The sequence below is a fragment of the Dryobates pubescens genome, chromosome Z, assembly GCF_014839835.1.
Source record: "Dryobates pubescens isolate bDryPub1 chromosome Z, bDryPub1.pri, whole genome shotgun sequence".
In the NCBI taxonomy this organism is placed as follows: Eukaryota; Metazoa; Chordata; class Aves; order Piciformes; family Picidae; genus Dryobates; species Dryobates pubescens.
Window position 1 is genome coordinate 78,259,130 of NC_071657.1, and position 116,705 is coordinate 78,375,834.

Below are 116,705 nucleotides of genomic sequence, written 5' to 3' on the forward strand. Positions count from 1 at the left end.
TGTACTCTGGTCCTGTGGTCCTGTGATTTTGAGACTTTGGGTGAGGGGAAAAGGAGAATGCTGGATGTCAGAGGGGTGTGTCATAGCCATGTAAGTTATAGGAGTGACTCACAGCAGCTTTACCTCGGCTCCATCAAGCTGGCGTTGAGCTCAGCAGCTTCTCCTCTGCCTGCAGCTATTTTTATCCTGGTGCTTTGGTTTGGGTTTCTTCACCCTCCTCCCCGCCTTTGGCATGGCTCAGGGAATAAAATAGCAGCAGCATCTTGACTTTCTGTCTGCTGCTTTCTTGCTTCACATCTTGCAGAGCTTTGGACACTTAAAAGGTACTTGAGAGAGAGGGAGAGCAGTGCTCCTGACAACAGAATCAGAGCACCACAGCAAGGTAGAGGTTGGAAACACAGAATCAGTCAGGTTGGAAGAGACCTCCAAGACCACCAAGTCCAACCAATCACCCAACCCTAACTAATCAACCAGAGAATCACAGAATTGTCAGGGACCTCAAGGCTCACCCAGCCCCCCTGCCATGGGCAGGGACACCTCACACCACAGCAGGTTGCTCACAGCCACCTCCAGCCTGGCTGCAAACACCTCCAGGCAGGAGGCTTCCACCACCTCCCTGGGCAACCTGTGCCAGGCTCTCACCACCCTCATGGGCAACAACTTCTTCCTCACAGCCAAGCTCAATCTCCCCACTTCTAGTTCTGCTCCATCCCCCTCTGATCCTATCATTACCAGACCATGTCACTGAGTGCCTCATTCAGGCTCTCCTGAAACACCTCCAGGGATGGGGACTCCAGCCCCTCCCTGGGCAGCCCATCCCAAGGGCAATCTCTCTCTCTGTCAGCAACTTCTTTCTGAGATCAAAGCCTAAATCTCCTCCTTCATAGCTTGAGGCTGTGGCCTCTGTTCTGTGCTGGGTGCTGGGAGCAGAGCCGAGGCCCCACCTGGCTGCAACCTCCCTTCAGGGAGATGTAGTCAGCAATGAGGTCTGCCCTGAGCCTCCTCTCTCCAGGCTGAACAAACCCCCAGCCTGCCAAAGCAGGGCCACCCCTAGGGCAGGTCACACAAACCACCAAGGGGAGGTACACTGAGGGCTGGAAAGTTCATGAAAGCTTCCACAGAATTATTCTGGTTGGTAGAGGTCTTCAGGATCATCAGAACCCAACCTTTAACCCAGCACTGCCAGGGCACCACCAAACAATGGCCCTCAGCTCCACAGCTCTAAAATCACTTCAGGTGACTCCACCGCCGTCCTGGGCAGCACAGAAATTGTTCCTCATGCCCAACCTCCACCTCCCCTGGCAGTATTTCAGGTGACTTCCTCTCCTTCTCTCTCATCAGTGCCCATCATGGCTCTCAGGGGGGATACCATCCATCACTCTGCAGCTGGGTCCATAGCACACACCCCCGTGCCCCCCTGGCACAAGCATGTGCAACGCTGTGTGGATTTCAGCAGCAGTGGAGCCTTGCTCAGGCACCACCAGGTGGAAGGCCTGGGGGGGAAGGGGAGGTCTGCTCAGTCCCTCTGAAACCAGGAGCATCCCCATGGTCAGCCCCACCCCATGGCAAGCAGCTTGCAGCAGACCCTGTAGACCCTGAACTCAGGACTTGTGCCCCTGGGCTGGGCACTGCTGAGGCTGCAGCTTGAGTGCTGCCTTCAGCTCTGGGCCCCTCACTGCCAGAAGGAGACTGAGGGCTGGAGCAGGGGCAGAGAAGGGCAAGAAAGGTGGGGAAGGGTCTGGAGAAGAGGGCTGGGGAGGAGCAGCTGAGGGAGCTGGGGGGGTTGGTGTGGAGCAGAGGAGGCTGAGGGAGACCTCCTTGCTCTCTGCAGCTCCCTGAGAGGAGGCTGCAGCCAGCTGGGGCTTGGGCTCTGCTCCCTAGGAGCAAGTGAGAGGATGAGAGGAAATGCCCTGAAATTTGTGCCAGGGGAGGTTGAGGTTGGCCACGAGGAACAATTTCTGTGGTGCCAGAGTGGTGAGGGACTGGCACAGGCTGCCCAGGGAGGTGGTGGAGTCCCCGTGGCTGGAGGTGCTTCCAAGCCCCCTGGAAGTGGTGCTGAGGGAGGTGGTGCAGTGGCAGTGGCCCAGCAGCAGTGCTGGGGTTGAGCTGTGGGTGAGGGCTTGGACTGGATGAGCTCCAAGGCCCTCTTCCAGCCTCAGCAGTTCTGTGGCTCTGTGTCCTCCCCTGGCACAAGGCTCAGCTCTGCCTTGCTGGCTGTGGCTGACTCTTGGCTCAGGGTAGAACAGATGGTGGCAGGAGCAACAAGAAGGGCAAGCAGCAGAGAGCTTGGCATGAAGCTGTGGAACATCTGCACAGGATGCCCACTGCTGCACAAGGAAGAGTCATGGAGCCACAGAATGCTTGGCATTGAGAGAGACCTTCAGGGGTCATCCAGCCCAACCCCCTGCAGCCCCCAGGGACATCCCCAACCACAGCAGGCTGCTCCCAGCCACAGCCAACCTGACCCCCACTGCTGCCAGCCATGGGGCAGCTCCCACCTCTCTGGGCACCCTGGGCCAGGCTCTCCTCACCCTCAGGCTCAAACATTTCTCCCTTCTCTCCACTCTCAGTCTCCTCTTGCACTACAAACCCTCCCCCCTTGTCCTGGCACAAGAGGCCCTGAGAAAAAGTCTGTCCCCAGCTTTCTGCTCAGCCTTTAGGCACTGCAAGGCCACCAGAAGCTGTCCCTGGAGCCTTCTCCTCTCCAGGCTGCACAGCCCCAAGCCTCCCAGCCTGGCCTCACAGCAGAGGGCTTCCAGCCCTGCCAGCCCTGCTGTGGCCTCATCAGATGAAGATGTCTAAGACACCTTTCATTTAAGACTGGCATTGGAATGGACTTCAAATCTCGCCTTCAGTGCTTTGCCTGAGGACTGACAGCACCTTCCAACCTTGCAAGACCTTCAAAAGGAATGCAGGTGTGACCCAACCAGGGTAGTGTTGCAGCTCCAGATGCCTTCTATCCAAGAGCAGCCATACAGGGTGGCCCTGGCAAGGTGCACCCAGCCATGGCTTCAATTCTTTCCTGGGTTCTGACTCCCAAGTTCTGCTTGAAGGCAGAATTTGATAAAAGGGAAGGTAAAGGAGAGAAAAATCTTCATCTGCAGGGAAAGTGTCAGATAAGGAGGACAAGCCAAGGAGGTGCTGTGAGGGTCACTCACTCTTCAGATGTCCTCTGCATGGCTGTTTGTTCAATTAAATCTTGAGCAGGTCATGGACTGGAGTCCTAAATATGGCTGAAAACCCTTTTGAGAGGCTCTGGAGAACACAGAAAGGGCAATTCACAAGGATGAGCATTTAGCACAGGATCACAGGACCACAGAACTGTTTGGGATGGAAAAGGCCTCTGGGATCATCCAGTCCAACCCCACCATGGGTACCAAACCCTGGCCCCAGGTGCCATGGCCACAGCTTGCTGCAGCACCTCCAGCCATGGGGACTCCACCACCGCCCTGGGCAGCCTGTGCCAGTGTCTGACCACTCTGGCACCACAGAAATTGTTCCTCATGACCAACCTCAACCCTCCCTGACACAATTTAAGGACATTTCCTCTTGTCCTGTCCTTGTTCCATGGGAGCAGAGCCCAAGCCCCAGCTGGCTGCAGCCTCCTCTCAGGGAGCTGCAGAGAGCAAGGAGGTCTCCCTCAGCCTCCTCTGCTCCACACCAACCCCCCCAGCTCCCTCAGCTGCTCCTCCCCAGCCCTCTTCTGCAGACCCTTCCCCACCTTCCTTGCCCTTCTCTGCCCCTGCTCCAGCCCTCAGTCTCCTTCTGGCAGTGAGGGGCCCAGAGCTGAAGGCAGCACTCAAGCTGCAGCCTCAGCAGTGCCCAGCCCAGGGGCACAAGCCCTGCCCTGCTCCTGCTGCCCACACCATTGCTGCTCCAGCCCAGGCTGCTGCTGCCCTTCTTGCCCCCCTGCCCACTGCTGCCTCAGCTCCAGCTGCTGCCACCCAGCACCCCCAGGGCCTTTCCTGCTGGGCACTTCCCAGACACTCTGCCCCCAGCCTGCAGCCTTCCTGGGGTGGTTGTGCCCCCAGGGCAGGTCCCATGACCTTTGCTGCAGAACTGCAGCAGGGCAGGGACCAGATGCTTGGTGCCCGTCAGCACAGCACAGCACAGCAAGGTACCTGCTGCAGCCTGGATGTGACCCAGCAGACCACAAGGGATCCATCCTCAGCTGATTGAATCAGTTCCCATAACCCTCTCCCACTGTGGCTCCAGATCTGCCTCCTCAGTCATCTCTAATTAAGAAGCAGTGAGTCACTTTCTGGCTCTGCCATGCTGCCTTTGTCTGCAGAACAATTGGAATTAAACATTTATGAAGAGCTCTGCAGAGTCACAAAAGTTTTTCCTGATGATCAAACACCCTGGAGAGGTGCACAGCACAGGGGGAGGGGGCTGTCATACTGCCTGTGTCTGGAGGTCCTCCTGAGGAAGGGATGTTCCTAACACAGCAGTGGCTTTAATTGCACATCTTCCAGCTTGCACCTTCTGCTTATCCCGAAATTACTGAACTCCTGGGTAGCCAGGAATGCAGAGACCATCTGAATAGATATGACAGCATGAAGGGGCTGGAAGGGACCTCTGGAGCTCACCCAGCCCAAGCCCTGCTCCAGCAGGGCCCCCACAGCAGCTTGCCCAGCAGCACAATGCCCAGGAGGGGTTGGAAGCTCTCCACACCAGGAGACTCCACAACCTCTCTGGGCAGCCTGCTCCAGGCCTCCAGCACCCTCACACCAAACAACTTTCTCCTCCTGCTCACATCCAACCTCCTGCCCTCCACTTTCTGCCCCTTGGCCCTTGGCCTGTCCCTGGGCACCACTCAGCAGAGCCTGGCCCCAGCCTCTTGCCCCCCACAGCTCCTTTAGCTCTTGCTGAGCATTGCTCAGCTCCCCTCTGGGGCTGCTCTGCTCCAGGTTCTCAGCCCCAGGGCTCTCAGCCTTTGCTGCTCACAGAGCTGCTCCAGGACCCTCAGCAGCTTCCCAGCCTCCCCTGGACTCTCTCCAGCAGTTTCCTGTCACTCTGGAACTGGGGAGCCCAGAACTGGACACAATCATCCAGATGTGGCCTCACCAGGGCAGAGTAGAGGGAGAGGGGAACCTTTGATGATGCCAGGGCCAGGGACAATGGCTTGGAGCTGGGAGAGGGGAGACTGAGAGTGGAGAGGAGGAAGAAATTGTTGGCAGTGAGGGTGGGGAGAGCCTGGCACAGGTTGCCCAGGGAGGCTGTGGCTGCCTCCTCCCTGGAGGTGTTCCAGACCAGGCTGGATGAGGCCTTGGGCAACTTGGGCTGATTGGAGGTATCCCTGCCCAAGGCAGAGGTTTGGAGCTGGATGATTTTGGAGTTCCCTTCCCACCCAACCCATTCTGTGATTCCATTTTCTCCTCCTGAGCACTCTGCAGAACAGGGCAGCACTAAAGGGCAGGTGCTGCTTGCACTGAACCTTTGCTCCCTGCAGCCTTGCCAGGAACATCTGAGAGCAGTGCTGGTGATCCTCTGCAGCTTTCATGGCACTGGGGCAGAAGATTTTCTTACCAGAACAAGCCTAAACCTCTGCATCTTCCTGGTGGGGACAGGTTCAGCTGCACCCAACAGGCACAGAGCTCCTTGGTGAGGAGGAAGCCAAAGGGCTGAGTCCACCTCAGACCTTGTGGGAACCATTCCAAGGTGTCTGCTGTGAGTCCCACCAGCAAGTGGGCAATGAAAGGGTTTGGTGCCAACCTGTCCAGCCTGTGACCCTTTTTATATGAGATTGATTTTACCCTTATTAAGGGCTGGGATTGCTCTGGAGAGGAAGGGATCAGTTGCTCTTCTTCCATCATCATCATGATCCTGCTCTGTGCTGCTCCCTGAAAGGAGCTTGGAGCCAGGTGGGGGTTGGGCTTTTCTCCAGAGGAAAAAGAGTTGTGGGCAGCCCAATGTAGTGGAGGAGGTCCCTGCTTACTGCAGAGGGGATTGCACTGGATAACCCTTGGAGGTCACTTCCAATCCAGGCCATTCTGTGATTGATTCTATGACAAGAGGAAATGGCTTCAAATTGCCCCAGGACAGGTTCAGGCTGAAGATGAGGAAGAATTTCTTCTCCCAAAAGGGTTGTCCAGGCCTGTCCCAGGCTGCCCAGGGCAGTGTTGGAGTCCCCATCCCTGCAGGGCTTTCAAAGCCCTGGAGATGTGGTGCTAAGGGCTATGGTTTGGTGGTGCCCTGGGGCAGTGCTGGGGGAAGGGTTGGACTCCATGACCTTCAAGGTCCCTTCCAACCAAAACCATTCCAGGCTTCTATGATTGTCAGAGAGAGCTGAACCATGGCATAAATCCCAGGGGAATGATCCCAGGATGAAGTCATGACCCTGAAGATCTCTTCCAGCCCAAAGGGCTCCAGGATTCCCTCAAGACAGCTCTGCCCCAGCCAGCAGCTTTGGTTGAGGTGCATGTGTCCCACACACCACAAAACCTCTGTCCAAACCTACCTTGTGCTGCATCACTGAGATGAGGAACATCTCAACACGGAGCTTGCTGAGCCAGATCTCTCCCAGCAGGAAGGGAAGGGTTGTGGTTACCTTCACTCATATGGAATAGAGTCACAGAGTAGCTTGGATGGGAAGGGACCTCCAAGCTCATCCAGCTCCAAGCCCCTGCCATGGGCAGGGACACCTCCTACCAGCCCAGGCTGCTCAAGACCTCATCCAGCCTGGCCCTCAACACCTCCAGGGAGGAGGCAGCCACAGCCTCCCTGGGCAACCTGTGCCAGGCTCTCCCCACCCTCACTGCCAACAATTTCTTCCTCCTCTCCACTCTCAGTCTCCCCTCTCCCAGCTCCAAGCTATTGTCCCTGGTCCTGGCACTCCCAGCCCTTGTCCCAAGTCCCTCCCCAGCTCTTCTGGAGTCCCTTCAGGTACTGGAAGGCTGCTCTGAGGTCTCCCTGGAGCCTTCTCTTCTCCAGGCTGAACAGCCCCAACTCTCCCAGCCTGGCCCCACAGGGAAGGCTCTGCAGCCCTCTGCTCATCTTGGTGGCCTCCTCTGGAGCCTCTCCAGCAGCTCCAGGTCCTTCTTGTGCTGGGGGCCCCAGAGCTGGAGGCAGTGCTGCAGGTGGGGGCTGAGCAGAGCAGAGCAGAGCAGAAGGGCAGAATCATCTCTCTTGACCTGATGCCTTTGCATCAACTGGCACAGGCTGCCCAGGGAGGTGGTGGAGTCCCCGTGGCTGGAGGTGCTGCAGCAAGCTGTGGTCATGGCACCTGGGGCCAGGGTTTGGTGCCCATGGTGGGGTTGGGTTGGGGGTTGGACTGGGTGAGCTCAGAAGCCTTTTCCAACCCACACAGCTCTATGGTTCTTTGATGATTAGTGCCAACAGGAGGCTATGTGCACATCCTGGCCTCCCAAGATGTTTTTTATGTGCAATAAGCTCCTAGAAGGTGAAACAGAGCCCTGAGGACAGGACCCCTCTGTGAGGCACATGTGAAGGATGGCACCATTGCCCCTGCTGGGCAGGGCTCTCGCTCCCCCACCACTGACTCCATCAAACTCCACTCTGCCTGCTGGGGAAGTTCTGCATGGCACAGCAATGTGCCCTGGGGGACAAGAAGGACAAGGGGCTCCTGGGGGGCATTCAGGGGAGTGTGTCCAGCACAGCCAGGGAGGTTCTCCTCCCCCTCTGCTCTGCCCTGCTGAGACCTCACCTGGAAGACTGCAGCCAGCTCTGGGCTCCCCAGCTCAGGAGGGACAGGGAGCTGCTGCACAGAGCCCAAGGGAGGGCTGCAAGGATGAGGAAGGGCCTGGAGCACTGCCTGGGGAGCAGAGGCTGAGAGCCCTGGGGCTGTTCAGTCTGCAGAGGAGAAGGCTGAGAGGGATCTGATCAATGCCTCTCAAGAGCTGAGGGCTGGGGGTCAGGAGGCAGGGGACAGGAGGTTCCAGCTCCAGAGGAGGAGGAAGTTCTGCAGTGGGAGGCTGCCAGAGCCCTGGAGCAGGCTGCCCAGAGAGGTTGTGGAGTCTCCTTCTGTGGAGCCTTTGCAGCCCTGTCTGGATGTGTTCCTGTGTGACCTGTGCTGGATTCTCTGCTCCTGCTCTGGCAGGGGCTTGCACTGGGAGATCTCCAGAGGTATAATCACAGGGCTGTGCTGGGCTGCAGCAGGCTGGAGGTGAGGTGGCTGCTGCTGTAGGGAAGGGCTCCAAAGCTCCTGCTTGGGGGGGAAGCTGCAGAAGGCATGGCCCTGGGACTGAGAGAGCAACTGGGACGTGGACAGAGATTTATGGCTCTGATTATCCCCTCTGCCTGCTGACGTAAAGCAGCCTTCTGGGAAACCTAAAGTTGTTTCTCAGTGTGCTCCTTAATGGTGTGACTCACAGCTGCTGGATCCTCTCCGTGCCTCTGAAAGCAGAGCTGAGAGCCTCCCACAGCCACAGGTGGGGACAGGGAGGTTGGGTGGGGGTCAGCTCATCCTCCAGTGTGACACAGGTGTCCCCAGCCATGGCAATCAAGTGTTTGCCTTTCCAGGGATCTGAGTCACACATGAGGCCCTGAGCGCCCTGGGCTGGTGGGAGATGTCCCTGCCCATGGCAGGGGCTTGGAGCTGATGATCTCTGGAGTCCCTTCCAACCCAAACCACTCTGTGACTCTCAGAACCCTTCCAAGCATTGGCATTGTCTCTGCAAACCAGCAACTCTGCCTCAGACACAGCTCAGAGCTTCCACAGCAGTGCCAGGTGCTCCTCTCTGAGATCACCCCTGGGGCTCCAACCCCATGCCAAGAGGGCATGAAGATACTCAAAGGGCTGGAGAACCTCTGCAGCAGCATGGCCAGAGCTGGAGAGAGAGGATCCTGCCCCTCTGCTCTGCTCTGGGGAGATCTCCCCTGCAGGGCTGTGTCCAGCTGTGGGGACACCACCAGAGGAGAGCCCTGGAGCTGCTGGAGAGGCTCCAGAGGAGGCCAGCAAGATGCTGAGAGGGCTGCAGAAGCTGTGCTGTGGGGCCAGGCTGGCAGAGCTGGGGCTGTGCAGCCTGCAGAAGGGAAGGCTGCAGGCAGAGCTGAGAGCTGCATTTGCATCTCTGCAGGGCAGCTGCAGGCAGGCTGGGGAGGGACTGTTGAGAAGGGGCTGTGGGGCTAGGCCCAGGGGCAGTGGTTTGGCAGTGGAGCAGGGCAGGGTTAGGTTGTCCCTCAGGAGGGAGCTGTGCAGAGGGAGGGTGGGGAGAGCCTGGCACAGGCTGCCCAGGGAGGTGGTGGAGGCTCCATCCCTGCAGCCACTCAAGCTGAGGCTGGCTGTGTGCCTGGGCAGCCTGCTCTGGCTGCAGCTGTCCCTGCTGAGTGCAGGGGCTCGGACTGGATGCCCTTGGAGTGTCCCTCCCAGCCTGATGCACTCTATGGCTCTGTGAGTGACTGGTGTGCACCTCTGTTCTGGTGAACATGCTCTCAGCATCCAGATCCATCCCACCCTGGGCTGCCCAGACCTGCTGCAGAAGCACTGCTGAGAGCAGAGCAGCAGCTCTGGCAGCCACAGCACACCCGGCAAAGGAGGGAGCCACAGAGCCTGGACAAGTCCTCTCCTCTGCATAAGAGCAGGAGGCTTCCCTGCTGCTGCTTAGAAAACAAACAAGCAAACAAACTCTTTTTAAAAGGGGGGTGGGGGGCTCATAGCTTGATGGTCTCTACACATCAGACAAAGTCTGTGCTCCTGAACCCAGCCAAAGTGGAGGTGGGAATCCAGATGGAGCTCCCTCAGAAGGAAGCAGCAATGCAGACTACAGGCTGCAGGCATGCCACTGTCCAGACAGCTGATTGCAGTGCTTTAGCCTCCTGGCAGTGCCAGAGGATGGTGAAATAAACCCCACCTGAATGCTGAGTGAGCAGGTAAATGGTCTGCTCTGTATGGTGGCAGAGCTCAAGCAACAGACAGGAAGACTAAGGAGCATTTGGGAAAGTAAAAGGGAGATAGACTGGTGGAGTTACATGCCCAAGAGACCCCCACCAGCAGTCAGAGCATCCCCATGCTACAGATCATCAGGCAGAAGGAGGAGGTCACCAGGTAGAAGTGGCCTAAGAGAAGGAGGGGAATGGATACAGGTCAAACAGGGCAACCAGGCTTGTGAGAGGCCTTGAGCACAGTCCTGTGAGGAGAGGCTGAGGGAGCTGGGGTTGTTTAGCCTGGAGAAGAGGAGGCTCAGGGGTGACCTCATTGCCCTCTACAACTGCCTGAAGGGAGGTTGCAGCCAGGTGGAGGTTGGTCTCTTCTCCCAGGCAACCAGTACCAGAACAAGCGGACACAGTCTCAAGCTGTGCCAGGGGAGTTTAGGCTGGAGGTTAGGAAGAAGTTCTTCTTAGAAAGAGAGATTGGCCATTGGAATGGGCTGCCCAGGGAGGTGGTGGAGTCACCATCACTGGAGGTGTTCAGGAGGAGATTTGATAGGGTGCTTGGTGCCATGGGTTAGTTGATTAGGTGGTGTTGGGTGATAGCTTGGACTCAATGATCTCACAGTATCACACAGTATCACCAAGGTTGGAAGAGACCCCAAGGATCATCAAGTCCAACCTGTCACCACAGGCCTCACAACTAGACCATGGCACCAAGTGCCACGTCCAATCTCCCCTTGAACACCTCCAGGGACGGCGACTCCACCACCTCCCTGGGCAGCACATTCCAATGATGAATGACTCGCTCAGGGAAGAACTTTCTCCTCACCTCCAGTCTAAACCTCCCCTGGCACAGCTTGAGACTGTGTCCTCCTGTTCTGGTGCTGGTTGCCTGGGAGAAGAGACCAACTCCTTCCTGGCTACAACCTCCCTTCAGGTAGTTGTAGAGAGCAATGAGGTCTCCCCTGAGCCTCCTCTTCTCCAGGCTAAACAACCCCAGCTCCCTCAGCCTCTCCTCACAGGGCTGTGCTCAAGGCCTCTCACCAGCCTTGTTGCCCTATTCTATTCCATTCTATTCTATTCTGTTCTATTCTATTCTATTCTATTCCACTCTATTCCATTCTATTCCATATTAAATGCAGAAGGGAACAGAAGAATCCAGTCCATAAATAGCTGGCTCCGAGACTGGCACTATGGGCAGGGCTCTTTGGCACTGACTGGGTTTACAGGACACCAAGATGGATGGCTGTGCATGGGGAAGGCTTATCTCACAGGGGGAAAAGGATTTTATGGCAAGAACTAGCAGGGCTCGTTCACAGAGCTTTATGCTAGACTCAAAGGGGTAGGGGGTTGCTGCTGGGCCTGCACCAGCAGGCAGAGAACCAAACCATGGTGAGAACCAAACCCACATCCCTCCTCCTGACTGCAGCAGAAGCTCTCACAAAGGCAAGCAGCTCCCAAGTGCTGATGCCCTTTTCCTCCCTGTTTCTGCAGGTTATAGAAACCAGGAGACATCACTCAGCTGTATCTTCAGGACAGAGGCCAGGCTCATGCTGCTCTGAGCAGCTCTACTTCATCATCATCCCCCAGCAGCAGCAGCTCAGGGGCAAGGGTTCTGAGAAGCAGCATGGCCTAGGCCACGGGTCACACACTGCCCATGACCACAGGGGAAGGGGGCTGCTGAACTTCCAGATGTAATTCCAACCCCTCTGGCCACAGAACCCATGATCCAGGGGCTCAAAAGAGACCTTCTGGCTCTCTACAGCTCCCTGAAAGGAGTTTGGAGCCAGGAGTTTGGAGTTAGTCTCTTCTCCCAAAACATCCTCAGGTTGCCCCAGGGGAAGTTCAGGCTGGGCATGAGGAACAATTTGTTCTCCAGAAGGGTGGTCCAGGCCTGGCCCAGGCTGCCCAGGGCAGTGGTGGAGGCCCATCCCTGTAGGGGTTGTAGATGTGGTGCTGAGGAACACAGTTTGACAGTGACCTGGCAGTGCTGGGTCCATGGTTGGACTCCATGACCTGAAAGGCATCTTGCAGCCTTCTGTGATTCTACAGAAGAATAATTCTGGTTTTGAAGACACCAAGGAGCTCAAGCACCCAGCAAACACCAGCTGAAGCCTCCTAGGCTCCTCCAAGAGGCACCCAAGGCATGAACCTCCTCCCATATCACCCCTACCTGCACTTGGGGGTTGGAACTGGATGATCCTTGAGGTCCCTTCCAGTCCTATTCTATGCTTTGATTCCTGGCTTGTATGTTTGGTTGGGCTTTATTGGTTTTGACTACTTCAAATCCTGTTCTGTGTTTCACACAGCCTGGTTCCAAGCCTACAGACCTCTGAGTCCTGCCAAGCTCTGTGCTTTGTTCCAGCTGTGCAAGAAGCACACAACAGACCCAGTGGCAGGAGGAGAGATGGACAGTCCATGCTGGGATGGACATGCTCAGTGCTGAGCTAATTCTGGGTGTTAGCTGAAATGAAAACCCTCTTCAGAGTCCAGGCACCACAGGGCCCTCTGCTCAGCTTCCTCTCCTAATCTGTTTTAAACCTTCAGAAGGGCATTTGGGTACCTAAATGGCTGAATCCTCTCTCTCCAGATGCACCTCCTGGAATCTTTATCCATGACTGTCACATTGTGCCCCTGTGCTGAGCACTGGTGAGACCACACCTGGAATCCTGGCTTCAGCTATGGACCCCTCACTGCCAGAAGGAGACTGAGGGCTGGAGCAGGGGCAGAGAAGGGCAAGAACAGTGGGGAAGGGTCTGGAGAAGAGGGCTGGGGAGGAGCAGCTTAGAGAACAAGTTCTGCATCATGAGGGTGGTGGAACACTGACACAACTGCCCAGGGAGGTGGTGGAGGCTCCAACCCTGGAGATATTCCAGGTGAGGCTGGACAGGGCTCTGGGCAACCTGATCTCACTGGGGATGTCCCAGGGGGCTGGAATAGATCACAGAACCACAGAGGCAAAGAGTGCATCAGTCTGGGAGGGACCCTCCAAGGGCATCCTGTCCAAGCCCCTGCACTCAGCAGGGACAGCTGCAGCCAGAGCAGGCTGCCCAGGCACACAGCCAGCCTCACCTTGAGTGGCTGCAGGGATGGAGCCTCCACCACCTCCCTGGGCAGCCTGTGCCAGGCTCTCCCCACCCTCCCTCTGCACAGCTCCCTCCTGAGGGACAACCTAACCCTGCCCTGCTCCACTGCCAAACCACTGCCCCTGGGCCTAGCCCCACAGCCCCTTCTCAACAGTCCCTCCCCAGCCTGCCTGCAGCTGCCCTGCAGAGATGCAAATGCAGCTCTCAGCTCTGCCTGCAGCCTTCCCTTCTGCAGGCTGCACAGCCCCAGCTCTGCCAGCCTGGCCCCACAGCACAGCTTCTGCAGCCCTCTCAGCATCTTGCTGGCCTCCTCTGGAGCCTCTCCAGCAGCTCCAGGGCTCTCCTCTGGTGGTGTCCCCACAGCTGGGCACAGCCCTGCAGGGGAGCTCTCCCCAGAGCAGATGATCTTTACAAGTCCCTTCCTGCTCAGTCCAGGCTGTGCTGCCCTGGACACGGACTCCATTTGCTGTGGACTTTGTGATGATCCTGGCCCAAGGAGGAGGCCACAACCAAGCTCACACACTGCTGTACTTCTCCTGGACCATCACATCGTGTCAGCCTTGCTCTATGCCCTGCCCTGTCGGATGGTACAGAGCTAGGAAGGGCAGGAACCACTTGTGCAGGGGAGGAGTCCTCCAGCTGGAGTCTGACCTTCCTTAACACTGGGCTGCTTTGGCTCTTTTTCAGCTGCTCTGCTCTGCAGGGCAAGAGGCAAACACTGGGAGTGATCTCAGGAGTCCTTGTGCAAGCAGACCCAGCCCTTCCTCGTCCTCAAAAGCACCTATGGAAGTTGCAGATAAAGCCTGCAGCAGGTGTAAGAGATTAGATATTGCAGGCTGCAGCAGAGGGACGCACATGGACAACATGGGACCTGGCACCATGGCCCAGCACAGCTGCCCTCAGCTCACTGGAGTCATAGGTAGGGCTGGAAGGGACCTCAAAGCTCACCCAGCTCCAAGCCCCTGCCATGGACAGGGACAGCTCCCACCAGCCCAGGCTGCTCAAGGCCTCATCCAGCCTGGCCCTCAGCACCTCCAGGGAGGAGGCAGCCACAGCCTCTGCAGCCTCTGCTCATCTCTCTGGCCTCCTCTGGAGCCTCTCCAGCAGCTCCAGGTCCTTCTTGTGCTGGGGGCCCCAGAGCTGGAGGCAGTGCTGCAGGTGGGGTCTGAGCAGAGCAGAGCAGAGGAGCAGAATCCCCTCCCTGTGCTGCTGCTCTCCCTGATCCAGATGTCTTCCCATCACCCTAGCCTCCTCAAGGGAGCTGCCCCCAGTTCTCCTCCCAGCCTAAGAAGGTTCTGTAGAGATCAAAAGAATGAGCTTGGTTTCCTCTTACATCCCCAGTTTCCTCAGGCCTTCAAGGAGGAGGGCTCCTGAAGTCAGCAGGAGGAAAGGGTTTGTGCTGCCTGCCTGAAGGAAGCAGAGAAACCTGCTGGGAACCTTCATTAAAGGTTTTCATTAAGACCTCTTCATTAAAACATTGTCCCTGAGGAAGGCTGCTGCAGTCCTGGGAAGGCATCTTCCAGAACAGCCCCAGGGGTGCAGGGTGTGAGAAAGAGCACAAACCCTGGGGGCAAGATCCCAGCACAGAGAGGCTGTGGAATCTCCATCTCTGGAGAGCTTCCAACCCCCACCCCTGGATGAGTTCCTGTGTGCCCTGCCCTGGGTGCCCCTGCTCTGGCAGTGGGGTTGGGCTGCATGCTCTCCAGAGGTCCCTTCCAACCTCTCATGTTCTGTGACCCCTCCAACAGCTTTAAGCCTGCTTCTGGAACAGGACCAGATCCCTTTATCCCCTCCCAGAATGAATCCTCACAGGAAGTCCTTGGAGAGAGGGAGCAGAGGATGTGGCACAGGGATGTAGGTGACAGCAGCAAACCCAAATATGGATGATGGCTTTTCTGAGGAGACCCTAACCACTGCCCTGCTCAGATTTAATGTGGGGAGGGTCTTCTCCAGTGTCTCTGGCACCCATACCAGGTGGTCAGGAGTCCATGAAGACATGCAAACATCCACAAAGGGATGCTGTGGTCCATAAGGGGATGCTGTGGTCCATGAAGGGATGCTGTGGCCCATAAAGGGAATTCTGTGGTCCATGAAGGGATGCTGTGGTCCATAAGAGGATGCTGTGGTCCATAAGGGGATGCTGTGGTCCATAAGGGGATGCTGTGGCCCACGAAGGGATGCTATGGTCCATGAAGGGATTCTGTGGTCCATAAGGGGATGCTGTGGTCCATGAAGGGATGCTGTGGTCCATAAGGGGATGCTATGGTCCATGAAGGGATTCTGTGGTCCATGAAGGGATGCTGTGGTCCATAAAGGGATGCTGTGGTCCATAAGGGGATGCTGTGGTCCATAAGGGGATGCTGTGGCCCACGAAGGGATGCTGTGGTCCATGAAGGGATTCTGTGGTCCATGAAGGGATGCTGTGGTCCATAAAGGGATGCTGTGGTCCATAAGGGGATGCTGTGGCCCACGAAGGGATGCTGTGGTCCATGAAGGGATTCTGTGGTCCATAAGGGGATGCTGTGGTCCATGAAGGGATGCTGTGGCCCACGAAGGGATGCTATGGTCCATGAAGGGATTCTGTGGTCCATGAAGGGATGCTGTGGTCCATAAAGGGATGCTGTGGTCCATGAAGGGATGCTGTGGTCCATGAAGGGATGCTGTGGTCCATGAAGGGATTCTGTGGTCCATGAAGGGATTCTGTGGTCCATAAGGGGATGCTGTGGCCCATGAAGGGATTCTGTGACCCATGAGAGAGCGGCTGCAGCCCATAAAAGGCTGTTCCAGCTCTCTGTGGGTGGGAAGGTGTGGGCAGCACCAGCTGCAGGCCCTGCCTGTGGCTGGCAGTGAGTTGCCATGGCTACAAGGTGAGCCACTTTGGGGGGTGGGGAGAGGTAAAGAGGAGATGAACTCTTGCAGGGCTGGCAGCCTGCAGCCTGCCCTGCCTGTGAGCTGGAGCTGCAGTGATGCCTTCCCTGGGATGAAGAAGGGCAGAAGAACCTCTGCCCACTTGAGAGGCTGCTGCTGGCCACAGGGCTCCCAGCTTTGCTGCCCAGCTCCTGTTTCTGCATGCAGAGGGAGGCCCAGGAGCAGGTCATTAATCCACAGCCAATTGGTTCACTGTCCCTCTCCTCAAACAGACACCTCAAGCCTTCAAAACAGCTTGAAGAAAGGGATAGGGGAGTTGTGCAGCACGGGGAGGTCACAGTGTCCCCCTCACAGCAAACACCACAACCTGTGCTGCAAAAGTTGCCAGCAGGAAAGGCCCTGGGGGTGCTGGGTGGCAGCAGCTGGAGCTGAGGCAGCAGTGGGCAGGGGGGCAAGAAGGGCAGCAGCAGCCTGGGCTGGAGCAGCAATGGTGTGGGCAGCAGGAGCAGGGCAGGGCTTGTGCCCCTGGGCTGGGCACTGCTGAGGCTGCAGCTTGAGTGCTGCCTTCAGCTCTGGGCCCCTCACTGCCAGAAGGAGACTGAGGGCTGGAGCAGGGGCAGAGAAGGGCAAGGAAGGTGGGGAAGGGTCTGGAGAAGAGGGCTGGGGAGGAGCAGCTGAGGGAGCTGGGGGGGGTTGGTGTGGAGCAGAGGAGGCTGAGGGAGACCTCCTTGCTCTCTGCAGCTCCCTGAGAGGAGGCTGCAGCCAGCTGGGGCTTGGGCTCTGCTCCTTAATATCAAGTGATGGAAGATGAAAGGTCCTGAAATTGTGCCAGGAGAGGTTGAGGCTGGGCATGAGGAACAATTTCTGTGCTGCCAGAGTGGTGAGGGATTGGCACAGGCTGCCCAGGGAGGTGGTGGAGTCCCCATGGCTGGAGGTGTTGCAGCAAGCTGTGGCCATGGCACCTGGGGCCAGGGTTTGGTGCCCATGGTGGGGTTGGGTTGGGGTTGGACTGGGTGAGCTCAGAGGCCTTTTCAAAGCCAAACCAGTCTGTGATTCTATGACCAGACCTCACATGAGAGGTTACCTCCTGTCCCTGCCCTGCCTCCTTCTTTGGGCACCCCAACCTCTCAGGAAGAGCAACAGGGTTGATCCAGGAGCACCTCAGCCCCCCTCGCAGGATCCTCAGCACCATGACTGAGAGCAGCAAGGGGATACCACTGCCACTCTGGGGCAGGCAGCAGACAGGGGACTGGGAGGCTGCCAAAATGCCAGCACCAGGGATGCAAAACTACTTGAGGGAAGGATTTCAAGACAAACACCTGCCAGGCAGCCAACAAAATGAGCTGAAACCCCAGGAAACCTGTTCATCTGATGAAAGGAAACTCCATGCCAGAGGCAAGGATACCACAGCAGCTTTTCAGTGTTTTGTGTGTTTGTTGTCTCCTTTTTCCTCTCCTTTCCTCTCTTTCTCCTGCCACTCAGTCTGCCCCAGTAAGCCATTCTGTCCAGTTCCAGGCTCCCCAGCACAGGAGGGACAGGGAAGTGCTGGGGAGAGTCCAGGGGAGGCTATGAGGATGATGAAGGGCCTGGAGCAGCTCTGAGGAACAAAGGCTAAGAGCCCTGGGACTGAGAGCCTGGAGCAGAGCAGCCCCAGAGGGGAGCTGAGCAATGCTCAGCAAGAGCTAAAGGAGCTGTGGGAGGCAAGAGGCTGGGACCAGGCTCTGCTGAGTGGTGCCCAGGGACAGGCCAAGGGCCAAGGGGCAGAAAGTGGAGGGCAGGAGGTTGGATGTGAGCAGGAGGAGAAAGTTGTTTGGTGTGAGGGTGCTGGAGGCCTGGAGCAGGCTGCCCAGAGAGGTTGTGGAGTCTCCTGGTGTGGAGAGCTTCCAACCCCCCCTGGGCATTGTGCTGCTGGGCAAGCTGCTGTGGGGGCCCTGCTGGAGCAGGGGTTGGGCTGGGGGAGCTCCAGAGGTCCCTTCCAGCCTCACCACTCTGGGATTTGGGGGTTCTGTGAATCCTGGCAGCCTCCCAGCTGCTGTGAGCCTTGCAGCTCTGCATCCCTCTGCAGCCTGCCCTCTCCTGCTGCTGTCTGCCTGTCCCCTGCTGGCCCTGCTCCCAGCTCCTTAATTAATCCTCAGCAAAAGGGGAAAATTAAGCACAAATGACAGGGCTCTGGGGCCTGTCTGAGACAAATCTGTGCAGACTTCAGTTTGACACACCATGGAGGTTTTTTTGGTGGGTTATTTTTCCCTGGCAGGACCAGGGTGACAGCATCTGATTAATCTAAGATGCAAACAGACAGCCTGTGGGCAGTTCGTGCCCTGAGAGGTGAGTAAGGCAGTGACAGAGCTGAGCCTTTGCTCCTGGCTGATGTGAAGTTGTCTGTCTCTGTCCTCCAGGAAGGCTCAGGCAGGCCCTGGCTCTGCTGCACCAGCAGCAGCAGCAGGACTGAGGAGGAATTTCCAGGGCAGAAGCTCAGCCCTCAGAAAGAGAAGATTTAGAGGCAGCACAGACAGGTTTGGGGCAGCTCACAAAGGCCCAGTGGTGGGGCAAGGACTGAAAGGACAGAGCAGGGTGGTGGCCCTGGCACAATTTCAGGACATTTCCATCTCCTGGCACCTGAGACCGGGGAGCAGAGCCCCAGCCCCAGCTGGCTGCAGCCTCCTCTCTGGGAGCTGCAGAGAGCAAGGAGGTCTCCCTCAGCCTCCTCTGCTCCACACCAACCCCCCCAGCTCCCTCAGCTGCTCCTCCCCAGCCCTCTTCTCCAGACCCTTCCCCAGCCTTGTTGACTTGGCAGCAGTCCTTCAGTGCCATCCACAGGTCCCCACAAGTGCCTCTCCTTGGCTGTGGCAAAGAGTAATAGTGAGGGCTAGAGCTGCTCTCCTGTGAAGACAGCCTGAGAGAGTTGGGGCTGTGCAGGCTGGAGAGGAGAAGGCTCCCAGGAAACCTTCTTGTGGCCTTCCAGGATCTGCAGGGGGCTGCAAGAAAGCTGGGGAGGGACTTGTGAGGGTGCCAGGGAGTGCTGGGCCTGGGGGGGATGGAGCAGAACTAGAAATGGGGAGATTGAGCTTGGCTGTGAGGAAGAAGTTGTTGCCCATGAGGGTGGTGAGAGCCTGGCACAGGTTGCCCAGGGAGGTGGTGGAAGCCTCAGCCCTGGAGGTGTTTGCAGCCAGGCTGGAGGTGGCTGTGAGCAACCTGCTGTGGTGTGAGGTGTCCCTGCCCATGGCAGGGGGCTGGGACTGGATGAGCCTGGAGGTCCCTTCCAGCCCTGACAGTTCTGTGATTCTGTGATTCTGGCAGAAGCTCAAAAACTCACTGGGACATGATCAGACTCATGAAGGACTGGAGGTAACCAGCCCTGGACATCCTTGTGTGCCCCTGGAGGGTATGGGGGGTGGGGGAGTAAGAACCTCAGTCCCAGAGTTTCATAGAGTTGTTGAGTAGGTTGGGTTGGAAAGGACCTTGAAGATCATCCAGCTCCAACCCCCCTGCCATGGGCAGGGACACCTTGCAGGAAGGTGGAGAACACCTGGACATCAAAGATAACATTTTAAGGTTCCCACCACTGAGGTTTCTTTGCCCTTCTGTCCTAAAAGGAAATTGCTGTAAATCAAGGCACAAACTGTTGAGGAGTGGCAGGTGACAACTGAGCAGGAGAAGGCAGGAGGACAACTTCAGTTCTTGGTGTTTCCCATCCCAGAAAGGGTTGGGTTCCCTGGCAGGACCTTTCCACCCACCTGGAAATACAAGCAGTGTGTTTCTGCTGCACAAGGGAAGGGGAGGGAAAGGGAGAACCAAGCTCCTCTGCTGCCATGGCACTCACTGTGGGAGCCCAGGAGGTGGCATTGCCACCCAGGGAGCTCTGCCTGCATTCACCACTGCAGATCACAGCACCACAGAATGGGTTTGGGGTGGAAGGGACCTCCAAGACCATCCAGTGCCAACCCCCCTGCCATGGCCAGGGACACCTCCCACCAGCCCAGGCCTCAAGGGCTCATGGGGTGCTTGGTGCCATGGGTTAGTTGTTTGGGTGGTGTTGGAGAGGTTGATGGGTTGGACACGATGATCTTGAAGGTCTCTTCCAACCTGGTTTATTCTATGTGTTCTATGTATTCTATGTATCCAGCCTGGCCCTCAGCACCTCCAGGGAGGAGGCAGCCACAGCCTCCCTGGGCAACCTGTGCCAGGCTCTCCCCACCCTCACTGCCAACAATTTCTTCCTCCTCTCCAGCCTCAGTCTCCCCTCTCCCAGCTCCAAGCCGTTGTCCCTGGTCCTGGCACTCCCAGCCCTTGTCCCAAGTCCCTCCCCAGCTCTCCTGGAGCCCCTTCCAGGTCCTGGGAGGCTGCTCTGAGGTCTGCCTGGAGCCTTCTCTTCTCCATGCTGCACAGCCCCAACTCTCCCAGCCTGGTCCCAGGCTCCCTCAGGTTTTGAGAGTAAAGTTGGAGGCTGCTTCACTTTTGGAGTTCTTTTCACTGCCACTGCACATTGGTCTGAGGTTGCCCAAGGGAGGTTGTGATAAAATGGGTGGAGAAAGGAAGGTTTGGGATAAAATGGGGGGCGGGGAGCGGGGGGGAGGGAAGCAAAGTTTCTGACAAAGTGTCATCCTCCCTTGTTTTTGTAGCAAGTTTTGGTGCTGCAGAGGGGAAGTGCAAGCCCTCAGCTCCAGCAGCAGCAGGCAGGATGAGATGAACCATATGAGGAAATGAGTCACAGCCCAAGGAGGCAAAAGGGAGTTCCCCAGAGCAGAGAGACACCACCAAAAACTAAAATCAAAGCCTGCTGCCCCTGCTGGGGCATTCTGAAGAGGAGGAGATGTGAGCCAGAGCCAAACACAGCATGGGACAGGGAAAACAAAGCAAAGCCAAACCCCAGTGCTGACATGCAGCTGATGCTGGGAGACATTTTGAGCTGAAATGGCTCAGATTCTTGTCTCTCTGCCACATCTTTCAACACTTCTCAGTGCTTCAGGCTCCCAGATGCCAGCAGAGTGTCACCCAGAACAAAAAAAAAATCACAACAAAAGCAAACAAAACAAAACCAAACAAACCAAACCCAAACAAACACAAGCAAAAAAAACCCCCAGCCCCAGCCCAAACACCCAAACCCCCAAACTTTGAGCAAAACTAACCAGAATAACTCATCCTCCTTGCTTGCTGCTTTTTTGGATGCTGTTTGAAACCAGGCTCCTTCATGGGTCACTGCTGAAGGGCTTCTGGAGGTGTTCAAGGCCAGGCTGGATGAGGCCCTGAGCACCCTGGGCTGGTGGGAGATGTCCCTGCCCATGGCAGGGGCTTGGAGCTGGATGATCTCTGGAGTCCCTTCCAACCCAAACCACTCTGTGACTCTCAGAACCCTTCCAAGCATTGGCATTGTCTCTGCAAACCAGCAACTCTGCCTCAGACACAGCTCAGAGCTTCCACAGCAGTGCCAGGTGCTCCTCTCTGAGATCACCCCTGGGGTTCCAACCCCATGCCAAGAGGGCATGAAGATGCTCAGAGGGCTGGAGAACCTCTGCAGCAGCATGGCCAGAGCTGGAGAGAGAGGATCCTGCCCCTCTGCCCTGCTCTGGGGAGATCTCCCCTGCAGGGCTGTGTCCAGCTGTGGGGACACCACCAGAGGAGAGAGCCCTGGAGCTGCTGGAGAGGCTCCAGAGGAGGCCAGCAAGATGCTGAGAGGGCTGCAGAAGCTGTGCTGTGGGGCCAGGCTGGCAGAGCTGGGGCTGTGCAGCCTGCAGAAGGGAAGGCTGCAGGCAGAGCTGAGAGCTGCATTTGCATCTCTGCAGGGCAGCTGCAGGCAGGCTGGGGAGGGACTGTTGAGAAGGGGCTGTGGGGCTAGGCCCAGGGGCAGTGGTTTGGCAGTGGAGCAGGGCAGGGTTAGGTTGTCCCTCAGGAGGGAGCTGTGCAGAGGGAGGGTGGGGAGAGCCTGGCACAGGCTGCCCAGGGAGGTGGTGGAGGCTCCATCCCTGAACAACACAAGGAGAGCCAAAGTGCTGCCATCCCAGCAGCTCTGTGCAGAGGGCTCCAGCTCCTCTGCAGAGCCAGGGCAGGCAGGGTTTGGGTGAAGCACTGGGGACAGGCTCTGGGTGAGTCATGTTTCAAGCATCTCTGGAATATCTGTCTCAGAACCCTGCCCAGAAGACAGGCCAGGGAACAGGCACAGCAGCAGAGGACAGCAGGATTCTGGCCAGAGGGGAGAAAAGCATCTGGCAGCCACACAGCAGCTGCCTTATGCCCTGCAAGCAGGGGGCAGGCAACCTCCTCCCCGGAGGCAATGCCAGTGTGCCACACCAGCAGGGCTGTGCCCAGCCAAACCTGACCTGCTCCCCACCCCAGGCTCCCTGCAAGCCCCCCTGTGCTTTGGGGGGCTCTTTTGCACCTCCAAGTGTTCAGTTTTGCTCCCCCAGGATGCCCAGGGTATGGAGAACACGTGCCCTGCCTTGAGCTGCTTTGGCAGCAGAGGCAGAGGATGTGGAAGAAACTGCCTGGCTGGCACCAGCAGGCACAAAGGCTGGCACTTAACTCTTTGCTTACCACAGGTTTGGGTGTGAAAGCTCATTTAAAAAGGGGTCCAGGCTCTTCTGACAGCTGGCAGGGCTTTCTGCAGTCTTGCCTGCAAGGAAAGTGGATTCCAGTGTCCTGATTTTAAGCCCCCTTGGCCAAATTTTGCCCCAAGGAGGTTTCCACACAGCCCTAATCTTGGACCTGGCTGACAGGCAGAGCTGTTACCAGGCTTTAATGCCACAGAGATGACGATTCTGGGAAGTGAGTATTTGCAGTGAGGTTGGGAGCAGGTCCCTGGCAACCACAAGTGACCACACTCCCTGCAGCAGTGCCAGTCCTGAGCAGTGCAGGAGCATTTTCCTCTCCCCAGCACTGCCTGCTGCTGCTAAAAGTCTCACCTCAGTTTGCAGAGCCCCTGGGCATCCTGTTACTCATCGTTCTGGTGATAACCCTTCAAGAGTGTCACAGCAGCCCAGCATGGAGGGGCTGGAAGGGACCCCTGGAGCTCAACCCCCTGCTCCAGCAGGGCCCCCACAGCAGCTTGCCCAGCAGCACAATGCCCAGGGGGGGTTGGAAGCTCTCCACACCAGGAGACTCCACAACCTCTCTGGGCAGCCTGCTCCAGGCCTCCAGCACCCTCACACCAAACAACTTTCTCCTCCTGCTCACATCCAACCTCCTGCCCTCCACTTTCTGCCCCTTGGCCCTTGGCCTGTCCCTGGGCACCACTCAGCAGAGCCTGGCCCCAGCCTCTTGCCCCCCACAGCTCCTTTAGCTCTTGCTGAGCATTGCTCAGCTCCCCTCTGGGGCTGCTCTGCTCCAGGCTCTCAGCCCCAGGGCTCTCAGCCTTTGCTGCTCACAAAGCTGCTCCAGGACCCTCAGCAGCTTCCCAGCCTCCCCTGGAGTCTCTCCAGCAGTTCCCTGTCCCTCTGGAGCAGGGAAGCCTAGTGCTGGACCCAGGACCCCAGCTGTGGGGGTCTCACATCAGGCAAAGTTTGGCCTCACTGCAGACCACTCGTGTTGCCACATTTCCTCTTCTTGAGCTGAGTGCTCCACCAGGAAGCTGCTCTGCTGCTGGCCTGGGGCCTCCTGAGAGCAGAGCAGGAGAGATTTGTCCTGAAGCTTGCTGGTGGTGACTCACAGCAGAGGCATGAGGGGAGCTGCAGGCATGGGGTGAGGGTGAGAGCTGCCTCCCAGCACGCAGATCTGTAGTGCAGCCTTGCTGCCCTGCCAGGGGCTTCCCTGCTCCTTGGCCTGGCACCTGGCAGATCACTGGGATCAGGCTAGGGGGTTGGAGGTGGGCTTCTGGTGCCAGGGAAGGGGAAGCAGAGCAAACCACTGTCAGCCAGACTGGTTCTGATGGGACAAGCTTGGGCTTGGTGCAGCTGCCCTGGGCAGAGCCACCTCAAGTCACCAAACAAAAGCATTTCCTCAGGCAGAGAGCTTCCCCCTCAGTGACCCTGAAACACCTGCAGGGTTTGCAGCCTCCACGGTTGACCTGGGAGTGCTGGGGGGCAGCAAGTTCTGCCTGGCACAGCAATGTGCCCTGGGGCACAAGAAGGACAAGGGGCTCCTGGGGGGCATTCAGAGGAGTGTGTCCAGCACAGCCTGGGAGGTTCTCCTCCCCCTCTGCTCTGCCCTGCTGAGACCTCACCTGGAAGACTGCAGCCAGCTCTGGGCTCCCCAGCTCAGGAGGGACAGGGAGCTGCTGCACAGAGCCCAAGGGAGGGCTACAAGGATGAGGAAGGGCCTGGAGCACTGCCTGGGGAGCAGAGGCTGAGAGCCCTGGGGCTGTTCAGCCTGCAGAGGAGAAGGCTGAGAGGGATCTGATCAATGTCTCTCAAGAGCTGAGGGCTGGGGGTCAGGAGGCAGGGGACAGGCTCTGCTCAGCTGCAGCCTGCCAGAGGCCAAGGGGCAGTGGATGGCAACTGCAGCCCAGGAGGTTCCAGCTCCAGAGGAGGAGGAAGTTCTGCAGTGGGAGGCTGCCAGAGCCCTGGAGCAGGCTGCCCAGAGAGGTTGTGGAGTCTCCTTCTGTGGAGCCTTTGCAGCCCTGTCTGGATGTGTTCCTGTGTGACCTGTGCTGGATTCTATGGTCCTACTCTGGCAGAGAGGTTGACTTGATCATTTCCAGAGGTCCATTTGAACTCCTAACATCCTCTGAGCCTGGGATCCGCTGATGTACACAACATCATCAAGAGAAATTTCCTCCCAGCAAGGGTTGTCAAGCACTGGAACAAACTGTTCAGAGAGGTGCTGGAGTCCCCATCCCTGGAGTTGTTTAGAGGAGACAGACAAGGTGCCAAGGGCCATGCCAAGGAAGGCTCAGGTTGGGCATGAGGAACAATTTCTGCCCAGCAAGGCTTCCCAGGCTGCTCAGGGAGGTGGTGGAGTCTCCATCCCTGGAGGTGCTTCCAGGCCCCCCTGGTGCTGAGGGATGTGGTGCAGCAGCAGTGCTGGGGCTGAGCTCTGGGTGAGGGCTTGGACTGGATGAGCTCCAAGGTCTCCTCCAGCCTCAGCAGCAACCCCAAGCCCCTCTCCTCAGCTGTGCTCCCCATCCCTTCTCCACCCAGCCTGGATCAGTGCTGGGCATTGCCCTTCACTCAGTTTTATTCCCTGGCATTTCCTTTCCCAGTGCTTTGCTTTCTCACAGTTCTGAAGCAGGGAAAGAATTTCCTGAAAGAGCAGTGCTGGAGTTTTCCCTGGAATGGCTTCTGCTTCCTCTCTGTTGTTTTGATGGGAAGCTGTGCTTGGTGGAAAGCCTCAAATTCCAGCCTTATCTAAGGAGAGATCTCTGACCCTCATCACTCCAGAGAGGACACACTCAGGAGCAGAGGCTGAACCATGCAGCTGAGGAAACACCTGAGCAGTAGTGGCAAGAGCAGCAAGAAGGCAGTGATGGATCCAGGGGTGCCAGGCTGTAAGCAAAGCTGGGTTTGAAGCTTTGGTTATCAGCATTTATGCAGCACTGGACACATGAGGCTCACTTTCAGAGCAGGCTGCTCCCAGCCACAGCCAACCTGACCCCCACTGCTGCCAGCCATGGGGCAGCTCCCACCTCTCTGGGCACTCTGGGCCAGGCTCTCCCCACCCTCAGGCTCAAACATTTCTCCCTTCTCTCCACTCTCAGTCTCCCTCTTGCACTCCAAACCCTCCCCCCTTGTCCTGGCACAGCAGGCCCTGAGAAAAAGTCTGTCCCCAGCTTTCTGCTCAGCCTTTAGGCACTGCAAGGCCACCAGAAGCTGTCCCTGGAGCCTTCTCCTCTCCAGGCTGCACAGCCCCAAGCCTCCCAGCCTGGCCTCACAGCAGAGGGCTTCCAGCCCTGCCAGCACTGCTGTGGCCTCCTCTGGCCCTGCTCCACCAGGTCTGTCCCCAGCTTTCTTCTCAGCTTTTCAAGAAGTGGAAGGCCACAAAATGATGCAGCTGTGCCTGTCCCCAGTCTCAGCAATGGTTTTTAATCCCTCTGCAGTGTCATTAATCAATCCTTTGCCTGTGAGTGTGCACCCAAACCATGCCTGTGGCTGCAGAACTCTGTGTGTCTGCTTGCACAAACCCCAGAGAGCCAAGCAGATCCTGGGCTGCATGCAGAGAAGTGTGGCCAGCAGGGCCAGGGAGGGGATTCTGCCCCTCTGCTCCACTCTGCTCAGACCCCACCTGCAGCTCTGGGTCCAGGTCTGCAGCCTCTGTCCCAGGAAGGCTCTGGAGGTGCTGGAAGGTGTCCAGAGAAGGTCCCCGAGGAGGAGCAGAGGGCTGGAGCTGCTCTGCCATGGAGACAGCCTGAGAGAGTTGGGGCTGTGCAGGCTGGAGAGGAGAAGGCTCCCAGGAGAGCTTCTTGTGGCCTTCCAGGATCTGCAGGGGGCTGCAGGAAAGCTGGGGAGGGACTTGTGAGGGTGTCAGGGAGTGCTAGGACTGGGGGGGATGGAGCAGAACTAGAGGTGGGGAGATTGAGCTTGGCTGTGAGGAAGAAGTTGTTGCCCATGAGGGTGGTGAGAGCCTGGCACAGGTTGCCCAGGGAGGTGGTGGAAGCCTCCTGCCTGGAGGTGTTTGCAGCCAGGCTGGAGGTGGCTGTGAGCAACCTGCTGTGGTGTGAGGTGTCCCTGCCCATGGCAGGGGGGCTGGGGCTGGGTGAGCCTGGAGGTCCCTTCCAGCCCTGACAGTTCTGTGCTTCTCTGATCTTGCAGCCATCCTGCTGGCATGCATGGGTGCATGCTGATGTGACAGCCAGAGCCAGGCTTTCCATGGTTAGAAGAAGCTGTGCAGGAGCTTCTCTTCATCCTTCTTTTAGCTCCCCTCGCCCAGCTCCAAGCCATTGTCCCTGGTCCTGGCACTCCCAGCCCTTGTCCCAAGTCCCTCCCCAGCCCTCCTGGAGCCCCTTCAGGTACTGCAAGGCTGCTCTGAGGTCTCCCTGGAGCCTTCTCTTCTCCAGGCTGCACACCCCAGCTCTCCCAGCCTGGCCCCACAGGGGAAGCTCTCCAGCCCTGTGGTAACTGCATCTTTCAGTGCTGTTTTCCCTTCAATCATTATTCTTTAATGTTTATTCTCCTATTTCACCTGGGGCTGGCTGTGGCAGAGTGCAGTACAGCACATATCTGTACACAAAGTACTTGAGCCATGATTTCACTTTGGCTTTCTGATCACTTCTAGCCTGGTTCACCCACAGCAGCTTGCCCAGGAGCACAATGCCTGGGGGGGTGGGGGGCAGTGGGGTGTTGGAAGCTCCCCACACATGGACACTCCACAACCTATCTGGCAGCCTGGAGGACAATCACCTTTGCTGTCCTAAGTGCTAATTCAATCTAAACCTCCTTTGCTAATGATGTTGCTGTGATGCCTCTGAGTTCCAAGCCAGCAAAGCACCCCCAGGCTCTGGCACTGATGGCCATAGAGCAAAACCACCCAAAGAGGATTTGAGGCCCAAGCCCTGGAGAGCCACTGCATGGTGCTGAGGTTCTGCTGTGGTGCTTCCTCCCTTCTCCAGTGTGCACAGCTTTAAATCTCCACCTTATAGACACCCAACAAAAAACCATCTCCAGGCATGCTTCCACTGCTGTTCATAGCATCACAGCATGGTAGGGGCAGAAGGGACCCCTGGAGCTCCCCCAGCCCAACCCCTGCTCCAGCAGGGCCCCCACAGCAGCTTGCCCAGCAGCACAATGCCCAGGGGGGGTTGGAAGCTCTCCACACCAGGAGACTCCACAACCTCTCTGGGCAGCCTGCTCCAGGCCTCCAGCACCCTCACACCAAACAACTTTCTCCTCCTGCTCACATCCAACCTCCTGCCCTCCACTTTCTGCCCCTTGGCCCTTGGCCTGTCCCTGGGCACCACTCAGCAGAACCTGGCCCCAGCTTCTTGCCCCCCCCAACCCTTCAGAGGCATCCTCCAGGCCTCCAGTACCCTGGATGAGTCCTGTCCTTGGATAAGACAATGAGGAATAAACGATATAAACCAGGGAAGGAGAGATGGTGTCATGCAGAACCTTTTCTTCATTACCCTGGGGTGACTCATCAGAAGCCAACCACATAAATTATTTACTGCTCAGTGCAAACCAATAAAACCGGGGGGTGGGGTGGTGGTGGGGGTTGTTGTTGTTGTTTTGGGGGTGTTTTTTTTGGTTTTACTCTGTTTTACAAGATTCAGCATTTGTCACGACCCTGTGCAGCCTCCATTAATGCCAAGAACCTTCAGGACTAATTTGATGTGAAGGAGAGTTTTTGCCCTCAGGGGGTCGTTGTGCAGCTTGGTGGGGAGGGATGGGCACAGTGTTGAACTGAATTGTCCTACTTTCAGAGACATTAGAGAATGGAAGAGGTTGGAGGAACTCTGGAGCTCCCCCAGCCCAACCCCCTGCTCCAGCAGGGCACCCACAGCAGCTTGCCCAGCAGCACAATGCCCAGGGGGGGTTAGAAGCTCTCCACACCAGGAGACTCCACAACCTCTCTGGGCAGCCTGCTCCAGGCCTCCAGCACCCTCACACCAAACAACTTTCTCCTCCTGCTCACATCCAACCTCCTGCCCTCCACTTTCTGCCCCTTGGCCCTTGGCCTGTCCCTGGGCACCACTCAGCAGAGCCTGGCCCCAGCCTCTTGCCCCCCACAGCTCCTTTAGCTCTTGCTGAGCATTGCTCAGCTCCCCTCTGGGGCTGCTCTGCTCCAGGCTCTCAGCCCCAGGGCTCTTAGCCTTTGCTCCTCACAGAGCTGCTCCAGGACCCTCAGCATCTTCCCAGCCTCCCCTGGACTCTCTCCAGCAGTTCCCTGTCCCTCTGGAGCAGGTGAGCCCAGAGCTGAACTCAGGATTCCAGCTGCTCTTCTGCAGGCTCAACAGGTTAAGCCCCAGGTTAAGTTTCTGTGGCAAATGGAGACTGACTATGCCCAAGGTGCACACAGAAGCTCTCATCACAGGCATGGAAGGCTTCTGCCATTTGCAAGTCAGGAATTGACACCAAGAACAGCATTTAGCAGGTTGAAGCTACAAACTGTGCCTGAGGTCTGTGTGCTTTATTTCATGAGGCTGATTTTCTGCTTGGTTTTAAACCTGCTACTCTAGGAAGCTTTTCAGGTTTGCTTCTGAACACAGAATTATCTTTGTTTTGGTCTCACCTCATGGAGTTCTACAAAATTCTCCTGCTCTGCAGCTTCTAATCCCAGAGGTGACTTAAGCCTGCAGTTTAATATGGGACACACACAGGGCTTGGTCGTTTCCACATCTGTCAGCACAGCTCCTCCAGGGAAGCCCAGGTCCTACCCTTCACTCCAGCTTAGTATCACAGAATAGTCAGGGTTGGAAGGGACCTCTGGGATAATCCAGTCCCAACCCCCCTGCCATGGGCAGAGACACCCCACACCACAGTAGGCTGCTCACAGCCACATCCAGCCTGGCCTTAAAAACCATCCAGGGATGAGGTTTCCACCACCTTCATGCTGGAGTTCACCCTGCAGAGAATGAGGATCTGATCTCAGGGAAGTTCTCTGCAGACAGAGCCTGCAGACAGCAGTGAGCTGCAGCTTGGCCACTCCTGCATAGCTGCAATGTTTGACATTCACTGGGCCAACACCCATCCCCTCCTTGCCCGATTCCTGCTGAACCTCACTTCGGAGCTGTGACCTCCTAGGGTTTGTATCCAGCCCAGAGAAATGCCTCTGATTAGTTCAGTGCTGGGCTGACACTGAAAGCTAAGAACAGTCACAGAGTGCATTGGTAGTGGAGAGACCCTCCAAGAGCATCCAGTCCAAGCCCCTGCACTCAGCAGGGACAGCTGCAGCCAGAGCAGGCTGCCCAGGCACACAGCCAGCCTCAGCTTGAGTGGCTGCAGGGATGGAGCCTCCACCACCTCCCTGGGCAGCCTGTGCCAGGCTCTCCCACCCTCCCTCTGCACAGCTCCCTCCTGAGGGACAACCTAACCCTGCCCTGCTCCACTGCCAAACCACTGCCCCTGGGCCTAGCCCCACAGCCCCTTCTCAACAGTCCCTCCCCAGCCTGCCTGCAGCTGCCCTGCAGAGATGCAAATGCAGCTCTCAGCTCTGCCTGCAGCCTTCCCTTCTGCAGGCTGCACAGCCCCAGCTCTGCCAGCCTGGCCCCACAGCACAGCTTCTGCAGCCCTCTCAGCATCTTGCTGGCCTCCTCTGGAGCCTCTCCAGCAGCTCCAGGGCTCTCCTCTGGTGGTGTCCCCACAGCTGGACACAGCCCTGCAGGGGAGGTCTCCCCAGAGCAGAGCAGAGGGGCAGGATCCCCTCTCTGCAGCTCTGGCCACACTGCTCTGGATGCAGCCCAGGCTGCCCTTGGCCTTCTGGTCTGCAGCCAAACAGTTTGTTGCCATCCTTGCTCTATAAAGCAACAATTCACACCCTAAACTATTGCAAAATTCCCTCCAATCCCCTTTTTGTTTCACTTTCACATCTTACTTCTCATCTAACACACCAATGCTGTGTCCTCTGCTCCTTCAGTGTGAAGATAGAACAGAACAGAATAGACTAGAATAGAATAGACCAGGTTGGAAGAGACCTTCAAGATCATCGAGTCCAACCTATCATCCAACACCACCTAATCAACTAAACCATGGCACCAAGTACCCCATCAAGCCTCCTCCTGAACACCTCCAGTGATGGTGACTCCACCACCTCCCTGGGCAGCACATTCCAATGGCCAATCACTCTCTCTGTGTAGAACTTCCTCCTAACATCCAACCTAAAACTCCTGTGGCGCAGCCTGAGACTGTGTCCTCTTGTTCTGGTGCTGCTTGCCTGGGAGAAGAGACCAACCTCTGCCTGTCTACAACCCCCTTTCAGGTAGTTGTAGAGGTCACCCCTGAGTCTCCTTCTCTCCAGGCTAAGCCTCTCCTCATAGGGCTGTGTTCCAAACCCCTCACCAACCTTGTCACCCTTCTCTTGACTCATTCCAGCAAGTCAACCTCCTTCCTAAACTGAGGGGCCAAGAACTGGACACAGTACTCAAGGTGTGGCCTAACCAGTGCAGTGTACAGGGGCAGAATGACCTCCCTGCTCCTGCTGGCCACACTGTTCTTGGTGCAGGCCAGGCTGCCATTGGCCCTCTTGGCTGCCTGAGCACACTGCTGGCTCATGTTCAGCCTACCATCGACCAGCACTCCCAGGTCCCATGGGTCAGTGTTCTCCAGCCACTCTGACCCCAGCCAGTAGCTCTGCATGGGGTTGTTGTGGCCAATGTGCAGAACCCGGCACTTGGATGTGTTCAATCTCATGCCGTTGGACTCTGCCCATCTGCCCAGCCTGTCGAGGTCCCTCTGCAGAGCCTCTCTGCCCTCCAGCAGATCAACTCCTGCCCCCAGCTTGGTGTCGTCAGCAAATTTACTGATGATGGACTCAATGTCCTCGTCCAGATCATCAATAAAGATGTTAAAGAGCATGGGGCCCAGCACTGATCCCTGGGGCACACCACTAGTGCCTGGCTGCCAGCTGGATGTGGCACCATTCACCACCACTCTCTGGGCTCGGCCCTCCAGCCAGTTCCTAACCCACTGCAGTGTGCTCCCATCCAAGCCATGGGCTGACAGCTTGGCCAGGAGTCTGCCATGGGGAACGGTGTCAAAGGCCTTGCTGAGGTCCAGGTAGACTACATCCACAGCCTGCCCCACATCCACCAGGCAGTCACCTGGTCATAGAAGGAGATCAGGTTGGTCAGGCAGGACCTGCCCTTCCTGAACCCATCTCCTGCTGGGCTCCATCCCACTGCTGCTGGATGGAAATCTCCTTTCCCCAGACAGAAATCTCCGGCCTCGAAGAATGGAAATTGATTTCCTACTCTCCATTGCCTTTTGTTATTTGGGAAACCCCTAAAGGCTGAGCTGAGCTGATTGATACTGATTTAAACAAAGTACTGATTGGAAAAAAAAAAAACAAAGTTAAAAAAAAAGTAATAGTTAAAAAGTTAAATAAAAGTTAAATAGTTAAATAGTTAAATAGTTAAAATAGTTAAAATAGTTAAATAGTTAAATAGTTAAAAAGTTAAATAGTTAAAAAAAGTAAAAGTTAAAAAAAAATAATACTGAATAAAAAAATAGTGATTAAAAAAACTGATTGAAAAATCCTGATTGAGATAACTGAATCAAAAAAGAGTGATTAAAAAAAAAAGCTTTTTAAAAAAAGCTAAATATAAAAATACTAAATAAAATACTGAATAAAAAAAAAAGAGTGACCTAAAAAAAAAAAAAAGATGAAAAATATTGCTTACAATTAATGGTTAAAATTACTGAAATTTTTTTTTTTTAAGAAATGGTTAAAATGATGTTTAAAAAAAAATACTGATTAAAAAAAAATGGTTAAAAAAATGGCTTTAAAGTATTGCTGCAAATTACTGAGTGAAAATGGTGAGTAAAAAAGGGTGAGTAAAAAATCTGATTTATTCATTTATTGGGTTAAAAAAATAGGTATTTAAAAATACATATTAAAAATACATATTACATCTGGTTGCATGGCTTGGGTGGTTGGGTGGTGTTGGGTGACAGGTTGGACACGATGATTTTGAAGGTCTCTTCCAACCTGAATTATTCCATTCCATTCCATTCTATTCTATTCTATTCTATTCTATTCTATTCTATTCTATTCTATTCTATTCGATTCTAATTCTATTCTATTCTATTCTATTCCATTCCATTCCATTCTATTCTATTCTATTCCATTCCATTCTATTCTATCCTATTCTATTCCATTCCATTCCATTCCATTCTATTCTATTCTATTCTATGCTATGCTATTCTATACTATGCTATTCCATTCTACTCTATTCTATGCTATTCCATTCTATTCTATCCTATTCTATTCCATTCCATTCTATTCAATTCTATGCTATGCTATTCTATTCCATTCTACTCTATTCTATGCTATTCTATTCTATTCTATTCTATTCTATTCTATTCTATTCTATTCTATCCTATTCTATTCCATTCTACTCTATTCTATTCTATTCTATTCCATTCCATTCTATTCTATCCTATTCTATTCCATTCCATTCTATTCTATTCTATTCTATTCCATTCCATTCTATTCTATCCTATTCTATTCCATTCCATTCTATTCTATTCTATGCTATTCTATTCTATTCCATTCCATTCCCTTCTATGCTATGCTATTCTATTCTATGCTATTCTATTCTATTCTATTCTGTTCCATTCCATTCCATTCTATTCCATTCCATTCTATTCTATCCTATTCTATTCCATTCCATTCTATTCTATTCTATGCTATTCCATTCAATTCTATTCTATTCCATTCCATTCTATTCTATTCTATGCTATTTCATTCTATTCTAGTCTATGCTATTCTATTCTATTCCATGCTATTCCATTCTATTCTATTCTATGCTATTCTATTCTATGCTATTCCATTCTATTCTATTCCATTCTATTCTATTCTATTCTATTCTATTCTATTCTATTCTATTCTATTCCATTCTATGCTATTCTATGCTATTCTATTCTATTCCATTCCATTCCATTCTATTCCATTCTATTCTATTCTATCCTATTCTATTCCATTCCATTCTATTCTATTCTATGCTATTCCATTCTGTTCTATTCCATTCCATTCCATTCCATTCTATTCTATGCTATTCCATTCTATGCTATTCCATTCTATTCTATTCTATTCCATTCCATTCCATTCTATTCCATTCCATTCTATTCTATGCTATTCCATTCTATGCTATTCCATTCTATTCTATTCTATTCCATTCCATTCCATTCTATTCCATTCCATTCTATTCTATCCTATTCTATTCCATTCTATTCTATTCTATGCTATTCCATTCTATTCTATTCCATTCCATTCCATTCTATTCTGTGCTATGCTATTCCATTCTATTCTGTGCTATGCTATTCCATTCTATTCTATGCTATTCTATGCTATGCTATGCTATGCTATGCTAGTCTATTGTATTCCATTCTATTCTATGCTATTCCATTCTATTCTATTCTATTCTATTCTATTTCATTCCATGCTATTCCATTCCATTCTATTCTATGCTATTCTATTCTATTCTATGCTATTCCTTTCTATTCTATGCTATTCTATTCCATTCCATTCTATTCTATTCTATGCTATTCTATTCCATTCCATTCCATTCTATTCCATTCCATTCCATTCTATTCTGTGCTATGCTATTCCATTCTATTCTATTCTATTCTATGCTATTCTATGCTATGCTATGCTAGTCTATTGTATTCTATTCTATTGTATTCTATGCCATTCTATTCCATTCCATTCCATTCCATTCTATTCTATTCTATATACATATTTAAAATACATATTAAAACACTGATTAAAAATATTGGAAAAAAAATAGTGATTTTTTTTTAAAAAATGGTTTAAAATACTGCTTTAAATTACCAGTTTAAAAAAAAAAAACCCTACAGATTTAAAAAGAAAATAATTGTTTAAAATACTGATTAAAAAATACTGAATGAAAAATAGTGATTAAAAAAAATGATGTAAATATTGCTTACAATTGCAGGTTAAAAAAATAACTGATTTTTTAAAACCTAGTTAAAAATATATTAAAAAATACTGATTAAAAATACTGCATTAAAAAAAAATCATGATGTAAAAAAGTGATTTAAAATATTGCTTAAAATGACTGGTTAAAAAAATACATATTTTTTTTTAAAGAGTTATTTAAAATACTGATTAAAAATACTGAATAAAAATAGTGAGTAAAAAAAATGATAAAAAGTACTGCTTAAAATTAGTGGTTAAAAAAAAATACTGATCTCGCACCTTGAGTCCTGTGTCCAGTTCTGGGCCCCTCAGTTTAGGAAGGAGGTTGAGTTGCTGACACGAGTCCAGAGAAGGGCAACAAAGTTGGTGAGGGGTTTGGAACACGAGCCCTGTGAGGAGAGACTGAGGGAGCTGGGGTTGCTTAGCCTGGAGAAGAGGAGGCTCAGGGGTGACCTTATTGCTCTCTACAACTACCTGAAGGGAGGTTGTAGACAGGCAGAGGTTGGTCTCTTCTCCCAGGCAGCCAGCACCAGAACAAGAGGACACAGTCTCAGGCTGCACCAGGGGAGGTTTAGGCTAGAAGTTAGGAAGAAGTTCTACACAAAGAGAGTGATTGGCCATTGGAATGGGCTGCCCAGGGAGGTGGTGGAGTCACCGTCACTGGAGATGTTCAGGGGGAGACTTGATAGGGTGCTTGGTGCCATGGTTTAGTTGATTAGGTGTTGTTGGATTAGCTGATAGTTTGGACATGATGATCTTGATAGGGTGCTTCATGCCATGGGTTTAGTTGTTTAGGTGGGTTGGATTGGTTGCTGGGTCGGACACGATGATCTTGAAGGACTCTTCCTATCTGGTCTGGTCTATTCTATTCTATTCTGTTCTATTCTATTCTATTCTATCCTATCTGTTCTATTCTATTCTATTCTATTCTATTCTATTCTATTCTATTCTATTCTATTCTATTCTATTCTATTCTATTCTATTCTATTCTATGAGTTTGGAGCTGAATTTCGGTGACAAGTTCTCCACAGGTTCTCCATCCTGGCCCTGAGGCAGAGCACATCCCAGAGCGCCAGCAGGCTGCCACACAGGGACACCAGGGACAGCACCACCCTGGCAGGCTTCACCACGCAGTGCTCTGTCTGCCATGGTGGCACAGAGCGGCTTGGGTGGGAAAGGACCTGTCAGGCTGCTCCAGCCCAACCCCCTGCAGCCCCCAGGGACATCCCCAACCACAGCAGGCTGCTCACAGCCACAACCAACCTGACCCCCACTGCTGCCAGCCATGGGGCAGCTCCCACCTCTCTGGGCACCCTGGGCCATGCTCTCCCCGCCCTCAGGCTCAAACATTTCTCCCTTCTCTCCACTCTCAGTCTCCCTCTTGCACTCCAAACCCTCCCCCCTTGTCCTGGCACAACAGGCCCTGAGAGAAAGTCTGTCCCCAGCTTTCTGCTCAGCCTTTAGGCACTGCAAGGCCACCAGAAGCTGTCCCTGGAGCCTTCTCCTTTCCGGGCTGCACAGCCCCAAGCCTCCCAGCCTGGCCTCACAGCAGAGGGCTTCCAGCCCTGCCAGCACTGCTGTGGCCTCCTCTGGCCCTGCTCCACCAGGTCTGTCCCCAGTTTCTTCTCACCCTTTTAAGCCATGCAAGGCCACCCCATGATGCAGCGGGGGCTGAACCACCCCAACTCTGTCAGCTTTGTGTTTGGTCCTCTCTTTTCTCCACAGCCACTCTCTGCTGGGGAAGCCAAACAGTGTCACCAGTTTAGGGAGTCAAAGATGCAAAACCAGTCAGGTGAGACCAACACATCCCCAGGATGCTTTTAACTATTGCACTGGAAAGCTGAGAAATTGTTGCTTCCAGTCATTAACCATTGATTATTGATTATACCTGGCTCAGGGCAGCCCTGGAGACCAATCCAGGCTGGGGGAGAGGAGACTGAAAGCAGCCCTGCAGAGAAGGACTTGGGGTGCTGGGGGGCAGAAGCTGGAGAGGAGCCAGCAATGGGCACTGGCAGCACAGAAGGCCAAGGGCAGCCTGGGCTGCATCCAAAGCAGTGTGGCCAGAGCTGGAGAGAGGGGATCCTGCCCCTCTGCTCTGCTCTGGGGAGATCTCCCCTGCAGGGCTGTGTCCAGCTGTGGGGACACCACCAGAGGAGAGCCCTGGAGCTGCTGGAGAGGCTCCAGAGGAGGCCAGCAAGATGCTGAGAGGGCTGCAGAAGCTGTGCTGTGGGGCCAGGCTGGCAGAGCTGGGGCTGTGCAGCCTGCAGAAGGGAAGGCTGCAGGCAGAGCTGAGAGCTGCATTTGCATCTCTGCAGGGCAGCTGCAGGCAGGCTGGGGAGGGACTGTTGAGAAGGGGCTGTGGGGCTAGGCCCAGGGGCAGTGGTTTGGCAGTGGAGCAGGGCAGGGTTAGGTTGTCCCTCAGGAGGGAGCTGTGCAGAGGGAGGGTGGGGAGAGCCTGGCACAGGCTGCCCAGGGAGGTGGTGGAGGCTCCATCCCTGCAGCCACTCAAGCTGAGGCTGGCTGTGTGCCTGGGCAGCCTGCTCTGGCTGGAGCTGTCCCTGCTGAGTGCAGGGGGTTTGGACTGGGTGACCTTCAGAGGTGCCTTCCAACCCAAACCCCTCTGTGATTCACTGATTCTCTTTGGTCTTCACCAAGAAATAGAATTTCCACAACTGAGAATTCCATTTTCCATTTATCTGACCACACTTGGGGGAGGGGGCAGGGGGGAAAGAAAGAAAACAACAACAAATAAAACACACAAACCAAAACCAACCAAACAAACAAAACTAAGCCAAAAAGCAGTAGAGAAAACCAGATGAGAAGCACTTCCCTGTCTTCCTGACAGCTGTTGTGTTCAAACAGGGTTGGGTCCAGCCTGTATCTGATGAGCCAGAAAAAAAAAAAACCAAACAAACCCAAACCAAACTGAAAAACCCCAAAGCAAACAAAAACCAACCAGAAGTAAAGTCCTAGATGGTTTTGCTTTTTGTTTTGATTTGTTTTGTTTTGCTTTGCTTTCTTGAGAGGCAGAGAAGAGAATGAAAACTTTTGATGAGTTTCTGGGCAGCACAGAAGAAAGAGGAGGAAAAGAGATGAAACAAGCAAACTTGTGGGTCCATGGGTCCATGCCCCAGTGGAGGACAGTGACAAGTGGAGTCCCTCAGGGATCAGTCCTGGGACCAGGCTTGTTCAACATCTTTGTGGGTGCCATGGACAGTGGCATTGAGTGCACCCTCAGCAAGTTTGCTGATGACACCAAGTGTGTGGTGCAGCAGACACACTGGAGGGAAGGGATGCCATTCAGAGGGACCTTGACAGGCTGGAGAGGTGGGCACAAGCCAACCTCATGAGGTTCAACAAGACCAAGGGCAGGGTCCTGCATCTGGGTCGAGGCGATCCCAGGCACAAATCCAGGCTGGGCAGTGACTGGCTGGAAAGCAGCCCTGAGGAGAGAGACTTGGGGGTGCTGGGGGACAAGAGGCTCAACATGAGCTCTCAGTGTGCACTTGCAGCCCAGAAAGCCAATCAGATCCTGGGCTGCATCAAGAGAAGTGTGGCCAGCAGGGCAAGGGAGGTGATTCTCCCCCTCTGCTCAGCTCTGCTGAGACCCCACCTGCAGTACTGCCTCCAGTTCTGGAGCCCCTATTACAAGAGGGATCTGGAGGTGCTGGAAGGTGTCCAGAGAAGGGCCATGAGGCTGATCAGAGGGCTGGAGCACCTCTCCTGTGAGGACAGACTGAAAGAGTTGGGGCTGTTCAGTCTGGAGAAGAGAAGGCTCCGAGGTGACCTAATTGTGGCCTTCCAGTATCTGAAGGGGGACTACAAGAAGGCTGGGGAGGGACTTCTCAGGATGTCAGGTAGTGACAGGACTAGGGGGAATGGAATGAAGCTGGAGGTGGGGAGATTCAGGCTGGATGTGAGGAGGAAGTTCTTCCCCATGAGAGTGGTGAAGCCCTGGAATGGGTTGTCCAGGGAGGTGTTTGGGGCCCTGTCCCTGGAGGTGTTTAAGCCCAGGCTGGATGAGGCTCTGGCCAGGCTGATCTAGTGTGGGGTGTCCCTGGCCATGGCAGGGGGGTTGGAACTAGATGATCCTTGTGGTCCCTTCCAACCCTGACTGATACTATGACACTATTGATAAACTTTGTCTGGCTGGGGGTTCTTAGCACTTAATTTTAGCCCTTTTTTTCTCCCTTCTCTCTTTTTCTTTTTCTTTCTTTTTTTTTTTACCCTTTTTTTTTTTTTTTGTACTTTATTTAGTGAATTTGGTGAATGACTCATGAGCTGGCAGTGGTGCTATTATGCAAGTTGTACTAATAAAATATGTATGCTTGGCCAAAGGAAAAATAAAACACAAAAAAAAAAAAAAACCACCCAAAAACAAAAAACCAACCCTCCAAAAAATGTCATCTGATGCTGCCAGGATGCTGAGCACCTTCTCATTCAGAGGCATCTGACGTCAGCTGGGCTGCCCTTTGGAGATGGAGCACGGCACAAGAAAAGGGGAAAAAAGGGAAAACAAAAATGAGGCTGTGATTCTGGATGCCAATTTTAGACTCCCAGTACCTTGAATTCCACCTAAATGGGGCTTGGGGAACAGATCTCTGAGTGACTTTTAAAAGGGGAAGAAGAAGAAGAGGAAAAGGGAGAAGAAGAAAAGAAGAAAAAAAAGAAAAGGCAGGGGAAGAGGAGGAGGAGAAGGAGGAGGAGGAGAAGGAGGAGGAGGAAGAGGAGAAGGAGAAGGAGGAGAAGGAAGAGGAAGAGGAAGAGGAAGAGGAGGAGGAGGAGGAGGAGGAGGAGGAGGAGGAGGAGGAGGAGAAGGAGGAGAAGGAGGAGAAGGAGGAGAAGGAGGAGAAGGAGGAGAAGGAGGAGAAGGAGGAGAAGGAGGAGAAGGAGGAGAAGGAGGAGAAGGAGGAGAAGGAGGAGAAGGAGGAGAAGGAGGAGAAGGAGGAGAAGGAGGAGAAGGAGGAGAAGGAGGAGAAGGAGGAGAAGGAGGAGAAGGAGGAGGAGGAGGAGGAGGAGGAGGAGGAGGAGGAGGAGGAGGAGGAGGAGGAGGAGGAGCAGAAAAGGATAAGAAGTAGAAGAATGAGAATGTTTTAAAGTATTTGTTTACCACAGTGAAGAACCTCTGTTGCTGATGTGGCCACCAAGCCACATGAGCAAACCCCTGAGCCTGGGCTCTCCACCAGCTCCTTGCATCTGCTTCTGACCTGAGCTTCAGGGGGATGGTTTGCTTGGAGATGGAGCAAAGGAACAAGCAGAAAATACAACAGAAAGCACCAAGTGACTTTGAAAGTGCACTGCTGAATGCTACAGACAGCTGCAAGGAAACCTTTGATTTCCCCACCCCCAGCATTCATAGAGCCACAGAATGGTTTGGGTTGGAAAAGGCCTCTGAGCTCATCCAGTCCAACCACCAGCCCAGCCCCACCATGGGCACCAAACCCTGGCCCCAGGTGCCATGGCCACACCTTGCTGCAACACCTCCAGGCATGGGGACTCCACCACCGCCCTGGGCAGCCTGTGCCAATGATTAATCAGTGCCAGACTGGCTTGGGATAATTACTAGGAGCTCCTCCACTCAGACAGCCTGATCCTGGCCCAGGTGAGCAAGCTGGAACAAGCTGAGATGGCTTCATGCTTCCTGCTTTTCCATCCCCTGGTGACAGTGTGCTGCCTGCATCCTTCCCACATAAAAATCATCTGAACTTTGGTTAATAACAAATGTAGGCAGAAACAGCCAACCAGTGATGGGTTTCTGAAAGCAGTGGCAAGCCAGAGGAGCACTCTAGGAGAAACAACCACCCCAAAAGCAAGATTTCCTTGCCAGGCTGGGGCACAGCCAGCTGCCAAAAAGGCTGCAGGCAGGCAGAGTGGCTGTGGGGACTGGAGGAGGGGTCCAGGCACCTTCCCTCCAGGGGCCAAACCTCATCTCTATTCACCCAGTCTCTTAACTGCCACACAGGTTAGAGTGGATGATGGGCTGATGGATCAGCACAACCCTGAACACCCAACAGGGCACAGAACAACAGCACCCAGGATCTCAGAGAGTCACAGGATGGGAGGGGTTGGAAGGGACCCCTGGAGATCATCCAGCACAAGACCCCTGCTAAAGCAGGTTCACCCACAGCAGCTTGCCCAGGAGCACAATGCCTGGGGGGGTGGGGGGCAGTGGGGTGTTGGAAGCTCCCCACACATGGACACTCCACAACCTCTCTGGCAGCCTGGAGGACAATCACCTTTGCTGTCCTAAGTGCTAATTCAATCTAAACCTCCTTTGCTAATGATGTTGCTGTGATGCCTCTGAGTTCCAAGCCAGCAAAGCACCCCCAGGCTCTGGCACTGATGGCCATAGAGCAAAACCACCCAAAGAGGATTTGAGGCCCAAGCCCTGGAGAGCCACTGCATGGTGCTGAGGTTCTGCTGTGGTGCTTCCTCCCTTCTCCTGTGTGCACAGCTTTGAATCTCCACCTTATAGACACCCAACAAAAAACCATCTCCAAGCATGCTTCCACTGCTGTTCATAGCATCACAGCATGGTAGGGGCAGAAGGGACCCCTGGAGCTCCCCCAGCCCAAGCCCTGCTCCAGCAGGGCACCCACAGCAGCTTGCCCAGCAGCACAATGCCCAGGGGGGGTTGGAAGCTCTCCACACCAGGAGACTCCACAACCTCTCTGGGCAGCCTGCTCCAGGCCTCCAGCACCCTCACACCAAACAACTTTCTCCTCCTGCTCACATCCAACCTCCTGCCCTCCACTTTCTGCCCCTTGGCCTGTCCCTGGGCACCACTCAGCAGAGCCTGGCCCCAGCCTCTTGCCCCCCACAGCTCCTTTAGCTCTTGCTGAGCATTGCTCAGCTCCCCTCTGGGGCTGCTCTGCTTCAGGCTCTCAGCCCCAGGGCTGCCACAGAGCTGCTCCAGGACCCTCAGCAGCTTTGGGGCCTCTGTGTTCCTCTCCTTGTGCTGACTCAAGCTGCACAAGTCCCCACTGGCCTCATCTGCTGTTTCTGTTGGTTCCTCTGCTGGGCTTGTGGGGAATGGAGGAGAGAGAGAAGCATTAATCATAGTTTAAACAACATGGGAGCAGTCCTGAGGCAGCAGAGGCAGTGAGGCAGGAGGATGATTCCAGTCCCTTCATCATCCTTGCAGCTTCTCTTGGACTCTCTCCCTGCCTCTCTTGAACTGGGGAGCCCAGACCTGGCCCCAGCACTCCAGAGAAGGTCTCAGCAGAGCAGAGGGGGAGGAGAACATCCCTTGACCTGGTGGCCACAACTCTTCTTTCATGTAGCCCAGGTGTGGTAGTTTTAGGCTATGCCTTTACTATTTTTTTTCACAGATCTTCAGCAGAAAAAGTAGCAAAATGTAAACAAATCACTGCTGGGTGTGGAAAGGAAAATAAAGATCATTCTAAGCAATCCCATTGGAGAGATATCTACCATAAGATCTTGTTCCCAAAACAATTCTCCCTCTCCTCTCCTCTCCTCTCCTCTCCTCTCCTCTCCTCTCCTCTCCGAACCTCTCCCCTCCCCTCCCCTCCCCTCCCTTCCCCTCCTCTCCCTTCCCCTCCCCTCCCCTCCCCTCCTCTCCCCTCTTCTCCCCTCCTCTCCCCTCCTCTCCCCTCCAAGATACTAACTTGCTTCTGCTTGACCTTGGCTGCATTGTTTTGCCTGAGTCTCTGCTCCTTTCTCTCACCCCTTTTGTCCAGGGGGCTAAAGGGGAGGCAGAGAGGGAGAAGCTGGCAGCTTCCCCTGGTCCTTGGCCAGGGGGGTTCTTGTGCTGTCCATTAGCTGTAAATCCCTGTAGCTGTTGTCCATCCTGTAGATGTGGTACACATTCATTGCATTCCATTGCAGGTTGTAGCTCTGCTTGTAAATACAGCTCTCACTTGCTGCCAGCTGAGCTGCTCTGGCAAACTGAATGCTGGGGGGGGAAGGGGGGAGGGGGAAATTTCAACCCACCACACCAGGACACCATTTGGCTTCTTGGGAACAAGGCCACATTGCTCCCCTGCATTGCTGCCCTGTTCCTGTGCAGCTCCACAAGGTCAGCTGCAGCTGCTTGCCATCAGGCACGTTGCAGGAGCTGCAGCTCACTGAGAGGCTCCTGGGGCAGTGCCAGCAGGGAGGGTCTGCTTCCCGCAGCTGAGGAATGCAGCACAATCTGTCAGACCTGTCAGGGGTGACCCCAGGAGCACCACACAGCCTCTGTGCCACAGCCATGCATTAAACATGGCCTTTGGCCTCCAGCAGCCTGCAGCACCTTGTCTAGGTGCACCTCCTTATGAGATGGTCCTGTGCAGCTGCTTCACACTGGCAGAGCCATGGAATCACAGAATCAATTGTCAGGGCTGGAAGGGACCTCAAGGCTCACCCAGTCCCAGCCCCCTGCCATGGGCAGGGACACCTCACACCACAGCAGGTTGCTCACAGCCACCTCCAGCCTGGCTGCAAACACCTCCAGGCAGGAGGCTTCCACCACCTCCCTGGGCAACCTGTGCCAGGCTCTCACCACCCTCATGGGCAACAACTTCTTCCTCACAGCCAAGCTCAATCTCCCCACTTCTAGTTCTGCTCCATCCCCCCCAGGCCTATCACTCCCTGACACCCTCACAAGTCCCTCCCCAGCTTTCCTGCAGCCCCCTGCAGATCCTGGAAGGCCACAAGAAGCTCTCCTGGGAGCCTTCTCCTCTCCAGCCTGCACAGCCCCAACTCTCTCAGGCTGTCTCCATGGCAGAGCAGCTCCAGCCCTCTGCTCCTCCTCGGGGCCCTTCTCTGGACACCTTCCAGCACCTCCAGAGCCTTCCTGGGACAGAGGCTGCAGACCTGGACCCAGAGCTGCAGGTGGGGTCTGAGCAGAGTGGAGCAGAGGGGCAGAATCCCCTCCCTGGCCCTGCTGGCCACACTTCTCTGCATGCAGCCCAGGAGGATGTGAGTCACAGCATGGCAGAGGTTGGAGTGACCTCCAGAGACCACCCAGTCCAACCCCTGTACCAGAGCAAGATCTCCCAAGCCACACAGGAACACATCCAGGTGGGATTTGAATATCTCCAGAGAAGGAGACTTCACAATCTCTCTGGGCAGCCTGCTCCAGGGCCTCCAGTACCCCTCACACCACAAAGGTTTTCTCCTCATGTTTTGGTGGAACCTCCTGGGTCCCAATTCCATGGCCATATGCAATGCAGAGCTCGGGGTGAAGGCAGGGTGCTTAAAACTTTAGTCAGGAGCCCCGCCAGGGGGAATGCAAATTCACCCATGTCACAAGGTGAGACCACTTCAAAGGGCAGCCACTGATCTGCATGGTCCTCATCAGCAAGGCAAAGCAGGGACCACATGAGGTAGACAGGTGATGACTCTGGAAATTGCCCCTCTCTGGGGCTCAAAGCATCCCCCAAGGCCTCCAGGGATCCACCCTTACCCTCTCATCTCCTCCTTGCTGTCTAACAGGACATGGCACAGGCATCAGTTTGGATTTGAGACTTCTCACCACCTGGCTTACTCCTGCTACCCTTTTTCCCTGGAGGGAGCAGGGAGGGGATACTTGGGTGGGGAACACTCCCTGAAGACCAGGACACTGCTGCTGTGCCCTGCTGATTGATGCTGTGTGAGAGCAGAGTCCTGCACCTGGGCAGCAAGAACAAACTGCAGCAGCACAGGTTGGGAGGGGAACTGCTGGAGAGCAGCCTGGAGACAAGGACCTGGGAGTGCTGGGGGGCAGCAAGTTCTGCATGGCACAGCAATGTGCCCTGGGGGACAAGAAGGACAAGGGGGTCCTGGGGGCATTCAGAGGAGTGTGTCCAGCACAGCCAGGGAGGTTCTCCTCCCCCTCTGCTCTGCCCTCCTGAGACCTCACCTGGAAGACTGCAGCCAGCTCTGGGCTCCCCAGCTCAGGAGGGACAGGGAGCTGCTGCACAGAGCCCAAGGGAGGGCTACAAGGATGAGGAAGGGCCTGGAGCACTGCCTGGGGAGGAGAGGCTGAGAGCCCTGGGGCTGTTCAGTCTGCAGAGGAGAAGGCTGAGAGGGATCTGATCAATGTCTCTCAAGAGCTGAGGGCTGGGGGTCAGGAGGCAGGGGACAGGCTCTGCTCAGCTGCAGCCTGCCAGAGGCCAAGGGGCAGTGGATGGCAACTGCAGCCCAGGAGGTTCCAGCTCCAGAGGAGGAGGAAGTTCTGCAGTGGGAGGCTGCCAGAGCCCTGGAGCAGGCTGCCCAGAGAGGTTGTGGAGTCTCCTTCTGTGGAGCCTTTGCAGCCCTGTCTGGATGTGTTCCTCTGTGACCTGTGCTGGATTCTCTGCTCCTGCTCTGGCAGGGGCTTGCACTGGAAAATCTCCAGAGGTCCCTTCCAACCTCTAACATCCTCTGAGCTTGTGCCCATGCTAAGGAGCCACTCTTACTGCTCTCTTATGAACCACTTACTCACCATCCATCTGTTCACCAGCCAGCCTGAACCTGGCATGCCCCAGACAGCCCCAAATCTCCACCTGCTGTACGTGAGCTGTGCAGAGGGATGATCTGAGGAGGCAAAGCTGGTGAAGCATTGCCAGCTCCTGAGACCTTCTGTGTTTGTATGCGAACACAGAGCTACTGCATGTTGAGCCCCTTTGCACTGCAGAATGTTAGGGGCTGGAGGGGACCTCCAGAGATCATCCAGTCCAACACCCCTGCCCAAAGCAGGATCACCCAGGGTAGTCCACACAGGAATACATCCAGGTGGGGCTTGAAAGTCTCCAGAGAAGGAGATTCCACAACCTCCCTGGGCATCCTGTTACTCATCGTTCTTGTGATAACACTTCAAGAGTGTCACAGCAGCCCAGCATGGAGGGGCTGGAAGGGACCCCTGGAGCTCACCCAGCCCAACCCCCCTGCTCCAGCAGGGCACCCACAGCAGCTTGCCCAGCAGCACAGTGCCCAGGGGGGTTGGAAGCTCTCCACACCAGGAGACACCACGACCTCTCTGGGCAGCCTGCTCCAGGCCTCCAGCACCCTCACACCAAACAACTTTCTCCTCCCGCTCACATCCAACCTCCTGCCCTCCACTTTCTGCCCCTTGGCCCTTGGCCTGTCCCTGGGCACCACTCAGCAGAGCCTGGCCCCAGCCTCTTGCCCCCCACAGCTCCTTTAGCTCTTGCTGAGCATTGCTCAGCTCCCCTCTGGGGCTGCTCTGCTCCAGACTCTCAGCCCCAGGGCTCTCAGCCTATCCTCACCAGAAAGATGTTCCAGGCCCTTCATCATCCTCATAGTCTCCTTTGGATAATTTCCCTGTCTCTTGAGCTGGGGAGCCCAGAACTGGATCCAAGCCTCCGGGCGAGGTCTCAGTAGGGCAGACCAGAGGGGCAGGAGTACCTCCCTTGCCCTACTGCCCACACTCTTTTTCCATGCACCCAGAACACCCTCGGCCTTCTTGGCCGTGGGAGCACATTGCTGGCTCCTGGGTAACTTGTTACCGTCCAGCACTCCCAGATCCTTCTCCATGGAGCTGCTCTGCAGCAGGTCCCCCCTCGGCTGTCCTGCTGCAGCAGGTTGTTCCTCCCCAGATGCAGGACCCTACTCTTGCCCTGCTTGCACTTCATGAGGTCCTCCAAGTTCCATGAGTCCTCCAGACTGTTACCAGCTCACCCCGGCATTTAGTGCCCGTTCAGGCCACGCTGGCCAAGGCTGGAGGAGCTGAGGTGCCCGAGCAGCCCCGGCTCCTCCTGCCCAGCTCCGTACTGCTGGGGTATCCACAGCACCGCCGGCGCTGCCTTGCTGCCAGCTGAAGGTCCGCAAGCTTCGCCCAGCAGGGGACCAACTTTCGGGAAGAAAAGTTCCGTGTTCGTGTCTTTTTTCCCCCTCGAAAAACAGCGCCTAACTTTAAGGCTCTTGTTCCGGTGAGCGCCGTGCCGTCCCCAGCGCTCGCCGGGCGAGGGGCGCTGGGGAGCGCCGCCGCCCAGCAGGGGAACGGCTTTCGGGAGCAAAGTTCCGCGTTTCTGTCTTTCTTCCCCCAAACAAGGTCTGCCTAACATGAAGGTGTCGTTTCGGGTGAGCGCTGTCCCGTCCCCGGCCCTTGCAGAACGCCGGGGACCGCCGCCCGCTGCCGCCAAGCCTCCGCCCGCGCCCCTCCGCTCCCCGCCGCCCCCCCGCCGGCCCGGCCCGGCTCGGCTCGTCCCGGCCCGGCCCCATCAGGAAGAGGAGGGACCGGGCTGCGGGCGAGCCGTCAGTGGTGCCTAGGACCCGCTGCCAGCCGGGACCGGTCGCTTCCCTGCTCTCTTCCCCGCACAGCGCCGGGAGCTCGGCCGATATGTCGCAGCCCGGGACGGGGAACCAGCGTCCCCCCGCCCCGGTAAGGTTGGGGGGACCGGGAGCGGCGGAGCCCGCGGGAGGGATGTCTGCGGCGGGACGGGTCCGGCCCAGCCGCTTTGCCCTGCCCTACCCTACCCTGCCCTGTCCGCGCCGTGTGCTCGGCGGCGCCGCCCTGCCGCGGGGCCCCGGCGGGCGGGGGCCGCCCGGGGCGGGGGCGGCCGGCGGGGCGCGGCCCCGAGCCCGGCCGAGCTGCGGAGGGCTGGTGAGGAGCGGCGGGCAGCGCTATGGCCTTCGCCCGGTGGTGGTACGCCACGGTAAATAGGGGGCCGTGGCTGGGGGGAGAGCCTACGCCGCGCTCGGGTGGGGCGGTGGTGGTGATCCGAGGAGCGGGCGCGGGGGTACCGGCGGGGCTGCTTCCCCTCCTTTCGCTGTCAGGAGGGCTTAAAAGAAGGAGGGCGATAAGGAAGGGATTTTTGTGGTGTTGGGAGGGAGTAGCGGTGGTGTTACAGGCTGGTCCGGAAGGCGGTGTGCTCTGCTTGTGAACTTCCCGTAAACCGCCCCGCGCTCCGGGGGTGATTTAGGCTGAAAAATGTTTGTTTTTATTTTATTTCATTTCTCCGTGGTGGGGGTGGTGGCCGAAGTCTCCGTCATCCTCTGAGTAACGCAGGCTCTGCAGCTGACGAAGCTGTGCGGTCAGAGCGGAGCAGGGCAGGATGCGCCGGGGCTGGGGCGCAGCCGCTCTGCTCTGTGCGCCTCTCCCCGCAGCTTCGTGCCGGGATGCAGAGAGCTGGAGGAGCTGCCAGCAAGAGTCTTGCTCGACAGTGGTGTCCCTACCCCGCGGGACCCAGTGCTGGGACAGGTCTCCTTCATGCCTTTATCAGTGGTCAGAGTGAGGGCACTGAGGTTCCCTCAGGTTAGTTTGCAGATGGCACCGAGCTGGGTGGCTGTGTCCCATCTGCCAGAGGGCAGGGAAACTTTGCAGCAGGATCTGTAGTTGGTGGTGATCCTGAGGGTCTTTTCTAGCCTGAATGTGATTCCGTGAGAGCTGTGGGTTTGAGTGAAGTTCAACCAGGCCAAGTGCTGGGTCCTGCCCCTGGGTCACAGCAACCCCATGGGGAGCTACAGACCTGGGGATGTGTGGCTGGGAAGCTGCAGCCTGGAGAGGGACCTGGGGGTGTTGGTTGGCAGTTGACTGAACATGAGCCAGCAGTGCCCAGGTGGCCAAGAAGGCCAAAGGCATCCTGGCTTGGGTGAGAAACAGGGAGGGACAGGAGGTGACCATCCCCCTGTGCTCAGCACTGGGGAGGCCACACCTCAAGAGCTGTGTTCAGCTCTGGGCACCTCACTACAGGCAGGACATTGAGGGGCTGGAGCCTGTCCAGAGAAGGGCAACAAAGCTGGGGAAGGGTCTGGAGCCCCTGGGCTATGAAGAGTAGCTGAGGGGATGCTGGGGCTATTCAGGCTGGAGAAGAGGAGGCTCAGGGGAGACCTTATTGCTCTCTGCAGCTCCCTGAAGGAGGTTGGAGCAAGAAAGGGGCAGCCTGTGCTCCTTGGTGGCAAGGGACAGGACCAGAGGAAATGGTTCCAAGCTGCTCCAGGGGAGGCTCAAGTTGGATGTCAGGAAATATTTCTGCACTGGAAGGGTTCTCAACCATTGGAACAGGACAGTGCTGGAGTCACCATCCCTTGGGGGTGTTCAAGAAGCTGTGGACCTGGTGCTTGGGGATATGGTTTAGTGTTGAGCCTTCAGTCAAGGGCTGGCCTGGAGGAGCTTGGAGGTCTCTTCCAACATGGTTTAGCATTGAGCCTTCAGTGCTGGGTCAAGGGCTGTCCTGGAGGAGCTTGGAGGTCTCTTCCAGCATGGTTTAGCATTGAGCCTTCAGTGCTGGGTCAAGGGCTGGCCTGGAGGAGCTTGGAGGTCTCTTCCAGCCAGATGGTTTCTGTGATTCTGAGTCCTCACTTGCTGGGTCTTCCCTGAGCCAGCCACAGCTCTCTGTGTGCTGCCGCAGGGCTGAGCTGTCTGCTCCTTGCCATAAAGAGCTTGCCGCTGCTTTAAAAAGCTCTTCTTCATAGTTTATTAGCCCTATGAGGAAGCAGTTGGTCTCTTTCCTGAAGTGTGGGAAAAGATGGCATTCTGTTAATGTTTTACAGAGTATATAGGATCATAGATTTGGTTGGGAAGAGCCTTTAAGGTCATCCAGTCCAACCATTCTGCAGCTCTGCATGGAGCCAAACCATGACCCGCAGCACTGCTCTGAATCCTCTCCAGGGATGGGGACTCCATGCCTGCCCTGGGCAGCCTGGGCCAGGCCTGGGCAACCCCCAAGGGGAAAAAACCCAAGATTTGTTCCTCATGTCCCCACTCCCTAAGGTGGCTTTCTGGGAAAATACCATTTTAGTGTGTTTCCTAAATGCAGAATGAGGTAGATGAAATGTATTGGGTTGATAACTCTGCTTTCAAGTTGCTCTGAAGCAGCTTAGATCTGTGCTGAGTGATCTCTGGAGTCATTCCCTGTGTTAAGTCCAACCTATGGCACAGTGTGGTGGAGGTCAGGTCACAAGGAGGAATGACTGGGAATTGCTGCAGTAAAGTTAAGGGCCTTGTCAGTCCTTTGTCACTGAATCCAGGGTGAGAGAAGATACCAGGACAGGGTGATCAGGTAATGAAGCTGCTTATCCACATGCTGCTCTGTTGTTGGCACCAGGAGAGAACCTGGGGGCTAGCATCAGAAGGACCTGGAACTGCTGAAGAGGGTCCAGAGGAGGCCACCAAGATGATCAGAGAGCTGGAGAACCTTCCCTGTGGGGACAGGCTAGGAGAGTTGGGGCTGTTCAGCCTGGAGAAGAAAAGGCTCCAGGGAGACCTCAGAGGGCTTGGAGCTGGGTGGTTTTTGAGGTCTCTTCCATCCCAACCCATTCTGTGACTCTGTGAGGCTGGAGCTGTGTTGTGCCCTGGGAGACCTTGTGGTCTGCAGGTGTGAAGCACAGCAGAAAGGCTGGGAGAGAGGAACAGGTACAGGAGAGGTCACTTTGGCTGCTCTACCAGAAGTTTCTTACTGGCTAGCGTGAAGCAGAATGGGATGGGGCTGTCAGAAGAATCCATCCCTTGTGCTGCTCAGCTGTGGCTCCCCTGCCACCTCTCTCTATCTGGCAGCTTTCTGAGCAGCACCAAAGGTCTCTTGTCCTCTTCCCAGTGCCAGCTGAAAGCAGGAGTTGGATTCCTACCCCCATACAGCAGTGGACCTCCTGTGGTGCAGAGCTGGTGGACTGCAGCTGAGAATCTTGCTGAGCGCCTTCCCTTCTCACCCAGTTACCAAGCCACAGCCCTCTTGAGATGCCAGGCAGTGGCTGCCAACCCTCTGCTAATGGGGCCCCTGGGGTTCAGAAGCATTTCTTGAAGCAAGACCTTCAGCTGAAAGCAGATTTATTTGTGTGTATATATATATATATGTATCTATATATCTATATATATATCTTCATTTTGCTGCTGAGAATGCAGTTGTGTGTTCAGCTGTGGGTGTTGCGCTCTCTGCTCCTCACCCTGCTGGCTGATGAATGCTCCTTGAGTCAGAAGGGTGAAGGTGTGTCTGCAGAACAATGGTCTGGTGGCATTTTTGTGCACGGGGGGAAGATCTCAGGCTCAGCTTTCCTGTTCATACTTGTGTCTGGGGATGGGAGAAGCAAAGGTGCCTGCTGGAGCCACTCCACAGATGCCCAAGAGGGGACACTGTGAGCTCCGTGCTTCTGCTGGGACAGAGCTTATCCCCACCCCACTCCTCACAGTCCTGGCACTGGGCATCCTCTGGGTGCTGGGTCCTTCCTGGTGCAGGTTCTGTTGGTGTGGAGATGAGGAGATGGATTTAGGGAGGAAGGGCAGCACTGGGTTTGGCCCTGGTCACAGCCTGGCACACTCAGTAGGAGCTAAGGGAAGCTCCTGCATTCTGTGAGCTGGTTTAATAATGGGGCAGGGGGGAACCCCAAACAAACTGGGCCTGAATTGGTGATGCTACTTTGAAAGCTGCATCCAGACCTGAAGGAGGCAATGAATCAAGCCATGGAACACGTGAGATGTCCAGGAGGGCACTACGCAGGAGGAGAATACCCAGGAGGGCACTATCCAGTCCTGGAGGAGAGTACCCAGGAGGGCACCATCCAGGAGGACACTATCCAGAAGAGCACTATCCAGTCCTGGAGGAGAGTACCCAGGAGGGCACCATTCAGGAGGACACTATCCAGAAGAGCACTATCCAGTCCTGGAGGAGAGTACCCAGGAGGGCACCATTCAGGAGGACACTATCCAGAAGAGCACTATCCAGTCCTGGAGGAGAGTACCCAGGAGGGCACCATCCAAGAGGACACTATCCAGAAGAGCACTATCCAGTCCTGGAGGAGAGTACCTAGGAGGGCACCATCCAGGAGGACACTATCCAGAAGGACCTGCTGGCTTTGTTATCTGAACCCTCTGGATTCCAGGTGGCCCTTGGCTTTCAGAGAGTGGTGATGCTGAGCTGGGACTCCACAAGAGTGGCCAGCAGCTGCCTGTGTGGAGCCTGAGAGCGGAGCTGGCCCCAGAGGTGCCCCACTGCCAGCTCCCTGGTGCTGCTTTTCCTTGCTGTGCCTCTCTGGCAGCAGTGGCAAGCACTGTGTTAGTGGTGTCTGTGCTGAGAGTGCCAGGGCAGGGCAGGGAATCCATCCATCTCCCACCTGAGCAGACAAACCTGCAGGGCTGCTTGCTCCTCTGAAGAGACCCAGCTGGAACAGGAGAAGAGCATTTTCAGTTTGAACAGCTTGTCAGGGATCTTAGTCATGCCCCAACTGGTTTAAAACAAACAGCAAAACCCCAGCAAACCTGGATTGCTGGAGGTAGTCTGACTTCTAATTTTAATCTATTTTTTCCTTTCTCATCTGCTGCCATAATGGAAACAGATTAGAGGCATCCTTGGGTTTGGTTTTTGTTGTTGGTTGTTTTTTTTTACTCCTGGTTGTATTTATTCAGCTTAGAGCACTCTCTGTCAGCCTGCTTGAACACATTCCTCTGGTAGATAATGTGCATGGATCATTGCCTCTCCCCGTGTAGCCATGTAGAGAAAGATCTGTTAAGGAAATCATCATTGCTTCAGTGGGTGAGCAAATTTCACCTCCTGGTGCTCAGCCCTCAGACACAGAAGGGAATAAATTGGCCTCCAATCATCCTCCTGCCTTTTTGCTTAACAAAACCAAACCTCATGTGAATCCTCCTCCCCAGCTGTCTCAGCTGCTGTGGGGAGTAGCCCAGCCTGAGGTGTCAGATGATGGCTGTGTTATCACAGACTGGATTGGGGTGGAAGGGACCTCCAGGCTCATCCAGCTCCAAGCCCCTGCCATGGGCAGGGACACCTCCCACCAGCCCAGGCTGCTCAAGGCCTCATCCAGCCTGGCCCTCGACATCTCCAGGGAGGAGGCAGCCACAGCCTCCCTGGGCAACCTGTGCCAGGCTCTCCCCACCCTCACTGCCAGCAATTTCTTCCTCCTTTCCACTCTCAGTCTCCCCTCTCCCAGCCCCAAGCCATTGTCCCTGGTCCTGGCACTCCCAGCCCTTGTCCCATGTTCCTCCCCAGCTCTCCTGGAGCCCCTTCAGAGATTGGAAGGCTGCTCTGAGGTCTCCAAAGGTTATCTGGTGCACCCCCTGCCTGCTCATCAGCAGCTTCTTTGATATAGAGATGCCAGTAAGCACCAACCAGGAGGTCATTGCCACCCACTGTGCCCCTGGGCACTGCTGAGGCTGCAGCTTGAGTGCTGCCTTCAGCTCTGGGCCCCTCACTGCCAGAAGGAGACTGAGGGCTGGAGCAGGGGCAGAGAAGGGCAAGAAAGGTGGGGAAGGGTCTGGAGAAGAGGGCTGGGGAGGAGCAGCTGAGGGAGCTGGGGGGGTTGGTGTGGAGCAGAGGAGGCTGAGGGAGACCTCCTTGCTCTCTGCAGCTCCCTGAGAGGAGGCTGCAGCCAGCTGGGGCTTGGGCTCTGCTCCCATGGAACAAGTGAGAAGATGAGAGGAAATGTCCTGAAATTGTGCCAGGGGAGGTTGAGGTTGGTCATGAGGAACAATTTCTGTGGTGCCAGAGTGGTGAGGGACTGGCAGAGGCTGCCCAGGGAGGTGGTGGAGTCCCCATGGCTGGAGGTGCTGCAGCAAGCTGTGGCCATGGCACTTGGGGCCAGGGTTTGGTGCCCATGGTGGGGTTGGGTTGGGGTTAGACTGGATGAGCTCTCATTCCTCAGCAGCACTGCACTCTCTGGACACTGGCTTCAGAGCTTAAACATTGCCCAGAACGCTGCACCAAGGACAATCATGGCACAGCTGCTGCCCTGGAAGTCCTCACCTGCCAACTTCTGATTATTTTCAGGCATTTTAAATCATTTTTTTAAGAGATTTTGATAGTTGTTTTGTTTTGTTTTATTTTTCCAGGACTTTATGAAGGTCTTTTGATTATTTTCAGGCCTTTTTAATCAATTTTTTGAGGAGATTTTTTTTTTTTTCCTTTCAGGACTTTAATTATTTTTGAAGATATTTTGATTATTTTCAGATGTTTTTTGATCATTATTTGAACAGATTTTGGTTTTTTTTTCAGGACTTTTAGTATTTTTGAAGAGATTTTGAGGTTTTCCCCCCTCAGACATTTCATTGATTTATTCAGAGATTTTGGGTTTGTTTTTTTTATTATTTGGGGACATTTTTAATGTCCTCTTTGTTTTTTTTTTTAATGAGATTTTGATTCTTCTTAGGTGTTCTGAATGATTTTTGAAAGGATTTTGACTATGGCCAGGCCTTTTTAATACTTTTGAAGATATTTTTGACTATTTTTGAATATATTTTTATGGTGGGGGAGGGCATTTTTAATTTTTTTAAAGAGATCTTTATCATTTTTGAATGTTTTGATGTTTTTTTTTAAAGATATTTTTATTGGGGGGCATTTTTTAATGTTTTTCTTAAGATATTTTGCTTCTTTTCATGTGTTTTTAATGATTTTTGAAGAGATTTTTGATTATTTTCAGGGCTTTTCAATCATTTTTAAGCAGTTTTGACTATTTCTGGGTGGGTTTGGTGATTTTTTAATAGGTTTTTATATTATTATTATTATCATTATTATTATTATATCATTATTCTATCATTATTATTTCATTATTTCATTATTTCATTATTTTTTATTATTATTATTATTTCATTATTATTATTTCATTATTTAATGCTTTTTTAAAGATATTTTGATTATTTTCAGGTGTTTTTGAAGATTTTTGGTTGTTTTCAGGCCTTTTAAATAATTTTTGTACAAGGTTTTGATTATTTTTAGGGTCAGGGCTGGAAAGGACCTCAAGGCTCACCCAGCCCCAACCCCCCTGCCATGGGCAGGGACACCTCACACCACAGCAGGTTGCTCACAGCCACCTCCAGCCTGGCTGCAAACACCTCCAGGGCTGAGGCTTCCACCACCTCCCTGGGCAACCTGTGCCAGGCTCTCACCACCCTCACAGGGAACAACTTCTCCCTCATTGGAGGAACTGTTGCTGAATTTTAGGGCAAGAAACATGTGGCTGTGGCATTTTGGGCCATGGCTTAATGGCCATGGTGGTGTTGGGTTGATGGTTGGACTCAGTGGTCCTAGAGATCTTTTGCAACTGAGACGGTTCTATGGTTCTATGAAGTGGAAGTTGCACAGCAGGTGGTGGAGAAATCCCTTCCATAAGTAAGAGGGAAAGCTGACAATGGTTCCTCCTGTCCTGGTTGAAAGGAGACATCCATTCAGGGAGGTGCTGGGGAGTTCCTCCAAGCAGAAGTTGTCACTTCAGGTCTTACTAACTACACATCCATTTCTCTGCTTGCAGCATGGTGACAAGAAGGCAAGTGAAGCTTCTTCCAAAGCAGGAGAGAAAAACACAGCAGTGGCTGAGGTAAGGCAAAGTTAAGATGTTAAGAAGAAGTTGTTAAGACCTCCCCTGGAGTGCTGTGTGCAGGACTGGAGCCCTCAGCACAGGAAGGACATGGACCTGATGGAGAGGCTCCAGAGGAGAACCATGAGAATGATCAGGGGCTTGGAGCAGCTCTGCTATGAGGCCAGGCTGAGGGAGCTGGGGGTGTTCAGCCTGGAGAGGAGGAGGCTGCAGGGAGACCTAACAGCAGCCTGCCAGTACCTAAAGGGGCTGCAAGAAGGCTGAAGAGAGACAGTTTGCAAAGGCCTGCAGGGACAGGACCAGGGGCAGTGGCTTCAAACTAGAGCAGATTGGATATCAGGAAGTTTTTCACCATGAGGGTGGTGGAACGCTGGCACAGGGTGCCCAGGGAAGTGGTTGAGGCTCCATCCCTGGAGATATTCAAAGTGAAGCTGTGCAGGGCTCTGGGCAACCTGATCTGGTTGGGAATATCCCTGATGACTGTGATGAGGCTGGACTGTGTTATCTTTGGAGGTCCCTTCTGGCCTGGAACATTCTATGATCCTGTGTTAAGAGGATGTTGAGAAGAAGTTAAGGTGTTGAGAAGATGTGAGGAAGAAGGGAGGTGAAGATGTGAGGAAGAAGGGAGGTGAAGATGTGAGGAAGAAGGGAAGTGAAGATGTGAGGAAGAAGGGAAGATGAAGACAAAGTTAAGATGTTAAAAAGAAGTTAATATGAAGTTAAGAGGTTGAGAAGCTGTTAAGATGTTAAGAAGAAAAGCTGGTGATGAATTTCTTCCTATGGATTTTGGCCCTTGGGTAGCCAAGTACTGGTTTCCAGATAATTACCTGGTGACTGTTGTTCATTCCAGCAATGTCCAGTTCAGCCTTGTGCTGCTGAGCAGCCTTCTGAAAGGCTTTTCTTTCCTCTCTTCATCCTTTCATGTTAGCATCAGTGGGGATCACCTGGGTGGATGTGTCTGTTCTGCAGAGCAGGTACCCTGCAGGATACCTCTGGTGGTGTCCAGCAGCAGTATGCATGACCAAGTGCACTGTGATGCTTTCCCCTTTGCCTGCATCCTGACTCTGCTTCCAAACATGCAGATCCAAATTCACACTGAGATGGTCCTGGCTGTGCCATCTCCTGACACACTTGCAAGTGTCTGAATCCTGGGTTCAGTTTTGGGCTCCTCACTCCAAGCAGGACATGGAGGAGGGAACCTCCTGGCTCTTTGCAGCTCCCTGAGAGGGTATTCGACCCAAGTTGGGGTTGGTCTCTTCTCCTTAGTATCTGGTGGTAGAACCATGGAATCCTAGCATCACTCAGGTTAGAAAAGCCCTCCAAGGTCATCCAGCCCAACCATCAACCCAGCTCCACCATGGCCACCAAACCATGGCTCCAGGTGCCACGGCCACAGCTTGCTGCAACACCTCCAGCCACAGGGACTTCACCAGCTTCCTGGGCAGCCTGTGCCAATCCCTGACCATTCTTGCAGCACAGAAATGGTTCCTCATGGCTAACCTCAACCTTTCCTGGCACAACTTAAACCCCTCATCCTATAGCTTGGGGTTACTTGGGAGAAGAGCCCAGCCCCCACCTGACTGCAGCCTCCTCTCAGGGAGCTGCAGAGAGCAATGAGGTCTCCCCTCAGCCCTCTCTTCTCCACATTAAAACACCCCCAGCTCCCTCAGCCACTCCTTGTATGATCCCCTCCAAACCCCTCCCCAGCCTCATTGCTCTTCTCTGGACACCCTCCAGCACCTCGGTGCTTTTCCTGTCCTGTGGCACCCAGAACTGAACCCAGCACTGAAGCTGTGGCCTCACCAGTGTCCAGTCCAGGGGCACAATCACCAGGCTGGGATGCTGTTGGCCTTCATGGCTACCTGAGCACACTGCTGGCCATCACCAGCCCCCACAGGTCCTCTTTTGTTTTGTTTTGTTTTCCCCAGGGTTGCTTTCCAGCCAGTCTGCCCCAGGTGTGGAGCATTGGCTGGGGTTGTTGTGACCAAAACATAGAAAAGAAATGTGGGTATCTCTTCAGAGTTTGGTGCCAAAGTGATCAGTGCCCTTGAGTTTGTGAAGGGGATTGAAGACCCTTTGGATGGATGCCAGAACTTGATCCCCTTGCAGCACAGGCTCAGACTCTGCTCTGGGCACAGCAGCATCCAACTGCTGGGCAACAACTGGCCCAGTAGTACTAACATGGAGTTAAAGAATATATTTTTAATTCCCTCCCATACCACTGATGTGTTTTTGAATTCCAGTTTGTCAAATGAATTATAGAATCACAGAACTGCCAGGGCTGGAAGGGACCTCCAGGCTCACCCAGTCCCAACCCCCTGCCATGGGCAGGGACACCTCACACCACAGCAGGTTGCTCACAGCCACCTCCAGCCTGGCTGCAAACACCTCCAGGGCTGAGGCTTCTACCACCTCCCTGGGCAACCTGTGCCAGGCTCTCACCACCCTCATGGGCAACAACTTCTTCCTCACAGCCAAGCTCAATCTCCCCACTTCTAGTTTTGTGTGGCCATGGCACTTGGGGCCATGGCTTGGTGGCCATGGTGGGGTTGGGTTGGTGGCTGGGCTGGATGGTCTGGGAGGGCTTTTCCAAACCATGCAGTGGTTCTGTGTGGTCTGATTTGTCCAGACCCTGCCTCCTCAGGAGATGGTGCATATGGTACCTTACAACCTGGAGGTGACACAAGCGGCTTTGTGGTCCTGTGTGGCTGCTGGTACCCCTCAGAAGCCACAGAGGTTGTGAGCAGTGCTTGGGATCAGTGTTGGCAGGGTCTTCTCGCTCCTAGCAGCTCCAAGCCCTCTTAGCCACTTGGAGGTAGGTCCTTGGTGGTGTACAGTGAGCCAGGCCCGGTATCTATCATGCTGGTGGATGAGAAGCTCAACACAAGCCAGCAATATAGGCTGGGCAGGGACTGGCTTGAGAGTAGCCCTTGAGAAAAGGCCTTGGGGGTGCTGGTGGAGGAGAAGTTCAACCTGAGCCCCCAGTGTGCACTGGCAGCCCAGAGAGCCAAGCAGGTGGTGGGGGGTGGGCACTAGATGAGCCTTGAGGTCCCTTCCAGCCCTAACAATTCAATGATTCTATGTGTCCCTGGTAAGTCAGTGTAGCAGGTCAGGCAGGCAGTGGACTCCACAGGAGGAGGCAGAGATGCAGCAAGCAGTCTGAGGACTGGAAAAAGCAGAAGGATCAGCACGTAAAGTTAGTAACAGCCTCCTTTTGATGGCTACAAAGAGATATTCTCAGAGCCAGAAACAGTAACTCCACAGCCCCAAACCACAGGCTTCAGCTGCAACCCTGCCCACAACACCAGCTCAGCACTTCTACATTAAGGACAGCAACCTGCAGCCAGGGAACATGGCTTCAGACCAGGAAATGTGTAAAAGAACAATGCCAGGTAAAAGAAAATATGAGTTGCTGGAGAGGAAAGGAGGGACACAGTCCCAGGGCTGAACAAAGCTGCTGGGGTCTGGACAGGAAGGGAAGGAAATGGCTTTAGTCACCCACCTCAGAGGGTGGTAGTAAAAGTTTCCAGTGGCCTTGACCTGCAGTGCAGGCAAACACAACACAGCTCCCTCTGCTGTGCACAACGTGCCAGGCACAGCCATGCCTGGCTTCCCTCTGCCAGCCGCTGCCACCTGAAGCCAACAGGCAGGCAGCCACCAACAGAGGTTCCTACAAACTCTTCTCTTTCTGAACCTGCTCTGGAGAAAGCACTGCCCCTGCCCCTGCCCTTGCCCCTGCTTGTGACAGCGGAGGCTCCCGGAGACCTAATCATTGAGTTGTCTGGGGTGGGAGAGACCTCTAAGATCATTGTCCAACATTTAACCTAACACCCCTGTGGCCATCAACCCATGACTGGTACTGGCACCCTCTCATTGTGATCATAGACCCAGAGAATTATCAGGGCTGGAAGGGACCTCAAGGCTGACCCAGTCCCAGCCTCCCTGCCATGGGCAGGGACACAGTATCACAGTGTCCCCAAGGTTGGAAGAGACCTCGAGGAGCATCGAGTCCAACCTGTCACCACAGACCTCACAACTAGACCATGGCACCAAGTGCCACATCCAATCCCCTCTTGAACACCTCCAGGGACGGTGACTCCACCACCTCCCTGGGCAGCACGTTCCAATGACGAACGACTCACTCAGTGAAGAACTTTCTCCTCACCTCCAGCCTAAACTTCCCCTGGCACAGCTTGAGACTGTGTCCTCTTGTTCTGGTTGCCTGGGAAAAGAGACCAACCCCTTCCTGGCTACAGCCACCTTTCAGGTAGTTGTAGAGGGCAATGAGGTCACCCCTGAGCCTCCTCTTCTCCAGGCTAAACAATCCCAACTCCCTCAGCCTCTCCTCACAGGGCTGTGCTCAAGGCCTCTCCCCAGCCTTGTTGCCCTTCTCTGGACACGTTCAAGTGTTTCAATGTCCTTCCCAAACTGAGGGGCCCAGAACTGGACACAGCACTCAAGGTGTGGCCTAACCAATGCAGAGTACACCTCACAGCACAGCAGGTTGCTCACAGCCACCTCCAGCCTGGCTGCAAACACCTCCAGGGCTGAGGCTTCCACCACCTTCCTGGGCAACCTGTGCCAGGCTCTCACCACCCTCATGGGCAACAACTTCTTCCTCACAGCCAAGCTCAATCTCCCCACTTCTAGTTCTGCTCCATCCCCCCCAGTCCTATCACTCCCTGACACCCTCATAAGTCCCTCCCCAGCTTTCCTGCAGCCCCCTGCAGATGCTGGAAGACCACAAGAAGCTCTCCTGGCAGCCTTCTCCTCTCCAGCCTGCACAGCCCCAACTCTCTCAGGCTGTCTCCATGGCAGAGCAGCTCCAGCCCTCTGCTCCTCCTCGGGGCCCTTCTCTGGACACCTTCCAGCACCTCCAGAGCCTTCCTGGAACAGAGGCTGCAGACCTGGACCCAGAGCTGCAGGTGGGGTCTGAGCAGAATGGAGCAGAGGGGCAGAATCCCCTCCCTGGCCCTGCTGGCCACACTTCTCTGCATGCAGCCCAGGCTCTGCTTGGCTCTCTGGGCTGCCAGTGCACACTGGGGGCTCAGGTTGAGCTTCTCCTCCACCAGCACCCCCAAGGCCTCTTCTCCAGGACTGCCCTCAAGTAGCTCAATGCACTTGGGCCCATTGGGTGCCATTAGCTCCACCTTGGTTCATATCTACCTCCAGCACAGCCCTGGGGTATTTGCTAAGCAGTTGGAAGAACTCAGAACCTGCAGAGTGATACTCTTGTTGAGGCTAAGGGGAGACCTTATTGCTCTCTACAACTACCTGAGGGGAGGTTGTAGCCAGGTGGGGCTTGGTCTCTTCTCCCAGGCAACCAGCACCAGAACAAGAGGACACAGTCTCAATCTGCACCAGGGGAAGTTTAGGCTCGAGGTGTGGAGAAAGTTCTTCACAGAGAGTTGTTTGCCATTGGAATGGGCTGCCCAGGGAGATGGTGGAGTCACCGTCACTGGAGGTCTTCAAAGAGGTATTGGACATGGCACTTGAAGCCACTTGAAGTCATGAGGTCATGGGTGACCACTTGAAGTCATGAGGTCTTGGGTGACAGGTTGGACTTGATGATCTTTGAGGTCTTTTCCAACCTTACTGATTCTGTGATTCCTGCAGTCTTCAGTTTCCTGAAGCAGGAATTTGCAGCCTGTCTCTGGGTAGCTGTGGACAACATTGTCTAGCATCTGGGGTTTGTTCAGCTCCCTGCTGGAAGAAGTTTGGTAATGCTCTATAAAAAATTAGTCAAGGAGACAGGAAGGCCTCTGAAGGGTTTGTGGGGGAGAGGCTTGTAAAAGCCCAGGTGCTCCTTGTTCAGCTGAAAATAGCCATACCTAAGCCTGCCTGTCAATGTCCTGAGGTGTATGGACCTGAGGGAGGAAGGGAGGGAGAGAGGAATAACAAAGCTTTGAAAAGTAGAGATTTGAGAGGTCTGACACAGGTCTGAGATGCTCATTAGCCACAACATCAAGGAGAACCCAGAATGAGCTCTCTGAAGAGGCAGCATTGGCTTCTTAAGCCTTTCACAGGATCCCAGGATCAGAGGATATTAGGGGTTGGAAGGGACATCTGGAGATGTTCCAGTCCAACCCCCCCTGACAGTGGTGCAGACCAAACACTTCTGTAGGGTTTGGCTCTGCTCTGAAACCCCTCTGCTCCATTTTGAGTGGATTCATTCTTCTCTTGATAACTCATCATCACAAGGAGTCCTGGGGCCAGTTCTGGGCTGCCCAGTTCAAGAAGGACAGGGGAGGATGCAGCAAAGATGCTGAGGGTCCTGGAGCAACTCTGTGAGGATAGGCTGAGAGCCCTAGGGCTGAGAGCCTGGAGCAGAGCAGCCCCAGAGGGGAGCTGAGCAATGCTCAGCAAGAGCTAAAGGAGCTGTGGGGGGCAAGAGGCTGGGGCCAGGCTGTGCCCAGTGGTGCCCAGGGACAGGCCAAGGGGCACAAAGTGGAGGCCAGGAGGTTGGATGCCTTTTGGTTTCTCATTTATAGTTTTACCTGCCTTTTTTTAGTGACATTTTTGATGTGCCTGATGTCTGTCTTGTATTTTGTAGAAGAAAGCAGCTGCTGATGGCCAGCTCCCCAAAACCCAGACCAGTGGGACACCTTCTGCTGCTAAGGTAAAAGATACACAAGGAAATGGTCTGTTTGAGGAGTGAGCAGGATGTGATGTGACTTCTCCTGCTTGCAGAGGGATAGGAAGCTATTTGCTGGCATTTAGGAACCCCAGGGCAGGGCTTGTGCTCCTGGGCTGGGCATTGCTGAGGCTGCACCTTGAGTGCTGGGGTCAGTTCTGGGCCCCTTGCTCCCTGAAGGACACTGAGGGGCTGTAGAAGGTCACTGAGACCCTTCCTGCTTGGCTCACAGCAACCCCATGAAGGCTTCAGGCTTGGGGCAGAGTGGCTGGGAACTGCCTGATTCTAATTAACCACTCTGGTCAATAAGTTAATCACCGGTCAATAATGCTTTGAATTAATCACTCTGGTCAGTAAATTAATCACTGGTCAATAATGCTTTGAATTAATCACCCTGGTCAGTGAATTAATCATTGGCCAATAATGCTTTAATCACTCTGGTCAATAATCACTGGTCAATAATGCTTTTAATTAATCACTCTGGTCAATAATGCTTTTAACTGATCACTCTTGCTCGATGCTCCTTTACTCAATGAACCTCATCCTGACTCAAGCTTTCTCCACTCTGAAGGGGCAGTGGAGATGGAGCAGTGGAGTTGCCCCAGCTGGAGCTGTTCCTCTTACTAACCTGTTTGGACTCTAAAAACAGTATCCAGAGTGGGGTTTTTTGCTGCCTCTGTGTCACAGCCTAAGGAAGATTGGGGTTTGTGATCTGTAACTCTGAGGCAGGACACAGCAGCTTGAGTGTGAGGAACACTTGCTCAGTGCCTGGCTAATGAGTGGTGGTTTAATTATCCTGGAGGTGGATAAGGCTGCAGAGCTGGGCCCATGACAGCCTCATGAGGTTCAGCAAGACCATGTGCAAGGTCCTGCAGCTGGATCAGGGCAGTCTCAAGCACTGATATGCACTGGGCAGGGACTGGCTGGAGAGCAGCCCTGGAGAAAAGGACCTGGGGTGCTGATGGAGGAGAAGCTCAGCCTGAACCCCCAGTGTGCACTGGCAGCCCAGAGAGCCAAGCAGATCCTGGGCTGCATGCAGAGAAGTGTGGCCAGCAGGGCCAGGGAGGGGATTCTCCCCCTCTGCTCCACTCTGCTCAGACCCCACCTGCAGCTCTGGGTCCAGGTCTGCAGCCTCTGTCCCAGGAAGGCTCTGGAGGCGCTGGAAGGTGTCCAGAGAAGGGCCCCGAGGAGGAGCAGAGGGCTGGAGCTGCTCTGCCATGGAGACAGCCTGAGAGAGTTGGGGCTGTGCAGGCTGGAGAGGAGAAGGCTCCCAGGAGAGCTTCTTGAGGCCTTCCAGGATCTGCAGGGGGCTGCAGGAAAGCTGGGGAGGGACTTGTGAGGGTGCCAGGGAGTGATAGGCCTGGGGGGGATGGAGCAGAACTAGAAGTGGGGAGATTGAGCTTGGCTGTGAGGAAGAAGTTGTTGCCCATGAGAGTGGTGAGAGCCTGGCACAGGTTGCCCAGGGAGGTGGTGGAAGCCTCAGCCCTGGAGGTGTTTGCAGCCAGGCTGGAGGTGGCTGTGAGCAACCTGCTGTGGTGTGAGGTGTCCCTGCCCATGGCAGGGGGGCTGGGACTGGGTGAGCCTTGAGGTCCCTTCCAGCCCTGACAGTTCTGTGCTTCTAGTAGTAGTAGCAGTATTTTAGTAGTAGTGGGTTTATAATAATAATAATAATAACAATAAACAAAACAAAAAAAATAGTGTTAACATGAAAACAATAATTATTATTATGTTATACTATGTTATAATAATGTAATACAATAAAATAAGACTTATAATTGGGCTGTTATTATTATTATTATTCATTAAAGAGGGAAACCTTGAAGCAGCCTCCTTCCTCTGCAGGAGGTGCCCTGCCTGGGGTTGTTTTTCACAGCCTTTAACTCTCTCTTTGCCAGTTGCATGTCCCCCCAGAAGGCCAATTTCTAGGTGGGTGCTCAGTCATGGACAATTAACAGAAGGCAATAATGGCTGCACACAGCTGGATCCAGCTGCCTGTCTTGGGTCTTCATCTTCCTACCTGGTAGTTCCAGCACTCTCAAATGAAATTTGGCTGCTTTCTATGTAGCAGATATTTTTGGGGGGGGGGAGGGCTGGGGGGGGGAGTCACTGCTTTTTAATAAGTTTTTAAGGAGTAATTATTTGTCTTTGGGGTTGGTTGGTTGGTTGTTTTGGGGGGGTTTGGGTTGGTTTGGGGTTTTTTTGCTGCTATAGTTAAGTGAGAAGCTTTGTAGTACTGCAAGGGACAGATGGCTGGGGGCAGTGCTGGAGGAATTCAACAGGAGTGGAAATAATGATGATGATAATAATAATAGTAATAGTCCTCCTCCTCCTCCTCATCCTCCTCCTCCTCTTCCTCCTCATCTTCCTCTTCTTTTATTGTTATGAATTCAGGCTTGAATGATCTTAAATATTTCCAGAGGAAGCATTTTAATGATTTTTTTTGTTGGTTTTTTTTTAAAGAAATCCAAGGTTGCTTTCAGCTGGCATCCAAATTCACTGCTTTAGGAGGGGGGTTCAGTCTCCTTCCTTCTGTATCAACCCCCCAAAACACTATAAAGAAATAGTGGAAATAAAGAAAAAGAGGAATGACAAAATAATGTTTGAGAGCAGTCCCTGCTATGTCTTCATCAGGCTGGCAATTCTGGCATGAGTTTACCTAATTCATCCTTGATTTAGTTTGCCAAGTGGTTCCTCCTGGGATTTGGGGTGCTTTCTCTTGGGTTGGGTTTTTTTTGTCTGCTACAGTGCTGTGCCTGTTGCTGGGTTTTGTATCTGGTGGCCAAGGAAATAATTTCTGGGTAGGAAAGATCTGCATTCACAGCACTGGTGGTTGGGAGTGAACATGGGAATCAGAGGATCACAGAGGGATTTGGGTTGGAAGGCACCTCTGAAGGTCACCCAGCCCAAACCCCCTGCACTCAGCAGGGACATCCTCCAGCAGAGCAGGTCGCTCAGAGCCATGTCCAGCCTCAGCTTGAATGTCTGCATGGATGAAGCCTCCACCTGTGCCAGGCTCTCCCCACCCTCCCTCTGCACAACTCCCTCCTGAGGGACAACCTAACCCTGCCCTGCTCCACTGCCAAACCACTGCCCCTGGGCCTAGCCCCACAGCCCCTTCTCAACAGTCCCTCCCCAGCCTGCCTGCAGCTGCCCTGCAGAGATGCAAATGCAGCTCTCAGCTCTGCCTGCAGCCTTCCCTTCTGCAGGCTGCACAGCCCCAGCTCTGCCAGCCTGGCCCCACAGCACAGCTTCTGCAGCCCTCTCAGCATCTTGCTGGCCTCCTCTGGAGCCTCTCCAGCAGCTCCAGGGCTCTCCTCTGGTGGTGTCCCCACAGCTGGACACAGCCCTGCAGGGGAGGTCTCCCCAGAGCAGAGCAGAGGGGCAGGATCCCCTCTCTGCAGCTCTGGCCACACTGCTTTGGATGCAGCCCAGGCTGCCCTTGGCCTTCTGTGCTGCCAGTGCCCATTGCTGGCTCCTCTCCAGCTTCTGCCCCCCAGCTCCCCAAGTCCTTCTCTGCAGGGCTGCTCTCAGTCTTCTCTCTCCCGTGCTGGGGCACAGCCGCAGGCACTGCCCGCCGCTCGGGTGCCCTCCCCGCCGCTCGGGTGCCCTCCCCGCCGCTCGGGTGCCCTCCCCGCCGCTCGGGTGCCCTCCCCGCCGCTCGGGTGCCCTCCCCGCCGCTCGGGTGCCCTCCCCGGGCCGGCTGTGCCAGGGGTGGGGCGGCAGAGCCTGCTGGGCGGGGAGCAGCTCCGCGCAGGCTGCGCAGCGCCTGGCCGGGGCCCCTCCTGCAAACCGAAACCTGCCACTGCCTGCCGCGGGCCGCCGACAGCAGCATCCAGCCTGCTGCCCGTAAGTCCTGCCCCTGCTGCTGCCTTCTGCTGCCGCCTGCCTGCCTGCTGCTGCCTGCCTGCTGCCCGCTTCAGACAGACCCTATGTGCGTGGCTCTGCTCTTCTCCTTCCCTCCCGCCTTCCTCTTCCGGGTGTCCTGTGGGCTGCTGCCTTGCGGGGCTCACGCAGCCCTGTCCTCAGCAGGCTGTGGAGATGTCTGTGTGATTGGCTCTGAGAAATGACCCTAAAGGACTGCAGGCAGTGGTTGGTGGACAGCGTGCAGCAGTGCATGTCTGACACATTGCACAACGAGTGGCTGAGGTGGCACAAGAGAGGTGACACAAGAGGTTTGAGCAAGAGAGGAAGGGCAGCTGTGGCCCACGGCACAGGGAGGGGATCCTGCCCCTCTGCTCTGCTCTGCTCAGCCCCCACCTGCAGCACTGCCTCCAGCTCTGGGGACCCCAGCACAAGAAGGACCTGGAGCTGATGGAGAGGCTCCAGAGGAGGCCACAGAGATGAGCAGAGGGCTGCAGAGCCTTCCCTGTGGGGCCAGGCTGGGAGAGTTGGGGCTGTGGAGGCTGGAGAAGAGAAGGCTCCAGGGAGACCTCAGAGCAGCCTCCCAGTGCCTGAAGGGGCTCCAGGAGAGCTGAGGAGGGACTTGGGACAAGGGCTGGGAGTGCCAGGACCAGGGACAATGGCTTGGAGCTGGGAGAGGGCAGAGGAAGAAATTGTTGGCAGTGAGGGTGGGGAGAGCCTGGCACAGGTTGCCCAGGGAGGCTGTGGCTGCCTCCTCCCTGGAGGTGCTGAGGGCCAGGCTGGATGAGGCCTTGAGCAGCCTGGGCTGGTGGGAGCTGTCCCTGCCCATGGCAGGGGCTTGGAGCTGGGTGAGCTTTGGGGTCCCTTCCAACCCAAACCATCCTGTGACCCCATGCCTGTGAAGTTCAGCAGAGTTGTGAAGCAGTCTCTGGGTGGTTCTGGGTTTGTGTTTTGTCTCCAAGCTCTGTTGTGCCGTGTCCTGTTCCCACTGCTCACAGCCCACGCTGCTCTCTGCTCTTCACACACACCCCTGGTAATTTCTCTGTGGCTCAGACAGAAGCTTGGCAAGAGGCAGAGGGTGTGGGGAGCTGTAAGGCTCTCGAGATCTGAAGGGTGCTGAGGCATCAACCCTTTGGCTTCCTGAGGAATGGTGACACAACAGACACCACAGGAACAGTGTCTTGTGCAGTACCTGCTGAGGTATTGTTCTTTCTGGTGGCAGAGAGGTGGCTCTGCAGTGGCTGTGCCACACTTCGTTGTTCCTCTTCTGCTCTTCTTTTTCTCTTCCCTCCCTTGGAGAGAATCCCTTGGAGAAAGTGAAAGTGGCTGTTAAATAGCAGTGCCCTCTGTGGTGTTCCTCATCTGTCACCACCTTCCCTGGGCTGCTGCTTATCTCAGTGCTGTGCTTTTTTGAACTGGTAGGTGACATGGAGTCACAGAAGGGTTTTGGGTTGGAAGGGACCTCTAAGCTCATCCAGCTCCAAGCCCTTGCCATGGGCAGGGACACCTCCCACCAGCCCAGGCTGCTCAAGGCCTCATCCAGCCTGGCCCTCAGCACCTCCAGGGAGGAGGCAGCCACAGCCTCCCTGGGCAACCTGTGCAAGGGTCTCCCCACCCTCACTGCCAACAATTTCTTCCTCCTCTCCACTCTCAGTCTCCCCTCTCCCAGCTCCAAGCCATTGTCCCTGGTCCTGGCACTCCCAGCCCTTGTCCCAGGTCCCTCCCCAGCTCTCCTGGAGCCCCTTCAGGTACTGTGAGGCTGCTCTGAGGCTGCTCCCTGGAGCCTTCTCTTCTCCAGCCTGTCCAGTTGGGACTGTTCAGCCCTCTGATCATAGTATTTCTCACTTTCCAAACCCCTCTTGGGAGGGTACTTATTGGTAGTTCCCTGTTCCTGCTCCAGCTCTGCTGAGAGCAGCTCTGTGCTTGCTGTCTCTAGGTGATACAAACCCTGGCTGAGCTCAGCAGCTCTGGGTGGCTCTGTGTGGCTGGCACCCGGCCCTGTGCCCTGCTGCTGCACTCTCACCAGCTCGAGGGAGCTCTGGAACCTTCTGGCCTTGCAGAGCACACAGCAGTGCAAGCTGTTGGCTGAGCTGTTGGAGCAGCTCAGCACCAACTTCCTGCACAGCACCAAACTGAAACGAGGAGTTTGGAGCCTGCTGCAGAGCAGGGAAAGTGCCACAGGGAACAGCCTCTGCTTTGTGAGTGTGGCTGACAGGGAAATGTCAGTGCAGGGAGCAGGGAGCCTGAGACTGTGTTGTGAGCCCAGAACCACAGCATGGAGGGGCTGGAAGGGACCTCTGGAGCTCCCCCAGCCCAACCCCTGCTCCAGCAGGGCCCCCACAGCAGCTTGCCCAGCAGCACAATGCCCAGGGGGGGTTGGAAGCTCTCCACACCAGGAGACACCACAACCTCTCTGGGCAGCCTGCTCCAGGGCTCTGGCAGCCTCCCACTGCAGAACTTCCTCCTCCTCTGGAGCTGGAACCTCCTGGGCTGCAGTTGCCATCCACTGCCCCTTGGCCTCTGGCAGGCTGCAGCTGAGCAGAGCCTGTCCCCCGCCTCCTGACCCCCAGCCCTCAGCTCTTGAGAGACATTGATCAGATCCCTCTCAGCCTTCTCCTCTGCAGACTGAACAGCCCCAGGGCTCTCAGCCTCTGCTCCCCAGGCAGTGCTCCAGGCCCTTCCTCATCCTTGTAGCCCTCCCTTGGGCTCTGTGCAGCAGCTCCCTGTCCCTCCTGAGCTGGGGAGCCCAGAGCTGGCTGCAATCTTCCAGGTGAGGTCTCAGCAGGGCAGAGCAGAGGGGGAGGAGAACCTCCCTGGCTGTGCTGGACACACTCCTCCCAGGAATGCCCCCCAGGACCCCCTTGTCCTTCTTGGCCCCCAGGGCACATTGCTGTGCCAGGCAGAACTTGCTGCCCCCCAGCACTCCCAGGTCCTTGTCTCCAGGCTGCTCTCCAGCAGTTCCCCTCCCAACCTGTGCTGCTGCAGTTTGTTCTTGCTGCCCAGCTGCAGGACTCTGCTCTCATCCTTGTTGAGCCTCAGCAGGTTCCTCTCTGCCAGCTCTCAGCCTGTCCAAGTCTCTGAATGGCCTCACAGCCTTCATGTGTCTCAGCCAAGCCTCCCAGTCAAGGCAGAGCAAAGCCAGTGCTCTCTCCTCATCTGCCCTCCCAGCCATGCCCCTCCAGAAGGCTGTCAGACTGGGCCACCCTCCTTGCCCCTTGGGGAGTCCATGCTGTCTGCTCCTGACAGCCTCCTCTTTTTCCCTGTGCTTTGAGGCAGCACCAGGAGCAGACTGCTCCATCACCTTCCCAGGCTGGCAGGCCTCTGGTCACCTGCATCCTCCCTGCCCTTCTTCAAGGTGGGAGGGATGTTGGCTTTCCTCCAGACCTCGGCCACTTCTGCTGTGCTTCAGAGGTGATGGAATCACAGAATCAGAGGCTCACAGCAACACCCAGGTTGGAACAGACCCTCAGGACCACCCAGTCCAACCCCTCAGCTTACTCTCCAAGGGTCACCCCTAAACCAGAGCCCCAAACCATCTTGAAACACCTTCAGGCTTGGGGACTCCACCATCTCCCTGGGCAGCACATTCCAGTCCCTGACCACTCTGGCTGGCACTAAATGTTTCCTCCTATCCAGTGTGAAGCTGCCCAGTGGCAGCTTGGGGCTGTTCCCTCTTGTCCTGTCACTAATTCCCTGGGAGCAGAGGCCAGCACCAACCTCTACACAGCCTCCTTTCAGGTAGTTGGAGAGTGGCTCAGCACCCACAGGTGCATTCCACCATGGCCCATGGAGCTGTGGGTGCCCAGTTTACCTTGCTGGTCTCTAACCCATTCTCTTCCACCAGGGCCAGGCACTTCTCCTGCCTTTCTCTTCTCTGGGGCTCTTGGGAGCTGGTCCTAGCAGTAAAGACCAAGGTGTTGGCCACAGGAAGGTCCCAAAAGGAGGAAATTGAGGGAGCACTCTTTAAAGAGGGAGAAGGATGTGATGCTGGGGTCAAATCATTGCTCTCAGTGTTGCTTTCACCACCCCCATCTGCCCAGTCTGAGGACTGGGGTCTGCTCTGAGGATTTCTTCAGCTGAGAAGAAGTCTCAGTCTAGGCACCCAGTCTGTGGTCAAGGGTAAAGAGTGAGATCACTCTTCACCAAGAATGGCAATAAAATGAATATCTCTGGCCAGGAAAATGAAGTTTGAACCTAAAATGCTTTTAAAGGCAAACAGACTGCCTGGTTCCATGAGCTGAGAGAGTTCTGCCGTGGCACCAAGCCTCTGCTTGCCAGTTAGGGGAGAGTCTGCTTTGCTCCCACTGCTTGTCCTGTGCTGGTGGAGTCTTTGGGGTTTGTCTCTGATGGTTCAGGGAAGTCTCTGCTCTGCTCCTCTGGCTTGTCCTGTGCTGGTGGAGTGGTTGGCATTTGTCTCTGGTGGATTAGAGGAGTCTCTGGACTGGCCCTGCATGGACAGATGAGCTGCAGGAGCCTCTGCTGTCACCTCTGAACTCACTACTGCAAGGGTTAATCATGCAACATCAATTAAACTTACAGGAGGGGAGATTGAGGCTGGAGAGGAAGAAGACTTTCATAACAGTGAGGGTGGGGAGAGCCTGGCACAGGTTGCCCAGGGAGGTTGTGGCTGCCTCCTCCCTGGAGGTGTTTGAGGCCAGGCTGGATGAGGCCTTGAGCAGCCTGGGCTGGTGGGAGGTGTCCCTGCCCACGGCAGGGGGGCTTGAACTGGGTGAGCTTTTCAGGGTCCCTCCCATCCCAACCCCTTCTGTGCATTCCATGACTGCGTTGCTCTGTGTCTGCTTTGTTTGGTTCCAGGCTTTGCTCTGTGTGTGCACTTGGTGGCTTCCTTCCTTGCTCACAGCCCCAAACCTCTTCCCAGGAGGAAGCTTTGGCTTTGGAGCAGAGCTGCAAGCAGTCAGGGGGTGGTGTAGGGATGGTTTGGGTGATGGTTTGGTTTCTAGGGGGTGTGAGAGCCTGGCTGTGCTCCCTGGTTCCTGCACCACTGCCCTCACTCACAGATCAGGACCCAGCTGCCACGCAAGGAGGATTTTTAACCTCCAGCAGCACTGCTTAAAAACCTTATTTGCATCAAATTGCAGCTGCATGGCTCATCAGCTTTAGCTGATACAGAAAAATTCCCAGCCAAGCTTCCTTTTTATTTTTTTTGGCCCCCCTTTCTCTCTGTGACAGAGTGGCAGAAGATTTATTTTAGTAATCAAAACAGTAGGAAACAATAAGAGTGAAGTCTGTGCTTGGGGGGGTGGGGGGAAGTTGTCTGGCTCAGAGTGCTGCCAGTAATTTTAGCAAGCACTTGAGGCTGTAAAAAGAAACAAAAAACCCAGCAAAAATCGTTTCATGAGCTCATTCAGCTTTTCTGTTTCTTGGTTCAAATCAAGCCTCTGGTAGAAAACAACAACAGCAGCAACAAAAAAACCCCAAAACAAAACAAAACCCAGAAAAAAAACCACACACACACACCAAAAAAAGGACCAAACCCTCTCATTTTTATTTTAGTATCTTAATGTTTTTTCTCTCTCTCTCTCTTTTTTAGTATCATGACCAAAAAAAAAAATTGGTTTTTATTTCCTCCATGCTCTTTTTTAGCATCTCTTAAGTGAGGGTTGATCTTGCCTCCTGGGTGTGTTAAGGTGAGGGGTTTTGGTTTTTTGCTGCCAAGGTTTATTCTTGGTGGGGAGGAGATGGCACAATAATCAGGTGTCAGGGTTCATCTTCTCTCTATCCGTGGTAGGGCAAACCTGGCTGCAGGCAAACCTCCTGAGGCTCAGTCAGGGCAAGTGCAGGGTCCTGCATCTGGGGAGGAATCACAGCAGGCACCAGGACAGGCTGGGGCTGCCCTGCTGCAGAGCAGCTCCATGCAGAAAGCCCTTGGGGTGCTGCTGGGCAGCAAGTTCTGCATGGCACAGCAAAGGGCCCTTGTGGCCAAGGGAGCCAATGGGGTCCTGGGGGGCAGCAAGCAAAGTGTGGCCAGCAGGGCTGGGGAGGTTCTGCTCCCCCTCTGCTCTGCCCTGCTGAGACCACCCCTGGAAGCCTGTGTCCAGCTCTGGGCTCCCCAGTTCCAGAGAGACAGAGACCTGCTGGAGAGAGTCCAAGCAGAGGCAGGAGGAGGCTCTGGGGCTTTGAGCATCTGCCCTGTGGAGAGAGACTGAGAGCCCTGGGGCTGTTTAGCCTGGAGAGGAGAAGGCTGAGAGGGATCTGATCAATGTCTGTCAATAGCTGAGGGCTGGGGGTCAGGTGGAGGGGGCTAAGCCCTCATGGTGCTCAGTGACAAGAAGTAATGGATACAAACTGGAACAGAACAGGTTTCAGCTCCACAGGAGGAGGAAGTTGTTTGGTGTGAGGGTGCTGGAGGCCTGGAGCAGGCTGCCCAGAGAGGTTGTGGAGTCTCCTGGTGTGGAGAGCTTCCAGCTCCCCTGGATGCATTCCTGTGCAGACTGCCCTGGGTGCCCCTGCTCTGGCAGGGGGCTTGGGCTGGATGATCTCTCTCTGGAGGTCCCTTGCAACCTCTCCTGTGATACTGTGACAGTAAACCTGAATCATCTCTGGGACTGAGTTTTGCAGAGGGGCATGGCCCTGTGCTGGTGGAGAGGTTGAGGTTTGTCTCTGGTGGATTAGTGGAGTCCCCATGGCTGGAGGTGTTGCAGCAAGCTGTGGCCATGGCACCTGGGGCCAGGGTTTGGTGCCCTTGGTGGGGTTGGGTTGGGGGTGGAGTGGGTGAGCTCAGAGGTCTCTGCCAACCCAAACAAATCTACAGTTCTCTGAGCTCAGAACCATGAGGTCTGATGCCAAAAGCATTCAGGGGTAGTGAGAATCAGACCTCCTGTGCTCTTCCACCCCCCTCAGTCAGAGGCAGCAGGCTGTCAGTGAACCACAGGAGGGGCAGCGCGGTCCTGTGCCCCAGCACCCCCTCCTCCCCCTTTATCCTTGGAAGGAGTTGATGTTTACATTTGAAGGCTGTGAAGAAGTCCCAGCTCCTCCTTGTGTGAGGTGTTTGAGCCCTGAGGAGCTCTCTGCTGCCCCTCAAGTCTCTCACTGAGTGTTGATAGAAGCTGGCCCAAAGCCTACCAGGGCAGGAGGTTCCCCACTGGTTCCTCCAGGTAGCCTCTGCCAAACAGCAGCTGCTGTCCCAGGGAGGAAAAGAAGACTTTGGGCTCTGGCTGGGGAGTTCCTTTGCTGCAGAAGAAATCAGTTGTGCTGTTTGCAGGGGCCCCTGGCCAGCAGGCACAGCACCAGGTGCTGAGTTGCTCCTCCTGACACCCTCACACAGGGAGGGCAGTGACCTTCCTCGGGGGTCTGCTGTGGTCCTTCCTCTCTAAGGGTGGGCAGTGGCCTCCACCACATCCCTGGCAGCCTGTGGCTGTGTCTCTCTACCCTCACTGTGTCCCTGAACCTTCTCCTTGGTTCCAATCGGTGCCATCCCTCCCTGCCTCCCCTGCAGAGTGGGTTTGGCACTTTCCAGCTTTCCGTAACCCAGAGCTCTCTTGGATTTCCCTCCCTCCCCTGTTCCAGAAGCCAGCTGCATCCAGTTCTCTGAGCAGGCAAACTCTGTCTCCTCTTCTTTCTTCCCCTCCTCCTGCTGCCCCTTTCTTCACTCCCAGCTTTCTGAGGTCGTGGCAGTGAAGCTGCAGACCTGCAGACCCTTTCCTGTGGGCTTTTTGGGGTTCTTTTGTTCTCCTGGACCCACTCTTGGGCTCCTGAGTCTGTTCCCTTTCCACAGTCACAAGAGGACTCTCCTGCAGATGTGACAGAAGAGTTTCTGAGGGGGTTCCTCTTCTTGCACAGCCAGGCACCAGCTTTTCCATCAGCCCTCCCTGCAAAGCCATCCTCTAAGTCATGGCCACAAGAGCATCTGAGGCCCTGTGCTCCTGTGTGCCTGCCAGGACGGCTGGTGGCAGCACACAGGCTGTGACCCCATAGCTGTCACCCAGCAGCTCTAAGAGCAGGGTGAGGTAATTAGCAGCCTCCAGTCTTCACTAAATGAGTGCCAGCCCCTGACCCCAGCTCTGCTGTTCCTTGTCCCCTTTCAGAGTGCTGCTGGCAGTGGGTTCCTCTGCATGCAGCATCTCCAGGTGCTTCGTGGAGCCGTGGAGCTGGGTTTAGCCTGGAGAAGGGCTGAGAGGAGATCTTCTTGGTGGTCACAAGTGTCTGAAGGGTGGGGGGCGAGAGGCTGGGGCCAGGCTCTGCTGAGTGGTGCCCAGGGACAGGCCAAGGGCCAAGGGGCAGAAAGTGGAGGGCAGGAGGTTGGATGTGAGCAGGAGGAGAAAGTTGTTTGGTGTGAGGGTGCTGGAGGCCTGGAGAAAGCTGCCCAGAGAGGTTGTGGAGTCTCCTGGTGTGGAGAGCTTCTAACCCCCCCTGGGCATTGTGCCCTAGGGAACAATGCTTTGATGATCCCTGAAGGTCCCCTCCAATATCTACCATTCTGTGATTCATGAATGGTTTGAGTAGGCAAAGCACTCTGAGATCGTCCACCCCAACCCAACCCCACCATGGGCACCAAACCCTGGCCCCAGGTGCCATGGCCACAGCTTGCTGCAGCACCTCCAGCCATGGGGACTCCACCACCTCCCTGGGCAGCCTGTGCCAATCCCTCACCACTCTGGCAGCATAGAAATTGTTCCTCATGGCCAACCTCAACCTCCCCTGGCACAATTTCAGGGCATTTCCTCTCATCCTGTCACTTGTTCCTAGGGAGCAGAGCCCAAGCCCCAGCTGGCTGCAGCCTCCTCTCAGGGAGCTGCAGAGAGCAAGGAGGTCTCCCTCAGCCTCCTCTGCTCCACACCAACCCCCCCAGCTCCCTCAGCTGCTCCTCCCCAGCCCTCTTCTCCAGACCCTTCCCCACCTTTCTTGCCCTTCTCTGCCCCTGCTCCAGACCCTCAAAGTCTTCCCTGCGTTGTGCTCCTGCCTGCTTTACCCTGAGCTTGCTCCTCTCCCAGCTCCCAAAGCTGCTTTCTGAGGAGCTCCATGCCCAGCCCAGAGCCCTGTGTGTGGGCTGGGGCTGGCAGTGCCCCCTCAGGAGCCCTGGCTCTGGGTGTGCAGCGGCAGGAGCAGAGGGTGACCCAGAGATGCTCCGTGTGCACCCGCCGCCGCCTCTGCCCCCAGGGGCAGCCCTGGCAGCTCAACACAGCCCTGCTCTCTGCCAGCCCCAGCCTCTTCCTCCTCCTCTTCCTCCAGCTCCTCCTCCTTGTCTGGTGGCTGCTTGCCAGGCTGCCTTTTCCGTGGGGGTGTGGGCTTGACACCCCTGCCGTTGCCAGGCAGCCCCTTCAATATTGACTGCAGGCTGCAGCCCTGTGCCAGCCACAGCCAGGCAGCTGGGTGACAGCAGAGGAAAAGCAGCACAGCCCAAACCCAGGCTGGTATTGGCAGGAGGTGTGTGAGAAGATCACCGTGAGCCCCCAGTGTGCACTGGCAGCCCAGAGAGCCAAGCAGAGCCTGGGCTGCATGCAGAGAAGTGTGACCAGCAGGGCCAGGGAGGGGATTCTGCCCCTCTGCTCCACTCTGCTCAGACCCCACCTGCAGCTCTGGGTCCAGGTCTGCAGCCTCTGTTCCAGGAAGGCTCTGGAGGTGCTGGAAGGTGTCCAGAGAAGGGCCCCGAGGAGGAGCAGAGGGCTGGAGCTGCTCTGCCATGGAGACAGCCTGAGAGAGTTGGGGCTGTGCAGGCTGGAGAGGAGAAGGCTCCCAGGAGAGCTTCTTGTGGCCTTCCAGGATCTGCAGGGGGCTGCAGGAAAGCTGGGGAGGGACTTGTGAGGGTGTCAGGGAGTGATAGGACTGGGGGGGATGGAGCAGAACTAGAAGTGGGGAGATTGAGCTTGGCTGTGAGGAAGAAGTTGTTGCCCATGAGGGTGGTGAGAGCCTGGCACAGGTTGCCCAGGGAGGTGGTGGAAGCCTCCTGCCTGGAGGTGTTTGCAGCCAGGCTGGAGGTGGCTGTGAGCAACCTGCTGTGGTGTGAGGTGTCCCTGCCCATGGCAGGGGGTTGGGACTGGGTGAGCCTTGAGGTCTCTTCCAGCCCTAATTTTGTTTCTACTCAAGGAGGGTTTGGACCCTGGCAGCCTCTTGCACCATCAGTGTGGTTGCAGACCCCACATCTGAAGGGGCTTGCAGGGACAAAGATCCCACCCTTGGGTTCTTCCTGGGGGTCTGCTGGGGAGAGAGTGACAAATCAGAGGCCTGGAGGTCCCTTCCCAGCCAAACCACTCTGTGAGCAGAGAATGATGGAATTGTTGTAATCAATCACACATCAGAGGTGAGAAGAGGAAGAAGTTCTGCAGTGCCAGGGTGGTGAGGCTCTGGCACAGGCTGCCCAAGCAGGCTGTGGCTGCCTCCTGCCTGGGGATGTTCCAGGCCAGTCTGAATGAGGCCTTGAGCAGCTGAGTGTAGCTGAGAGGTGTCCCTGGTCGTGGTGGTTGGAGGGGATGAGCTCTAAGCTCCCTTCCAGCCTGAGCCACTCTTTGGTCCTGCCAGTGCAGGCAGCAGCATGGCAAAGGTGAAGAGAAAACCATCAGCAATTGGTGGTGCTCCTGGCAGTGCTCAGCTGCTCTGTGCTGCTGTGAGCCAGGGTGTGGGAAAGCCACAGCTTGGAGCAGAGGATGGTGAAGGAGAGGCAGGGCTGTAAAACATTGGTGAGGAAATTGGAGCATTGCTGGGCTGGGAGGTTGGACACAGCAAGAGCTAAGCTCTGCCCTCCTCAGGTGGCCACCACTGGAGGCTGCAGGGCAGTCACTGCCCCTTCCAGCCTCTCTGAGAGCCTCTCTTGGAGTGTTGCAGAGAGGTTAACAAATCCTTACTATCTCAAACCTCTTCCTTGTTTGCTAATTTAGCCTTAAAGGTGGTCTGTGACAAACCAGTCCAGCCAAAAGGACAGTTTCCTGTTGGAATCTCAACATTCCTCCTCCCAGTTTTCATTGACTTTTAGCTGGGCACAGACAGAAAAGCCCTCAATAAATTTAGGATCCTTACTGCTTGCTGGATGGAGGTGTGGATAACAAAGGTACATTCATTAATTGGCTGTGTTTGTTTGTTTGTTTTCCCTTCTCCTCAGAAGCAGTTCCCCCCTGTGGATGCTGCATCAAAGCCACAAGGGATGAAGCCATCTGAGACAAAGGTATTGAGTGGCTGAGGCCCTCCTGCTTGCAGGGGAACAGGGAAATGTGAAGCTAAGGGATCCCTTTGCTAACACTTTGGCACTGGGTGACTTTATTTGGTGCATTTCCTACCTGCAGCTTTTATTTTCCTCTTCAAAAGCTATCTGAAAAAACGTCTTTGAATCCCAGCATGGTCAGAAGAGACCTCTGGAGTTCACCCAGTCCAAGCCCCCTGCTCCAGCAGGGCCCCCACAGCAGCTTGCCCAGCAGCACAATGCCCAGGGGAGGCTGGAAGCTCTCCACACCAGGAGACTCCACAACCTCTCTGGGCAGCCTGCTCCAGGCCTCCAGCACCCTCACACCAAACAACTTTCTCCTCCTGCTCACATCCAACCTCCTGCCCTCCACTTTCTGCCCCTTGGCCCTTGGCCTGTCCCTGGGCACCACTCAGCAGAGCCTGGCCCCAGCCTCTTGCCCCCCACAGCTCCTTTAGCTCTTGCTGAGCATTGCTCAGCTCCCCTCTGGGGCTGCTCTGCTCCAGGCTCTCAGCCTCAGGGCTCTCAGCCTTTGCTGCTCTCAGAGCTGCTCCAGGACCCTCAGCAGCTTCCCAGCCTCTCCTGGACTCCCTCCAGCAGTTCCCTGTCCCTCTGGAACTGAGTGGCCCCCAGCTGCCCCCAGCACCCCAGCAGTGAGTGTCTGTGACCTGTCCCAGTGCAGTGTGGAGCCCTGGTTGGCATTTCTGCTGTCTCCATCCAGGAGTGCTAATTACAATGGTGCCTTTGGTCTCAGCTACTCTGTGTGGCATGCTCACAGCTCCCCCCAGTGCAGCCACGAGGGTTTTGTGTTCACCCAAGGACAGATTTGCCCTTGCTCAAGGAATCTGGGACAAGTTTCAAGGCTTTGGTGTGGGTGGAGTTGCATCACCTCCATCCATCTCATCACTCTGCCTGTCTGACAGCTTCCTTCCCTGGGTCCTTTAGCTCTTGTTCTGTCTTGTCTGATGAGCAGAGGCTGCTGCAGCTGGGAGCTGTCTCATCCATCAGTCATGCACTGTGCTTGCTAGCAAGGAATCATCCTCCTGCCTCACTGCCTCTGCTGCCTCAGGACTGCTCCCATCTTGTTTAAACAATGATTAATGCTCCTCTCTCTCCTCCATTCCTCACAAGCCCAGCAGAGGAACCAACAGAAACAGCAGATGAGGCCAGTGGGGACTTGTGCAGCTTGAGTCAGCACAAGGAGAGGAACACAGAGGCCCCAAAGCTGCTGAGGGTCCTGGAGCAGCTCTGTGGCAGCCCTGGGGCTGAGAGCCTGGAGCAGAGCAGCCCCAGAGGGGAGCTGAGCAATGCTCAGCAAGAGCTAAAGGAGCTGTGGGGGGCAAGAGGCTGGGGCCAGGCTCTGCTGAGTGGTGCCCAGGGACAGGCCAAGGGCCAAGGGGCACAAGGTGGAGGGCAGGAGGTTGGATGTGAGCAGGAGGAGAAAGTTGTTTGGTGTGAGGGTGCTGGAGGCCTGGAGCAGGCTGCCCAGAGAGGTTGTGGAGTCTCCTGGTGTGGAGAGCTTCCAACCCCCCCTGGGCATTGTGCTGCTGGGCAAGCTGCTGTGGGGGCCCTGCTGGAGCAGGGGGTTGAGCTCCAGGGGTCCCTTCCAGCCTCTAACACTCTGTGATTCTATGGTTCTATGAGAAGTGTTTTAGTCAGGGTAGACATCAAGAGGCAATCCAAGAGGTTTAGTGGTTTTTATAATGGTAATTTTCCTCTTGTTGCACCTTAAATTTGGACTCTGGGGGTTGTTTGCCTTCCCTCCCTGTCAGTGTTTCACCTGTTGGGAGTCCCTGGTGTCTGGTGTTCTGCTCTCTGCTGTGGTAGTCAGTGTGTGGAGGCTGAAATTAAAGCATGGCAAAGCAATGGAAATGTTGAAATTAACACCTCATGGGGTTCTGGGGTTTGGTTAAGGATGTTTTGGTCTTTCATTCAGTTTCAGGAGCCCTCAGGAAAGGAAAAAAGTACCCCATAAACAGCAAACTCTGGTTTGACTTTCCAGTAGCAACTTTGGGTCTTTCTGTGCTAATCACAGCACAGCTGAAGCAGCAAGAGGGCAGAGAGGCTCTGCAGAGGGCCCTGGGCAGGCTGCATCCATGGGCTGAGGCCAATGGGATGAGGTGGAACAAGGCCAAGGGCTGGGACCTGCCCTTGGGGCACAACCACCCCAGGGAGGCTGCAGGCTGGGGGCAGAGTGTCTGGGAAGTGCCCAGCAGGAAAGGCCCTGGGGGTGCTGGGTGGCAGCAGCTGGAGCTGAGGCAGCAGTGGGCAGGGGGGCAAGAAGGGCAGCAGCAGCCTGGGCAGGAGCAGCAATGGTGTGGGCAGCAGGAGCAGGGCAGGGCTTGTGCCCCTGGGCTGGGCACTGCTGAGGCTGCAGCTTGAGTGCTGCCTTCAGCTCTGGGCCCCTCACTGCCAGAAGGAGACTGAGGGCTGGAGCAGGGGCAGAGAAGGGCAAGAAAGGTGGGGAAGGGTCTGGAGAAGAGGGCTGGGGAGGAGCAGCTGAGGGAGCTGGGGGGGTTGGTGTGGAGCAGAGGAGGCTGAGGGAGACCTCCTTGCTCTCTGCAGCTCCCTGAGAGGAGGCTGCAGCCAGCTGGGGCTTGGGCTCTGCTCCCTAGGAGCAAGTGAGAGGATGAGAGGAAATGTCCTGAAACTGTGCCAGGGGAGGTTGAGGTTGGCCATGAGGAACAATTTCTGTGGTGCCAGAGTGGTCAGACACTGGCACAGGCTGCCCAGGGAGGTGGTGGAGTCCCCATGGCTGGAGGTGCTGCAGCAAGCTGTGGCCATGGCACTTGGGGCCAGGGTTTGGTGCCCATGGTGGAGTTGGGTTGGGGTTGGACTGGGTGAGCTTGGGAGGTCTCTGCCAACCCAAAGAGTTCCATGGTTCTGTGATTCTAGGTCTGAACCTGTCTGGTGGTGTTCCCTGCAGACCCTCACCCCTCAGCAGCAGCCCAGCACAGTGATCTCTGACTGAAATCTCCTTGCTTACCCTTTCAGCCTGCAGCAGCAGCCCCCCAGATGGAGCCTGGAAAGAACACAGAGACCCCCAAGGTAAGGACTGACCTATCCCTGGTGGCCACAGTTTGGCCTCTGCACTTTAACCACCTCTGAAAGAAAAAGAGGTGAAGCACTTGGCTGCTGCAGAGAGCTGCCCCAGGGAGCTGTGTTGGGGGGCACAGCAGCATGCCAGGGGGGCAGGCAGCTGGCAGGGTGGGAGTGCAGGGTCTGAGGCAGCTGTCAGGCAGCTTTACTGCTTCGCAGCAGCTTGGGAAGGGTCCTGTGAGCCGCCCCTGAAGCTGACTGGTGCCTGCTGGAGCCAGAGCAGGTCATGCTGCACAGTACTGTGTGGTGGCTAGGGGTGATCCTCTCCATCTCTGTTGTCTGACAGCCAAAGGACTCCCAAGGCAAGCAGCTGCCTGAAGAGAGGGGGAAGGAAGCCACTGGGGTAAGCTGGGAAATTCCTCTGTTTTCCATTAAAGGGGGGATTTTGATGGCTTCCCCTTCCCTTTCCCCTTCCCCCTTTTCCCTCTTCCATTTTCCATTTAATGTCTTCCCTTTGCCCTTCTTCCCTTTTTCCTTTCCCTTCTTCTTCACTTTCATTTTCCCCTTCCCCCTCCTTTCCCTTCCCCCTCCTTTCCCTTCCCCCTCTTTCCCCTTCCCCCTCTTTCCCCTTCCCCCTCTTTCCCCTTCCCCCTCTTTCCCCTTCCCCCTCTTTCCCCTTCCCCCTCTTTCCCCTTCCCCCTCTTTCCCCTTCCCCCTCTTTCCCCTTCCCCCTCTTTCCCCTTCCCCCTCCTTTCCCTCCCCCCTCTTTCCCCTTCCCCCTCCTTCCCTTCCCCCTCTTTCCCTTCCCCCTCTTTCCCCTTCCCCCTCTTTCCCCTTCCCCCTCTTTCCCCTTCCCCCTCTTTCCCCTTCCCCCTCTTTCCCCTTCCCCCTCTTTCCCCTTCCCCCTCTTTCCCCTTCCCCCTCTTTCCCCTTCCCCCTCTTTCCCTTCCCCCCCTTTCCCCGTCTCCCCATTTGACCTTCCCCCTCCTTTCCCTCCCCCCTCTTTCCCCTTCCCCCCCCTTCCCTTCCCCCTCTTTCCCCTTCCCCCTCTTTCCCCTTCCCCCTCTTTCCCCTTCCCCCTCTTTCCCCTTCCCCCTCTTTCCCCTCCCCCCTCTTTCCCCTTCCCCCTCTTTCCCCTCCCCCTCTTTCCCCTTCCCCCTCTTTCCCCTTCCCCCTCTTTCCCCTTCCCCCTCTTTCCCCTTCCCCCTCTTTCCCCTCCCCCCTCTTTCCCCTTCCCCCTCCTTCCCTTCCCCCTCTTTCCCTTCCCCCTCGTTCCCCTTCCCCCTCTTTCCCCGTCCCCCTCTTTCCCCTTCCCCCTCGTTCCCCTTCCCCCTCTTTCCCCTTCCCCCTCTTTCCCCTTCCCCCTCTTTCCCCTTCCCCCTCTTTCCCCTTCCCCCTCTTTCCCCTTCCCCCTCTTTCCCCTTCCCCCTCTTCCTCCTTTCCCTTCTCCTCCCCCTCCCCTGTATATGTATGTTAAAGTCAAGCCAAGATCCCAACCCCACCTCAGCCATCCCAGGGGCATTTTTCCCCTGCCTCACCATCGTTTTTCCTCTGCCCAGGAGAAGAGCCAGAGCTCCCCTCCAGTGACAGCAGCTTCTGACCCCAAGAGTGCAGCAGCAGTGACAGCAGCTGGAGCTGGGCAGCCTCCACCAGCAGCCTCCACAGGCACAGCACAGGTGTGGCACAGCACAGCCCCAGCCTGGGTGGTTTCTCTTCTGGTAGGGCTCAGAAAGCCACATCAGGACAGGGTTCCTAGGCTCCATATTGTAAAGTGAGACTGAGACTGGTGGGGGATGTCCTGGGGGCTGCAGGGGTTGGGCTGGAGGAGCTTGGAAGGTCTCTTCCAACAGAGAGCATCCTCTGGTTCTGAGCTATGGTTCTGGATGAAAGCTCTCCAGGGAGGCTTGAAAAGGGCCTCAGAGTCCCTGCCCTGCAGATTCTCTGGCCAAGGAGAAGCAGGAGGGGGAGCAGTGAAGAGAGTTGGCTTGGGCCATCAGAGTGGCAGAGCAGGCAGCATGGCCCCATGGCACTGCAGGGGGGTGGCTGCTGGCCCTGCCCAGCCTCTGGGCACTGTGCAGGTCGGGAGAGGATCTGTGAACTCTGGGCTGGATTCATGGAAGTACAGAGTCACAGAAAGGTTTGGGGTGGGAGGGACCTTCAAGACCATCCAGCTCCAAGCCCCTGCCATGGACAGGGACACCTCCCACCAGCCCAGGCTGCTCAAGGCCTCATCCAGCCTGGCCCTCAACACCTCCATGGAGGAGGCAGCCACATCCTCCCTGGGCAGCCTGTGCCAGGCTCTCCCCACCCTCACTGCCAACAATTTCTTCCTCCTCTCCACTCTCAGTCTCCCCTCTCCCAGCTCCAAGCCATTGTCCCTGGTCCTGGCACTCCCAGCCCTTGTCCCAAGTCCCTCCCCAGCTCTCCTGGAGCCCCTTGAGGTGCTGGAGCTCAGCACCACACCAGCTGCAGCTGCTCGCAGAGCTCTGATCTGGAGCCAGCTCCTCATACTCATGGGAAGAGCAGCTGCAGGGGGACAGCAGCTGTGCAGGCCTAAGCAGAGCACCACTGAGGAGCTGTGGTTTGCCTATACAGCCTTGGATTTTGGTTTTGGGGCCTTAATCTGTCTTCTCTTCTTCCTCCAGCCCAAGCCTGAGAAGCTCTCCACAGCTGCTGGTGCAGGTGGTGCAGCCACAGCCAGTCCCAGCCTGGTTGCTGCAGCTGATGAGCTGAGTGCTGAGGTTGGTAAAGAGTCACAAACAAATGCTGCCCCTGGGGGGATCCCTCTCAGAAAAGGAGAACTGGTAACAGCTGAAGCTGGTTGGGAATGATGGTGAAGGACTGCCTGGGGGAAAGTGACCAAACCAGTGTCAGGTAGCACTGAGCCAGAGTGACTTTTCACCACAGCCAGCAGAGAGTTATGGCTTCTGATCACAGCTGAGTGGCTGTTTAACTGCAGACAGCTCTGCTCTGCTCTGGGGAGAGCTCCCCTGCAGGGCTGTGTCCAGCTGTGGGGACACCACCAGAGGAGAGCCCTGGAGCTGCTGGAGAGGCTCCAGAGGAGGCCAGCAAGATGCTGAGAGGGCTGCAGAAGCTGTGCTGTGGGGCCAGGCTGGCAGAGCTGGGGCTGTGCAGCCTGCAGAAGGGAAGGCTGCAGGCAGAGCTGAGAGCTGCATTTGCATCTCTGCAGGGCAGCTGCAGGCAGGCTGGGGAGGGACTGTTGAGAAGGGGCTGTGGGGCTAGGCCCAGGGGCAGTGGTTTGGCAGTGGAGCAGGGCAGGGTTAGGTTGTCCCTCAGGAGGGAGCTGTGCAGAGGGAGGGTGGGGAGAGCCTGGCACAGGCTGCCCAGGGAGGTGGTGGAGGCTCCATCCCTGCAGCCACTCAAGCTGAGGCTGGCTGTGTCTCTCTGTCCCCACCTGAGTTGGGAAGTGTCTGTGGTGCCTGCAGGGGGGTTAGACAAGATACCCTTGGAGAGTCCCTCCCAGCCCAATGCAGTCTGTGGCTGTATGATCTGTTTCAGCCCCCTGCAGCCCCCAGGGACATCCCCAACCACAGCAGGCTGCTCACAGCCACCTGACCTCCACTGCTGCCAGCCATGGGGCAGCTCCCACCTCTCTGGGCACCCTGGGTCAGGCTCTCCCCACCCTCAGGCTCAAACATTTCTCCCTTCTCTCCACTCTCAGTCTCCCTCTTGCACTCCAAACCCTCCCCCCTTGTCCTGGCACAAGAGGCCCTGAGAAAAAGTCTGTCCCCAGCTTTCTGCTCAGCCTTTAGGCACTGCAAGGCCACCAGAAGCTGTCCCTGGAGCCTTCCCCTCTCCAGGCTGCACAGCCCTAAGCCTCCCAGCCTGGCCTCACAGCAGAGGGCTTGCAGCATTGCTTTGTGATCTTGTTAGTGGCAGAGGGGAAGGAGCTGAAGGGCAGTGAAAGGCTTGGCAAGTGCAGGGCCTGCTGCAGGAAAGGTTTTTGGGTTATTTTGGCAGCAGCTCTGTAGAAACCCAGCAGAGGGTTCAGAGAATCCTCTCTGCTGTGGGGCAGCAAAGCACTTCCTCTGGTGACTTTGATGCTCTGTTTGCTTTTCAGCCTGCCATGGATGAGTCAGCCCTGGACAGCCTCATAGACACCCTGGGTGGGCCTGAAGATGATGTGCCTCCTAGTCCTGTCTACACTGGTCCAGAAGTTCTGGTACTTCACTATTCCACTGCTCTGATGTCTTAGGGGATTGATCTCTAGGGCATCTCTCTAGCTGCTCACTGATACCTTGATCCAGTATCTGCCTTCAGCAGGACAGGAGTGGCACAGCCATGGCCAGCAGCACAAAACACCACAGCTGGGTGCTTTTTGGGGTGACTTCCCAGCATGGTCTCCAGTGGATGCCTCAGAGGAGGTGGAAGAGAGCATCCACAGCCCTGGAGGATGCATTTCTGCTTGAGGAAAGCAGAGGACCTGTGGGGTGTGGGAAATGCAGAGTTCCCTGGGTGAGACTGGGAGGGTAGCATAAGGAGGGGTAACATGATCAGCAGCTCTCATCTGTGGTGAGGAGTTTGGGAGGCAGAGGTGGGCAGAGGTGGGCAGAGGTGCCCAGGCTGGGCACAGCAGAAAGCATCCTGTGCCCTGAGACACTGAGCTGGGTGCTGAGAGTGCAGGAGGAGGCTGGCAGTGGAGGAGCAGTGCAGAAGACATCAAACTGAGTGGCAGTGGTGATCTGCTGGAGGGCAGGGAGGCTCTGCAGAGGACCCTGGGCAGGCTGCATCCATGGGCTGAGGCCAATGGGATGAGGTGGAACAAGGCCAAGGGCTGGGACCTGCCCTGGGGGCACAACCACCCCAGGAAGGCTGCAGGCTGGGGGCAGAGTGTCTGGGAAGTGCCCAGCAGGAAAGGCCCTGGGGGTGCTGGGTGGCAGCAGCTGGAGCTGAGGCAGCAGTGGGCAGGGGGGCAAGAAGGGCAGCAGCAGCCTGGGCAGCAGCAGCAATGGTGTGGGCAGCAGGAGCAGGGCAGGGCTTGTGCCCCTGGGCTGGGCACTGCTGAGGCTGCAGCTTGAGTGCTGCCTTCAGCTCTGGGCCCCTCACTGCCAGAAGGAGACTGAGGGCTGGAGCAGGGGCAGAGAAGGGCAAGGAAGGTGGGGAAGGGTCTGGAGAAGAGGGCTGGGGAGGAGCAGCTGAGGGAGCTGGGGGGGTTGGTGTGGAGCAGAGGAGGCTGAGGGAGACCTCCTTGCTCTCTGCAGCTCCCTGAGAGGAGGCTGCAGCCAGCTGGGGCTTGGGCTCTGCTCCCTGGTCTCAGGTGAGAGAAGGAGAGGAAATGTCCTGAAATTGTGCCAGGGGAGGTTGAGGTTGGCCATGAGGAACAATTTCTGTGGTGCCAGAGTGATGAGGGATTGGCACAGGCTGCCCAGGGAGGTGGTGGAGTCCCCATGGCTGGAGGTGTTGCAGCAAGCTGTGGCCATGGCACCTGGGGCCAGGGTTTGGTGCCCATGGTGGGGTTGGGTTGGGGTTGGACTGGGTGAGCTCAGAGGCCTTTTCCAACCCAAACCATTCCATGCTTCTAAGCAGAGCTGTGCTGGACCACCTGAAGGCAGGCAAGGAGCAGGGTGCTTGGCACTAGGTCCTGAAAGAGTCTCCAGAGTCAGTCCAGGACTCCCCCTGACGCAGGCACCCCTCAGATGGTCCTTGCAGAGGCATCCCTGTGGGTAGCACTCTATCAGAAATCCATTTCCATGAGGAAGAGGCCCTCAGACACCCCTCCTCTGCTTCCTCCTGGCAGGAGGACATCTCCTCAAGGTACTTGGAGGAGCTGGGCAAGCGGGAGGGCAGCCTGCCCCCGGAGTACCTGAAGCTGCTGAAGGTGAGTGAGAGCCAAACCTTCCTCATCCTCCTTCTCTGCCTTTCCTCTTTTTTCCCTTTTTCCCTTTTTTTTTTCCCCTTCCCATTCACTACAGAACCAATTTCTTGTTTTAGAGCAAAGTGCCTGGCAGAGGTGGAGTCCCTCCAAAGGCAGCTGAGCAGGATGAAGTAAGAGCTGGGTTTTTATGTCTCTGGAAGTAGGGAGATTCAGATGGGATGTCAGGATTAAATTCATCAGCACGAGGGTAATGAGATACAGGCACAGGTTGCCCAAGCACCACTATAGGCTGGGCAGGGACTGGCTGGAGAACAGCTTTGGAGAAAAGGCCTTGGGGGTGCTGGTGGAGGAGAAGCTCAACCTGAGCCCCCAGTGTGCACTGGCAGCCCAGAGAGCCAAGCAGAGCCTGGGCTGCATGCAGAGAAGTGTGGCCAGCAGGGCCAGGGAGGGGATTCTGCCCCTCTGCTCCACTCTGCTCAGACCCCACCTGCAGCTCTGGGTCCAGGTCTGCAGCCTCTGCTCCAGGGAGGGTCTGGAGGTGCTGGAAGGTGTCCAGAGAAGGGCCCCGAGGAGGAGCAGAGGGCTGGAGCTGCTCTGCCATGGAGACAGCCTGAGAGAGTTGGGGCTGAGCAGGCTGGAGAGGAGAAGGCTCCCAGGAGAGCTTCTTGTGGCCTTCCAGGATCTGCAGGGGGCTGCAGGAAAGCTGGGGAGGGACTTGTGAGGGTGCCAGGGAGTGCTAGGACTGGGGGGGATGGAGCAGAACTAGAAGTGGGGAGATTGAGCTTGGCTGTGAGGAAGAAGTTGTTGCCCATGAGGGTGGTGAGAGCCTGGCACAGGTTGCCCAGGGAGGTGGTGGAAGCCTCCTGCCTGGAGGTGTTTGCAGCCAGGCTGGAGGTGGCTGTGAGCAACTTGCTGTGGTGTGAGGTGTCCCTGCCCATGGCAGGGGGTTGGAACTGGGTGAGCCTTGAGGTCCCTCCCAGCTCCAATAGTTCTGTGATTCTACCTACTGGAAGGTGAACATAATCCACTTGTCCTTGGACTCCTAGGGGGAGATTTGAGTGCTGCTGTCATTCAGGAGGTGGGAGAGGTGCCAGAAAACTTCCAGGGCACTGAGTCTGGCACAGGACAAAGGAATGCTCATGGAGGCACAGGGTGCCATAATGCCATGGGGAGAAGCAAGTGCCTGCAGGAAGCCCTCAGGAAAAACTCCTTGAGAATTCATTTCTTGGCAAGATAATTCTGTCAGCCAGCTCAGTTTTGCTGTGGGTGGCTTTGGATCAAGCAAAACCAAGAGCTTGTCTGAAGGGTGAATCAGCAGTGAGGGTAAAACAGTTTGGGGGGGGTGTGGTGTGTGGTGGAATTTCCTTTCTGTGGCAGCAGCTGGTGAGGGATTGGTGGGGCTGAGCCTGGGTCTTAGACCCAGTTTGCCAGGGTGGACATTTGGACTTCTAACCATCACAACCATTTCTTGCTCAGAAACCCATGACAGAGGATGAGCTTGCAGAGGCTCTGTCCTCTGGCTTCACCTGTAGTTGTACTGCTGCTGGAGGGAAGGAGACAGCTCTGGTACAGGTATGGGGAGATTTGGTCCCTCTAGGGGGTGGTTGCCAGGCTGGAGGGATCATTCCAGAGGCTCCTGGACAGGCTGCAGAGCTGGGCCCAAGCCAACCTCCTACAGTTCACCAAGGCCAAGGGCAAGGTTCCTGCAGCTGGCTCAGGGCCATCCCCAGCACCAATCCAGGCTGGCTGAGGAGTGGCTGAGAGCAGCCTGCAGGAGAAGGCCTTGGGGGTGTCAGCTGGTGACAGACTCCCCAGGAGCCAGCAATGGTCCCTGGCAGCCCAGCAGGCAGCTGTGTGCTGAGCTGCAGCCAGAGCAGGAGAGCAGCAGCACTGGGAGGGGATTCTGCCCCTCTGCTCTGCTCTGACCCCTCCTGCAGCACTGCCTCCAGCTCTGGGGCCCCCAGAACAAGGAGGACCTGGAGCTGCTGGAGAGGCTCCAGAGGAGGCCACCAAGATGAGCAGAGTGCTGCAGAACCTCTGCTGTGGGGCCAGGCTGGGAGAGCTGGGGCTGTGGAGGCTGGAGAAGAGAAGGCTCCAGGGAGACCTCAGAGCAGCCTCCCAGTGCCTGAAGGGTCTCCAGGAGAGCTGGGGAAGGACTTGGGACAAGGGCTGGGAGTGCCAGGGCCAGGGACAATGGCTTGGAGCTGGGAGAGGGGAGACTGAGAGTGGAGAGGAGGAAGAAATTTTTGGCAGTGAGGGTGGGGAGAGCCTGGCACAGGTTGCCCAGGGAGGCTGTGGCTGCCTCCTCCCTGGAGGTGCTGAGGGCCAGGCTGGATGAGGCCTTGAGCAGCCTGGGCTGGTGGGAGGTGTCCCTGCCCATGGCACGGGCTTGGAGCTGGATGAGCTTTGAGGTCTCTTCTGTCCCAACCCATTCTGTGATTCTGTTGCCTTGATAGCAGCCAACCATTGCCATTATTACCTCAAAGTTCCTCTTAAAATGATTTTGACCATTTTCCCCTTCTTTTTTGCTAACTTCCCTGTAATGTTGTACCTCTCACAGAAGCCAGGTGAGGAAGGAGAAGTGGTAAAGGCACAAGCAGCAACATCAGTCAAGACCTCAGCTCCTCCCAAGGAGAAGACAACAAAGGCAGAAGAGGTAGGCACAGCCACATGTGGCTGACTCCTGATCAGGGATTCAGGCTCAGATGTTGCATTCTGTGATCCTGCACCTTGGAGATGCTGCATCCTGGTCAGGGCAATCCCAAGCACTGACTCAGGCTGGGCAGGGACTGGCTGGAGAGCAGCCCTGGAGAAAAGGCCTTGGGGGTGCTGGTGGAGGAGAAGCTCAACCTGAGCCCCCAGTGTGCACTGGCAGCCCAGAGAGCCAAGCAGATCCTGGGCTGCAGCAAGAGAAGTGTGGCCAGCAGGGCCAGGGAGGGGATTCTGCCCCTCTGCTCCACTCTGCTCAGACCCCACCTGCAGCTCTGGGTCCAGGTCTGCAGCCTCTGTCCCAGGAAGGCTCTGGAGGTGCTGGAAGGTGTCCAGAGAAGGGCCCCGAGGAGGAGCAGAGGCCTGGAGCTGCTCTGCCATGGAGACAGCCTGAGAGAGTTGGGGCTGTGCAGGCTGGAGAGGAGAAGGCTCCCAGGAGAGCTTCTTGTGGCCTTCCAGGATCTGCAGGGGGCTGCAGGAAAGCTGGGGAGGGACTTGTGAGGGTGTCAGGGAGTGCTAGGACTGGGGGGGATGGAACAAAACCAGAAGTGGGGAGATTGAGCTTGGCTGTGAGGAAGAAGTTGTTGCCCATGAGGGTGGTGAGAGCCTGGCACAGGTTGCCCAGGGAGGTGGTGGAAGCCTCCTGCCTGGAGGTGTTTGCAGCCAGGCTGGAGGTGGCTGTGAGCAACCTGCTGTGGTGTGAGGTGTCCCTGCCCATGGCAGGGGGGCTGGGGCTGGATGAGCCTTAAGGTCCCTTCCAACCTAACCCATTCTGTGATTCCATGATTCTGTGAGGTGAGTCCAGTCCCTCCTGCTTTACCAACCTTTGTCTCTCCTCTGTGAGCTGGCAGTGTTGAGTTTGCCACATCACAGCACATGGCAGCTGTGCCAGTGATGCTCTTTTGCCTTTTGGGGTTTTTTTTCCCCCTTTTTCCCTGCTCTGTGTCAGAGGTGATCAGGGCTGTGCTAATCTTATCACCTAATTTGCCATATCTAAGCCACTCAGGTAAAGCAAACAGAAGTCACAGAATCACAGAGGGGCTTGGGTTGGAAGAGACCTGCAGAGCTCACCCAGTCCAACCCCCTGCAGTCATCAGGGACATCCTTCATTAGATCAAGTTGCCCAGGGCCCTGTCCAGCCTCACCTTGAATATCTCCAGGGCCCTCCACCACCTCCCTGGGCCTGACCAGTCTGGTGCTGGCTGCTTGCTTCCTTTCCAGAGCATAAAAGCTCAGTCAGGTGAAAGCTGTGGCAGCTGGCAGTAAGTCATCAAATTGTGGCTGGTATTTGTTCATTTGTTTTGGTCAACACAGGAAATGAAGGAGGATGCCATGGAAGCTCTTCTGGATACTCTTGGGGGACCTGAGCCTGAACCTGAGCCTGATCTCACCCCTGTGGTAGAGGTGTCAGAGGTAGACTCTTGCTCCTTCCTACAGCATCTTCCTGTCTCTGCTGTTCAATCCCAAGACCTCTTTGCTGAAGGCCTGCTGTGAGGAGAGGTTGGGGATCAATGCTGACACCACCCCACCCCCCCCAAAAAGGGCATATTTAGTGAATTTAGATTAACTCTGGGGGTGACTTGCTTCAGGTGTGGCACTGATCCTCATCAGTCCCCAGAGCCTCAGGGCTCTGCCTCAGGAATTTGATGGGGATGGAGTGAGGAAGTTCAGCATCTTGCTGAGTGGGAATAACTGCCTGGGGCCAGCACTTTTCAAACCTGGGGGATCTTGGTAGTGAAGTTCTCTTTCTGATGAGAGTTTGTTGACATTTTCTCTAAGTGATTTTGTCTTTTTCTGGGTAATTTTTTTTTTGGGGGGTGTTATTCCTTCTTCCTAAGGCAAAAGCCAAAGAGAAGAAGGAGGAGAAGCTTGGGGAACGAGAAGAGACCATACCCCCAGAGTACAGATTAAAGCCAGAGCTGGTGAGTCCCCACCCCTGCATGCTGTGTCTGACCCCTTGGATGCTGTCTCTAGGTCCTTGGGTGCCGTGTCTGACCCTCTGGGTGCTGTGTCTGACCCCTTGGATGCTGTCTCTAGGTCCTTGGGTGCTGTCTCTAGGTCCTTGGGTGCCGTGTCTGACCCTCTGGGTGCTGTGTCTGACCCCTTGGATGCTGTCTCTAGGTCCTTTGATGCTGTGTCTGACCCTCTGGGTGCTGTGTCTGACCCTATGGGTCTCTGGTTGCTGTTTGTGGGGAGGGGAGGAGCATGAGGAGAGGAAGCCAAAGCAGGATCTAACCACCAGCTTCCCCATCCCTTTCCTTTCCTCCCTTCCTGGTCATTTCAGGGTTGTTTCAGTCATCCTGAGCAAGGATCTGACCTTCCAAGGTCTCAGATTCCTGCTCCAAGAGAGGAAAAACCTCAGTGCTGTGCAATCCAACCCCTTGCAGCAGGGCTGCTCCTGGGCATCAAACCTAAACTAACCTTGGAACATTCCTGTGGAATGGGAGTGAAAAATGCATCCCCACTGCTCCCTGCTGCCACTGCAGGTGGTGGAGGCTTGCTGAAGGTTTAGCAGAGCCACCCCAGGGCTGAGCTCTGCTTGCCCTGCAGCTCAGGCTTGGCAGTGCTTGCAGCACACCTCCCATGCAAGGCTGCTCCATGGGCTGGAGGTGAGCAGGGAACCACAGAACTGCCAGGGCTGGAAGGGACCTCCAGGCTCATCCAGCCCCAGCCCCCCTGCCATGGGCAGGGACACCTCACACCACAGCAGGTTGCTCACAGCCACCTCCAGCCTGGCTGCAAACACCTCCAGGCAGGAGGCTTCCACCACCTCCCTGGGCAACCTGTGCCAGGCTCTCACCACCCTCATGGGCAACAACTTCTTCCTCACAGCCAAGCTCAATCTCCCCACTTCTAGTTCTGCTCCATCCCCCCCAGTCCTATCACTCCCTGACACCCTCATAAGTCCCTCCCCAGCTTTCCTGCAGCCCCCTGCAGATCCTGGAAGGCCTCAAGAAGCTCTCCTGGGAGCCTTCTCCTCTCCAGCCTGCACAGCCCCAACTCTCTCAGGCTGTCTCCATGGCAGAGCAGCTCCAGCCCTCTGCTCCTCCTCGGGGCCCTTCTCTGGACACCTTCCAGCACCTCCAGAGCCTTCCTGGGACAGAGGCTGCAGACCTGGACCCAGAGCTGCAGGTGGGGTCTGAGCAGAGTGGAGCAGAGGGGCAGAATCCCCTCCCTGGCCCTGCTGGCCACACTTCTCTGCATGCAGAAAGATTCATCTGCCTACAAGGAGCAGTTCCAGCCCTCTCTGGAGGATGTTTGAAGGCTGCCTGTGGCTGCAGAGCTGGGATTTAATCCTTTACCCCTTCCTTTTACCCCTGGGTGGGCTCCTGGATTTCCATTCCATCCATTCCTGCTGCACACTGATAGGAACCAGCAGCTCTTGGTCTTTTGGAGCATTTGTGTTGTGCTTTGGTGGTTGTTTTTGTTTGTGTGTTTTCAGTCCACTCCCTTTGGGGGTTTTGTTTTGTTGGGGTTTTTTAATCTACTCCTTAAGGATTCAGTCTGAGAGAGGAGTTCCTGTCCCTGGGTCACTTGGTTTGATCTTGGTGCCTGTGGTTTCTCTGCTGGTGTTTTGCTGTGGTTATGCAGTGCTGGAAGAGGGGGGGAACAAAACCAAAGTAAATAATTACTCTTTTTACTTTCAGGATAAAGATGGAAAACCAATACTGCCAAAGCCTGAGGAGCAGCCAAAGGTTAGGAACCTCACAGTGTGGTAGGAGTGTGAATAGACCACTCTTGACCTCCCCCCACCCTCTCTGCCCTCTCCTCTCCCTGTGCCCTGATGGAAGTTCCTTCTCCTGCTGCTGCCTTTGGCTCCATGCACAGAGCCTGTTGGTCTGGTGTCAGCTGGGAGGGGTTGGGATGAAACTGACTGACTCATAGGAAGAGAAAGGTTAGAGTGGGTGGGGAGCAGCCTTGAAGAAAGAGGCTTGGGGGTGCTGGGTGCTGAGCAGCTCCCCAGGAGCCAGCAGTGCCCTCCTGCAGCCCAGCAGGCAGCTGTGTGCTGGGCTGCAGCCAGAGCAGTGTGGGCAGCAGGGCAAGAGAGGAGATTCTGCCCCTGGACTCTGCTCTCCTGAGACTTCACCTCCAGTCCTGCCTCCAGCTCTGCTGTCCCCAGCTGGAGAAGGACACAGAGCTGCTGGAGAGGGCCAGAGGAGGCCACAAAGATGATCCAAGGGCTGGGGCAGCTCTGCTGTGAGGCCAGGCTGAGGGAGCTGGGGGTGTGCAGCCTGGAGAGGAGAAGGCTCCAGGGGGACCTCAGAGCTGCCTGCCAGGACCTGAAGGGATCCTGCAGGAAGGCTGCAGAGGAACTTTGCTGAGGGTGTCTGAGACAGGAGCAGGGGGAATGGTTTGGAGCTGAGGCAGAGCAGGGTCAGACTGGAGCTGAGGAAGAAGTTCTGCAGTGCCAGGGTGGTGAGGCTCTGGCACAGGCTGCCCAGAGGAGCTTGGACAGGGAGAAGAGAAGGCTCCAGGGAAACCTCACAGCAGCCTTCCAGTACCTGAAGGGGCTCCAGGAGAGCTGGGGAGGGACCTGGGACAAGGGCTGGGAGTGCCAGGACCAGGGACAATGGCTTGGAGCTGGGAGAGGGGAGACTGAGAGTGAAGAGGAGGAAGAAATTGTTGGCAGTGAGGGTGGGGAGAGCCTGGCACAGGTTGCCCAGGGAGGCTGTGGCTGCCTCCTCCCTGGAGGTGTTGAGGGCCAGGCTGGATGAGGCCTTGAGCAACCTGGGCTGGTGTGAGGTGTCCCTGCCCATGGCAGGGGCTTGGAGCTGGGTGAGCTTGGAGGTCCCTTCCAACCCTGACAATTCTGTGGCACTACCAATCCACACTGCTGTGTTCCACACCAGTGGGAAAGGTTATTTCAGTCCAGGCTGCAAAGCTTCCCCTGCTTTCCTGAGAGTCAGGAACAGAAATCCTTCCTTGATGGAAGGAATCCAACCCAGGCCATCACTCACCTCTGACACCTTCTGTTTGTGTTGTTGTTGTGTTTCTCTCCTACAGCCTCTCAGTGAATCTGATCTGGTGGATGCATTCTCCAAAGATTTCTGCCCTGCACAGCCTGCAGCACAAACCAAGCCAGAAAAGCCCAGCAGCACTTCCAAAGTATGGCTCTCTGAGTCCCCTGGAAGCCCTGCAGCTGATAAGTTTGATAAGGAATGGATCAGCAATGTGCCCTGGGGGCCAAGGAGGCCAGTGGGGTCCTGGGGGCCATTCAGGGGAGTGTGTCCAGCACAGCCAGGGAGGTTCTCCTCCCCCTCTGCTCTGCCCTGCTGAGACCTCAGCTGGAAGACTGCAGCCAGCTCTGGGCTCCCCAGCTCAGGAGGGACAGGGAGCTGCTGCACAGAGCCCAAGGGAGGGCTACAAGGATGAGGAAGGGCCTGGAGCACTGCCTGGGGAGGAGAGGCTGAGAGCCCTGGGGCTGTTCAGTCTGCAGAGGAGAAGGCTGAGAGGGATCTGATCCATGTCTCTCAAGAGCTGAGGGCTGGGGGTCAGGAGGCAGGGGCCAGGCTCTGCTCAGCTGCAGCCTGCCAGAGGCCAAGGGGCAGTGGATGGCAACTGCAGCCCAGGAGGTTCCAGCTCCAGAGGAGGAGGAAGTTCTGCAGTGGGAGGCTGCCAGAGCCCTGGAGCAGGCTGCCCAGAGAGGTTGTGGAGTCTCCTTCTGTGGAGCCTTTGCAGCCCTGTCTGGATGTGTTCCTGTGTGACCTGTGCTGGGTTCTCTGCTCCTGCTCTGGCAGGGGCTTGCACTGGGAGATCTCCAGAGGCCCCTTCCAACCCCTCACATCCTCTGAGCCTGAGATCCTCTGATCCTGTGAATGATTATGCTGTTCTTTTTTTCAAGAGGAATCTTCCTGGTCCTGCTTTTCTTCCCCTGTTCCTTCACTGGAACATGGATTATTGGCACTTAGTGCTGGACAGAGGGGCTCCTACCTATACATTTAGACCTTTCTTGCATTGTGGTGCATAAACAAACAACTAACCAACAGCCACTGGAAGGTGAATTTTTGAGCTTCTGAGGTTATTCAGCACAGTGCAGTGGTGATAGTGTCACAAGTGGTGTCCCTCAGGGGTCTGCCCTGGCAACAGTGCTGCTTAATCTCTGCATCAGTGATACAGAAATGAAGATTGAGGCTCCCTCAGCATGTCTGCAGATGGCACTAAGCTGAATGGTGTGGTTGGCACAGGGGAGGGACAGGATGGCATCCAGAGGGACCTGGGCAAGCTGCAGGGGCTCAGGAGACCCTCAGGAGGTTCAACAAGGCCAAGGGCAAGGTCCTGCAGCTGGCTCAGGGCAGCCCTGGAGACCAATCCAGATTGGGGGAGATGAGACTGAGAGCAGCCCTGCAGAGAAGGACTTGGGGTGCTGAGGGGCAGAAGCTGGAGAGGAGCCAGCAATGGGCACTGGCAGCACAGAAGGCCAAGGGCAGCCTGGGCTGCATCCAAAGCAGTGTGGCCAGAGCTGGAGAGAGGGGATCCTGCCCCTCTGCTCTGCTCTGGGGAGAGCTCCCCTGCAGGGCTGTGTCCAGCTGTGGGGACACCACCAGAGGAGAGCCCTGGAGCTGCTGGAGAGGCTCCAGAGGAGGCCAGCAAGATGCTGAGAGGGCTGCAGAAGCTGTGCTGTGGGGCCAGGCTGGCAGAGCTGGGGCTGTGCAGCCTGCAGAAGGGAAGGCTGCAGGCAGAGCTGAGAGCTGCATTTGCATCTCTGCAGGGCAGCTGCAGGCAGGCTGGGGAGGGACTGTTGAGAAGGGGCTGTGGGGCTAGGCCCAGGGGCAGTGGTTTGGCAGTGGAGCAGGGCAGGGTTAGGTTGTCCCTCAGGAGGGAGCTGTGCAGAGGGAGGGTGGGGAGAGACTGGCACAGGCTGCCCAGGGAGGTGGTGGAGGCTCCATCCCTGCAGCCACTCAAGCTGAGGCTGGCTGTGTGCCTGGGCAGCCTGCTCTGGCTGCAGCTGTCCCTGCTGAGTGCAGGGGCTTGGACAAGATGTCCTTTGGGGGTCCCAGTGTTGTGCCTCTGTGTGATTGTTGTGTTCCAGAAGCCCTCAGCTGCCAAGCCCCTTGAGGATGCAGCAGTTCCTCGTGCCTCGGCTTGCACCCTGCAATCTTCAGCTCCCTCATCTGTGCTTTCAGTGAGTAGCCTTGGCTGGACCTGCTGTAGAGCTCCTGCAGTGCTGCAGGATGTTATCAGGCTGCTGGTTGCAGCTTTGTGCCTTCTTGCTCCCTAAGAGGTGAGCCAACAAAAGCTTTGGGTGCTTTGCACATCCAAGGGGAAAAAAATCATCTCCAGCCCAAACTGAATAGGGAAGGCAGAAACCTCAGCAGAGGGAATCAGACTGAGAGGTCTCAACTGCTCCAAAGAGGATCCTGCTTGTGAACAGCAGGAAAAGACCAAAGCCACCAAAACTCTGAGCAGCAGGAAAAGACAAATTCCACCCCAAAAAAACCACCATGGTCCTACTGAGTGTTTCAGGAAGCCACATTCAGAGCTGACTTTCATCCATCTCTTCTCAGGAGAGCTCTGCCTCTGCTAGAGACCAAACCACACAACTTTCCCCCCTACAACTGTGAGCCTTGGGAAGGGAGCAGCCTCCCCACAGAGCAACCTCTGTCAGAGCTTGTGCCTTGACCTCAGCAGATCCCAGATGTGAAGACAGCTTGGGGAGAGAATTGTCTTTCCCAGTTCTCTCTCTGTCTTCAGGGAAGAAATCTTTTTGAGTTGTCTGCTCAGTTTTCACCTCAGTCCTGTGTGGCTGGCAGTGGTGGTAGAAGAGGATGTTGCTGCAGCTGAGCTCCTGGCTAAGAAAACTAAGACTTGGTTCTGACTGCATTTGCTACCAGCTGTGGCTGTGGTTTTTCAGGAGCTGAGAAATGAAAAGCCATGAATCAGAATTGGATTCTGCTCTAGCTTAAACCAGGGCATTACCCCTGCAGGTTGGTCACCTGGAAGATGAAGCCCTGGAAGCCTTGTCCAGCAGCCTGGGAAAGAGGGAGCCTGATCCTGAGGAGCAGAAACCTGCTGTGGACAAAGTTAAGGTAGAGGAACAGCCCAGCCTCAAAAAAACCCCCAAAAACTGCTGATGAAGTTATCCTCAGTGTAGCTGTGAGCAGCAGCACAGGGAGGGGATTCTGCCCCTCTGCTCTGCTCTGCTCTGACCCCACCTGCAGCACTGCCTCCAGCTCTGGGGACCCCAGCACAAGAAGGACCTGGAGCTGATGGAGAGGCTCCAGAGGAGGCCACCAAGATGAGCAGAGGGCTGCAGAACCTCTGCTGTGGGGCCAGGCTGGGAGAGTTGGGGCTGTGCAGCATGGAGAAGAGAAGGCTCCAGGGAGACCTCAGAGCAGCCTCCCAGTACCTGAAGGGGCTCCAGAAGAGCTGGGGAGGGACTTGGGACAAGGGCTGGGAGTGCCAGGACCAGGGACAATGGCTTGGAGCTGGGAGAGGGGAGACTGAGCCTGGTGGAAGAAATTGTTGAGAATGAAGGCAGGGAGAGCCTGGCACAGGTTGCCCAGGGAGGCTGTGGCTGCCTCCTCCCTGGAGGTGTTGAGGGCCAGGCTGGATGAGGCCTTGAGCAGCCTGGGCTGGTGGGAGGTGTCCCTGCCCATGGCAGGGGCTTGGAGCTGGATGAGCATTGAGGTCCCTCCCAACCCAACCCAACCCAATCTCTGCATACCACATTGTCCCTGGTGCTTGCCACAGCAGCTGTCTTCTGCTGGGGAGGTCCTGGCAGCCTTTGGGCACAGGCAGGGAGTTTTCCATGGAAATTCTGCCCAATTTTGGTGCAGCTCAGCTTCTGAAAGCTGCATTTTCTTGGTGTCTTGCTGCTGAGCCAAGGCAGGACTAGCTGGCAGATCAGAGGCAGCATAAAGGCAGCTGGAGGCATGAAGAGCTGTTGAGAGGAGGAGGGAAACCTCAGACCTCCTTCTGAGGAGGTTGGGATTGAAGCAGACTGATTGGAATCAGTAGGCTGAAGGCTTTGAAAGCTCTCTCAGATGCTCCTCTGCTGGGCTGCAGTTGCTCCCTTTTCATAATCCTGCTTTTATTGTTTTGCCTCCCCAGGAGAAAAGCAAACAGAAGCAGCACAAAAAGCTGGGTGAAGAGGAAGAATCCATCCCCCCAGACTACAGACTGACAGCAGCCAAAGTAATTCATTTGATGTGCTCAGGCTTCTTTTCCTTGCCTTCCTCTGAGTTATCTCTCTGAGCCTTGGGACACCACTTGAGTGTTGAAGGCTTGGTGCTCAGTTCAGCCATTTTTCTGCTGGAAAAATGCAGGTTTGTAGTTCCCTGAGTGCCTGGCATCTATGGTGAGATGCCTGCAGAGGCACAGAAGTGGTTTAGGTCCTAAATACCTACCCAGGAGTAGTTGTGGCTGAGTGCAGTGAGAGTCTGTCTTCAGCTTTTACTGGGTTTTGGAGATGATTCAATCATAGATATCACATAAATGATCTGGTTGGGAAGGAGCAGCACTCATCTGTGCTGAGGAGTTTGGGAGGCAGAAGTGTTGGACACCCAGGACACAGCACAGCAGAAAGCATCCTGTGCCCTGAGACACTGAGCTGGGTGCTGAGAGTGCAGGAGGAGGCTGGCAGTGGAGGTGCAGTGCAGATGACACCAAAGGAGCTGCTCACCACTGGTGTCCCCCAGCCCTGAGGGCTGGGCCAGGGCTCTTTCATGTCTTTATCAATGGTCTGGGTGAGGGCTTGGAGGCTCCCCCAGGCAGTTTGCAGAGGACACCAATCTGGGTGGCAGTGGTGATCTGCTGGGGGGCAGGGAGGCTCTGCAGAGGGCCCTGGGCAGGCTGCATCCATGGGCTGAGGCCAATGGGATGAGGTGGAACAAGGCCAAGGGCTGGGACCTGCCCTTGGGGCACAACCACCCCAGGGAGGCTGCAGGCTGGGGGCAGAGTGTCTGGGAAGTGCCCAGCAGGAAAGGCCCTGGGGGTGCTGGGTGGCAGCAGCTGGAGCTGAGGCAGCAGTGGGCAGGGGGGCAAGAAGGGCAGCAGCAGCCTGGGCTGGAGCAGCAATGGTGTGGGCAGCAGGAGCAGGGCAGGGCTTGTGCCCCTGGGCTGGGCACTGCTGAGGCTGCAGCTTGAGTGCTGCCTTCAGCTCTGGGCCCCTCACTGCCAGAAGGAGACTGAGGGCTGGAGCAGGGGCAGAGAAGGGCAAGAAAGGTGGGGAAGGGTCTGGAGAAGAGGGCTGGGGAGGAGCCCTGTTTAATGTTAGAGTATTTTCCTTTTTCAGGACCAGGATGGAAAACCTCTCTTGCCCAAACCAGAAGAGAAGTCCCAGGTAAAGAGAAAAACAAAAACCAAAGTGAATTTTAATGTTTTTAGATAAAAGTTGCATCCTTTCATTATTCTCCAGGGCAAGGCTGCAGCTGCCTGCAGCTGAGAAGCTTTAAAGAAATTTTGTTTGATGGCTTGTTTAATTTAAACTTACTTTATTTTATTTGACTTTATTTTATTTGACTTTATTTTATTTGACTTTATTTTATTTTACTTTTTATTTTATTTTATTTTACTTTATTTTATTTTATTCTATTCTATTTTATTTAATTCTATTTTATTTTATTCTATTTTATCTTTTTTATTATTCTATTTTATTCTATTTTATTCCATTTTAATTTATTCTATTTTATCTTATTCTATTTTTCTTTATTTTATTTTGTTTTGTTTTATTTTGTTTTATTTTATTCTATTCTATTTATTTTATTCTATTCTATTTTATTTAATTCTATTTTATTTTATTCTATTTTATCTTTTTTATTATTTTATTCTATTTTATTTTATTCTATTTTTCTTTTGTTTTGTTTTGGTTTTAGTTTAGTTTAGTTTATTCTATTTTATTTTCTTTTACTTTACTTTAATTTTATCTTAATTATTTGTTGATTTTATTTTCTTTTTTCCTGACAGCCCATGAGTGAAAATGATCTCCTGGAGGGTCTGAGTGCAGGGTTTGCCTCCTCCCCACCTGCACCACCTCCTGCAGTCAGTAAGGTGAGCTCTGGAAACCGGGGACCGTGCTGGTTTCAGCATCCTTGAGTCCTTCTCTTTCCTCTGAACTCCCTTCAGTAACTGAAAAAAAGGCAAAGTCCTCTTTACCAATTTATTGATTAGGTCTTAAAAGCCTGAAGTTATTAGATATTGATTTATTGAGCCTTCACTTCTTGAGGTAAACATCAAATGGCTGAGAGAGATAAACACCTAAGAGAAATGTGAATTTTGTCAGCTTATTAAGAGAAACATTGAACTGTTAAGGCAAACACTGAATTACTAAGGTGAATATTGAATTACTGAGGTGAATATTAAATTGCTAAGGTGAATATTGATTATTAAGGTAATATTATATTATTAAGGAGAATATTGACTTATTAAGGTAATATTAAATTATTAAGGTGAATATGGAATTACTGAGGTGAATATTAAATTGCTAAGGTGAATATTGATTATTAAGGTAATATTATATTATTAAGGAGAATATTGACTTATTAAGGTAATATTAAATTATTAAGGTGAATATGGAATTACTGAGGTGAATATTAAATTACTAAGGTGAATATTGACTTATTAAGGTAATATTATATTATTAAGGTGAATATGGAATTATTGAGCTGAATATTAAATTACTAAGGTGAATATTGACTTATTAAGGTAATATTAAATTATTAAGGTGAATATGGAATTATTAAGGTGAATATTAAATTACTAAGATGAATATTGACTTATTAAGGTAATATTATATTATTAAGGAGAATATTGACTTATTAAGGTAATATTAAATTATTAAGGTGAATATGGAATTATTGAGGTGAATATTAAATTACTAAGGTGAATATTGACTTATTAAGGTAATACTATATTATTAAGGAGAATATTAAATTATTAAGGTGAATATGGAATTATTAAGGTGAATATTAAATTACTAAGATGAATATTGACTTATTAAGGTAATATATTATTAAGGTAAATATTGACTCATTAAGATTAATATTAAATTACTAAGGTGAATATTGACTTATTGAGATGAAGATCAAATTACTAAGGTGAATATTGACTTATTAAGGTAATATTATATTATTAAGGAGAATATTGACTTATTATGGTAATATTAAATTACTAAGGTGAATATTGACTTATTGAGATGAAGATCAAATTACTAAGGTGAATATTGACTTATTAAGGTAATATTATTAAGGAGAATATTGACTTATTATGGTAATATTAAATTATTAAGGTGAATATTGAATTATTGAGGTGAATATTAAATTACTAAGATGAATATTGACTTATCAAGGTAATATTATTAAGGATAATATTGACTTATTATGGTAATATTAAATTATTAAAGGTGACTATTGAATTACTAAGATGGCTATTAAATTATTAAGGTGACCATTAAATTATTAAAGTGAATATTAAATTATTAAGGTGAATATTAAATTATTAAGGTGAACATTGAATTATTAAGGAGAACATTATTGAGGTGACTGTTAAATTATTAAGATAATGATTAAATTGTGAAGGTGAACATTTAAGAGCAATGCTCATTGAAGATAGATGTGAATGTGACAGTTTGTTACATAGCTCTTAACTGGTTAATATGAATAAGGATTTGTTAAGATAAATACTGAGACAAATGCCCATTTCTCAGTTCATTAAATAACTCTTCGTTTGTTAGCCTAAATAATGATTTGTTAAGATAAACACTAATTTAAGTGTGAGTGTGACAATTTGTTGAGTCTTCATTTGTTAATGTAAAGCTTTATCAAGGTAGCTATTAAGATGGATATTAAGATTCCAAGGGACACAGTAGTCTAAGGCACACAGTCATACACTGAGATGTGTATCAATTGACACAGGAAGATGGGTGTTAATTCATTAATTGATTTTTTTAAGGTAATCCTGATTTATTAAGCTACACATCAATATTAATTAATGAAGGTAACCATTTAGTTTATTGAGAGCAATAATGATTGATGGATGCAAATATTTATTGATATTTAGGAAGGTAAGCAGCAATTGGCCACTTTATGGAGATAAATGTTGGGCTAAGATCAACAATGATTTATTAAGAGAGATATTGACTGATTTATTATAGATAAGCACTAATTAAGATGAATGTCAGTATTAATATATCAAGGTAAGTATTAGTTTATCTTAATATATCATTATTGATCTTAATAACTATAAGATACATATTTAAGAGGATAAACATCACTTTATTAATTTATTAAGGTAATCAATGGCTTAAGATCAATAATGATTTATAAAAGTAAAAATGGGTTTATTAAGGTAAATACTAACTTATTAAGATAAACATAAATCAATTAAATGCCATCTTGATCAATAATGATTCACTAAGACAAATACTCCCTTAAGATATTTATTGAGATAAGCAATAATTAGTTAATTGGACTTGATGACCTCTGAGGTCTCTCCCAACCTTGGTGATCCTGTGATATGTATTAGTGTATTAAGATCAATAATTATCTATTAAGATAAATACTGTTAAGATATCAGTACTGGCATCAATTTATTGATTAATGAAGGTAAATGCTGTTGATAAGGTCAGTAATGATTTATTGAGGTACCTGTTTATTGATTAATTTGCTAAGTACTAATGCATTCATATTACTTTATTGATACTCCTATTAGTTTATTCATAGACCTATTAATGTATTTAGACTTAATGAATTAATGCTTTTAAGACCAATCAGGACTTTAATGAACAAATGAAGGCTTTAACTAATTGATTAAGGCTTGAACACACCTGATAGGTAAGTCGTCACCTGGTGGCAGCCCCTGGCCCAAGTGCTGCTCTGCACTAATTAAAGTGCTAATCAATTACAGGAGCAGCTTGGGAGCCTTGGGTGGGGCTGGTGCAGTCCAGGCTGCACCCAGGTTGCCCTGAGACTGACTCTGGTTGGTCCTTGGAGCTTGCAGGAGAAACCAGCCCCGGGGGAGGCCAAGCCTGCAGCTTCAGCCTGCTTGCAGCTGTTGCCGTGCAGCTCTCCCTGATGCTGCTCTCTTTCTCCTTGCAGAAAGGCAAGAGAGGAGCAGAGCCTGCAGGTTCCTCGGAGGTGATCTCTGCTGCTGCAGCTTCCTCAGTGCACTCAGCAGCTCCTGCAGCTCCTGCCTCGGTAAGCAGCCTCTGCTCTCAGCCCCTGCCCCCAGCTGGCATTGGGCTGCCAGCTCTGTCCTTGCAGGGAGGTGCACAGGCAGCTCAGGAGGCATTCAGAGGAGTGTGTCCAGCACAGCCAGGGAGGTTCTCCTCCCCCTCTGCTCTGACCTCCTGAGACCTCAGCTGGAAGACTGCAGCCAGCTCTGGGCTCCCCAGCTCAGGAGGGACAGGGAGCTGCTGCACAGAGCCCAAGGGAGGGCTACAAGGATGAGGAAGGGCCTGGAGCACTGCCTGGGGAGGAGAGGCTGAGAGCCCTGGGGCTGTTCAGTCTGCAGAGGAGAAGGCTGAGAGGGATCTGATCAATGTCTCTCAAGAGCTGAGGGCTGGGGGTCAGGAGGCAGGGGACAGGCTCTGCTCAGCTGCAGCCTGCCAGAGGCCAAGGGGCAGTGGATGGCAACTGCAGCCCAGGAGGTTCCAGCTCCAGAGGAGGAGGAAGTTCTGCAGTGGGAGGCTGCCAGAGCCCTGGAGCAGGCTGCCCAGAGAGGTTGTGGAGTCTCCTTCTGTGGAGCCTTTGCAGCCCTGTCTGGATGTGTTCCTGTGTGACCTGTGCTGGGTTCTCTGCTCCTGCTCTGGCAGGGGCTTGCACTGGGAGATCTCCAGAGGTCCCTTCCAACCCCTGACATCCTCTGAGCCTGGGATCAGTTACTGGTGGAGCTGCTGCTGCTGGGGAGGGGAGTTGCTGCTCCTGCGTGGAAGGAGAAGTGTTGAGCTGCTGGACACTTTGTGCTCAGCTGGATGCAGCCCTGCTCATAGAATCTTAGAAACACTGTGGCTGGGAGACATCTCCAGGATCAGAGTCCAGCTGTTAGCCCAGCACTGCCAGGGCAGCACCAAGCCATGGCCCTCAGCACCACAGCTCTGAAACCCCTCCAGCCTTGGGGACTCCAGCACTGCCCTGGGCAGCCTGGGACAGGCCTGGACAGCCCTCAAGGAGCAGAAATTGTTCCTCATAGTCAACCTGAACCTCTCCTGGGGCATCCTGAGGCCATCTCCTCTTGTCCTGTCCTATTCCTAGGGAGCAGAGCCCAAGCCCCAGCTGGCTGCAGCCTCCTCTCAGGGAGCTGCAGAGAGCAAGGAGGTCTCCCTCAGCCTCCTCTGCTCCACACCAACCCCCCCAGCTCCCTCAGCTGCTCCTCCCCAGCCCTCTTCTCCAGACCCTTCCCCACCTTCCTTGCCCTTCTCTGCCCCTGCTCCAGCCCTCAGTCTCCTGGCAGTGAGGGGCCCAGAGCTGAAGGCAGCACTCAAGCTGCAGCCTCAGCAGTGCCCAGCCCAGGGGCACAAGCCCTGCCCTGCTCCTGCTGCCAGTCTGCCTTGGGAACCTCCTTTGCTGTGCTGGGAGGTGGCAGTGCCCTGTCCTATGCTGCAGAGGATGGCAGAGGCTGGGAGCATGTCCTTGCTGTGGGTTAGTGCAGGTGGTTACCCCTCTGCATGTGGCTTCATTCTGAGGCTTGGGCCTTTAGCTGAGCCACTCTTCTCTCTGCCTGCTTAAATCATGAGAGCATTTAAAACAGTCGTAGTGCAGTCACTGCCATAAAGCCATCAGCCTATAAAAGCAGCAGCTGCAGGCTGATGGAGGTACCTGCAGCCTCATGACCTGCTTTTAATAGCAGTGCCAGGAGACCTTCCCATCCTTGTGTTCAGACAAACTCACAGGATGGTAGGGGTCAGAAGGGACCTCTGGAGCTCCCCCAGCCCAGCCCCCCTGCTCCAGCAGGGCCCCCACAGCAGCTTGCTCAGCAGCACAATGCCCAGGGGGGGTTGGAAGCTCTCCACACCAGGAGACTCCACAACCTCTCTGGGCAGCCTGCTCCAGGCCTCCAGCACCCTCACACCAAACAACTTTCTCCTCCTGCTCACATCCAACCTCCTGCCCTCCACTTTCTGCCCCTTGGCCTGTCCCTGGGCACCACTCAGCAGAGCCTGGCCCCAGCCTCTTGCCCCCCACAGCTCCTTTAGCTCTTGCTGAGCATTGCTCAGCTCCCCTCTGGGGCTGCTCTGCTCCAGGCTCTCAGCCCCAGGGCTCTCAGCCTTTGCTCCTCACAGAGCTGCTCCAGGACCCTCAGCAGCTTCCCAGCCTCCCCTGGACTCTCTCCAGCAGTTCCCTGTCCCTCTGGCACTGTGGAGCCCAGAGCTGGACCAAGAACTCCAGCTGTGGCCTGACCAGGGCAGGGTCGAGGGCAGGAGAACCTCCTTTGCCCTGCTGCACCACAGGAGACCCTTGGCCCCGGGGGCACAGTGCTGGCTCATGGAGAACTTTTATTCCCCCAGCACTCCCAGATCCCTTTTGCTGCTCTGCAGCAGCATCATTGCCCAGCCTGCACTGATCCACGGAGCTCTTTCTCCAGCTGCAGGCCCCTTGTGGAACTTCAGTGGGTTTGTGGCCAGCCAGCTCCGCAGCCCTGCCCGGCTGCAGGTCCATCCGTGCACAGGCAGCTCCCTCTAGTGCTGCCAGCCTGGTCCTGAAAGGGGCTGGGAAGCTCTTCCCACTTGGGTTTCAGCTGATTTCAGAGCTTTCTGGTGTGCTGAACCGGTGGTTTCAGTGAAGCTGGAGCTCATGAAAGGCTTGAAGTGCCAGTTCAGAAGGGCTGAAGGGCCGATTGGGAAGGTTGAAGTGATGATTAGGAAGGTTTGAAACGCCAGTTAAAAAGGCTTTAACGTGCAAATCAGAGCAGGTTAAGCTCTCAGTCAGACGCCATGCAGCTTGGTGCTTGCTCAGCAGCTCACCGGGGCTGATGATGCTTGCAAAATGAAGGGCCATTGCCCCCTCCTCCCCCCCTCAAAAAACCCAACCCAATCAACAGGGTGGGGGGGAAAGGCCATTCCAATACATTTCATAACCCCCTCTTGAGATTAGGGTAAGTTTTTTGTAGGTGTAGGTACCCTGCACTTCTCCTCCCTCTCCACCCCAAGCTGTTGCACCACAGCATAATGTAATTAACAAAGGCAGAGCTGATTGCTCACGGCTGACCCAAGCTGGCAGCTCGTTAGTCAGTGCTGTTAATTGGTGTGGATTCAGCTAAGTGGCTCCTGCAGCAGGCTGGCTCTCATGGAGGTGTTGAATCCTTTCCCAGGGAGGAAAGGAGATGGACGAAGCCCTGGATCTGCTCTCTGATTCCCTGGGGCAGAGGGAGCCTGACCCTGACGAGGGCAAAGCAGTTGTGGATAAAGTAAAGGTAAGAGAGGAAACTCTGAGGCTTCTTGCACTCTGGGGGGGGGGGGAAGAACAGAAAAAAGACCCAAATCTGAGCTTTTTCCCTGCCTTCTGAGTTGTTTTGTGTCACAGTGGCTTTGGTTTGCTCCCAGGGGCCTCTGCCAGCTGACTCTCAGGGGGAGAAGTCAGTCAAGAGTAAAAGACAATACAGCTCTGTGCTGTCCTGTAGGGCTGGCAGCTCAGCCACTCTTCAGCCAGGTCCAGGGGGACTCTTTGGAGCTTTCTGGGGTGGGGGTGGCAGTTTTGAAGCTCTTCAGAGATGGGAACCAGTCTGTTAGTGAACTAGGTTTAGGTTTTTGCCTAGTTTTGAGGTGTTGAGTGTTACAACAGCCCACATCTTCCTTGGCTGCAAGGAGCCCTCAGCTTAACTCTTTGCTGCTGCCATTTGCTAACCTAAATATCATAGTATCATAGAATCAGTCAGGGCTGGAAGGGACCACAAGGATCATCTAGTTCCAACCCCCCTGCCATGGCCAGGGACACCCCACACTAGATCAGCCTGGCCAGAGCCTCATCCAGCCTGGGCTTAAACACCTCCAGGGACAACCCATTCCAGGGCTTCACCACTCTCATGGGGAAGAGCTTGTTGTTCCCCCCCCAAAAAAACCCCACCAACCATTCCACACATTTTACAGGAAAAAGCCAAATCTGAGCAGAGAGAGAAGCTTGGAGAGAGAGAGGAGACCATTCCCCCTGACTATAGGAAACTCATGGAGTCAGGTGAGCAGGTAAGGAAAAGCTTTTGGATACTTTTCAACCCCCTCCCCCAACACCAGAACCCGGTGCAGGTCAGCCTGTGGCATCCTCCTGGAGCCAGGAGGAGAGGTGAGTGAGGGAACTGCTGACTAAGTTACTGATTGAGTAGATGAATGCAGTAGGGTTAGACATGCAGAAATCCTCTGCTTGGGGTAGCTCTGGGCACAGGAGACCCTCAGGAGGTTCAACAAGGCCAAGGGCAAGGTCCTGCTGTTGGCTCAGGGCAGCCCTGGAGACCAATCCAGGCTGGGGGAGAGGAGACTGAGAGCAGCCCTGCAGAGAAGGACTTGGGGAGCTGGGGGGCAGAAGCTGGAGAGGAGCCAGCAATGGGCACTGGCAGCACAGAAGGCCAAGGGCAGCCTGGGCTGCACCCAAAGCAGTGTGGCCAGAGCTGCAGAGAGGGGATCCTGCCCCTCTGCTCTGCTCTGGGGAGACCTCCCCTGCAGGGCTGTGTCCAGCTGTGGGGACACCACCAGAGGAGAGCCCTGGAGCTGCTGGAGAGGCTCCAGAGGAGGCCAGCAAGATGCTGAGAGGGCTGCAGAAGCTGTGCTGTGGGGCCAGGCTGGCAGAGCTGGGGCTGTGCAGCCTGCAGAAGGGAAGGCTGCAGGCAGAGCTGAGAGCTGCATTTGCATCTCTGCAGGGCAGCTGCAGGCAGGCTGGGGAGGGACTGTTGAGAAGGGGCTGTGGGGCTAGGCCCAGGGGCAGTGGTTTGGCAGTGGAGCAGGGCAAGGTTAGGTTGTCCCTCAGGAGGGAGCTGTGCAGAGGGAGGGTGGGCTTGAGGGTTTTGGGGTTTTTGTATGGAATCTAAACAGAGACTCCTTGGAATCACCCAGCAGCAACCCATCAGCATGCTGGAGATTGACTTGCTGTGGCTCAGTGTTTTGAGGCAATCAGTGCCAGGTGGTCCAACATTCCAAGACCACAAAGATCAATACCTGTTGTCCCCAAATCTCCTCCAGGTGTGGGCACAACAGGTACAGAACTTGGTGATCCACTTAAAAACTCATTCTGCTCTGAAAGAGCTTGTTCTGAGGGCCAGGGAAGTGATCTGCAAGCTCCCAGTGTCATACCTGGAGTGTATCTGAGCAGCTGAGATCCAGGGTGTGATGTCTGTGACCTTTCTTCTTTCCCAAGGGCAAGTCAGGAAAGGCAGCAGCAAAGGAAGATGACAAACACAAAGGAAGAAAGGTAACTCTGCCCTGGGGAGGCCACAGCTGGAGTCCTGGGTCCAGTTCTGGGCTCCCCTGCTCCAGAGGGACAGGGAACTGCTGGAGAGAGTCCAGGGGAGGCTGGGAAGATGCTGAGGGTCCTGGAGCAGCTCTGTGAGCAGCAAAGGCTGAGAGCCCTGGGGCTGAGAGCCTGGAGCAGAGCAGCCCCAGAGGGGAGCTGAGCAATGCTCAGCAAGAGCTAAAGGAGCTGTGGGGGGCAAGAGGCTGGGGCCAGGCTCTGCTGAGTGGTGCCCAGGGACAGGCCAAGGGCCAAGGGGCAGAAAGTGGAGGGCAGGAGGTTGGATGTGAGCAGGAGGAGAAAGTTGTTTGGTGTGAGGGTGCTGGAGGCCTGGAGCAGGCTGCCCAGAGAGGTTGTGGAGTCTCCTGGTGTGGAGAGCTTCCAACCCCCCCTGGGCATTGTGCTGCTGGGCAAGCTGCTGTGGGGGCCCTGCTGGAGCAGGGGTTGGGCTGGGGGAGCTCCAGGGGTCCCTTCCAGACAGCACCATGACTGGGCTGCTGTGAAGCCTCAACAAGACCTCTGTGGCCTAGCAGGTGTGTGGTGTGGGCTCAGAGTGAGGTGGGGTCCCTGCACCCTGTGTGACACACAACTGCCCCCCTTGCAGAAGGCTGCCGAGGCCGCGGCTGCCATCGACGCCCTGGCAGGGGACTTCGATAGCTGTGCCCAGGCTGCTGCCACCCCAAAGGTAGGACACTGCCTCCTGGAAACCCAAAATCAACAGCTCTCTAGAGCTCTGTGGGAGTTCCTCACCCTGCACCCCCTCAGCCTCCTTGGAAGCTGCTCTCCAGCTGTCAGGATGAGGCCTTCAGCAGCCTGGGCTGGTGGGAGGTGTCCCTGCCCACGGCAGGGGCTTGGAGCTGGATCAGCTATGAGGCCTCTTCCAACCCAAACCATTCTGTTGTTCTATGACCCTGAAGGTCCCTTCCAACCCATTCCATGATTCCATGACCCTGAAGGTCCCTTTCACCCCAACCCACTCCATGACCCTGAAGGTCCCTTCCAACCCAAGCTGTGCTTCTGTGAGTCTGTGATTGTTGCAGAGACAATGGGAGGTGCATCTGTCCTGCTGTGTAAGGAACTATCTGGGAGAGGGAAAGTGTCACAGGCTGCCCAGGGAGGTGGAGGAGTCCCCAAGGCTGGAGGTGCTGCAGCAAGCTGTGGCCATGGCACCTGGGGCCAGGGTTTGGTGCCCGTGGTGGGGTTGGGTTGGGTGATCTCAGGGGGCTTCTCCAACCCCAGCCACTCCATGGTTCTGTTTCTGATATTTAGAGCCTTTTGGAGAGGCAGGACAGGCCTGGGGAATGAGGGGAGCTGTGGTCAGAGTGTCCAAGCCTTGCAGAGGGGCAGAGGAATCTCCCTTCCCTGCTTGCATGCAGCACCCAGCAGCAGTGGAGCTGAGGAACAGTTAAGGCCAGGAGAGTGCTCAGAGGCCTGGAGGCCCTCTGCCATGTGAGGAGAGGCTGAGCAGAGCTGGGGCTGTGCAGCCTGGAGAGGAGAAGGCTCAGGGGACACCTTACTGCCATGGGCCAGGACGCCAAGGAGGCTGCCAGCAGTGGGGAGGCTCCCTTGGTCCAAGGAGTGCCAGGAGCAGAGGAGGGGTGGTGGGGACAAGCTCCTGCTGGGGACATTCCCCTGGGGCTGCAGAGGGAAATGTTCCCCATGGGCACAGTCAGACACTGGAATCACCTCCCAGGGGCAGCAGTGAAGGCTCAGCCTGGCAGGGTGCTCAGCCAGTTCCTTGCCACCACTGCCTGCAAACCTTGGGCCAGGTGGTCCCTGGGGTCCCTTCCAACCTGGCACTGTGAGGTCAGGAGGGCTTAGCAGAGAGAAGTGCAAGGGGAGAAAAGAGACCGAGAGATGCCAGGGAGAAGAAAGATGAGTGAGGAATAGACCAGAGGGTTCCACCTGGAACACAGCTGGCAAACAGCTGTCAGAGCTCTGCAGCAAGCTGCTGCCACAGCTTTGTGGCACCACCTGGCAGGGCAGGCACCTGGCAGGGCAGGCACCCAGCACTGCCAGCACAGAGCCAGCCCTGCCCTGGGCTGGTCCCCAGCAGCAGGGGCAGGGAGGGGATTCCCTGCTGTGCTCTGCTGAGACCTCCCTGCGGTGCTGAGGCAGCTCTGGAGTGACCAGAAGAGGTCCAGAGGAGGCCACCAAGTTCTGGGGAGGCCACAGCTCCAGTGCTGTGTCCAGTTTGGGGCACTCAGCACAAGAGAGATGTGGAGGTGCTGGAGCCAGGGCAGAGCAGGGCAAGGGAGCTGTGAAGGGCCTGGAGAAGAAAGCTGATGAGGAGAGCCTGAGGGAGCTGGGGATGGTTAGTGTGAAGCAGAGCAGGCTGAGGGCAGAGCTCATGGCTGTCTCCAGCTCCCTGAAAGGAGGCTGTGGAGAGCTTGGTGCTGGCCTCTGCTCCCAGGGAATTAGTGACAGGACAAGAGGGAACAGCCCCAAGCTGCCACTGGGCAGCTTCAGACTGGACAGGAGGGAACATTTAGTGCCAGCAAGAGTGGTCAGGGACTGGAATGTGCTGCCCAGGGAGGTGGTGGAGTCCCCATTAGGGAGGAGGTGTTGCCAGGTGGTTTGGATGTGGTGCTTGGGGCTCTGGTTTAGGGGTGACCCTTGGAGAGTAAGGTGAGGGGCTGGACTTGGTGCTCCTGAGGGTCTGCTCCAACCTGTGAGTCTGTGATGCTGTGATCAGAGGCTGCATAACCTCCCCTGTGGGGGCAGGTTGGGAGGGTTGGGGCTGTGCAGCCTGGAGAAGAGAAGGCTCCAGGGAGACCTCAGAGCAGCCTCCCAGTCCCTGAAGGGGCTCCAGGAGAGCTGGGGAGGGACTTGGGACAAGGGCTGGGAGTGCCAGGACCAGGGACAATGGCTTGGAGCTGGGAGAGGGGAGACTGAGAGTGGAGAGGAGGAAGAAATTGTTGGCAGTGAGGGTGGGGAGAGCCTGGCACAGGTTGCCCAGGGAGGTGGTGGAAGCCTCCTGCCTGGAGGTGTTTGCAGCCAGGCTGGAGGTGGCTGTGAGCAACCTGCTGTGGTGTGAGGTGTCCCTGCCCATGGCAGGGGGCTGGGACTGGGTGAGCCTGGAGGTCCCTTCCAGCCCTGACAGTTCTGTGACTCTGTGTCCTGCCCTTGTGCCCCCTGCCAGCTGAGCACCCCCAGGGGAGGTGCCATGGCAGGTGGCCATGCAGGGGCCTGCCAGCCCCTGCTCCTGTTGTAAATGTGATCCTTCTTCCCTCTCTGGAGTGTAGGACAGCAGTGGGAGGGAAGCCACCAGCTCCAAACCCACGCCCAAGGAGAAGGCGAAGCCCAAAGACCCTAAAAAGGTACAACCCCCCCCATGCCCCTGCCACCACCTGCCATTGGTGCCCACCAGGCCCTGCCAGCCTGCAGGGTGCACCCAGGGGGGGTCTGGGTTCAGGTGGAGAAGGCTTTGCAAGAATGTCAAGTCCAAGGCTGGAGCTGGATCTGTTTCTGAAAGCACTTAGAGAGGGGAAAGGCTCCTGGGGAATGCCTGGTGGGGGGCTGGAAGGTTTCAGAGTCACATCTGAAATCCCAGGGGACCCCCTGCAGCCCCTTCTGGGCTTTCCCTGCAGCCCTTTCTGGACCCCTATCAGGCCTTTAGCCCTCCCATGCCCATCAGGGGAGGGTCTGAGGGGTGCCTTGTCTGCTGTGCTGGGTCATCAGTGCAGGTCAGAGCCTGGAGAGCAGTAAGAGCTGGAGAGGTCACCCCCAGCCCTCTGTGGCCCACACTAGACTGAGTGGTGGTGGAAAACAAACCAGACCACAGTGGGCACCAACTGCAGGTGGTCTGCAGGCCCAGGCTGTGACTCCTGAGGGGTTCCTGTCACTGCTTTGTGTGAGATTGGAGCTGAATTCCCTTTCTTTCTTTAACCCTTTGCTGCTTCTCCTGCCCTGCAGGCCAGGGGACAGCCCTCCAGCAGCAAACCTGAGAAGCAGAAAACAAGCTAAGCACTGACACCACAGGGTGAGTTCTTCTCTCTCTCCCCTCTGAGCCACCACAGCCTGGTGCTGAGAGGCTCTGGGCTGCACCCAGGCATGGTTGGGGGTGCTGAGGGAGGGGTGCAGCCCTTGGGAGGGCTTTCAGCTCCAGTTCCAAAGGCTTCCATTTGGTTTCTTTCATAGCTCTTGTTCAGGGAACTGCTCAGACACCACTGGGAAGCATCATGGGAGAGAGATCTCCTGGAATGTTGGGAACTGGGGCTGGGGAAGGGTCTCCAAGACCACCAAGGCCAGGCTGGATGATGAGGCCTGGAGCAGCTTGTTCTGGTGGGAGCTGTCTCCTGGCCCTGTGGCACAGGGGTTGGAGCTGGAAGCTGCCTTCAACCCAAACCATTCTGTGAGTCCCTGAGCCCTCATCCAGCCCTGCCAAGGGCAGCACCAGGCCCTCAGCACCACACCTGAACATCTCCAGGGGCAGTAGGGAATGGATCTCAATCACCAGGCAAAGAAGGGAGCGTTGAGGTGCAGCCTGAGGCAGCCCTTTCACCCTCCCTGCTGTGCCTGATGGGGAGCTGGGGGTAGGTGACCTGCAAAGGCCCTCCCAACATGCTGGGCACCACAGCACCTCCACATTGCACCCCTGGCTCCCCCCCTGGCTTCCCACTGCCCCCATGGCTGCCCACCTAGTTCCCTGTTCTGGGTGAAGCTGGACTGGTCCTGGATCAGCTGCAGGAATCCAGCTGCTGGATGGTGCAGCCCTGGGCTCCCCAGTTCAATCCAGACAGGGAAGTGCTGGAGAGAGTCCAGGGGAGGCTGGGAAGCTGCTGAGGGTCCTGGAGCAGCTCTGTGAGCAGCAAAGGCTGAGAGCCCTGGGGCTGAGAGCCTGGAGCAGAGCAGCCCCAGAGGGGAGCTGAGCAATGCTCAGCAAGAGCTAAAGGAGCTGTGGGGGGCAAGAGGCTGGGGCCAGGCTCTGCTGAGTGGTGCCCAGGGACAGGCCAAGGGCCAAGGGGCAGAAAGTGGAGGGCAGGAGGTTGGATGTGAGCAGGAGGAGAAAGTTGTTTGGTGTGAGGGTGCTGGAGGCCTGGAGCAGGCTGCCCAGAGAGGTTGTGGAGTCTCCTGGTGTGGAGAGCTTCCAACCCCCCCTGGGCATTGTGCTGCTGGGCAAGCTGCTGTGGGGGCCCTGCTGGAGCAGGGGGGCTGGGCTGGGGGAGCTCCAGGGGTCCCTTCCAGCACCACCATGCTGAGGGGCTGGGATTTGCCATCTGGCTTCCAATGGGCAGCACAGAGATGTGTGGCAGCTGCCTGTCTGCAGTGGGCTGCAGCATCAGGTCCCAGCACCACCTCATCTCTGGTGGCATTTGGGACAGGAGGAAGTGGCCTCAGCCCAGGGCAGGTTTAGGTTGGGCTGCAGCAGAAACTTCCCCCCTGGAAAGGCTCTCACAGCCTGGCACAGGCTGCCCAGGGAGGTGCTGGGACCCCCCTCCCTGGAGGAGTTTCTCAGGGGCAGAGCTGTGGTGCTGAGGGCCATGGCCCAGCCCCAGCCTGGGCAGAGCAGGAGGACCCTGGAGGTCTCCTCCAACCCAAACCACTGCAGTGTGGCTCTGATGCTTTCTGTCAGCACAGCCCCAGGTGAGTGAGGACTCCTCCCCAGGTGGCTTTGTGCCTTCCCCAGCATCTCTTGACTCAGCTTCTCACTTCTTTTCCCTCCCAGGGCCTTGGTCCAGGGTCTTGCTCCAGTGCCTTGCTCCAGTGCCTTCTTCTGTGGGTGGATGACTGCTGCTGAAGAACCAAAGCTGATGCACAAAGCCTGTGGTTGCTCTGAGTGGTTGCTGCACAGTGGCCCTTGCTGGGCTGCCTTCCTCTTCCCTCCTTCTCCCTGCAGCACACTTCCCAGGGATGTTTTGTTGTTGGGGTGGTTTGGTTTTGGTTTTTCTTCTCCTCTCCTCCCAGCCTCTCCCTTTCAGTCCTGCTTAGGTGGTTTTGGGTTGGTTCAGGTTGGGTTTGGTTTGCTGTTTGGTTTGCTTTGGGGGGGGTGTTGTTTACTCAAGTTTTTCAGAGGAACAGAAAGCTTTTTGTGTTAGCCAGGAAAAGCAAAACCAAAACCAAGTGTCTTTGCTAAAGAAGCAATCAATGCCACAGAGAGGGAGGGAAAGGGAAACCCTGCAGGACCTTTGCACATCATCTCCAGGCAGTGCCTGGCAGCCTCAGAGGGATGCTCTGTGTGCTGCCAACTTCTAGCCTCTGGACCACCACCACCACCCAACCTTTCAGCTGCCCCCCCAGCCCACCCAGCAGAGCTTTCCTCACCCAGCTGCTGGCAGGGGAGCCAGAGGTAGGCTGTGGGCAGCTGAAGAGTGGAGGAAACAAAACAAAAACCAAAGGGGATAAGAAAATAAAACTAAAGAAACCTACAATTGCTTCATTTTAGTGGTAAGAAAGACAAGGCAGAGGTGTTTTGGATGCTGCTTGAGCTGTAGTGGAAGAGCCAAGCCCCCTCCACCCCTCCTCACCCTGCAGGGGCTCTTTGGGGCTGGGTTTGGTCTTTCCAATCCTATCTGCACTGCTTTCTCATGCTGCCAGGCTGCTCCTGGGCTGAGCACAGGGCAAACCCCAGCCTGGGTGGCAGTGGTGCCAGGGCAGGGCACAGAAGGTGCCTGAGCAGAGGGCAAAGGCAAGTCCAGGCCAACAGGACCTGGGTCTGGGGGTTTACTTTGCACTGTCCCCATCTCTTTGCTTCTCTCTTCTTCCTGCTCCAGAAGCTGGGCAGGGCAGGGGCAGCCTCCTGCCCCCCTGCTCTGCCACAGGATGGGCACCAGGCAGGAGCCTGCTGTGCCCAGTGCCTCCCAGCGCTCTCCTGCCTCCCCAGCCCTGGCACAGCCTCAGCTGGGCAGGGGCTGCAGGAGGGCCACAGCAGGCTGGGTGCAGCACGGAGCAGTGCCAGGGGCAGGCTGGGCATTTGAGTTGGGGATATTGAGCCTTGGCCCTGTCCTGGGCAGCCTGAGCTGAGAGCCTCTCACACTAACAATAAAGTTTTTAACAATGCACAAAGCTGTTGGGAACTTCCCTCACTGACTGCTGCTGGGCTCTGGACAGACCACCCCCAGCCCCCAGGCTTTGGACAGCGCTGCTCAGACCCCTGGGCACTGCTGGGCATGGAGGCCCTCACAGCCTCAGCCAAGTCCAGCTCCACCTCTTCCCCTTTCCTTTGGGTGCTCACAGGAGGGAACAGGGCCAAAGGGACCTCAAAGCTCATCCAGCTCCAACCCCTGCCAGGGCCAGGGACACCTCCCACCAGCACAGGCTGCTCAAGGCCTCATCCAGCCTGGCCCTCAGCACCTCCAGGGAGGAGGCAGCCACAGCTTCCCTGGGCAACCTTCTTCTTCCTCTCCACTCTCAGTCTCCCCTCTCCCAGCTCCAAGCCATTGTCCCTGGTCCTGGCACTCCCAGCCCTTGTCCCAAGTCCCTCCCCAGCTCTCCTGGAGCCCCTTAAGGTCCTGGGAGGCTGCTCTGAGGTCTCCCTGCAGCCTTCTCTTCTCCAGGCTGCACAGCCCCAACCCTCCCAGCCCAGAGAGGTTGTGGAGTCTGCAGCCTCCTCTCAGGGAGCTGCAGAGAGCAAGGAGGTCTCCCTCAGCCTCCTCTGCTCCACACCAACCCCCCCAGCTCCCTCAGCTGCTCCTCCCCAGCCCTCTTCTCCAGACCCTTCCCCACCTTCCTTGCCCTTCTCTGCCCCTGCTCCAGCCCTCAGTCTCCTTCTGGCAGTGAGGGGCCCAGAGCTGAAGGCAGCACTCAAGCTGCAGCCTCAGCAGTGCCCAGCCCAGGGGCACAAGCCCTGCCCTGCTCCTGCTGCCCACACCATTGCTGCTCCAGCCCAGGCTGCTGCTGCCCTTCTTGCCCCCCTGCCCACTGCTGCCTCAGCTCCAGCTGCTGCCACCCAGCACCCCCAGGGCCTTTCCTGCTGGGCACTTCCCAGACACTCTGCCCCCAGCCTGCAGCCTTCCTGGGGTGGTTGTGCCCCAAGGGCAGGTCCCAGCCCTTGGCCTTGTTCCACCTCAGCCCCTCCTGAGGGCCAGGGTGTATCTGCCTGGGGTTATGCTGGGCACAACGAGGGGTCTGCTGCAGCAGGACAGGTTTGATCTCCTGGGCTGTGGCTGGAACACAGGGCAGGGGACATGGCTTAGCACCAGCCCTGGTGGTTAGGGAAGGGTTGGACTGGAGGGTCTAGGAGGCCCTCCCCAGCCAGTCCTGCCCTGGTTCCCTGCAGCAAGGAGAGCAGCAGCAGAGCCATGGGAACCCTGCCCACAGCTGCCCAGGGAGGGACACAGGGGCAGAGCTTCCCACAGGGTCACAGAAGTGTCAGGGTTGGAAGGGACCTCCAGGCTCATCCCGTGCCAGCCCCCCTGCCATGGGCAGGGACACCTCACATGTTGCTCAGGGCCACATCCAGCCTGGCCTGAAAAACCTCCAGCACCTCACACCAATGAAGTTTATTTGCTGTCAGAGCTCCCTGCCAGCCCTGGGAGCCAACACCACAGAACACTGCCCAGGGGATGGAGCCCCTGCCACTCCTTGAGCTCAGGGTGCTGCCTGGCAGCAGCCCTGGGCAGCTCTTTGTGCTCAGCAGCCTCTCTTGAGCTCAGGTGGAGCAGGCTGCAGCCCCCTGGGCAGCTGAAGTCTCTGATAGGAGAGCAGAAGCCAGGCCAGGCACAGCCCCAGGGGCTGCCTCCTGCCCTGAGCCCTTCACAGGCTCCTGGCTGCTTCAGCCCCTCCCTGCCTGAGGAAGCTGCCAGGGGCAGAGGGCTGTGGGCACCACAGGGGCTGTGCCAGGGCAGGCCCCTGAGAGCAGAGAGATCAGGAAACTGGAGCTGGGATGCCAGCAGCTGGGAGCCTTTTGTGGCCTCCAAAGCTGTGTCCAGAAGAGAAGCTTCCTGCAGCCAGCCAGAGGCAGCCCTGTGCAGCTGAGTGGTGAAACCCCAAACCCTGCACCCAAACAGCACCCCAGAGGCTCAGCCTGCATCCTGCAGGAGCTGTCCTGAGAGCTGTCCTCTGCTCAGGGCAGTTAGCTGGAGCTGGGCATCACCCAGAGGGGCAGATGAGGACCATCAGGAGGCACTCCACATGCCAGGGGGGCACAGGTGGCAGGGAGGTGGCCAAGGGCTGGCTGAAAGCAGCAATTCCTGCCAAAGCTGAACCAAACCTCCCTCCTGGGCACACCCAGGGTGCCCACCCCTCCTGAAGGCACCTGCAAGGGCATTTCCAGTGCAGGAGCCCTGGCAGCAGGGGCTCAGCATCCTCCTGAGCAGCATCTGCAGCACCTGTGAGGCCAGCAGAGCTCTCATGGCAGGCACCATGCAGAGTCCAGGAGAGCTGCAGCTCTGTGGTGCTTGCTCTGGGCTTCAGGAGGTGAGGATTCATCTCCTGGAGACACAGCCCAGGAGGGTGGGGGCACAGGCAGAGGGGGGCTTGCTCCAGAGCTCCAGTGCCCCTCAGCCCTGCAGGAAGGTGCTGGCAGGAGCTCCTCCAGGGGACAGCTGCTCTTGGCTGGTTGTCTCCCAGCATCTTCTGCTGTCCCACAGCCAAAGCACTTCGGGTTCCTGGTGGCCAAGCCCTTGTGCAGAGCTCCTTTGATAAGGAGCCTGGTGACAGAGATAAGGCACTGGTGTGGTCCTGGTCCCTGCACACACCAGAGGAACAGCACTGCCAGAGCCTTCTCCTGAAGAGCAAGGCACAGGACAAGAGGAGATGG

General features: G+C 55.2%; 1 protein-coding gene across 1 annotated transcript; it reads left to right on the forward strand.

Moving 5' to 3' along the window:
• The first annotated feature begins 46,730 nt into the window (after positions 1-46,730).
• Positions 46,731-112,847, forward strand: CAST (calpastatin). The gene is made up of 30 exons (XM_054177798.1): positions 46,731-46,825; positions 54,363-54,428; positions 60,982-61,047; positions 75,977-76,039; positions 79,049-79,102; positions 79,440-79,496; positions 80,653-80,769; positions 81,739-81,834; positions 83,175-83,276; positions 84,852-84,932; positions 85,046-85,099; positions 86,406-86,501; positions 87,490-87,585; positions 88,953-89,051; positions 89,477-89,560; positions 91,286-91,333; positions 92,643-92,744; positions 94,669-94,752; positions 95,564-95,665; positions 96,690-96,773; positions 97,873-97,920; positions 98,544-98,627; positions 101,672-101,770; positions 104,883-104,984; positions 105,658-105,750; positions 106,913-106,966; positions 107,610-107,690; positions 110,246-110,325; positions 110,921-110,987; positions 112,674-112,847. The coding sequence occupies exons 1-29, from the start codon at positions 46,796-46,798 to the stop codon at positions 110,976-110,978; spliced, it is 2,280 nt and encodes a 759-aa protein (XP_054033773.1). The 5' UTR covers positions 46,731-46,795; the 3' UTR covers positions 110,979-110,987; positions 112,674-112,847.
• Positions 112,848-116,705: the final 3,858 nt, after the last annotated feature.

Excerpts from the sequence above, each read along its gene's own strand:
- CAST (XM_054177798.1), top strand. The coding sequence starts at position 46,796 with ATGGCCTTCGCCCGGTGGTGGTACGCCACG. Across the intron at positions 81,835-83,174 it reads CTGATGAGCTGAGTGCTGAG|CCTGCCATGGATGAGTCAGC; the intron begins GTTGGTAAAGAG and ends TTTGCTTTTCAG. Across the intron at positions 84,933-85,045 it reads AGTACCTGAAGCTGCTGAAG|AGCAAAGTGCCTGGCAGAGG; the intron begins GTGAGTGAGAGC and ends TTCTTGTTTTAG.